At 36.1% G+C, this 143,250-nt stretch overlaps 5 protein-coding genes across 6 annotated transcripts in view; 3 read left to right on the top strand and 2 right to left on the bottom strand.

Annotated features, from left to right (window-relative positions):
• Window positions 1–11,755, top strand: part of LOC112054274 (protein mothers against dpp) — a 12,699-nt gene extending 944 nt beyond the window's left edge. Inside the window, exons 2-3 of the mRNA XM_024093979.2 lie at window positions 3,098–3,259; window positions 4,145–11,755. Coding sequence (XP_023949747.1) covers window positions 3,098–3,259; window positions 4,145–5,143 — 1,161 coding nt within the window. The 3' untranslated portion in view covers window positions 5,144–11,755. The remainder of the gene's footprint in view (window positions 1–3,097; window positions 3,260–4,144) is intronic.
• Window positions 11,756–22,672: 10,917 nt separating this feature from the next.
• On the top strand, window positions 22,673–41,787 carry LOC112054273 (activating signal cointegrator 1 complex subunit 2 homolog). Its single transcript, XM_024093978.2, has 3 exons — window positions 22,673–22,828; window positions 36,241–36,505; window positions 39,926–41,787. The coding sequence occupies exons 1-3, from the start codon at window positions 22,814–22,816 to the stop codon at window positions 40,507–40,509; spliced, it is 864 nt and encodes a 287-aa protein (XP_023949746.2). The 5' UTR covers window positions 22,673–22,813; the 3' UTR covers window positions 40,510–41,787.
• A 22,414-nt stretch (window positions 41,788–64,201) lies between these two features.
• On the top strand, window positions 64,202–76,500 carry LOC112054280 (protein transport protein SEC24). Its single transcript, XM_024093985.2, has 6 exons — window positions 64,202–64,356; window positions 72,026–72,150; window positions 73,534–73,657; window positions 73,877–73,999; window positions 74,678–74,935; window positions 76,090–76,500. Exons 1-6 carry the CDS (start codon window positions 64,336–64,338, stop codon window positions 76,426–76,428), a joined length of 990 nt encoding a protein of 329 aa, XP_023949753.1. The 5' UTR covers window positions 64,202–64,335; the 3' UTR covers window positions 76,429–76,500.
• A 3,451-nt stretch (window positions 76,501–79,951) lies between these two features.
• On the bottom strand, window positions 79,952–82,112 carry LOC112054279 (uncharacterized). The gene has a single exon (XM_024093984.2). The coding sequence runs from the start codon at window positions 82,066–82,068 to the stop codon at window positions 80,113–80,115; it is 1,956 nt and encodes a 651-aa protein (XP_023949752.1). The 5' UTR covers window positions 82,069–82,112; the 3' UTR covers window positions 79,952–80,112.
• Window positions 82,113–87,017: 4,905 nt separating this feature from the next.
• Window positions 87,018–136,325, bottom strand: LOC112054278 (uncharacterized). 2 transcript variants are annotated; one of them, XM_024093983.2, is made up of 4 exons: window positions 136,170–136,325; window positions 90,556–90,666; window positions 89,540–89,716; window positions 87,018–88,695 (listed from the first exon to the last, which is right to left on the bottom strand). In XM_024093983.2, exons 1-4 carry the CDS (start codon window positions 136,185–136,187, stop codon window positions 87,523–87,525), a joined length of 1,479 nt encoding a protein of 492 aa, XP_023949751.1. In that variant the 5' UTR covers window positions 136,188–136,325; the 3' UTR covers window positions 87,018–87,522. The 2 variants fall into 2 exon arrangements, with proteins under 2 accessions (XP_023949751.1, XP_052739689.1); XM_052883729.1 differs by lacking the exon at window positions 136,170–136,325 and adding an exon at window positions 115,650–115,694.
• Window positions 136,326–143,250: the final 6,925 nt, after the last annotated feature.

Genomic DNA, 143,250 nt, shown 5'->3' with positions numbered 1-143,250 from the left:
TCTTAAGTAATATTATAAGCAGGTAAGATTTGGTGTTTTGTTTATTTGTCACAGTTTAATTTAAATCTATTAACTAATTTTAAAATTCTTATGCTATTAGCAACTTCTTCACTGCTTAACATAGGCTATATTCCCCAGTGTATTTCCACAGGAATAGGAACTACACAAGTGAAACTACAGGATGTCAATTCTGTATTAGAATGGGTATCCAAAGCTGCACTAGTAAGATCTTACCAAATTTGGCTAGGCAGGGAGAACAACACGAGTGGAGAAGGGGAGTGTTAATTGATTGTCAAGGAATTCCTTAAGCCTACATCCATTTATGTCACAAGTACTGGCCTTTTAACAAAGAGGAAATATTTGTATTTTTGTTTTTAATTAATAAACTCAAAACTTACAAATCAATTTGAAAATTTTTTTCACAAATAGAAAGCCAAATTATCACTGAGTAACATAGGCATATAGTATCATCTCCATATTCCCACTGGAACAAGAACTACATGTGTGAAACTGGGGGGTATTCAATATAATGCTATGATATTATTAACTCCTTATGTTTTGTTCCTTATCAAGACATATTCAGCACACTGCTGAGCTCAAGTCAGAATGCTCCTCTCAGAATGTATAAAATACAATAAAATAATATAATAGTGTTGTATCTTGTCCAGTTACCAGCAGGTCAGCAATTTGAGGTTTAAATCATAATTGTATTAAATCCCAAGGAACAAGCACTATTGTAAACAAAATAGATTTAGAACTACATTTAACAAGCAAGCGAGTTGTTGATATTTTTACCTTCAAAAACATGAGTATATATGACCAACAACATAGTTATATTGTGAAGGGAAATATACAAATATCAACCAATAGCAACCAAATATTATTGTTATAAATATGAAACTCAAACAAAACCTACACACCCTGGTCCCTGAGGTCCCTGATATCTGACATCACCCAGGTTTGGTCTTTTTTAACTCGCAATCTCGGAGGCGCCCAGACTTATACACTGCAGGCCAAAACACCCTTCTCGAATGGCCCTCTAAACCCAGATCCGAGTCTCAGAGGCGAGACACCCTTAGAGTCTTTCTGCCCATCTACACTGCTTTAGCCTTCGAGCCCCATCAGGCAACGCTTGTGCTCACCCAAACCCCCTGTGACGCTGCTTGGGTGCCATTTAGGAGCTCATGACATTATTTTTTTTCTTTTTTTGCATTAGGGTGAAAGAGAATGGGACAAGACAACTTTCCATCCATCATCATTCCAGCCATCATTGGTCTACACCATTTCTCTTCATGAGATAAGTTGCTGATTGCATACTATATTAAAGCCTAACTATGTGCAATGTTTCTCAACAAACAGATTAGAAATGAAGGTAGAACACTGTTTTTATAACAGCCATACAGTATCTATTAACTATAGTTTGTGTCATGTAGGATTCGTTTCACTTTTGAAAGTTTGAGACGAATATCTTAGCATTACATGGATTCAGTCATAAAATTTATTTACTTTTATACTGTGGTCCTTCGGAATGTTAGTCTCTCACACAGTAATCTCAACAAGTAGTTTGTTTGGAATAAAGGAAAATGTCTGGTCTAGATCTTGAAATAGGGACATTCTCTGGGATTTTATAATGTTTTTAATATGTATCCATTAACAAAGTCCAATCAGGTGCAGAACATAGTATTGAATAAGGTTTATTAGAGGAATTTGATTCTGAGCCTGCTTTGACAAAGTTAATTTATCTTTTTCTTGTAGTCAATCCTTTTTGAGCTCTAGCTACTGAAAGACTTATAGATTTGAAGTGCTCTATCATGACAACGTGAGTAAAGACCCCTGTCCAGGAGCACCTTGCATCCAACCAACAAGCGTCTTGCTGTTCCTTTTGCCTCACCACAAGTATATCAAGATTTTTCAGTGGCTTTTCCCCATCATACTAAGTTGCTCTGATCTGGGAGAGTCATTTGAAATTCATTAAGATTTTAATAAAAGAATTTTAATAAGGCAGGGGACCAGTCATATAGCAAGGTGCGTCACTTCAGTGCAACCGGGATGCAGAACTCACCTAAGGATAACAGAATCATTTTGGATTTCTAAATTCATTGCATGCACTTTGTGGCTGTCATTTTCATCTTGTTGTCACTATTCACATATTTATTTTAATAGTATGTATTATAAACATCATACAGGTGACTGTCACCATACCCATGCTATCTACATACACTTTAGCATTAGTAAACATAATAGTTTCCCTCATTCAGAAAGAGTATTGACTATAAATAGTTATCTATGGGTGTATTATTATGACTCAGTCTTATTGACCAGCCATCATTCTTAGGAAACAACTGAGTCATCTAACACAGGGTATTATTGTATGATGAATGTGCTTGTGCACTCACTTTTATGTTTTTGTAAACAAGTATACAGTAAATTAATGTTTCTATTTGATAACAAAAACATTTGACTACAACTTTTAGACTGGATGTGGAGTCACTACTTAAACAATCAAATACCAGATAGATACTGGTGGCCATTTGTGGTACCACAGAGGATTTTACTTTACTGCACTGGCGTATAGATGAGATCTCCTATACATAACAACCAATGAGCTCCTCAGTGTATGAGTTCCTGATGGATTACGATATCCAGACTAGCTTGTTCGAGAAGCTTAGCAGGCTACTGAACTATGCGCATCATGACATATCTCGTGACGACAAAATGTCATATTGGTGACCAATAGCGGTGGATCAAAAATATCGCTCTCTCTTTCGTCCCATTGCAATGAAAGAGAGAGCAATATTTTCGCTATTTGACGCTGATTGTCGCTGCGGAACCAATATAATATATATAGCTGCACTTTGCTTATCTAAGCATTACATGTAACAGTGTCTCCTTTTCTTCCATGCTCTGCACAGAGGACTGTCAGTCATACCTAGAATTGCAATGGAAGGTGTTTGTTTAGTGGACAGTGGCCCATTATTATCAGTCGTCTCAGTTTGTCACGATTACGATGTATAAGTTGACACGTGTGGTGCAAGGCGTGGTAGTGGAGGCCTTTGCTGTTGATTTGTTGAATACATTCAACAACCGCTTTTTTCAGGGTGACGAAGAAGAGAAGTGGGCAGAGAAGGCGGTGGACAGCCTGGTGAAGAAGTTAAAGAAGCGGAAAGGCGCCATCGAAGAGTTGGAGCGTGCGCTGTCTTGTCCAGGCACGCCATCCAAATGCGTCACCATACCCAGGTCGCTGGATGGCCGGTTACAGGTGCGGCCTAACATTTTATCTAGTTTAAAGTTGTTTTTTTTCAGCATAGTCCAGTGTTTTAGTTATCCATATTATAAAACTAGGAAATATACACCACTTAAAATGGGCAGCAGAAATTGTGTCAAATATGGTTGAACTAGTCAACTCCTGAGACTTCTTGTTAGTTTGTGTATGATTCTGTTTTTTACAAACCATGTCTATTTTTGAGATGAGAGGAAAGTTGCGTATGTGCTCTTCCTCTGCTCCAAGGTTCAATTTGACTATACTAAATTTTATTTATTGATGTAGTGACTTACATTCGCATTTATAATATTAATTTCAATATATTAATATTAATCCTACTAATATTATAAACGCGAAAGTTTGTATAGATGTTTGTTAGTCTTTGAAAACTAAATTTTACGCGGACGAAATTGCGGGCGTCCCCTAGCATGAATATATTACAGCAGTTTTATTCCAAAAAAGTGTCTGTCTGTCTGTCTGTATGTTACCCTCAATGTATGTAGCTTTACCTATTTGAATGGATTTGGCAATTAAGGCAGCATTTAAAAGCTTTTTACTAAACTTACATTTCATATAATATTTGAACCAATTCAGACCTGTAAACTTTGGGAGATCTCAAAAACAATGATTTTATAAATTTTTTTTAGAAAGTTTTTGTCCTAAAAGAACTTGAGCGATACTTGTTATAATTTATTTAGAGTTTGTCTGATTGCCCTTTAGGACAAAAGCCTTTTCCACAATTCTTGATCCATTGCAGATTTTGCCTGGATGCCCTCTGTCACCTGTCTTATTTTGTCCCCCCATTTCTGTTTTGGCCTTCCTTTTTTACTTTGCATATGACGCTTGTTACCAAAATTAATATTTAGATTCTACACGTTCCAGGTTTCCCATCGCAAAGGGCTACCACACGTGATATACTGCCGCGTGTGGCGCTGGCCCGACCTGCAGAGCCATCACGAGCTCAAACCGCTCGAGATATGCCAGTATCCCTTCAGCGCCAAACAGAAAGAGGTATGCATCAACCCTTACCACTACAAGCGGGTCGAAAGTCCGGTCCTACCGCCAGTTTTAGTGCCAAGACATTCAGAGTTCGCCCCTGGACATTCTCTATTGCCTTTCCAAAGGACAACAGAACCTGCGATGCCCCACAACGTGTCCTACTCAGGATCCGGGTTTCCTCCATCCGCCTCATCAGAACTGCCGGACACTCCACCACCCGCGTATTCACCGCCGTCAGATGACAGTGAACCCCCGGGGGAAGTCGCGCCGGTTTCATACCAAGAGCCTTTGTACTGGGCGTCCGTTGCGTACTACGAACTGAACTGCAGAGTCGGGGAAGTGTTCCATTGCAACAGCCATTCGGTAGTCGTGGACGGTTTCACGGACCCCTCGAACAACAGTGACAGATTTTGTTTGGGACAATTGAGCAATGTGAACAGGAATTCGACGATCGAGAACACGAGGCGTCACATAGGGAAAGGCGTACATTTATACTACGTCGGGGGCGAAGTGTACGCTGAATGTTTGTCGGACGCCGCGATATTTGTGCAGAGTCGCAACTGCAACCACCATCACGGATTCCATCCGTCCACTGTCTGCAAAATACCTCCAGGGTGTTCGTTGAAGATTTTCAACAACAGAGAGTTCGCTCAGCTTCTATCCCAAAGTGTCAATCACGGTTTCGAAGCTGTCTACGAGTTGACAAAGATGTGCACGATCCGTATGTCCTTCGTGAAGGGGTGGGGAGCCGAGTACCATAGACAAGACGTGACGTCGACGCCATGTTGGATAGAGATACACCTCCACGGTCCGCTGCAGTGGCTGGACAAAGTGTTGACTCAGATGGGCTCGCCGCACAACGCGATATCGTCTGTGTCCTAACCGTGTTTTACACCACCATCCCCACCGGTTTTTGACGTATTTTTATTTCGGTTTTTTAATCTCACAAATTTTTTATGTATTGCATTTATTGTTTTGTTTAGTTAGACTACTTAGTGATGGGCCTTCAAAATTTTCCCTGCACTAATATTTCCATTAAAATGGGAATGTGATGTACAAGCCAGATTATTCAGTGGATGTTACCTCTGAATAATCTATTATATACTGAAATAATATTACAACATTGGTCTATACTAGAATATATTTCTAGGCTCAGAAATAATGTTTTGCATGCAAGAAATTGTTCAAAACAATTTTTATTGAAATTGATTTAGTATTGGAATTTGAAACTGCCTACAGGGTTTTATTCGATTCCTCCCCTTATGTAATATTATGTATTAAAGTTTGAAGATCCATCACTTTTAAAATATTTTTCAAAAACTTATAATTTCTATACATACATTACCAGCATTATGGTATATTTTTTTAAAACAAAATATGCACATTGTTGCCAAGTAATAGTTTTATATTTTTCTCAAAATAAGTATAGTCTGGTGGTTAAGGTGAGCTTTCACGGTGCTATTGCAGACAGCATAAAAAAATTAAACACTTTTATTTTGCTACTTTTTTATTGAAAACTTACGTCTGGGCATTAAGAAATTGAAATAGTACACTCAAAAAATAATATAAATGTAGTTTTGCATAAAACTTTTAAAAATAATTCTTGATACAAACTTTTTTATGAGCAAATCAGTTTCTCAGAAAATAAAATGCTTACAATTTTTTTTTCTTTTGGTCTATTCACCTTGACACACCATAAAAGTATTTTAAAAAATCGTAGCTCAAATGATGTGTCCAACATGGAAGATAAACGTAAGACGTATATTTTAAGTGTACTTGTATTTTATTAACATAAAGACATACATTGAAAATGAGGGAATATTTGAATTATGAATAACTGAATATTAAATATTGAATATTATACTCGTGAATGTTCATTATAATGACAAGTTAAAAGATATTATTGCTGTAAATAGGTTTTGACTAAAAATGTGGTATCGCTTGGTGTTTCCTTATTCTATGAATTCAAGAAGTGAATTAAAAAAAATAAACAAAAATTTTTTTTTTGAAGTTTTTGTTTTATTGTGTAAGTTATGATAAAATTACTTCATGACAAACGTTTTTTTTTTAGTTTTGAACCCTTGACTGACTTATTTTAGGCAGGTATTCAAAGCTTCTTCAATAGAGATTTAATTTACATTTTTTTATTCTTTACAAGTTAGCCCTTGACCACAATCTCACCTAATGGTAAGTGATGATGCAATCTAAGATGGAAGCAGGTGAACTTGCTAGGCGTAGGATGAAAATCCATACTCATTTTCCATAGATATTTAATTTACATCTTGGGTTTATAGAATTAAGTGTCACCATAGATTACGAGTAGTTGCTAGTTTTGGATGCGGTATGTCAAGGTATTGTAATTATACGAATATTGATTAATATAATTATTAGTGTCCATTCAAATGGGCCTGTTATGAGAGTACAAATTTTCAGATATTATTAAAAGCTCAAGCTGTGTTGGAATAAATCCTAAAGGTTGCATTAAAATATAATAAGTTATTCTATAATATTAGGCAACAGTAAAACTTTTGAGCAAGTACATTTAAATGGACACATTTAAGCTTTCTAGTTATGAAAAAATGCAATTTTTTTTATTATTTTTGACTTTTATATGATTAAAAATGTAGGTGTAGGTTTATGACGTGGCTCCTTCAAATGATAATTATTATTATTAATAAAAAATTTTACAAGTTTTATTTGATCTGTCTTTGATCAGCGAATTGTACATGCCATATTTAACTTATTACTATTTTGTTTCAATGTAAAATAAAAATAAATTTATGAAATAAAAAACCTTATTTTTTGCAAAGTAAAGTGGACCTAATCACTTTTTGAAGTTTCTGTACTTTGCAGACATTTTATATTTTTTTATTTTAATTTTTGGGAGCCACAAAAATTAATTCTACTTTACTGTAAGGAATTGTGTTCGAAATAGTAATTGATAGAAATAATAAGAGTAAACTAAGTGTTTAGTAAATATATCCTAAGTAAATGTGTATCTGTGGAGTTTTTTAATTTCACTAATTATATTGTATAGTCAAGACCAAATTTGTGTAAAAAAATAATAGATTTGTTTTTTCGAAATTGATAAATATGTATTTTATAATTTTGACAGGCTTAAGAATGTGCCATCGGTGTATATTATGTATGAATGAAATGAATAATGAAAAAAAAAATTATAATGAAAATATTCGTGTGTAAAGTTGTTTTTTTTTGTTATAAGAAAAATAAGTTTTTTTTTAAATTGTAAGATTTTGTTATCTACTTATATAATGTTTCTTTAGCAGCAGTTAAAAATTGGATTTAAACTTACTACATGATTTAATAAATAAATAAGAAAATGCAGAGTAAGAAAAAACTTTTAATAATCTCGGTATAAATATTCATGTTTCAAAAAGACTTTCTAACCAAATTTGGGACACGCTCAGGTAAATTTTTTTTTAAATTTTGATTGATCTCAAAATAATATAAGTATCTACGTTTTTAGTTCCTCTAAAGATCACTGGGGTGTGTCCTTTGCCTTATAAAAGTGCATTCAATTGATAAAAAATAATAAAAAACTATGATTATTATTATATTAGAAGCAGCTGTTACTTTGCGAGAGTGACTATAAACAAAAATGGATTAATTTTGCTATTCTCCGCGTAAAATAAACCAATTTTATTAAATGAATCAACAATTTTAACAAACCTCAAACTTTGAGCAATATTCACTATTTGTTCATTCACTACTAGACCCGTAGACCAATCTGCAATTTGTAAAATATATTTTGTATAATACTCCGGAGAGTAGTAAAAATAAACATATTATTGTAATAATATTATGGTGATCTATAATTACATATATTTAGAGTAACATTTTTATATTAGAAAAAATATTTACACAGTGAAATATATAATTTAAATATTATTAAAAAGTAATATAACCAGTAATTTCAATTTAAAAACGTATATTATGTATGCACAGGTAATGTATATAATAATAATTATTGAAAGCTATTGAGGAGTGATTTTAAATTAAACTCATGCACAATTTTATTTGCAAATAGCATACAGTGACTCCCTGGGATATTGATTAGGTCAAATATTTGATAATTATTATTCAATTGCAAATAATACTTATTTACAAGCAACAATATCAAATTACAAAAAATGTTTACAATCAACAATATTAAATTGCAAAGAATATTTGTATCCGACAATATCAAATTGCAAAGAATCTTTGCAATAGAACAATGTGAAACTGTCCTTGGTAATTTGTAAAGTTTCGCGCGGAATATAACAAAATAGATTGTTTCTATATATAAATGTCATAGAGTAAAGTGCCTACAAGTAACCTATTGTATACAGCCGTCCATAAAGCGCCTACTACATTTATAGTATATTCGTAGCACAGTTCGGTGAAAGATTTAGTGAAAAATAAATATTAACTATAGTTATACTTAAAGCCGGAAATAATCGTTGTGTAGACGAGCATCTTACGTACGTTAGAAAATTATGTAAAAGACAAAGAACATCATTGGCATTTTTTGTAAATCTATGGTCTAATAAAAAAGCTAACAGAATAAAAATAAAATAATGCTATTTATATTTTAATCTGCTACTTTAAAACAGTTTTGTACTGTAGCAATATTCATAACATTATTTTATAACTTATTGACACTACTTAGTATACATGTGTGTTAAACTGTTATATTAAATAATAATTAATATTTACATTACTAAGTGGAATTCATTTAACAATTATCTAGTTCATATTGTGAATATTGATATTCTGCAGTGCCTTTGACACCACGAAGTCGCATGCCTTATTTATACGTTTATTGATATATTTTATTATAATTTAATAAATAAATTAAATGTAACTCTGTGCCTAAATTCACTTTTTAAGGGCCTTAATTGAAGATAAAATATTTATTAACTATGTTACTAAATATTTTATATTCAATTAATACTATATACAGGGTCATATTAACTTGACTAAGGGCGCGACCAAACTGGCGCGTTTGTCGTCCCATTCACGGTGCCAATCAGAAACGTTTATTTATCGGCTCGCTCTGTGATTGGTGGAAATTAAAATGGACACATGAACGCAATTGTAAAAGAATATTTAGTGTGCTCTGGATCTTACGGTTCTAATGCGTTAACTATGTTCTGCTAATGAGTTTTATTATTATTTAAAACAAAAGAATTTAATTTATAAATATAATAATAATTTAAAAATTGAATTATAATTTTCGCCATGGTATTTTTATAAATCTAATTGTTATTAGAACATACTTAGCCTTCAGATATATTATTTCAGAGAAATCTTTTTAAATTCTTGCGTGTAGCGAAATTGCGTCCGAATAATTTATGTGTTTTGATTGGTACGACGCAGGATATTATATTATGATAATAGACACCACGATGTATTGATTCACTTGAAAAATATCTCGTTTATCATCTATTTGCGTGTAAGAGTAAGTTAATAATTTATTGTTATACAGCCTTCCTAATGTTGAATACATTAACCATAAAATTATACATATAGTACGATTATTTATTTTCGGACTGTTCAATTTAAAAGATTTATGAAGAGATAGGTCAAAGCATCCATCAAATTCAAAATCTTGAATGTGATATTTTTTTCGATTTTACAGACGAAAGTTGTACGTCTTTAGTGTGGCCTTCGCTTTATGATTCCAAATTATTATTACAGATTATTTTGACATTTTGTTAATAAATAGTAAGCAAAAAAATCCTTATAATTTGTAAAATATTAATTTCCAAATTGTTATTAAAAATCAGACAATGTAAATACAGCATTTTTTTAATTAATGGTATATTATTTATAAATTATATATTTATCGTTTTATGAGCTACAACTACAACAATAATTAATAGGTACAAAAATTTTGTATACTTACTTTTTTTTAACTGACTTCAAAAAAAGGAGGAGGTACTCAATTCGTCTGTATGTTTTTTATATGTGACTTCCGTAAACATGTTTTGATAGTTGATATAGAGAAACCACATTAGAAACATGGATTAAGATTTAAAATAATTTTCTTCAAAGTAAAGTGGACCTAATCTCTATTATTTGAAATTCACTTTATTTTAACGAAAATTGAGGTTTAAATCTTAATTCATGTGTAATAATTATGGCCGTAAATGTGCGCAAAGTTTTTCATAATGCACGTTCGCTAATGCGTTGGCCAATAGGTTGACTAATATGTTGGCCATTATATTGGCCAATATTGCCCTATTTCCAATAGAGCGGTGTTTCGAGGCAACCACAATAATTGACCAATAACTTCAACTTGTCAAACATTTGTCCAAATGTTTACTTACACGTTTCACATCAAATTAATTTTGCGCAAATTACTCGTAGATTGAAAAGCTCTGCAAAAATATTTCGTAGTTTTAAATGTTTATGTATGTGTCGTGCTATATAAATTCAATTATGTATGTATAATACTATAAATATATAAATGTCAAAAATGTACACACGTTGTCCTGGTCCGTTTTTATAAAACTATTTCGTTGAAAACAGAAATAGATACATCTTATTGTTTTAAAGCTATGACACAATTTTTAATTTTTAACAATGTGAATTAGCTGTAGGGCTATTCTGAAGCAATGTTTTCATAACTCTACAGTGTAAATTTCTTATTCTATCTCAAAGTCTCTATACCTCTCTACATGTAGTTATCGTGTTTGAGAGATATTGCGGTGAATTCTTAACTCTCAATTCTGTGTTGTAAAAACATCGTTACAAAACAACGTCGCTATTCAAAATTATTTCAGATCAAACTGCGTAGGCGTGAATTTCTTTATTTCTTTTATATTGGTCTAGCGGACGCCCGCGATTTCGTCCGCGTGGATTTCAGCTTTTCACAAATCCCACGTGAACCATGGATGCTATTATACATATGAACCTTCCTCTTCAATCACTCGAATTATTAAAAAAACCGCATCAAAATCCGATGAGTAGTTTTAAAGATTTAAGCATACATAGGGACAGAGAAAGAGACTATGTAGTGATGACAGATTTTTCTATGTATTGGATGACGGATAATATTATGTTGACCTAACTATACTGAATTTACTCGTGAACCGCATGGTAAATCCATTTAGCAATAAGGGAGATTTCTGCTATTAATTTCTGTTATATTAAGGTATGTTTGTTTGAATGAATCGCTCAGCCTCAGTTTTATGAACGCTATATACATATTAGGCATTATTGTATTAATTATTATTATAATTAATTAAAACCTTATGGTCTTTGAAATATGGTTCAAAGATATGTCGCAGATGGCCACAATAAGATAAATTTTAAGCGTATTTGGTCACAAATGTAACTATACGTTTGCGCAAAGGTTGGTCAAATGGTTTGGCAAATGTATTGTTGCATCTGTGGTCTTCCTAATGGATGCCATTGTAACGTGTAACTTTTATTATGAATATTTTCTCCGTTTAGTACATAATTAATAAAGTTTCTTTTATTTAGAAATTGTTTTGTTATTTATTTTCTACTTTGATGACCCACTCTATATTATATACATACTAGAGGACGCCCGCGACTTCGTCCGTGGATGAATTGAAGAAACCATGGATTTTCCAGGATAAAAAGTAGTCTATGTGCTAATCCAGGCTATAATATATCTTAATACCTTTCAGCTAATTCGGTTCAGTAGTTGGGGCGTGAAAGAGTAACAAACATTCATATCATCAAAATCATCAGTTTTCGCTAATTTCGGGAAACCATGATTTTTTTGGGATAAAAAGTATAAGCCTATGTGTTCTCTATATCTATTCTATATAATCTATTTCCATTCCAAATTTCAGCTAAATCGCTTCAGTAGTAGCGGCGTTATAGAGTAACAAACATCCAAACATACAAGCTTTCGCGTTTATAATATTAATAGGATGTATATTTTTTTAAAGAATTAATTACCGGACAAAGCAGATGATCTACCGATGGTAATTAAAATATTATTACACGAATATAATCATCTATGCACAGAGCAACACTTATTTGTATACAAACACGTCCGAGGATCAACCTGACTCGTAGGTTTTATATTTATGGTGCCTGTAGGAATTTATATACTTCGGCAACCATGCCTTTCGGACTAGAACAACAAGGGAATATAACACCATTAACTTTTTATATCCGATCTGGAGGGTTTTTTTACTGAAATTTGGCAGACAGTTTTGCAATTAAACTTAGAAGAAAGATATGCTTATTATGTATTTTATGGCCTGAGTCTGACCTAAGACTCGAAACCAAGGAACTAGTCATTCAAAGCCACTGAGGCTAGCCACCTACAACTCCTACAAGGCAGTAAGTTACTCTTCGGCTGTAAGTAGGTCTGTCCACAGCCTCTTTTATTAGAGTGCGCGCAAGATAAGTTAGCGCGCAACTGGCGGCGCAATTATGTTGCGTTAGTGATCTGTTACCCGCCAAGAGATAGATAGAGATAGACGACAAGATGGTGGCACTTTTGATTAGTTCCGATTTTGGCCACGCGCAAACTTATCGTGCGCGCATTTTACTTCATGTTTGGAAGCTGACAGAGCAAATATTCTTCAATGATTTGTACTTTTCTGTTCTGTGAGTTGCACAAATTGGACGGCAGTCGATATTGGTGTAATAAAGGTAATTATTATCGAATCAATGCTTGTATGGTTCTAAATCGGTGGCAGCAAGATAATAGGCGAAGCATTAACTGCATAATGTGTTTGTAATTTAAAGTAAATTGCATTAGGAGATTCGTCTGGTAAACGTGGGCCAATCTTTTCTTATTTAGTAGAAGTGTGGAGCAGGTAATTACTTATTCGAGTCCTACTATACCTATCTATTCTATATCTTCTATACTTATAATAAATATGTAGAGAGGTCAATTCTGTACCTACATGAAATATATTTCCAAAAGTGATACACGAGGATGGTTTATTTATTGGTTGGGCTATCGCCCAGGGGCGCCAGGTAGATCACAAAGGGGCGCCGCAGGCGAATTGTGAAAAATTAAATTTCACGCTGATGAAGTCGCGGGCGTCTGCTATGCTACTAAATAAATCCATTTGTTCGTATGTGCCTATAGTTATAGAAGCTTAGACCCGCCACGCTGTTCCAATGCGTGTTGGCGGGCTTTGGGTGATAATGCACTGCGATTCATGTTTTATGGATATGTTTTGTCATGGCACGGCATCGCTGTCTCAAGTTCTATAATTAAAATAAGTTATGATATATCCGATTGTATCTTTCTTCTTTCTTATATATAAATGCGAAAGGTCATCACGAAAGCTCGAAAACCGCTTGACGTATAAAGATGCAATTTGGCAGGGAGGTAGCTTACAGTTAGCAGATATCCGCTGAGAATGGATTTTGCGATAGGGCCGGATTAAGAAGGTCAAAGGTCGGACGAAGTCGCGAGCCTGCTTTCCGAACCGGTGGTAGAATCTTTACAAATAGTCAACTGACGTATCAAAAGTGCTTGTAAACTGAGCCTACTTGAAATAAATAATTTTTGATTTTGATTTTTGATTTTGAGCGTCCGCTAGTTGTATATAAAGGAAAACTGGAGCACTTTCTAGGTACTTACTCACTCAATAGGTATGACAGCACATCAAGTGTTACACAAGTAATTGGCGCGTATTTCCCAATGACCTGGATCCGAAGCACGTGTCAGCGTTGAATGGACAACGACGCGACAGAAAACGCCTTCTAATTATATTTTTATTTGTCTATCTACATCATTATCAACTGATGGATGTCCACTGGTGGTCAAAGGTCTACAATAACCACAGTCAGTTGGAGCTGACAGCGGAGTCTAGCTCTGCTGACTGCTGAGCTCGAGTTTCCTCTCAGAATGAGAGGGGTTAGGCCAATAGTCCACCACGCTGGCCCAATACGGATTGGCAGACTTCACACACGCAGAGAATTAAGAAAATTTACTAGTATGCAGGTTTTCTAACGATGTTTTTCCTTCACCGGTTGAGACGCGTGATATTTAATTTCTTAAAATCACTTCCCGGACCGAATTCGAACCCACACTCTCCGGAATCGGAGGCGGAGGTTATATCGACTGGGCAAATACCCCTATTATCACAATTACCCCTATTGAGTATTGTCTCGACCAGACGGACCGAAGGACCGATGGCTTTTAACGTGCTTTCGTGAGAATTTCAACAACTGAAAGAGAAAATCAGTACATCATAGGCCGACCCAGGATTTAGTAATCTGAAACCACTTACGCTAACCATAACGAGGTTATCGTTGGACATAGATAACCAAATACCCAAACCATAGTCAATCGGAGTTGGCAACAGAGTCTCTACTGGATATTAAATAAAATGAAATGAAATTGGATAGTGGATACGTATTCTTTTTTCAGCTTATACCTAAGTTGATACTGAAAATTTCTTGAAAGAAAAATACCCAATATATTACAAGACAGGACTTCGTGCTCCATTGGGGCCCCACAGGCTAACCACCGCACCATTAGGGGCAGGCAAACGTATGTAACTTCCTAATTATGCGCCACGTAACAGTGTGTGAAATAATATGCAATTTATCGCGCCCGTGGCCGCGCTTCGAATTCTAACGCCGACCGCCATGGCCGCAGGCTGGCACGCTCCAAATTGGTTCGTTAAAAAATTTTGTGGTTTCTTTTTTCTTTCCTTTCTTTTAAAAGAATATGTAGCCATGATTTTGAATATAACAAATATCTTTATATCTTTTCACCTTCAATTAGTCGTAAAGACTAAAATTCAGTGGCGGATGTACAAATATGCCGCCGCTAGGCTATTACATTTTTACCGCCCCTAATTGTCCTCTGAAATTTGATACATTTTTATTATTATAATTAATTTGTCGGTAAACGCGCCTTTTAATATTTTTAGTACGTACGTACGTTGAATTTTTCATTAAAGTTTTCAAGATTCTTTTATACTTTGTTCAAACTATTTGGGTCTAATTTGCCGCCCTTGCTACTGGTAAATCCGCCACTGCTAAAATTAGATACTACAATAGTTCAATGGGAATCGAACCTCTCGCTATTGAGTAGGGCATTTTTAACCGTGGAGCCATTGAGGTTTCTCTGTTACTCAGTAAGAATTTCGCGGACAGGATCATTGAATCAAATCCAAAGATAAATTAATGTACCTCTTTCTATCCTAAAAGTTAAATAGGTATGTATCTCGTAATTATAGGAAAATTTGTGGTTTAAAATTATACCTTTTTAGGTAGTACATACACCTTATTATTAGATAGGAAGGTATATAATATACCTATTTGAATTAGGCATCTACGATAATATTATTTGTTTTACCCATTCAACTGTGATTACGCGTGCGAAGGTCTGTTACGTTAAGGTCACATTTTCCGCAAATCCGGGAAAGTATGATTGTCACGTCTTGTTTTCGCGTACCTACTTACATACTTACTGTTAGTGCGTGAGGCCTTGTCGTGTTTGTTTACATGAATTTTGGGACAGTGTGCCATCCATACTTTACAATATTATAAATGCGAAAGTAAGTCTGTCTGTCTCTCTCTTACCACAGCTACACCACTGAACCAATTTGTATGAAATTTAGTATAGAGATAAATTGGACCTTGGAGCAGAACATAGGCTAATTTTTCCCGAAAAAATCTATGGTTCCCGCGGATTTGGTTTGTAAGAAACTAAATTTCACGCGGACGGAGTCGCGGGCGTCTGCTAGTTTTAACTATAAACAAAATGAGATTTATGTACTTAATTAATATCAACTACTTACTAAACACTTTAAATAGCCAAGTAAATATTCACCTTTCCCCTCCAACTTAAGGGAAAGCGCTTGTGCTAAAAGTGGGTAGATAGACCGAAGAGGAGACAGTTTCAGGGAATCGATTGTTCCCGAAACTGAGATGTCGCAAACAGCGGTGGAGCGGTTAACAGACGTCGACGTCGCTCTAAGATGTGCATCACGATATATTCTTGACAAGAAAAAAAGTAGGTAATAAAAATATTCAACCGACTAGGGTCGGGTGGGCCGTGCCAACCCTAGAATGGTCCTGTGCCGATTCTGGGCTACCGATATAGAATTCTATTATGATACTAATAATAAAGTTGATGTTGGGGGCCTGGACCACCCTGGCCCACCTTAGGAAATAATCCTAGATACGCCAATGGTGCCCAAGCTGGAAAAACGTGGTAGTTTCTAGAGTCTGGTATAATATGCTTGTTTCTCGGTGGCGAGAGTTTCCATGTAGAAGAGATGGAACGGGTAAGACAATATCTAGCAGAAAATAGTCCGACTTCGGGTATCTAACTCGGATTTCAATCCGGCCCCTTAACCTTTGAGACCATAGATTAAGATTTAGACATTGATGTTTTTTAAATTGAACTTTGAAATAAATTCGGAAATCAGTTTGTTCTAAACTAGTTTAGTTTAGTTTAGGGATGCTAACGAGTATCTCTAGTAATAGTAGAGTGTAATCTCGACGTTTGTCAAAACTCGTCTGGGTAAAGGCAGACATAAACATGGCGGGTAAACTCAAAGCCAAAATTCATTTGTTTTACGTAGGGTTTTACAAGCACTAATGGTGATAAGTAAAGTCGAAAACTTTAAATTAAAGATACGAGGGTTCCGGCGTCTTGTGCCATGTCGCTTTATGCCGCTGTGTTCTGTAGGTATCAAACCAAAAGTCATGAAAGTTTTTGTCGTGAAAATGGAATAAAAAGACAGACAGATTGACATATTTACACATTTAAGATATTAATTTATTATGACTAATTTTTAAATGCTACTTATCGCCCAATGGAGTATTAAACCTGATTTTTATAGTTCAAAAACATTAAAAAATAATATTATATCTTGCCAGATACGCTAGTTATCAAAAATAATGTAATATTGATGTGATTATTTACGCATATTCACTACCCATGCGTCAGATGACATTTAAAAAATTGATCTATTTTTGGAAATAAAGTAATTTAACGCCTGTTAAATTTGGTTAATGTAGGTACCTGAATATCAAAGTTGAGCTAATTAAATTTATATTTCCGGGATTCTGTATAAAGGTTATGTTTGGTTTATAACTTGCCAATAAACAAAATATTATGTTCGTAATGGCAACATTAAGTTATACCTACCTGTACGTAGGTATAACTTAATGTTGCGGATACATAATAATAATAATTATTATTTTATGATTTATAGAAACTAGGTACTAACAGGCGTACGCGACTTTGTCCACTACAAAACGTAGATAACGCAAGAGAAAGAGAAGTCTCTTTCCCGTTTCTATTATTAACATTATACTTAATTTAAAAAAATACAACCGACTCCAAAACGTTAACGAACCCACGAAAGTAAAAAGGGAAAAATAACATTATTATATCTTCTTATTGATTTACCCACTAATCACTTTGAAGTCGGTGCCATATTACTAAATAAGTATAAAACATGTCAACCTTCGCAGTGTGAATACCTTAAAATAAATAACACAGCCTTAACCAGCCGTGAAATGTATTAGTAATGGAATGACAAGCGTGGGCGGAGACGAACTTTTTTCTTCGGAATGCCTCTCTATTGTCACTCGCAGTGGAACTAAACTAAAGGTTGAGTCTAGTCTATGAAATACAACCTGTTTGGGTCTGAACTATGAGATACACGTGACAACTTGAGATATACGTGTGATATGATACCGACAAAGACCGCCAAGTGATTTAGCGTTTCGGTACAGTGTCGTGTACGTACAATCCGAAAGGGGAGTGGATTTTCATTCTCCTTAGTAAGTTAGCCCGCTCCCATCTTAGATTGCATCATCACTTACCATCAGGTGAGATTGTAGTCAAGGGCTAACTTGTAAAGAATAAAAAAAGTCTGAAGTCCGAAGAACTAGGTACATTTGGAACCTTCATAGCTTTTTTAGTTTTGAAGTTAACGAATTTACCTTTCCAACTTTAATAACTTTAATGTGTTTGTTTAAACTTTAAAATGCCTCATAGGTGCAGTGGTGAGCTTATTATATCTTCGGCTTATGAGCACCTGGTTTCGAGGCCTTGGTCAGGCTATAAAAAATAAAGGCTTTTCTTCCAAAAAAATCCTACTAGCCCAGAGTTTAATTTTAATTAGTTTAATTAGCCCAGGGAATTTTGTGGTAGTCTTCGTACTTCGAAGGACACGGTAAACCTTTGGTCTTGATAATCATCATTCTGATAGTGATTGTATCACAGAACAGACCACGCTAAAAGCTAACGCTTTGGATTGTATGTACCTAGAATTGGAAAATCGTCCATTATCAATCCAATCTACCTTTTCGTCAAAAGTCAAAAACTAGAATTCATTAAATGAAAAATATTGTCTATGTGTAGCCAAGTGGATAAAAGGTATAAAATTATGACAAAAAGGTACAAAAGCTTAAGGATATACGAGACCCATAGAGCAGACGGCGTATGTCTCTGACCAATCAAGCATGCTAATCTGACAGTTAGTGTAAGAGACGATGATTATTTCGTTCATACCGTTTTAACATTAGATATATATAATCGTGATTTCTGTCTTTAGTGTTTTGAGTTAGTCGTTCAATTGAAGTTTTTATGTATGTTAGATACAGATATCATTTTTTATTTGTTCATCACACTAACGAACAAAAAAGATAAACATAAACATTGTGACAGCTAAGAGATATAAAACAACAAGCCTTATCGTTATCGTACGTAGGTACTAGGTATCTAGGTAGGTAGGTAGTCCTTAAAAAGTCTGAAATCGGATTTGAGCAGAATTCCAGCAGAGATGAAATCTAATTTGAACATATTTCTTTTCTACCAGAATAGAGGCATATAGGCACCTATATGGCATCATCATTATCAACCTATATTCGGCTCACTGCTGAGCTCGCGTCTCCTCTCAGAACGAGAGGGGCTAGGCCAATAGTCCACCACGCTGGCCCAATGCGGATTGGCAGACTTCACACACGCAGAGAATTAAGAAAATTCTCTGATATGCAGGTTTACTCACGATGTTTTTCCTTCACCGCTTAAGACACGTGATATTTAATTTCCTAAAATGCACACAACTGAAAAGTTGGAGGTGCATGCCCCGGACCGGATTCGAACTCACACCCTCCGGAATCGGAGGCAGAGGTCATATCCACTGGGCTATCACGGCTAATAAAATATTATGTTATTTTTTTATCTTCAAGGCAAGGGTTAAAATTTAAACAATATAATATGAACAGCCTCGTCGCTGTCGAGTGCTGTAAAGCTGCTTGAGAATTACGATTCATGAGGAAAAATCTTCTTTGACTGATTTCTACCTTTGTTACTTGAATGTGTGCAATCTATACACAATAAAAAACTCAATAGCGTTTGCCAAGTTTCCTTGAAAGCGCACCAGTCTCACAATCTATTATAATAAAGTTAAAATTTTGTAAATAAAATCGTTATTATTTATTACTCGATAATATTTGTGCTAAAATGTGCCATTTTTACCTCATTATAAGTTCTGCAAACTATGTTCCTACTCTACAATTTTATAATCATGAAATAGTTTTAATGATTTTATATTGTTTCATTGTTTTCACATTACAATAGAAACAATAAACTATTACTAATACCCTGTATTACTGTAGAAACTTTTTAAATTAGGCTAATGTTCAGCGTTTGTTTAAAATAGATTTTACTATATCACTTGGGTTAAATTAGAATAAAATCAAAACTTTTGATGGTATTCTGACAGATCACGTCGATTACCACCACGCTAATTTCCCGCCAAAAAAGAAACGTTGTTTTGGCCAGTAGAGTGTGGTATCAAAATATCTCCTTGTTACTTGAAATACCTATATTAGTATAAGAAATCTTTATCAATACTAATATTATATAGGTAAATAAAGTTTGTGATTTTGTCTACAACAACAAGGGGGTAATCTTTGGATCTACTAGACTGAATTTAAAAATTATTTTACCACTATAAAGCCACGTTATTTGTGAGTGTTAAATGTTATATTTTATCCCCGTATTCTCACGGCAACGGGAACTACGCCTGTGAAACTTCGGAGCATCGGATAGTATAATATATTGTTGAGTATACGATCACAGGAAACAATAACAACATAAATAAAGTTATCTAATCTCAAAAAGTTGTCAATTAGGCCGATTTGTGAAATACGTCGAAACCTACGCAAGATCCTCCTTACGAGATTGAATTTCCGCTGTCAGCCATTATGACGCAAGCTCCTGGACTACAATTAACTGGACCGGTTGCTCTTGGCCTTGCGGAACATCTAGATCAATCTGTGATGTACTTCAGTAGTATAGGATTTCTTGGTAGGGGAATAGTACCCCATACTCCAGATGGGTCAGACAATGTAGTTGTTATTAACTCCGAGTATGATGGCCTCTATGACGCAGTGGTATGCGCGGTGGATTTACAAGACGGAGGTCCTGGGTTCGAACCCCGGCTGGACTGATTGAGATTTTCTTATTTGGTCCAGTTTTGAGTGGTGGGAGGCTTTGGCCGTGGCTAGTTACCAACCTACAGGCAAAGACGTAACGCCGAGCGATTTAGCGTTCTGGTACGATGTCGTGTCGTTTTGATCCTGTGGTTAGCCTACGTGATTTTGGATCCTGAGGTCCTCGGTTTGAGGGTTAAGTCAAACTATGAAAAATTAAGCTTTTCTCTTTTCAAGAACTTTTTAGTAGCTGGGAGTTGGGAAACTGGTGGTATACTCCGTTCCTTTTAGAGCACTAAAAGCCATAAGCTACAGTCTTCGTGATAAAACTAGTAGACGCCACAAATCCTAGTACTAGGGATGAAAAGTAGTCTATGTGTTATTTCAGAGTGAAATCTATTTCCATTCCAAATATCAGCCAAATCTCTTCAGTAGCCGCAGCGTAAAGGGGGAACAAAATACACACACACTTAGACACAAACTTTTGCCTTTATAATATTAGTGTGATACCCGTGCGAAGCCGGAGCGGGGAATACACGTTAGTTCATGTGGCTTTGGATCACAAGGTCCCGGGTTCGAGTCATATGTCAGGCTATGTATTATAGAGTTTTATTTTACCCTAGTTTTAAGACAATTTAGTCCCATTTAACTAGAAGAGCACGTTTAACCGTCAGTCCCGTTCAACATCATTACTGTGTCATAGTGGTCGTAATAAAGCCAATATTTAGCCCAGCTCGCCACCCGCAGACGACGCGGTGGGAACCAGCTCTATAATATCCTCTCCTATAAAGAGGAAGGCCTAACTTTGTGGTGGTCGTTAATATGGATCCATGACAGTGAACATTATTTTTTTTAAATAAAATCCATTACCGTTTTAAAGTGTTTGTATTAGATGTCGTTAAGACCTTAACCCTTATAGTCTAGTCTATTAATAAGAATCAATGCCGCGCATCGATACGGGCGGGGGTTCTGTTACCAAACCGCAAGGGCTTCGCCACCGCACGACAGAACTGTTAAACAGCCTAACGCTATAATAGTGCAAGAGCCCGTGGCGTTTTTTCAATTTATTTCGAAACATAGTCAATTACGAGCTCAGGAGGCTTAACACTTACTCCTCAGATTAATAGAGACAAGAACTCACTTTGGGCGTGTTTCTTGAAGGTGATATTATAAGTGGACTATCATTTATTATTACAAAAGAAGTTAAACTAGATATGTCCTAGATTTTTACTCCATTCGCGATTCTTCGGCAAACGCGGGTGACTTCGCTGGGATTTAGTGGGTATTCGGCTCCTACATTTTTTTTTTGAGGACGTAACAGTAAACTCTGTTGGTAATTACGAATAACATCTTTAGGAACTTAAATCCGTCACAGTAAAGTACTTAGTAGCAATTATCTGGACTGGTATAATAACATGTCCTTCAAAGTACCAAGAAATGCGTAATTTATATTTCAATAAAGGCGAAACCAAAGACAATTTAAATAATAAGCATTGTTTTATTGTTCTCTTATTTATTTGTTCGTCCTTTTTTTAATTTTTAACAATGTTAATATAACAATATGCTACACAACACTATTAAAAATTTATATATAAAAAAATCAACCCTTCCGCTGCGGGACATTTGAGTGTCCCAGCAACCGGTGGTCAGGACTCCGGAGTGAGGAACCTCCTCACAATTATTGTTATTTATATGGTAACTGGGGTATGCACCTCCAACTTTTCAGTTGTGTGCATTTTAAGAAATTAAATATCACGTGTCTCGAACGGTGAAGGAAAACATCCTGAGGAAACCTCCATACCAGAAAATTTTCTTAGCTCTCTGCGTGTGTGAAGTCTGCCAATCCTGCATTGGGCCAGCGTGGTGGACTCAACCCCTTTAATTCTGAGAAGAGACTCGAGCTCTGCAGTGAGCTGAATATGGGTTGATAACTTAACTAACTAACTTTATATGGTAACAATCGCAATTGAATATGCACCACTGTCTCTCACAGCACATTGTACGAGCCCTGTTGTAACGAACGACTCTATAAATACAAGTGGCGGGCGCACCACACAAGAGTGTGTGAGTGGACGCCATAGTAGCCAAGCGCGGGAGTATTTGACATCGCCGCGTTCGGATACACTGACCATGTTTGTTATCAAGGTTGGTATTATTCTGTTGTTGTTTTACGTAATCATAATAATAATAAATCATTTAATCACTTAAAAACATATAAATATAGCTAAATATTATAATGAATGGATAAAAAACAGATATCTAAACTAAGAAAGGACTTCGGTATAGGCTTATAGGTGTATAATTATTACAAAGCTATTGATTATGGAAAGATTATGGTATAATCAATGAATTTCAAAAGGCATCTCATATATTTTCTACTTATAATTAAATAAGAATCTTGTATTTGTTTATGCTTTTTCATTATGGTCATAAGTGCCTATTGCGTGAACTGATAATCAAGTACGGCTAACAACAGTTTTTATAAATAGGTATAGAAAAAATAGTTTTTTACCGAGCCGCCCCTGTTTCCTACATCCTACTCAAAATTACCCGATTTGGCGTGGTTTTCAAAGCTAAATTTAAGAGTGAATCATATTTTCTGGACCACTTCGCTTTTCTAACTAATGATAACTGCCAATAGCGATGGCTAACCATGGTTTTCAAAATAAGTTTCATAGCGTAAAATAATTTCTAAATAGCCTAATAACTAATCAAAAATAACCGATATTACGTGGTTTTACAAAGCAAATTTCAAAGACTGTAAACTTACCCGAGGCACCCCGCGTTTCCTGATCACAAATGATGAAATTACTAATCGTATTTTCGGGCTAGGGCTCGAAACTAGGTCATCTAAGCACTAAACCAATAAATCTATGGTTCCTTATTTGAATACATCTATGTATTACATAACACACCTCTAAGTGAAGCTTATAACCATGATTACATAACAAACCTTCAAGTTAAACAGAACAAAGGCCTGCAACAAGTGTGATAATGTTGTCTATAAATCTCTAGAACACCTGTACAATTTGAGATTACAATCATTAAATTGAACACCATTTTTATATGATTACATTATTATAAGATTGGTTAAGTATTTTGTACATTTATTCTAAATATGTGTAATACTTAAATAGCATTTATAGATTTTTTTTGTTAACAACAACGTAATCGATTTCGATAAGAATTTTTAACTATCTGACGCCTCGTTCTTGCGGGAACCGGGAAATAGTATATAGCCTACATTTTTCGCCGACAATGTAACTTTCCATTGGATTTGCCGTAAAACCGTAACAAACAAACAAACTCACTTTAGCATATGTTATACAGTCATAAATTGCATTATTTATAACTTTGCTATGTAATCTTTGACTTACTAAAGCTTAATATTTTCGTATTAGTTTCTGAGATTCTCTAGAAATCATTTGGTGACATAGTAATATGTCACCAAATGACATTATACATATAATATATTATTATTTTTATTTTTCTTAATTTTTTTTGCAAATTATACTTAGTCTAATTATCATATTATTGTCGAATAAATGAAGAGCGGACGACCAGCGGACGCGTTGAATTCTTTACTACGTGAGATCACCAATTTGTCGCTTATTTCATAAACACCACCTTTATTAATGTTAATTAGTGCCTACGCTTTCCATAGATAATATTTAGGACATGTACTTACATAGTACTTATATATTATATGTTTTGCTCATACTCAGATACATAATATTACTATAACGTCGAATTTAACGGTAATGTTTTAGACATTTTAGGAAGAAATATTACGGTCTAAAATGTTTCGCACAATTTTCATACAAACAAAAACGTCGTTGAAGTCCATACATGATATATTCTATATCATTACATACCGCATGCTTTGTCCATATCACATATTGGATACCTAATTGGTATATGATTGAAAAAACCTGATATGAACTTAATTAGATGTAAGGCGTGATAATTTTTTACTTAAGTTATTTTTTGTCACTTTCAAAAGTTTCATACCAGTCCCTCTAGCCACACATTAGTGGCAATGACAAAAATACTTAGGCATTCCTAAGTACAAGTTTTCTATATATTATTGTACAAAAACAATAACCATATCTTTTTAAACTGAAAGTTGTGTTGTAATGTCTATTTGTTGAGCTTAAAGACGAATAACCTGATATTCAAAAATATTTTAAAGATTTTAAATATAAAATGACGTCATTTCATTAAAATAACCAGCCACTTGCCTCATTCTTTGAATCGTATTCAGAGATTTATAGCAACCTTATTGGCTATATAATACTTGTCAACCAATTATAAATTAAACTTGAGTTTTATTAATTATTACACGTAGTTACCGTTCCCGTGAGACTACAGGGATAAAATATAGCCTTTTGACACTCACAAATAATGTAGCTTTCTAGCATAAAAGAATTTTCCAAATCAATTCAGTATTTCCAGAGATTACCCCCACAACACCACAAAGTTTAGCCCTTTATAATATCAGTATAGACTAGATATATTATTAAAGTTAACCTAATATTTGAACCATAAGATAAAATGCTGCTTGGTTGTTTAAATAAGCATAGCATTCGTAGCTCTTCGAATAAATTATGTATTGAATAGATGTAGGCTTTACGTTGCGGAAATTCATTATAAATGGTGACTAATTGATTTATTTTTTTTCTTAACTACGATTTTCGCGTATTATCATCAATACATATAAATAAAATTCAACTGTCTGATTGTAATTTTCAAACAGCTGTTTTCTGAAGTACTTATTACCACAATCGAGTTTTTTTTTTTTTAATTTTGGACTGTCTGTTTGTTTGAACTAATCTTCGAGGCGGCTGTATCGATTTGTACGATACTTTAACTGGAACATAAAGGAGGTTATTAAGCATATAGGCTACTTTTTACCCTGGAAAAATCCATAGTTCCCACGGGATTGGTGTTTAACTAAATTATACGTGGACGAAATTGCTGGCGCCATTGGCAAAAAAATTAACAAACTATGTGTAAAAGAAGTACGTATGTATGTATGTACGTACCTACTCATAAAAATGTACTACCCATAACACTATGCTCTATCTATGATAGGAATGCAAAACGAGCTATTGAGTATTAACTGCGAAGGCGTGGCGTTACACAACATAGCCTAAATAATTTCTAGTCACCTCCAGTCAGTAGTACAAGGAAGGAAATTATTGAAGCCGGCCTATAATTTAGCCTAGGTTGTGTTATGTTGCCGACTGTTTCATCATCCGTATTAAAGTAATACGTAAGTGGTTTGATAAAGCGGTTTGTTATGGTTCTGCACTAACTATTTGCGACAGCGCAAATCCGTAAGTATTAAAGAATCTTCTATATATATATAAATGAATTGCTGTTCGTTAGTTTTGCTAAAACTCGAGAACGGCTGAACGAATTTATCTTATCTTGGTCTTCAAATGTTCGTGAAGGTATAGGGAAGGTTTAAAAGGTGAGAAAAATTAGAATAATTGCCGGAAAAACCATAAAAACAACCCTTTTCTATTTCCCATACAAACGTTTAAGAGTCAAGGGGTAGGGTATGGTAGGGGTAGATTAGTGTAGAGTAGGGATAGGGAAGAAGTGCACATAAGTCAAAGCGAAACTTGACCGGGTCCACTAGTCATTTATAAAAAAGTGGTGTTAGCAACAGGATTACTATTACATAATATTATTATGATGTGCATAAAATAACAAAAAGAAAATATTATTAATTATAGGCTTCTATAGGGGTGAATGCTTCCTCCTTTTTCGCTCGTCTGTCTGTCCTAGTGTTGTTTTAGTGATCCAAATGTCACCGACTTTTCAAATTATTTCATCAACCCATTTTTCTCTTGGTCTACCGTTTTTCCTTTTGTTAATACATTTCTTTTTTTGACAATGTTCCAAAGCGTATAATATTTTCTTTTGTTTTACTTAGTCTCTAGTATCTGTGTATTCTGTGCGTGTTTAATAAACTCCTTTTAATTAAACACTAAAGTATATTTTCTACTCGTACCTATCTGTTAATGTTCATGGCCTCACGACTCAGAAGGTAACGCGTCTACTCGAACAATTTATTGATGGCCTAACGAATGTAGATGCGTTACAGTGATAACAAATTAATCTTCATCAAATCTCGAACTCGTAGCACACATTGTACGGCCCTCGTAGCAAGGTCGTTACGAAGATGCGTAGACTCATCTTTACCTCTACGAAATGTAGTTATTGTGCTATTATCTATGACATGAAAAATATAATAAAAGCATTCCTGAAGCTTTTGCTATTCGTCCTTTTCCTGGTTTCTTGCATCTGATTGACTTCGAGATTTTTTTTTCTGATTTTTTTTTGTAGTTTTTTCCTAAAACAGTTCGATACCGAAGTATTAACTTAACTATTGTATTTTTTTCAATCTGTAAGATTCTGAAAGTTGGCCCCAAAGATTGGCCATTGAAATATTTTTTATGTTTTTTACCCGGAATCTGGTTAACCGGTCTTTTATTTTTATGAAATCTTTTTTTTATTATTATTATTTAATGGCTGATATTTTTTAAAAGCTTCACTTTTCCTTCAAACTACCATGTCCTATTCTAAGTAATATTGTAAATGCTAGAGCTGTAAGTTTGTTTATTTGTAACGCTTTCACGCCTAAGCCACTAAGCTGAGTTTAAAAATAGTTTACTAATTGAAAGCTACATTTTCGACAACTTGGTTATATTTTATTACCATATTTCCACGAAAATGGGAACAACGCGGGGAAAATATATAAAATCATGGGGATCCGTTAGTAATTTAAATAAATACCTCAAACTTCTTCTACCTATAGCAATTTGGTTTTCTGTGCTTTTAGGTAACAGTAACTTGTTGTTAACCTCAATATTTACGTGATGTTTAAGTGTTACTATGGCATAAATAAGGTCGTAATTAAGGTAGTTCTTGGGCGAAAAGAAGTGATATCTCTCAATCAATCAGTAAATAACTTGACACATATCTGCAACCTTGAGACGGCACGCAACTCTGTCAAAGCCTCACAGTACGTGTAACAATTAAATGCAACCAGGCCGCCGCCGCCGTTGCTCAAACAGCGTCTGCGCCCGGCATACTAAATTTACACGTTTCTATTGACTATTGACAATAATGTCATGATTTTTTTTGTCATGAAAATTTCGCAATTTTGGCAGACTTAGTATTTTAACCATAGACATAATAAAAAGTCCAGACACCGTCTGCTGAACTTAAAAGTGACGCACCCCAATTCAGCCAGTTCGATAGATACCTACCAGCGACGAAGAGTCCATACAGGTCTAATCCCACCGGGTTACCTTTTAAAAATCCATACATACATACATACAGTCATACAGTAGCATGAATATGGTTGTCGATCAGGGTATGCACTAGTAAGAAAAAATAACCAAACTGGGAAAATCTGCACATGAATATATACTTATGTAAGGATGTATGAGAATCCGGAAATTGCAAGCGGTATGAATTTCCTTTTCTGTAGGTCGGCTTGTCTTCGTGAAAATTTCATACTTCGCCACTGATAGGTACACGCCGGCATGCACACATATGCACTTATGAAGACACACCGCCATTATTTTCCTATTTATTTTGTCAGTGTCTCTACGATCAATCTATCGCTATGCTTATTTCTGCTGCCAATCAGCATTGTTGTGGCCTTCAAGCATGGCTGCCTGTATAATTACAGAAAGCCATGAGAATTAGCACCTACGCCTTAGGTCGTTGGACATAATACTGCACATTGTAGGACGTGTTTCTTGAATGCTTTGCAAAATGTTGCGCTACTAAAGGCTGGTTTTGAACTTTTTGGTCCGTCAAATATTACTATAAACAAAATTGATGTAATCTACCACATTTTACGTCTGTTAGTAGAACTAACCTTCCCTTACTTACGCTACTACCTACTACTTCGCTTACAGTAAAAGAAAAAAAAAATGCTTGTCCTACCGTGTAAGATTGTATCTTTAGAGATGCGTGATAATAACTGTGTGTTTTTATTTTTTTATTCTTTACAAATTAGCCCTTAACTACAATCTCACCTGATGGTGTGATGGAAGTGATGATGCGATCTAAGATGGAAGTGTGATGGAAGTGATGATGCAATCTAACTTGTTAGGGGGTGGATGAAAATCCACAACTCTTTTGGTTTCTACACGAAGTCGTACCGGAACGCTAAATCGTTTGGCGGTACGTTTTTGTCGGTAGAGTGCTAACTAGCCACGGCCAAAGCCTCCCACCAGCCAAAATGTGAACTTGTGTTATAATTATTAATCAAATAAACTTATTACTATTTATATTTCTAATAACATTAACTTTTTTTTTTTTATTGAGTAAGAATACAATAGGGAACTAATACAATAAACTAATTAAAAAAAAATCTAGACACTGCACTGTCATTCTATGTATGGTAGTCAATAACAGAAATACACACAGCGCCAGATGATAAGTACGTACGAGTACGATAAAATGATAAGTTGGTACTTGTAACAGTGAAATTTGATGCAATACTTTATGGTTGGAATTTAAATTATACATATCGGTATGTAGGTAGGTAGGGCGCAGTTATAATATATAGTTGGACTTCTAGCGTAATTCGTAACGCTTACGATACAGGGGCAACGTAACGTAAACTTTTAATTGACTTTATGTGTTAATGTACAATATACTCGTAATTAAGGCGAAAAAGAGCCTGTTTTCTAACTTAGCAATGCTTTTTTAGAATTTAAAGAGTGTTATTCATATTAATTGATTATGATACACGGCTAAAACTCACGGGATATTAGGTCAGAGTATGCCCGACTAGTTTCGAACCCATACGGGGCCCTTAGTCATGAGCTGGTTCTTGCATCGCGGCACGATCCAAACTGTTTTAGCCGTGTTTCATAATCAATTAATTGCCAATGCTTATATAAAAACTACATACCTAACGCCTTATTTTTAAAAGTTGATTAAATAAATCTTCTTTATAATACTATTTGAAAAAAATTGTATTTTTCATGTTTTCTCTTACGTTTTCACACTATAATTAAATGTATTATACAAAATCATATTTCCATATTTTTATTATAACTCATTTATCGATTTACACAAATTAATACAATTATAAACGATTTACCACACCATGTTAGCGGCATCTGTGAGATAGTACTGTTTGCTGACGACACATCCCTAATTTTTAAGAGTGACAGAAGTAAAGATAATTTCGACGATGTAAACCGTGCCATATCGCATGTGTCGCATTGGTTCACTGTTAACAACTTACTTTTAAATGCAAAGAAAACTAAATGTATTGAGTTTTCATTACCAAATGTTATAAAATTAGATAAGTCTATAATGATCAATGGTGAAACACTAGAAATAGAGAATTCCACAGTTTTCCTGGGAGTGACCTTGGATTCTAAACTTCAGTGGGGTGCTCATATAGAAAAACTGTCAGGTAAACTCAGCTCAGCTGCTTTTGCAGTGAGAAAAATAAGACAGTTTACTGATGTTGATACAGCTAGACTTGTTTATTTTGCGTACTTTCAGAGCGTAATGTCTTACGGTATTTTGTTGTGGGGCAAGGCTGCTGATATACATTCTATATTTGTACTTCAAAAAAGAGCAATTCGAGCAATATATCAACTAAAATCACGCGAGTCCCTTCGTCAAAAGTTTAAAGAAATAGGCATTTTAACAGTAGCCTGTCAGTATATATATAACAGTATAGTTTATGTGAGACAAAATATTAATTTGTACAAACGAAAAGGAGATCTAAACCCACGTCTTACTAGACACGGGCATAAGTTAGTTCTTTCTGCATATCGTCTCCAAAGAGTTCAAAAATCTTTTGTGGGTTTGGGTGTACTCTTCTATAACAAGATCCCCAAGACTGTGATGGACTTGCCAATGCACAACTTTAAGCAATGTGTTAAAAAACATTTACTTAGTCGAGGTTACTACACTATTGATGAGTTCCTTAACGACAAAGGTGCTTGGAGGCCATTGGATCAGCTTCCACCTTCACACAGGAAATAAAACTATAAGAAATTGTAATTTAATTGTTATCAAATGTAAATTGTAATACTGTATGACTTTTTCAAAAGAGCAACTGTTGAGTTTCTTGCCGGTATCTTCTCAGCAGAACCTGCCTTCCGAACCGGTGGTAGAATCTTTACAAATAGTCAACTGACGTGTCAAAAGTGCTTGCAAACTGAGCCTACTTGAAATAAATGAATTTTGAATTTTTTGAATTTATAAGTTAAGTTATATCATTAAAAATTGTATCACATAGATTTGAAAGTGCATTCAACAGTATTTCAACTCCGATAGCTTAAGCTTAATTAGCTTAATGAGTCTAATCAATTTTATGGGCTCGAGAATATTTAAAGAAAACTATGATTTGTGAAAAACAGTAAAGTAAATGATCTTATATTCCGTACAATAGAATGACGAATTTCTTTCTTTCTTTCTTTCATAGCGCTAGTACCCCTCTGGACAGCAAGGCCTAACCTTTGGGCCAAATAAGCGCCAGCTCTTGGGTCACCTGACGCATGGACCAATTTGTCAGACATAGCATTGAATTGTTGACCATAGGCCTAAAGTCTCAAAGGCAAGCAAAGTAAATTACATTGTTCAAAGTAACAATTGAGGGGTTACCACAATTATTACTTTTTAAAACATGGAGGCCCTAGAGAATTCCAATAAGCGGAAAACATGAAAAATATTGTAGCTTTAATAAGTTTCGTGAGAACAAACAGTGAAGTAAACATTCAAAACATTATTCGCAACCAATGTTGGTATTTGGAGTATTCTAAACACTTGCCGTTAAATGGTGACGTAGATGACTCATAATAATTAGAATTATACTCGTGGGCCTGTGATTGAGTTATTGCGGAGTATGTTGTAGTTCTCTACTCGTAGGAATGTGAGTGGTTCCTTTTTGGTATAATTACGGTGACAGTTGTTTTCCTCTCTTCATGACGTCACATTTGACCTTTAAATAACTTTGAGTTGCAATAATTTATAAGCTGACGTCATCGGCACTATCTCAAGATAGATATGTTTTTTTTTTTATATATTTTTGTTGTTTATCTAAATTAAACATAATTCTGCACACCCTTACATGACTACACCCATATACTTCAAACGACTGCATCCAATTGGATAATTCTTGGTTTTATGTATTCGTTATTTCAAGAACAAGGTTTGTGTAATATAAAGATTAAATATTAAAAATCTAAACCTACAAATGTTTATACTCCCGTAATACTTATACCTACATATTATTTATAAGAAAGGTAGGTTAGAGTAGAATTTGGCTAGGGGTACCCTCAGTAGGGGTAGGGTAGGAGTAAGTTGAGGTAGGGTATAAATTAACAACTAACAATTAAAAAAATCGATAACGTTTTAATTATTATCGTCAATGACATCGTTCATTATATTAGATAAGTAGGTTTAAATAGGAATTTCCCAGTAAATTGTATGCGAAAGAAGTCACAGGAAGTTACTAGTATGAATAAACATTGACATCGCATTCCTAAGCCGCTGATAGCGAAGTACCGAATGAGCTTTCAAGACAACTACGTTACCACACTACGATGTATAGCTGAAGTGGTCCGGCCGCAAGGCCGACGTCTTGCGAAGGTTTCTAAGCACGCAGTCAGTTTGTTTGCGTGCCTCCATAATTAGCACAACTAATTAAAAACAGCTCATTTAAATATGCAAGAGAAAAAATACTTTACACATTTCCTCTATGAGTCTTTATTTATTTATGTGAATTTTTACAATTACAATTTGTCCTTTTACACGCAGAGAGAGAGCACAAGTGTTTTCAAAATATTGTTAAGATCTAATAGTCCAGGATCCGTGGAGCATTTTTACAATTGATTACTATCAAGTTAATATTCCGTGAGTAGCTTTATCTTAATGAGACGCTTTTTTAAAACATTTCTGAGCGTAGCAACGAGATAACCACCACCACACAATTTGGCTGTTAAGTTGTTTTACTATTAATTAAGCAACAGTACAAAAACAGCTGGTTAGTAATATTTTTTGTAAGTACAAAATGGAAGGTTCCGGATCCTTTGACTACAAGTACAACACCCAATTAAATACAGAAATTCATTAACAAGCTTTTTTATTTCTACCACCCAAGGCATTGTAATTACGAATGGAAACAAACGAAAATTTCGTCAAGACCATCTATATAGTGCTTTTAAAATGCTGTCTAGACAATTAGGTATTGCTGATCGACATTCCGCAATAACTAACAATCACTTTTAATTAATTTTGGTATTAAATAACGATAATCTTTGATTGTTTATTGCGCAGGCATACAATATGTAGGTATTTAGTTGTACTGAGTCACGAAATGTAAGGCCGTTACTAAATAAACCTGTTGCTTATGTGGAACATGTGTCTGAACCAAAGTCAAGTTCACTTATGTTTACACTTGCATGTGTTAACATAAGGCCCAGGTTCTAAAACAATAACTAGCTTTGCCCTTCAAAAATAATGTTCTTGTGGTTGTATTGGGATATAACATAAAATAGAAAGTTTGAAATATCCCCGAAAGTCATGTTACTTGAGTTTATTTGTAGACTTTAGGTTATTCTTCCTTAATTTCACACCCCATAATTTTTTAAACGGCTCGACCTATTTTCATCAAACGTATCTAAAAACACTCGCACATAAGTCACCTTTAATACAAAAACACTTAATTGAAATCGCTTCATCCGTTCGGGAGATATGGTGCCACAAGCAGACTGACAAACAGACACTCAGGTGCCTCTGTACTATTCGGGATCTCTGTAACAAATTTCAGACATTTAGTCGAGCTGAAGTTATAAATAGTGAAACCAACCATTTGTAACTCCAGGTGGAGTTTGTTTTCTATACACAATTTTAAGTCAAATAGAGCTTGAAGCATAAATACATAGCCCGAAAATATTTATACTAAGTTTTGCTCACGATTCCATTCACATGTTTTCAAATATTTCCAAATAATCGGACACCTACACTAACCTTTATGGCAGGAGTCTACAGATCCAGTACGTATCGGAAGCATCGCATCAAATAGATATTCAATTTTACTGTAGAAAAAAAATCCGTTAGATGCGATACCTACGATACGATTAAAAATAATACTAAAATCCATTTGATGCGATGCGTCTGATACGTACGTACGTACGTGGATGCCTACCATTACAATGCCTGTAAAAACGTGAATCATTGTCATTTAAAACACCTGACCATTTGCATTTAGACAAAAACAATGTCTATACCTACTTGATAAGCCGATGAATATACCTTCAATGTTATACATGTATAGTATAGAATAAAAATAGTTCCGCAGTACACCAAGGCCAGAGGACATTCACTGGCCAGTCGACTCTTTGTGCACCGTCCAATAACCAACGCCTTGTATAATATATAGCTCATAACTCTAGATTATACTTATCTACATTTTCCGCTCTGTTTTGGAAAGGTTGAATGCCGGAAAGTTGCGCTTAGTCAGAATTTTGTGAATTACCGCTTAGGTCACTGTAATCTCACGGATACCAGAATCCATATTTTTTTTACTTTACATTAGCAGTGATCCGCGATGCTGTTTGTGTGATTCTGTTTTTCATAAATTCCATAGGATCCATGGTTTTTTCGGAATTAAAAGTATCAATGTTCGTCTCCAAGTACAAAAAATCGTTTAGATCGATTCAGAGGTTTAGTCGGATGGAATACGCATTTGCAATCCTCGCGGATCATAGAAGCTATGAAACCTTCCAGAGGGTACTGTAGAGGGTTTGTTAAAATTAGATTGAAAATGTTAAATCAAACGCAGATTACGCAAGCCACTCATGTTTAATAGAAGCTTATGTGGGTAGTGAAAAAAATATCAAGACAGTTATTTAGACTTGATGATCCCTAACCGTCCTGAGAATTGATGGTAAACTTGGTTTAGAGTGGCTGAAATTACTCAGATGTACCGCATGCGATATGTTCGGTTATGTTCATGTTATCGCCGTTTAGTGTTGAAATAGTAGTATGTGACGCCGCTCGATCTCGTGTTGGCTTCAGTGTGCTCGTGGCGTTCGAGGCGTCCACACCTCTTGTTGTGTAATTCTTTATGGGTTACTTGGGATAGGTGGACAGAGTGACTTGAGTGGAAAAGGGGAGTGTTAGTCGACTGTCAAAGGATCCTTTAACCCAACATACTTCGTTCACAAGTACGTGACTCCACTCAAGGTCATTCTCTGCCATTCTAGGATCTTATTTTGGTTACAGTTTGATTTATTAATTAAGTTGTCCTGACAAGTGTTGTGAATCATAACCTTTGTTCGACATTAGTTTTCCTATATTTGTAATCACCTTTAGAGTCCTATAATATCAGAAGTGGGATAAAGAACTCGTGCCCACATAGTGAATAAAGAGATCGACGTAATTTAAAACTACCCTAAATCAGGCCAATCGTTTTTCATTTCTTTGTTAATATGGCATGAGAGCATTTTTTATAAAAAGAGGGTAACAAATTAATTTAGTATAGTACACCGATGAGTTTTACATTACGGTATTGTTAAATTTGAAAGTTAATAGTGTGTGAATCGTGATTTCAAGTTTTAAGTATTGACGGTATAAATTTAGTATTGACGGTATAGACAAAAATTGTGTTTCACGGTGTTCTTGATGAAATTTTGCGTTTTAATATTATGACAAGACGCGAAATGTTGCCGTATAGATTTTGTGTTAAATTAATTGCAATTTATAACTATTTGAAATTTATGAATTTTGGTTACTGGATTGGAGTAACCCTACTGCCATTTTTCGATAAAAATAAGTCATACACGACCTTAAATACAATGGTGACTTGAACTATACATAACCCTAGATACACAAGGCCCATACACACTCATTCGATTAAAAATGAGTCATACACGACCTTCAATAGTGGTTTGTACACGTTCAAGTTGTCAGTGTAAACGCAACAGCACCAGACACGAACGCGATCCAGGGACGGATGCGCCACCAGGATGGCCGAATGTTATCGCCGTTTAGTGTTGAAATAGTAGTATGTGACGCCGCTCGATCTCGTGTTGGCTTCAGTGTGCTCGTGGCGTTCGAGGCGTCCACATCTCTTGTTGTGTAATTCTTTATGGGTTACTTGGGATAGGTGGAGAGAGTGACTTGAGTGGAAAAGGGGAGTGTTAGTCGACTGTCAAAGGATCCTTTAACCCTACAAACATCGTTCACAAGTACGTGACTCCACTCAAGGTCATTCTCTGCCATTCTAGGATCTTATTTGGGTTACACTTTGATTTGTTAATTAAGTTGTCCTGACAAGTGTTGTGAATCATAACCTTTGTTCGACATTAGTTTTCTTATATTTGTAATCACCTTTTGAGTCCTATAACATTCATGACATAGAAATCGCCAAAGCTAACGCCCGCACGGCTCTTACCATTGAGTAAAGACCCTTCGTACCAGAAACTTCGATGTGTATGCATCAATACAAAATTAATACGTCGAAAATTTAAATTTCGAACTTTCGACCATTCCAGACGCTGTTGTTCTGCGCAGTATGCGCCGCTGCGTCCGCGCAGAACTACCAGAGCACGACGCCGGTGCCGATCCTCAAGCAGATCAACAAGCAGAACGATGACGGCTCATACAGCTTCGGCTACGAGGCCGCCGACGGCTCCTTCAAGATCGAGACCAAGTACCCCAACGGAGACGTCGCCGGGAAGTACGGATATGTCGACGAGAGTGGCAAAGTTAGGGAGGTCTCCTACGGGGCCAGTAGCCAGCGGGGATTTGAACCTGAAGGTAAGTCACACTAAGATTATAATGCTGAAAGTTTGTGTGTGTATGTTTGTTACGTCTTAACGCCGCAACTACTGGACTGATTTAGCTGAAATTTGAACAGAGATATATGCATATCATATTTAAGGCGACCGACGGCTCCTTCAAAGTAGAGGCATAGTACCACACAGTTCGGATATGTTGATGAAATTGGCAAAGAGAGACGAGGACTAGGGACTCTTTTGGAGCCAGTAGCCAGGGAGTTTAAACCTGAAGGTACCTGAACGATATAGGCACCTTTCAAAAGGGTTTTAACATACTTTTACATTTCATAAGACATTTGGATCGATTCGGGTATCGATTTGGGTATACAATATTAGAAATTTAATTAAAATCCATGCACTTAATGATTCTGGATTCCACACTAGTAGAGCTGTTTTTAAATCACCAATTTTTAATTCTTTCTCTGGGAGTAGTTTTTGATTGTAGGCTTTAACGTTTAACCACAAAAAAGTGGTTTTAGTTCATCACTCTAGTATACTAGAAAAGAAAGTACATGCCACTAACTGTTTTAGAGTTCTGGTATGATGCCATATAGAAAGAGCGTTCAGTGGGTAAGAGAAAATGATAATTATAAGATACGTTGTAATGATAAAAACTAATTCCGTACATCAAAACCTTCGACGTAAGGGTATCAAGTCGTAAGCATGTGACGGACAAGAGCAATGCCTTTATATAGATATGGATCTCCGATATAACGCTATATGGACATGTTTACCATGTCACCAAAATAAGTAATACCACGTAACTAGATGACAGTAAACAATTAAAATACCTTTACATTTATTTTTTTCTTTATTATTGAATCCAAACCTAAATATATAAAAGTAATAGATCACTCATCAGGAAATCTCGAAAATAGCTTGACGTAGAAACATGAAATTCGGCAAAGAGGTAGGTCTTTTTCTTTACAAGTTAGCCCTTGACTGCAATATCACCTAATAAGTGATGATGCAATCTAAGATGGAAGCGGCCTAACTTGTCATTCGTACGATGAAAATAACACCCATTTCGGTTTCTAAATGACATCGTACCGGAACGCTAAATCGCCGGGCGGTACGTCTTTGCCGTTAGGGTGGTAGCTAGCCACTGCCGAAGCTTTTCACCAGCCAGACCTGGACCAATCAAAAAAATCTCATTCGGCCCAACCGAGGATCGTACCCAGGACCTCCGTCTTTTAATTCCACCGCGCATACCACTGCATCACAGAGTTTATTTAGTAAGTAGAACGTCGCTAAAAGCGTATTTTGCGACACAGATTAAGGAGGTCCAAGGGCGGACGAAGTCACGGGCGTCCGCTAGTAGAAAATATTCATAAAATCAGTGCCTGTAGCCATGTGGCACGTTGAATCTCTTTCTACAAACGCCAACACTTGGGAAAATATGGGAATGACATTCACTATCGACAGGTCACGTGATCAAGTTGTCGATCGGATCTGTTTTTCTTATACATTTTTAGTTTTGAGCGTTTGTAGAAATAGAATCGACGTGCCACTTGGCTAAGGCCCCAGGCAGGGCCGGCTCGCCCATACGGCGAACGGAGCTGTCGCTCCAGGCGCCAAATCCTAGAGGGCGCCTAAATGGTAAAGAACGTAGGTCACTCCTGAGTATGGTCGAGATATTCATATTCCATACGTACTTTGGACTCACAATTGATATAGGTATATAATTATTATTAGGAGCAAACAGGGGAGGCGCCATAATTGGATCTCGCTCCATTCTAAAATTTACTTCGGGCCGGCGCTGGCCCCAGGTATGTCTGGCTATCATAGACTCTCGTTCTATATAACACTTTCAAGTGAATTTAGTACAGTGATCGAGTTACGACATTAATTACTTAAAGTTCACTAATTTTCTTGTGCAAGTTACATGGTAAATGGATCTAATGGAATGACGCAATACGAAATTGTGGCCAACCACTTTTGCTTCACTCAATACATTGTGAGAATCGAACGATAATAACGATAACGAGCATCTTTTATCGTCCTTATTTTATTTGATGAGGCATATCACTTCAGAGCAAAATATTCATGCCTTATTTGAGATTAAAATAAAAGTTATAGTCGTATTTGACAACATACCTACTCTACGCAATAGCATTCGATATTATTAAAAAAGGTAATATGTAGTAAATTCCAACGACAAAAATTTATACACCTAATTGATCCTTGATCTAATGATCTCAAAATTTCAGTTTCAAACTCAAATTTATTGTGTCAAATAAAAACCAGAATCTTCATTTTGAATTGTCATTAAATACTAACTTTTTGTTTATTTTATCTTTTTATCGTTAAATAAACGAGCGTAGGATTCTAAACCCAGCAAATTCCAAGAAACTCAGCCAGGTATTTTGTATTCGTTTTATCATTATCAACTTATATTCGGCTCACTGCTGAGCTCAAGTCTCCTCTCAGAATGAGAGGGATTACGTGAATAGTCTACCACACTGGCCCAATGCGGATTGGCAGACTTCACACACGTAGAGAATATAGAAAATTTTCTGGTATGCAGGTTTCCTCACGATTTTACCTTCACCGTTTGAGAAACGTGATATTTAACTTCTTAAAAAATTCATAAAAAATTTGATACATTTTATAAAGTTCAACAATAAGTTAAAACTTTGCTCCCAATAACGTTCGTGGCCCTAAAATCTAGTTCCGGTCGGTAAGCATGTGGACTGCGGGTAGTTGAGCAATTCTACTGCCTCAGTGGGCAGTGGTCACCCTCTGCCGGCGACCTTCACGGCCTGACTCCCAATTGAGTGATAATTAGAAATTTTGGGCGCGAAATACATTACATAATTGACTATATTCACACTCAATTAAACAAAAAAAGTATTCGTACTACGTTACCAAATATTTTTGTAACTTACTCATACAAATGAGATTGATGATATGATCAATCGATGTCAAACAATACGCACGACTTTAATTTTTGTTAGGTATCTCTTTATTTTTGCTGCCAAGTATTACTTGCCTTCCTTCGAAGAATATGCTTGTCAGTAGAGTAACAGGCTCATGAGGATTAACACCTATGCCGCAGGAAAGCAGAGCAGGGCACAAAGCAGAGTAATGTAGAATGTGTCCTGGCATGTTCTGTGAAATGTTGCTCTGTTATAGGCTATACTTGTTATAGGGATTTCAACCTAACATCAGATGTTATATCTGTCTATTCCATCAATTATTACATATTCTATACTTCTATTATAAAGATGACAGATTTGTAAAGAATAAACTAAAAAAGTTACTGGACCGATTACAAAAATTCTACGGGAATGTTAACTACGCAGATGACAACGCGAGGTTCTGCTGGTATAAAATAAAACTGATTTTAAATTTGAATTTTTAAAATACTAATTCAGAATCGTTGTTCTTAACTTTCCAGGCACTGATATAAGGGTTCCACCGCCAACACTCCACGACCCAGCGTCCACCAACGCGCTGACCGACGGCCAAGAAGACGACGGCCAGTACCGAGAGGACCCCAGGATATACGAAGACCCCAAATACAACGGGCGCAGCAAAGCCAGGCCCAGCTCATTCAGATACGAGCAAGAGCCGCAGCAGCAGCGCTTTACCTTCTCCTCTCAACCGAAGAAGTACCAACAGCAGTACCAACCACAACCCCAGTACCAACCTCAGCCACAATACGAACCGCAACCTCAATACCAACCTCAGCAGCCTGCGTACCAACCCCAACAACCAGCATACCAACAACAAACCAGCCTCTTTAACCAAGCTCCACAACAGTTCTCCCAACAGCAATACAAACCGCAAAGTCAGGTGTTCCACCAACAACCCCAGTTCTCCTACCAATCTTACACCCCACAACCTAACTACCAAAACAACCAGTACCAGAACTACCAGAGGCAAAACTACCACCAGAACTTCAATCCCTTCTCAGGACACCCAGCACAGAACTTTGACCCAAGCACGGGATCCTACTCTATTGATTTCACTGGCAAATAAGATTGCTCATTGTTTTAGTAATTGCTGTAATTTTACTATAGGTAAGTAGTGTTAGTAAAATCTAAAGCGATACAAGCATATTTTAAACAAAAGCAAAATAAATATTCCATTTTTTAATAAATCAATTTTTAAACTTTTCTTAATTTCTCGTGAAGCCTTCTGTGTGCTTATGAGTTTTAATAACATTAAAACTCATTTAAAATGAATTTTTATAAGTCGTTTCAATTGCTAGCGTCATCTGATTTAATTTTTTGTTTTTAATTCTTAACTCTCTAAAGTTGTCACTGGTAAAACTGTCACTGTTAATAATATAATGTCTTATTTGTCTTTTTATCTCTAATCTGACTGCTGATATTTTTACTTTTATACTTTTATTTTATTCGTCTACTTTCCTTTTACGTTATTAATACTTTAATTTTATTGTTTATGGTATTCTTTGGTATTGGTAGCGCGCAGGAGGTATAGTCACTTAAACAAATTTGTTCGTAGAGTTATAATTTTCATTGCAATACTCAATTGTACAATTTACAGAATTTTAAATATATTTAACTAAGTAATAACCTGTAAATAATAGTGTGATTTTTTTTTATACTTTTGTAACATATACATAATATTATTAGTACTAGTCATAAATTTCAAAGTAATCTAAAAGTATTGTCTCAGTACGCTATGCTTTATTTAAATTATTTTTATTAAACGGCTAGTATATTATATTATCAATTATAATTCCCATGTAGGTATATGTATGTATCAAATTATCTTCTATATATTTATTGAATTTAATATATTTATTTCATTTTATATACCAAGTATGTTTCTTGTCTTAAAAATCTTCAAATAATATATTTTTCTTTATTCGTAATACATATTTTCATGTTGAATATTTTTTATACTTCAGATATATTTACCTATTTTATGCAACATCTTTAAATAAAATAAATATTTAAGTAAATAATTATCATCTATATTTATGTATTTGAAATGGGTTTTGTCTATATATGTATGGATATAAATTTCCTATTGTCATTCGTAAATTATTTGTAAAAAATTATTACATTCCGTACTTATGTTTATAATTTGTATATAATAATTTAAATTACTCATATTTAGTATATTTTTTTAATTAATTTATATGTATTAGTTATAGCAAATGCATCCATTATTATAAACGAGTGCGGCGGTTGCGCAGGCGCAGGTTCAAAGATGGCGGCTGATATACATAAAACTGTCTACGTGTGCGTGGTACTAATGTGGTGAATAAAGACTTACGTAAACATCCTTATTGTTTTCATTCCTAATAAGTGAAAGTTATTTGGTCCTTAAATAATTCATATCATGTTATCGTATTTTAATAAGTCTACATAGGTATACATCCTCTGCGCTTGAGTCTTTTGTACATAATACATTCTGAGTCATGGATATATACTTAGTAGTTGTCTGGAGTTGGAAAGTCTATTGTGTTATATCCCCTCGTCCGTTGTGGAAATCGTTCATCTCATTCTTTATACGCACTGTAATGTATGTATGGATATTTTCCTACCTAAAATGTGGGATTGTTTAAGTAAAGAGTATATACGCAGTAGCGAAGACTGTATTTTTCTCGTAGGTAACCCGTTCATGTGGTTGTTTAGTCTAAATGTGTTTTTGATTGAGCTAAGCAGTGAGCCGAATATGGGTTGATAATGATGAATGAAATGATAACAAAAGTTGAAAAATTCATTAAAGGCGTTATTTTTTTTATTTCTTCAGTAATATAAGCAGTCATGTTGTCAATCGCCATATAATAAATACGCATCCCTTCGACAGTAACGTAAAGTTTTGATACACTATCTTTACGTATGTTATAAAAAAGATGACTCTTTACTAAGATAAGGATTTATCTTATAAAGTACGAAACACTAAAAGTGTTAAGGCAAGGTAGAAGGCAGGTATCGTAAATAGAAAATCGTATGCTATAAACATGAAAAAACATCTCAGATATTGTAGAATATATAAATGTATCGAAAGCATAATAACTGAATTTTTATACGAACTGTTGCATCCGGAAGAAATTCCTGCCTACAGTTAAATCTCCTTTAAAACCATAATCACATCCAAGTATGTGCTTTTAAGTAGTATGATTATTCATGTAGGCTTCGAACTGGTTTTTATACGACGCATGTAGTCAATAAGTGATCAACATATTATATCGTAGAGCCTTATAGCTGACCCTGGGACCACTTCCTTCCGACTGATGGTGAAAAATAACCTTTAATTTGAATTTAATTATAGCTTCTTTTGCGGAAGATATTTGTGCAAATCGATCGAGAAATGACTTATACAGCATGTCCCGTAAATAGTACAACATACTCTACAGGGTGATAGCTGACATCAAGGCATACTAATATAACGCAATATAAGTTAGCCGAAATATTACGGTTTTCAAGTTATATTGATTTTTGTACAAATTACAAAAACCTTCAGTGCAGATTAGTCATACCATGTGCTGAAAAATTACTTAAGCGTTGATTTTATACTTGGTAATTATTTTTGAATAGTTGTATCAAGTAATGAAAGTTTAATTTTTTCTACTGCAATGTTTTTTTTTTTCAAAAAACGGGACATAGGCATTGATGTCAGCTGTCAACTAGTAAAGTATGTCGTATTATTTACGTGACACCCTGTATATAAGTAACACAAATGGGGATTTGTAGGAACTAGTTTTTTAAAGGCTTTCATTGAAATTGTTGTGTATGTGTGGATCAAACCTTAGAAGATAAAATAGACGTACATATTGAGGTTCGATTTTCTTTTCGTATGATATAGACTCGCGTTTAACACGACCTCACCTGATGGTAAGTGTAAATGTGAATAGGCTCTTCTCGGACCAAGGCGTGTTTGGAACCCTTGTAACTTTAATTTTAAGTTTTCGACTATAATTACCACCATTAAATTAAATTATGATATAACTTGACATTTCAAAAGTGTTAGTAAACTAAGCCTAATTGAAAGAAATTAATTTTGATTTTTTTAATTTTATGACCTAAGGTGGAACGTGCTTGCCTAGAAGCTGCCTATTCACTCTTGTTTTGAAGATGTCCAAGTCAATGGGACTTAACAACTCTTTGCATTAGGGGTATTTACTTATCTTCGCTGACAATGCAACAATATACTAGGTACCATGGAGCTGGTTTTACACCACTTGCTAGAGGAGACGGAAAGAAGCCTTACGAACACCTAAATTAGACAAGATAAACTGTTGAGTTTTGTCTCATTTGTCATGCTAAATATTTATACATTTATTATCGGATTGATTTTCATTCGTTTTATGGTTTTTGGAACTTTGTAAATGCCGTAAATTTTGAAATTGAATATAGTGGACATATGTTTTATTTGAATAAAATAATTATTTGTAACTTATATCTCATCTTACCTTATTTTTTTTTAATTTTTGTACAAATAGATAGAAGTATAATTATGTTTAATATACCTTCTGTTGTAAAACACTTTCAATTAATCTAAATTAAAATAAGGTAAATGTTTTTATAAGCAATCAGTTTCAAATATCAAAGTTGATATAATTAGACAAGGAGAACGTGAACAATAAAATAAAATAAAATAAAAATACGACTCTAGTCAGCTATCAGTACAAGTAACCTAATAAATAGTGGACTTTATAATCTGTACTAACTGTACCTTTGGATATGTAAGAAGGAGAAGGCCAAGGTGAACGTTACTGGACCAAAATCAGAACATTAACAACATAGGCTCGATCAAGAACACAGACGGACTTTTACGAAAGGCTTGATAAGAATGGAAAAAGGTAAATATGTCAGGGCCTTAGCCATGTGGCACGCTGATTCTCGTTCTACAAACGCTAACGCTTCGAAAACTAACAAAATGTGTGGGAATGACAGATCCGATCGACAACTTGATGACTTGACCTTTCGATAGTGAATCTCATTCCAATTTTCGAAACGTTAGCGTTTGTAAATACTAGGCCCAGCCCCTGTTGCCAAGTGGCACGATTCTCTTTCTACGATCGCAAACGCTTCGAAAATTAGAAAAATGCATGGGGATGACACATCTTGATCACGTGACCTGTCTATAGCAAATGTCATTCCCATACATTTTTCTAGTTCTGGGCAGGTTCGTAGGAAGTGGAAGGACGTAGTCTCTGCTTAGCCCTCTGCTTAGTACGCCTGATGATGTGTATGTATGTACTAACTGTACCTACTAAAACAGATAGAGTAATATAATGTTAGTACATATCTACATTACAAAGCGAAAGGAGAAAACAAAAACTGGAAAAGCAGGCATGAGGCAGGATTTGAATCCAAGCAGTCGACAACAGTCCAACAGGTGAGAATAAAAAAAATTACTTTAGTTTTTGATAGCGTCAGTATTTTATCGTTTTTGCTTTATAATAGTTTCTTATGGGGTAATATAGTTTAATTAGTTCTGGACCAGCGCAGAATCTCTGCTAGAATCAACACTGAGGGCTAAACAACGAAGGGAAACTCTCTATATGGGTATCTTTCGTGACGCCCGGACCTCACGTGACGTTGGAACAAGTGGACATTTCGTTGGTGCAAGAAACGGACTTCGCCTGACGTCCGGACCTCGCCTAACGTTGGCACCAGCGCGGAATGCACTTCATGGGTGCAAAAACACATTGCCTACACTAATAAACTACAACTTCACTACAAAATTCCTTCTACGATTCAGGTTGTATTCCATTTAGGGGGGTTTGTGGACTAAATAAACAAGTCCAGCTCTAGCTCCTGAAGCCCCAATGATCATTGTTGGATTTCACGTGACATGACCACCGTATGAAGGGAAGGTAACACTTCAGGTCGTAACCGCAGTCGCGACGTGTCTACTTCATATGTTAAGGTCAGAGTCAAGCGGTAGACCTCCAAAACTGCGCCAGCCGAACATTCGTCTCGCCTCTAGACCACGCCCGTGCATTGCTCTGTGCAGAGCGCTTACACACAGACAAAACATAACTTAAATTAAAAATATTCTATTTCATTTAATAAATGATTTTTTAATAAGTAATTAATTTATTATTCAAACAAAAAAAAATTACAATAATATAAAAACTACGTACCTACATATCTATAACTACATATTATAAAAATTAAAAAGGAAATATACTAAATTTAAATTATATCTAAAGGCTCAGGCGTCGTAGAATTCGTCCGATTCGACGATCATAGGTAAAGTGCCCAGAAGACTGGCAGTATTGCCACGTTGCATGGCAATGCTAATTCTTTGGCCTAAATATAGGCCAGCCTTCTGAGCACGAGAGGTGTCGATTAAACGCTTTGCAATTTCTTTGTAAAATTAAAATTAATTTAATAAATTAAAATTTATATTACTTGTTCGTTTTGAAATATCTATACATATTATATTATTATTTGTTACAGTATTATGAAATGAGCCGCGAACGAAAATTAAAGATTTAAACAGGTTTTTGAAAGCGTTTTAGTTTGATAGCAGCCCACAGCAAACAAAGTAAACTACTTTTCTGACGGAAAAGTTTCGGATTCCTAACTTCTTTTGTTCTTAAAATTTAAACGGTTATGAATGTTTTCAATTAATTTTAATGTGAAATTTTACCCGAAACTTTTGTGAAATTTATACATTACATAAATTAGGAAATCTGACAGATTTTGATGAAAGGCGATAAAATAAATAATTTCTTTTAACAGTCATTGCATTTATCGCAAATGAATCCTATGATGCATTTACATTTAATGCAATACTCCTGAATGCTCTCAGCGCTATGAGAGAGAGGGGCGGCTGGTACTTTGGGGCCTACAAGACGACGTACAAGCGGAAAAGACTACAAATCCGCCACTGGGAAAAGATAATATTCAAAGGAACAAACTTTTATTTTCTACCTGTTCCTCAGATTATCCTGTGTCTAAGAAAACATCATACAGTAAAACTCTACGCCTGAAGCTAACAGGAGTAATGATGCTTGCTGAGATGATTAATTATGAAAGCTAATTAGTTCACATTTAATAATAGACGGGCTATAAGCTTGTTTCGATATATGTTTCATTCTAGAAATATTTTGTTCATCAGTAACCGTTAGATAAAAAAACGGCAAATAAATAATCAATATTTATTATTTCACTCTATGTTTTCATTACTCTGCGAGCACAAAATTAAAGTTGCTTGGCTCGCATGATTAGAGCAGCAATAACACTTCCTGCATACACAAACTTGAACTACATACGAGAATATCTAAATGTGAGAGTAGGTACAGCTAACGACAAATTCATCCGTGGATTTTTAAAATAAATATTGATTTTAAGCGATGAAATATATCTACGAAAAAATTAATAATAATGACAGAATAAACTAATTTGTAGAATTACCTAGGTTTTTTTAAAGAATATTGTCACATCTTATAAATAAGACAATCTTCCAATGTGTTTTTAACCCCCGACAAAAAAGAGGGGTGTTATAAGTTTGACGTGTCTGTCTGTCTTTGGCACCTTAGCTGGCACCTTAATCGAATGTATGCAAATATACTCGAGGTGGGTGGTAAGAATATTGATGACTTGATTGAGAGTGTAATTAATAATTTCATGACCTTCGGGGGTATCTCAAAAATTTCAATTTTATGTTATAAGATACTAGGACAACCGATGAATATACATAATATTTTATGCCATCGAGACCAATATTCAATCAATATTTAATATTTAATAAATATATTATGAGAACCGAACTCATGACCGTAGATATAATAGGCAGTGCCACCACTTACTACGCCAATCAGTGTTCCATATAAAGCAAGTATTCATTTGATATTTTAATGATACCAGTGACTTTTCCAAGACGATCGTTCCAAGACATTGCTAAAATACCACGGAGTCGGCCGTGTACAATAAAATACTTGTATAATCTGTAACAGATATAAAACTTCAAACAAGTTCCATTGGTTGCTTACTAGAGACAAATATCTTAGCATTCCATGGATTCACCGTGCGGGTGCCGGGTCCATCGCGTGGTTGAGAGAAGAACTCCGAGCAGAGTCCTGAACTTGTGACTACAGGATGTAGTCACAAGTTCAGGACCGTCAAGGAATTCCTTAACCCTAAGGAATTCCTTGACGATCGATCAACACTCCCCGTTCTCTGCTCGTGTTGTTCTCCCTACCTAGCCAAATTTGGTAAGATCCTATTAGAGCAGCTTTGGATACTCGTTCTAATATCGAACTAGCTGCACTTCTAGAGAGGCCAATGTCTTTAAGCATTTCATTTGCTGGTAATCCACTTGCACCTACTTCTACTGCGTACAGAGCTTACTAGAATACGTAAGATCACAAGTTCGATGATTGAACATCATTATACTATTTTATCAGCATTTTACAGGGTAAGATATTATAGGAGAAACGATGTAGAGTTTAGACCCACCTTGCTGCTTCACTGCTGGCTGGCGAATGGAATGTTCGACTGCCTCAAATCTTCTAAGCGTAGTCCTGCAGTAGCCCATTAAGATGATGTGATGTACCATTGCTTTGTCTATATAGAAATAGAAATAGAAATTTGCAATATATTTTTATTTCATTTGATTTAATTAAATAGATATGAAAGGCTTGAATATTCTATAGAATATAGAAATATTCAATACAGGATCTGCGTTATACTTGGTAAAGTAATGTAAGCTTTTAGAGTTTACTCCTTAAGAATCGATTTTTCATATACATATAGCCCCCGGTATGAAAAAAAATATGGGCAGTAAAATTTGATGAACGAATGACAGCGTTACGTTTTTTATTTTTTATCCAATTAACGAATATTTCTCATATATGGCTCCCTGCAACCCGCTTGATGTCCTCGGTCCAACTAGTGGGGGGCCGACCAACACTGCGATTTTCGGTGTGGGGTCGCCATTCCAGCACTTTGGGACCCCAACGTTAAATGGTTGATAAATACTCATTAGCTATTGAGGATTTAAAGTTGGTAACTACAAATAATGAATATCTTGGTTCTAATTACTTAAAGTAATAGGTGGTACGTAAGAGATATTGAGTGAAACCAAACCTATAATATTTTTGCATTTAATCGTGTGGCCTTTAGTAATCCAGTTCACTCTTTCACTTAACTATTAATATAAATAATACACTATTGAGGCTTCGTTATGTATTAATAACATGTATTATAAAAGTATCAAGGTCTTGTCATTGACTAAGAGAAAAAATTCGATCGCATAATCTATGTTATTTAATTATGAATTATTAAACTTTACACTCTATTATGATTTTTTTGAAAACGTATTTAACGTTCAATATTAAATTGAAAATTTAATTTAATTTAATGCAATATACATAGTGAGTTATTCTAATAAATACATTATGTTGTGTTTATTGTAAAAAAATGTAATACTTGACACCTATTTCAGTTCTTACTCATATATTAATTACACCAAATTCTACTCTAGAACATCACATTTCTTAGACATTAGTCCCACATTATACAGTCATTTCTGAGTAAACGAAAATAACAGAATATCGAAAACAATAGTATGAAGTATTGGCGTCGTGAACGTCGTGAACGTCAGCATGAGATCCTATTAAATGATAAAATCGGATGTACAACGCTAAGAAAAAAGATAGAGAACAATTGAATAATTCGCGCTTTGCTATCTATAATTGAATAATTTAATTAAGTATAAAACTTTCATTTAAAAATAACCTACTTAGGATGTGTTATTTTAATACTCAATTTTTTAGTAAATATAAATAATAAATAATGAGGATGCACAGGTACAGTACATAAAAACTAAATTAAAAATTCATTTCCTCGCATACCAACCACTTTTGTAAAGGTATCGGCTTATGAAAAATAAATAGATATTAATCAACTTGAAAGAATAACTATTGCAATAATAATACTGATTTTACTGTAGACTCGTATACGCGTAGTTCCGTCTATGTAAATGTTTAATCTGTGGATCAACTGCACTTCCGTCAGAGAATGCGTCAGATAGCAATTGTTGCTGAAAACTTGTTTATTTACTGTTTATCGTTAAACTTTAAACTTTATGTTATGGACTTAAATTCACTCCATTGTTACTTAATTGGGGAAACGGATTTAAAATTTTATTCATTTTATTTTTAAACATTGTATTAATTATTATGAGTGTACTGTGTACTGTATGTGTGTAGTTCCTAAACATTCTAATTTGGACATATTTTCTTAAATAAAATAGAAAGCTGATTTTTGGAACATATAAATGACTATGCGGAGCCATTAGCAAAATGCTGTGATAAAAGCATAGATTAGGGAAAGTCCATCAGCGCCGCTCAAGCGAGACCAATTAATAGTAATCTAAGGATAAAAGATAAAAAGTCATATATTAGATAAATATTTTCTTTTCTTTCGTACATTTCACCATCATTATGTTAGTTTGTATTCAATTGATTGTTGACATCCAACCTTCTTGTATTAGTCAAGGTAACACAGACAGGTGCTTAATTTTTTTTTTATAATTATGTTTCGTATGTATTGATGTCTTGATGTTATAGTTTATGAAGTAAATTTGAAGTTTATGGACATTACGTTACAATTAGTAACAATGTAGCAGTGACGAGAGCGAGTGGCCGGCGACCTTAGCGACGAGGAATGTCGCCCCGAGGCGGACCACTCAGATCTTTTCTATGCCTTCATTATTCCTTCGTACTTTACCTATTATTAAGGAAGTTGCTATATATGAAGGAAGATTGAAAAGGTGATTCGGAGAAAGAAGAAGAAGAAGCTGTTACTATTTACGTAACATAAGCAAGTCATCCAGCCCCATGGAAAGAGCGGGATTAATGGAACGAGGAGCGCGAGGAAACAACTTTTAGAGCCAAGAAGTCCCGAGAAAATTTCAGGACTCGCCCCAAATACCCGAGAGGATGCATTACCCATAGAATGTATTACAGGTATAATGAAGACTTTCCGGAATATTACGAGTTTTTCTATTTTTCTCTGAGATTCATTTGACATGAAACGACCCTGTTACATTATCGCAAAAACGAAAAATCACAGCTATTGATTAGTTGTTCATATTTTGAATTGTTCACCGAGATACCATGCTCATCACGTGAATCAATGCGATGATTATGAATTCCTGGATTAGCTGGGAATTTTACCCAGGATCTCAATAGTCAACTGTACTAAAGAGGTGAGAGAAACAAATCAAAAAAAAAAACCAATAACCATTTATTTCAAGTAGGCTCAGTTTACATGCACTTTTGACACGTCAGTTGACTATTTGTAAAGATTCTACCACCGGCTCGGAAGGCAGGTTCTGCTGAGAAGAAACCGGCAAGAAACTTAACAGTTGCTCTTTTGAAAAAGTCATACAGTATTTACAATTGATAACAATTACAATTTCTTATAGTTTTATTTTCTGTGTGAAGGTGGAAGCTGATCCAACGGCCTCCAAGCATCTTTATCATTAAGGAACTCATCAATGTTGTATTTCCTGGATTGGCTGAGAATTTTACCCAGGATCTCTATAGTCAACTGTACCAAAGAGGTGAGAATAACAAATAATCAGGCTAACGATGATATTTGTCAAGAGTCGACCTCCACAACACTCGGTAGGTACGACCGCGACATCGGATACGACCGACATTTGAGAATTTATTGCGGTTTTTAGGAAATTGCACGAAATCAATATCCGTTTGTCATTTTAGTCGCTTCTGAGTAGCGGAAAAGTTTATATAATAATGCTTAAATATTATGAACTTTTGCTTTAATGGATATAGTGGATGTTTCGGCCCAGTTACGTAAATAAATGTCTCGGAACTACTTCTACTTATTTATCAACAAACAGACATAAATAAATAATATGTTTTATTACCACTCTAAAATTTTGTCAATATTTAATGTATATTTTTATATAATGCATACATAGCGGGAAAAACTAATGGCCCACGAGGAATCATCATTATCAACCCATATCCGACTCACTGCTGAGTTCGAGTCTCCTCTCAGAGGGGGGTTAGGCCAATAGTCCATGAATGCTATGAACTATATACTCGTAACATTACACTACAGTCAATGAGAGCTGGAAAATCAAAGAATAGGTAATTTGGCGAAACACTTCGGTTGGCGAAGAGCTTTCGACGCGTGCGCTTAAAATTATGCATGATGGATACTGTTCCACCATCGCATCAGAGTAACGTTTTGCAGGATATGGTAGTAAAAGAACGCATCCTAACACTATCAATCAACATGTACAACTGTATAATGGGTAGCTACATGAGCCTTAGGGTGCCCACATACATTGTTTGAAGAACAAGAAAGAAAAGTACTTAGAAGAGAAAGAAATTATTCAACAAATTGATTGGCAAGATCCGCATTAATCTTTGACCTTGAATAAATATAATCATCTCGAATCCAAAACAAAATATATCAAAATTGATTACCAGAAAACTTTTTGTCATAATATAAAATATAATAAGGAATAAGGAAATATGATTATTTAATAAAATAGTTGTAAGTGTTCCAATTAGTACAGGTGGCAGCTAAAAATTATTATGTCAAAAATTTAATTGTTCACTAATAAAATCATTAAGATCCTGTTTTATTTTATTTTATTGATGACAATATAGTCATGATTTTTAAAAACTTAGCTAGGTATTTTGTCCAAGACCGTAAACCTTAAAAGCCTACGCTTGAGTATCCGACAATACCTACTTCTAATCTTAAAGCTCGGGTGAGTGTACTTTCGCACAAAAATCAAGGACAGAAAGCTTGTAAGCGTGCAATTAATGACAATGCCGACTGAAATGAACAGTGTTATGTCAGTTGGGTCAAGCCGCGAGTAGGTACTCCACCGATATCTGGAAAACTAGGACAAACTTTATTTAAAATGAAAGAAATGTTTTAGTTCAAATCAGAGACATATAAATTTTAGATGAAATACCGTTACGGTTCAAAAAAATTCTAATTGCAATTTTAGCTTTTCTACTGTTTTTTGTTTGGGTTTCCCATATATATTTTTTTTATCACATAAATGTTAACAATAACATGCATTTAAAATATATGGCTCGAATCGTATTCATGTTTCAATTTTATTACCTGTACGAATGACAGTAAAAATATGAAAAATTAGATATTTTGTATTTTTTATCCCACCATATAAATTTAGATATAATTGAGACGCGATAGCCCAGTAGATATGACCTCTGGCTTGGATTCAGAGGGCGTAGGTTCGAATTCGGTCCGGAGTATGCATCTCAAACTTTTCAGTTGTGTGCATTTTAAGAAATTAAATATCACGTGTCTCAAACGGTGAAGGAAATACATCGTGAGGATACCTGCATACCTGAAAATTTTCGTAATTCTCTACGTGTACGAAGTCTGCCAATCCGCAAGTATGTCGGACTAAGGCCTCTCTGAAAGTAGACTCGTGCTCAATAGTGAGCCGAATATTATGGGTTATTAAGTATGATAAACTCAGATGATCTTGTATTGATAGATGTCTTAGAGGTACTATAAAACACCTATGTGACTATGTGAGTGAGCTTTTAATCTTAATTTCATTCACTACTTCATAGTTACCCTACCCTAGAGTAAAGCACTGACCTCGAAAGTGCAATCAAACAAATTAAACTAAAAAAAGTTTAGTATTACAAAGTTGCCTATTACTATTAGCTACCGTTTCAGGATATAGACTACTTACAGACAATCTATTGCTCGAGGGTATAGACTATAGAGTCTAGACTATAGATAGTTGTTTATAGAACGAGGGCCTATGACAGATTTATCTGCCTCATTATAAAAAAGCTGAAAATATTTAGTCCATACTCTCACCATAGGTAGGTAACTACGTCATTTAGATCGTGGTATCTTTGATAGGTACTATGTTTTATGTTAGTATCAACTACCTATTTGGTCCAGTGCTTAGCCGATATCGTATCAGATGAGAAGGTCCTGGGTGCTCATCCTGGGTCAGGTCATGGAATACCTACTGAGCTAATCTTCAAAAAATGTTTCAATAATAAATCTCACGTTAAGCTGTTTCCGGTTATTATCATTAATATCCGATAGTGGTTTTTAATTTAATATCATCACCCTAATCCCGCTAACCCACATTGTAGCAGCTAGGTGGGCTTAAGCTCCATATCCTCCATATCATCCTCCTCTCCCCTGTAGTGGGCCGATAAAATAGGCTGATAATGGTAAGCGTCCACTGATCCGCATTCTTTACAAGAAAATCCGTTCGATGCGATCCGTAGGATGCGGATCAGTGGACGCATTTGTATGACTTTATAAACAAAGAATACTAAAATCTTTTTTGATGTGATGTACGCATCACATCACAGGTCATCATCAGGTGTATGCCGTAATAATAAATTAATTAATAAAAGTTAATTTAACAGTAAAAGTCGATTAAAAACGTGTAAGACAATTGAAAATATCAAGACATTGCAATTTAGGTTCACAGAGGGCGCCACCGTTGCCCTGTCAATCACAGAGGGCGCCACCGTTGCCCTGTCAATACACAGTTTAACGGGCTCCGTATTTTTATGTCATTAAAAATATAAATATTTACTAAATCATACTTAAAACTGCTTACAAGTGATGTGAATGTGAAAGTTAGTGTGGTGAAATAAAAAACTCTGTATAAGAATCCGCCAAAAAGATCTAACAGTGAAAACAATTAAGACTATTAATTTGTACATACTACTAATTTATTTACATAAATACTAGTAATGTGACTTTTATACCCTTTAACTCTTTGTAGTGTACATAAATAAACTGTGAACATTTTGAAAACTGTGAAAAAAAGTGTATAAACAAGATTTTGACTTCAATACAACCGTTAACTTTTAAAAAAACAGTGATGAATTAGTGCAATACGTTCACATACCGTTGCCAATTGAGTTACGTGTAACGCCACCTATTGGCCGAACATTAATTTATGTAAACAGAAGAAAGGAACCACTGACGCTGACTGACTAACTATCGATTGACTAAATAGTTTCATTTTATGCCAGTAGATGGAACTATGATTTATCGGTAGAACATATTATTAGCACTTAGCGGCGAACACTATAAGTTAATACATATCGACGATATCATATGGACTTATCTGGACTAGTGGCGCGAAATTAAGGAGCAAATATAATTAAACTAGACTTCGATCCCAGCTCATCATAAAAGTCATTTTTTATTCATTAGTGTTCCGCATGAGTAAAGAAGCCTACTTTTGAATAATACTGATGTACAATTTCACATATATCGTTAACGGCCGAGTGGCGTGGTGTGCAGGACGTCGGAGCCTGATCTACTGTACCCGGGTTCAAAACCTGCTACCGAAGTCATTGGATTTTTCGATTATAAATTTTATTAATTAATTATATTATATTTAATATTATTATTAATATTAAATTAGTAATTTAATAATCATTCACAAAGTAATTTTATTCTGCAAATTATTCAGATACAGAATTAGTACAGGGTGATAATAAATATACTCGTACAATAATGGCTGACTCGTCGAAAACTCGAATTGATAAAATGTATGAGTGTTGCGGTCGCAATATCAAAACAGCCGAAATTCTGAAATGTGCAACATGTACAAAAAAGTATCACTTTGTTTGTGTAAACACTTCAAATGATCTTTATATGGACTTATCTTCAGATTTTCTGTCATCATGGTTGTGTCCTGCATGTAATCGTCCCCGACCCGGTAAAGACAATTCTAACACTCCCCTTCGTGTTCCGTCTAGCAAAGACAGTCAAGAAACCATTAAGAGTGGTACCAAGAGAAATAAAAGGAAAAAATCTCAACTATCTGACAGTGACTCCGGCGCTTCTTATGACTTAACATTAAACGATGTACGTCAGGTTGTTAGAGAAGAACTAAAGGCTTTACTTGATGTGTTCAAAACCAATTTATTGTCTCAGTTTGGCTCTAAGCTTCAGGAAATAACTAATAATGTCACTCAAATTACTGATTCTATATCCTTCATGGAGCAACAGCATGAAGAGCTGAAGAAAGAAATCCAGCTAAAAATTAAGAATATTAACTCTCTGGAAAATGAAAATAAAATTTTACAAACTAACATAAATGATCTTAATACTAGACTATCACAATTAGAACAGCATTCTAGAGCAAACAATGTTGAGATTCAGTGCCTTCCCGAACACCGTAACGAAAACTTACTTTCAGTAGTCAATCAGATAGCGGTTACTACTAAATACAACCTTAAGGAAACTGATATCCATTTGTGTACTCGAACGTCAAAAATCCAAAAAGATAGTCGTAGGCCAAGATCAGTCGTAGTTAAGTTTAGTTGTCCAAGAGTGCGCGATGAGTTTTTGGCCTCTGTAATTAATTTTAATAAAAAAGCCGTGAAGGTCGGTGATAAACTAAATACCAGTCATGTCGGTCTTGGTGGTGAACCAAAACCGATATACGTAGCCGAACACTTGTCGCCTAACCAGAGGGCTTTGCATGCTGCTGCGCGTATAAAGGCAAAAGAACTAAATTATAGATTTGTTTGGATTAAACGTGGGTGTATATACATGCGCAAAAGCGATTCAACGGAGTATAAATTTATAAGAAATATGGACACGTTAGCTAATTTAAAATAGTCTTAGGTAATTGTTAGTTAGTAAGTTATTAGTATTGTAATGCATGACGATTTATATTTTAAATTTTTCAAAATTCAATGTAATTAAATGTTACTATCAAAATGTTAGGGGGCTTCGTTCGTCCACTAACGAAATATACCATGAAATACTGAATCACGATTATCAGATTATAATATTAACGGAAACATGGCTTAATAAAAGCATTTTTGATAGAGAAATTTTCGACACTAGATATAAAGTATACAGACGTGATAGGGACACGTCCTTATTATTTGGACATAAAAATACTGGGGGTGGTGTGCTCATAGCTGTCTCAAACCAACTGGTTTCACGGCGGGAAACTGAGTGGGAAAGTGAGTGTGAAGATATATGGGTTACTATTGATCTTATGACTAATCACGGTAAAAAATCTTTACATGTATGTGCTGTTTATTTAGCCCCACCGGTTAATAACGCATTACTTGATAATTTTCTTGATAACACTAGCAAAGTCTTAAATAATATTAGTAACACCACATTAATTACTGGCGACTTTAACCTTAGCGGTATAATATGGTCTGCATCTGATTATATTTCTGAAGCACACCCATCTCACTACGGTAACTGTATATTGAAAAGCTCCCTTATAGATTTTATGTCCTTGAACGGTTTAAAACAATATAATTTAACATATAACCACAAAAATAAAATTCTCGATTTAATATTAACGAATGAAGATATAAAGGTAAGCAAATGTGAATATCCCATTAGAAAGGTGGATAAGTACCACCCCCCTTTAGAAATCACAATATCCCAAAATATTACGGAGTCTAAAAATGTGAATGAATCTAGGAGTACTCTGAACTTTTATAAAGCAGACTATTTAAAGATAATTAGCAAATTAAACACAATATCGTGGATAGATGAATTTGCTATGTGCAATGATATAAATGCAATGGTTGCAAAATTCTATGAAATTCTACGTAATATTGTATGTACACATGTTCCCATAAGCAAACACAAACGTAGTACTTATCCTGTCTGGTTTTCCTCTCACTTAATAAGACTTATTAAATTAAAACATAAATATCATGAAAAGGTAAAAAAATATAAGAACCCGTTAGATTTGTTAGAATTCCAATACCTACGTAAAGACTGTGATAGATTGATAACAATCTGTTATAATGAATATATAAATAAAATAGAAATGGCAATAGGAAAAAATCCGAGGTATTTCTGGACTCATCTGAAAAATATTCGGAATAAAAATAGCGCTTACCCTTCAGTTATGACCTTGAATGATAAAAAAGCAAGTAACGCTAAGTCTATATGTGAATTATTTGCGACTCACTTTTCCTCAGTATATGAATATGATAATACAGAAGATAAAAACGAATCAAGTTTGGTAAATTTCAATGACTGTGATGAAATAGATAATCTTAATATATCCCGCTCAACTATTTTTAAAAAATTAAAGAGACTTGACCAGTATAAAGGAGCTGGCCCTGACAACATACCCCCAATATTTTTAATTAAATGCGCGTGGCCACTATCTTTACCGCTTTGTATGATATTTAACAGGTCCCTGAGAGATGGTCAGTTTCCTGATGTTTGGAAAGAAACTAGAGTAGTTCCTATTCACAAGTCTGGTAAACAAAACGATGTTAAGAATTATCGCCCTATTTCCATTATATCGACCATGGCAAAAGCCTTTGAAGCATTAGTTTACCAGCACATGTATTATCACTTGAAAAAATACATCAGTGACAAGCAGCATGGTTTTATGTGCCAACGCTCCACAAACACTAATTTACTACTGCATGTAACAAATATTGCTGAATGCTTAGATAATGGTTACCAAATGGATGCTATTTATACTGATTTTTCAAAGGCTTTTGACAAGGTAAATCACAGTCTGTTACTGTCCAAGCTCCATGCTCATGGTATCTCAGGCACTTTGTTAATGTGGAGTAAATCATATCTAGCTAACAGAAAGTCAGTTGTGGTAATCAATGGATTTAAATCAGGAATGTTTATAGCTCTATCAGGGGTACCACAAGGATCCAATTTAGGGCCTCTCTTTTTCAATGTTTTTATTAATGATATATCCAAAATATTTAAAAACAGTAATGTAAGCCTATTTGCAGATGACCTAAAATTAACGAGAGTTGTTCGGAGTGAAACAGACATAAAATTGCTACAGGAGGATTTGGGTAGATTGAGTTGTTGGTGTAAGATGAATAAAATGTTTTTAAACGTCGAGAAATGTCATCACATAAAATTTACACGAAACAAAAATAAAATATTATCATTGTATGATATTAATGGCAAGCAATTAGCTGAAGTTGGTACAGTTCGTGATTTAGGTGTTATTTTTGATAGCAAGTTGAGTTTTGTACCCCATATAGATAAAACTTTAGAATTAGCTAATAAATCCTTGGGATTTGTACTGAGAAGTTCAAAAAACTTCAAGCACAAGTCAACTATAATAAGATTGTTTGACTGCTATGTTCGGAGTAAACTCGAGTATTGTTGCACCGTCTGGTCACCGTATACTAAAACTCATATACAAAGAATTGAAAGAGTACAACAACGTTTTTTAAAACAGCTATCTTATAAATTTAAAGTCAATCTGCATAATTATACAGACAGACTGACTTACTTTAAGAAAGAGAGTCTTGTAGTTAGAAGAGGGTTAATGGCTATGACATTCTTATTTAGATTATTTAACCATCAAGTTGACTGTTCTGATTTGATTCAAAGATTTCCGATTAGAGCACCGCGCATTAATAGGCCTCGATACCCGTGTAATCTGTTATATCATAAGACCTACAGAACAAAATTAGGCAAATTTTCTCCCATTCCTCGGATGTCGGACCTATATAATGAGTGTGTGAAACATCAAAAGGATATAGATTTATTCCACAATAATCTCAATAATTTTAAGCACTCAGTAATTGATGTACTGAATGCTAATACTTAATAATAATAATATTGTGACATCCTATAATGACTTCTTAAATTAATAATTTCTTCATATTGACATTTAATATTAATAATAATTTCAGTATGTAAATATAATTGTATTGTATAATTTTATGTATTGTAATTTTTAGATTTAATTTTCTTGTTTATTTTTTTTTAATTTTATGTGACTTATTTTTTATTTTAATGGCTTTTAATTTATTGTAATCCGACATTTTTTTTTAGATATTAATTTGCATTGTATATTTTTTGACATTTCATTGCTGACAACTGTAGTTTTGACATAAGTTATATTAATTAGTGAATGCTGTGATAACCTGTAATTAGCTGGGCAATAACTTAGTATATTAATGTAAATTATTGACATGTGACATTGTATCAGCTGTTGGTTGTCCTTATTAAATAAATAAATAAATAAATAAATAAATTTAGGTTGCCTATGTTCTATTTTGGTGTTGTATAGTGGGCCAATGACCTTGCTATCATTCTACACGCACTTTTAGATCTATTTCATTGATAAATGACATTTAATGGATTTATAATATCAAGGTATTCATTAAAATTTTATTGAGAGACTAAAACAAGAAATTTGGCGTGTTTGGCGGTACGTCTTTGCCGGTAAAAAGGTAACCAATCTCGGTCGAAGCCTCCCATGTGTATTTTAAAAAATTCAAAAAAAAAATCTAAATTCGTTTATTTTAGTTTGGCTTAGTTTACAAGCAAATTTAAAACGTCAAGTTATAGCATAATTTAATTTAATGGTTGTAATTGTAGTCGAAAACTTAAAATTAAGGTTACGACGGTTCCAAATGCGCCTTGGTCCGAGAAGAGCCCACAATAAACTCAGCCAAGGTTTATTTTTTTGTTTATCACCATTTTACAAACTTATCTAGAACTAAGTACGTACGCAGTCGTATCTATAGTGCACTTCAACACCAAGCTTTTTTATCATTTACATAGTCATTAACACTATAATAAGTCTTTTCTAGAAGCTTCCGTTTAAAAAAACACTTTGAACTTTTTGAGAGACATGCCATTCATGTGATAGTTGATTATAAAAAGGTATGAAGTTGCCCTTAAATTACAATTAAATATCACGTGTCTCAAAAACATCAGTTTGCTAATCCGCATTGGGCCAGGGTGGTGGACTATTAGCGTAACCCCTCTAATCCTCAGAGGAGACTCGTGCTCAACAGTGAGCCATATATGGCTTGTTAATGATAATGATGATAATGAAGACGTGTTGCTGCCTTCAGTTATTTCCACAACAGCTAGAAGAAAACATTGGACAAGGCCAAAATTCGAACAGGATGACATTTCCTACAAGGTAGGCCGAAGTCTTACTAGCCTATCACCGGGTCCATACTTATTACAATAATTGTAATTATAACACCGTACTGACGCCATATGCTTCACGGGTCGACTCACATTCCACTTTCAGTTTACTCAATGAGTTGCAAAATTATTTACAGTAGAAATAAACTAATTCAAGCATTTGTACATGAGATAGGATATTTCCAATTTCTCTACGACGTATTAATTAAATATTTTTTAAATAATATAATCGCAAGAGTATATCGTATAGTAAAAAAATAATATAAAATAAATAAGCCTTTATTACTGCTGGTTATTCACATTACATTTTTAAGTATATACATAATTCTTATTAATTAGCAGCTTGTCCTTCGACATAGGCCTCCCCTAAAGATCTCCACTTTTCTCTGTCCCTCGCCATTCTCATCCATTCAGGACCGGCGACCTTTTTAAAATCATCCTCCCAACGTTGCACCTGCCTTCCTTTTTTCCTTTTACCATCCCTAGGATTCGTTATCAACCCGTATCACTGCTGAGCTCGAGTCTCCTCTCAGAATGAGAGGGGTTAGGCCAATATTCCACCACGCTAGCCCAATGCGGATTGGCAGACTTCACACACGCAGAGAATTAAGATAATTCTCTGGTATGCAGGTTTCCTCACGATGTTTTCCTTCACCGTTTGAGACTTGTGATATTTAATTTCTTAAAATGCACACAACTGAGAAGCTGGAGGTGCATGTCCCGGACCGGATTCAAACCTAGGATACCATTCTGTAATCCTTTTTTAGTATAGTAAAGTACAATAAATATATATTAGTTAAGTTACTGTAGTACATTGAAATTATAGAGCAGCATAACAGAAATCTCTGAACATACAAATTTCCTAGTTGATTATCATAAAGCATCCATATTTAGAACATGTTAGAAACGTATTCACTAAGCACTTCAGCAAGATTAGTTTGAGAAAAGTAAAATTTACATTTACAATACCATAACTAATTCCTTGCTCTATATTTATAACTAGTGGACGCCCGCGACTTCGTTTGCGTGGAAATTGATGTAAACTTTCAACCCCTATTGAAGCCCCTTCTATTTAAATTTTCCCGTGTTTCATTTAGGTATTAAAAACATGAACAATTTATATTGAAAAAAACTTCAACCCCTTTTTAACCCTTTAGGGGTTGAATTTTAAATATTTTTGAATCACATTACATTTCGTACTTTTTTCATAATTTATGGACAAATTTTTGTAACAGTAACTCTAAAAATGAGGGACTTACAAACTTTCAACCCCTATTTCACTCACTTTTGATTCTGATAAAATAAGATATTTTAAAACCTTCTCCGTATTATGGTGTCAAACCATACTAAGTTCCATTTGAATTGATTTAGTAGTTTCAGCGTGCCCGGTCAACATAAAATGCGGACAGACAGACAAATCTATCGAATTTATAATGCCATACAACAAAAGTTTTCAAAATAACTTCGATGCACGATGTAAGTATAGATATATTAATACTTATAATAAAACTGTAACAGGTCAAGTTCTGTACACCGAAGATATTTTATAAGTATAGATATAGATTACTAATGGATATCCTGGACTATCTTGGAAACTGAATATAAGACAGCCGAAGCGTACCTAGGAAGGGCCCTGTATTAAAATTAGTTGGGGGGGGTCAAGTGAAGGGTAAATATTTATCACAAAAGAAAAAAAAGCCCCTGCATATGTTTGTCTTCGCCGAAGCCATCATTCCAAAGTCAAGTTATATAAAACTGAATGATTATATATCCGTATGCATTTGCGAAAATAAACTTATAACATTATGGAACTAGCAAAAGTATGAAATGCTTGATTGAAACCAGCCATGACTGTAAGTTATGGTAAGCCTATTTAAAAAGAAACATATTATAGAATTAAAAATATAAGATAGTTATTTATGTGAAGAGATAATGGGTTCCGAAGTATTACTGATAGTTCAAAGAAAACGGTTGAAATTTTTTATATGATTTATTTTAATTTTATATGATTTTTATATGATTTATTTACAGTAGAATGTTGTTATGAACTTGTTTAGTCCAACAAATTAAACAATGTGAAACAAAATTCCAAAGTATATAAATATATTATTACCTATACTAGAACGTTAATCAAAAAGTATTAATTGCATTACGAGCAAAAAACAAAGCTGCCAATCTAGTAGGTAGATATATTTTACAACAAATTAGGAGTGTATTTTTTAGTTTTTCACTGAGGTGTCTCATAACATGGCATTTATGATGAGTCACTTTTAAATCAGAATCTCCTTGAAATTGTTAATTTTATTTTCATTGTTTTAAAGTGACTGAATGTAATATTGGTCAATTTATAACCAGAAGTTTAAAAATAACAATCGCAGTTTTGGTATATATATAATATCTACTTATCTACTATACTAAAATTATAAACAGATAAAGTTTGTCGTGTTGTAAGGAGTCTACTGAATCGATGAAAATTATTTTATCACTAGAAAGCTACGTTAATTGTAAATGTCCGGGAATAAATATATTATTTTATTAAAATACTTTTTTCACCGTACCCATGCTATCTGAAAAACACTTTGATCGACGTATTTCGTGAAGTGACATATCGCTATCTCTTTCATTGCACTGGGACGAAAGAGATGGGACTGGAACTACTATGCCGCCGTTGGTTAAAATTTTGTCCATTTCCCTTCGCGAGATATGTCTTTGGTCGCATGTTAGCATTAAATAATATAATTTAAGAATACTAGTAAAATAAACCAATGAGAACTTTGCTGTAGATATCACCATCATAACAACCCATAGTCGGTTCACGGTTAAGAACGAGTCTCCGCTCAGAATGAGTTAGACCTTGGTCCACCACGCTGACCCAAGGATTGGCAGACTTCACACACGTGGAGAATTAAGAAAATTCTCTGGCATGCAGGTCTCTTCACAATGTTTTCCTTCACCGTTTGAGACACCGAGACACGTGATATTTAATTTCATAAAATGCACACAACTGAAAAGTCGGAGGTGCATGCCCCCAGAGCGCATTCGAACCAATGCCCTCCCAATCGAAAGCAGATGTCATATCCACTAGGCCATCACGGCTTGCCGTAGATATGGAAATAGAGAAATTTAAAGAAAACTTTACAGGTTGGCAAATCTCAGACCTCATCCATTGATTGTTTTGATCCATTTACTTAAACTTTTCCATCTTCAACGCCTGTTTATTTCAGCACAAAACCCTGATTCTGATGACATTGAATTTCCATCTCGTAACTGCATTTAGTGACGTCAATCCAGTCAATTCGTTCATGCAAGCTGTCTATGCCAGTAAGTTTTACGTAAATAAAACAAAATTGTGTGTGTTATAATTTAATAATAAATGGAAAAACAGGGTTACAGGTTAAAGCAAGGGTGCTCAATTTGACATAAATTTGAAAATCATCTAGGTTTTGAGGCTAAAAATATTTATTTAAGCATTTGATATAAAATTAAAATGTTATTATAAGAAGTATACACTTCTTCTATGCTAATATTATAGACGTAAAATGTGTGGTGTTGTAGGGGGTAATCTTTGGATCCACTGAACCGATTTTGAAAATTATCATTTTACTCGAAAGCCACGTTATTTGTGAGTGTCATAGGCTATATTTCATCCACAAATTCTCATGGGAACAGTAACTACGAGGGTGAAATCGCGTAGCGTTGACTATACATACTAGTATTTTAAAAAGCTATCATCAATATTAATGATGGCAGTCAAAAGTTAACTGGTCAATTCATCCTTAACCCTCGTAGCTAGGGTGCCACAGGATATCAGCATCCGCGTGGAGACAGCATCCCCTGTAAAACAAATAAAACTAAAATCAGTGAAAGGCATTACCAAAAGGTATAAAAGGGGCTAGCACCCGCGCCGCGCCTCCGACTTGACGACATGACGGCGATAGCGCGATTGGTACGTTCAATTTGTTCTAAATTTGAATTTAAAAAAATCACCTTTCCGTTCAGGAACAAGGAAGTGATAGAATCTCGAGGAATCAAAATTATTTATCAATTTATTGAAAAAAATGTTAATTCTTTATTAACCATTAATTTAGTAAATTACTATTACCTAAATTAAATTAAATATTCTAAAAATCATTGATAATTAAATGCATGTTGAATGATGTAATGTGTAATTTATAAACGAAATTTAAAGAAACCAAAAAAAAAATTAGGCAGTTGAGTGAATTCTAAATTCAAACTTTAATTTCGTATTCATAACAAAAAAAGCTTTAGATAAGTAAGCTTATTTATTCACGATTATTTTAAGTACAGTTTTCTTCCGCTTTCAGTTTTTAATTACTTTTTTTTCAGATTTTTTTTTAATTAACGTGTTATGAGTGTAACAGTTCGTGTATTAAAACTATAAAGTCAAGTGGACTTTCGCTAAGCAACGATTGCGTGTGATAACATCGTGATATCGTGATAATAAGTGATAGTGTTCTTTGTCTGTGATAATGGAAGTGTACCAAGGTGCGGCCATGTTACTTATAATTAGATCCATTATCTGATACAGGTTGTTATTTAAAAATAACTGACGTACGACTTTGACATTTAGCGGGCGTCATATTGGATTTATTTGGATTGCAAGGTGGTACGATTTTTCTGGCTCCTACCGTGTTTTTAATGATCTACCTACAATGGTTAAGCAATGTTGAATCAATAGGCTAGTTGACACTTTTTTTAATGATAATAAATAGTTGATTGTCGTTCTACTAGATTAAAAAAAAAATTGAGACGTGATTACATGAAAATTTTATTTTTTAATTTTGACAAGATGAGCCAAAACGCCTATCGGCCATGATGGTCTGTATTTCAACTGTTTCATGACGTCACTATATCAAATTCCTTACAAACGGAGGATATTTTATAAGAAATCCTTAACTTTTACTAATTAATATCGATATATTTCAGACCCTTATTCCATGTACTGTGCGAAATTAATATTATATTAAATTTGACATAACCTACCTATTCTTCAAGGACGCATCCTTATATATGGGCTTGTAGCCATATGGAACGTCGATTCTCTTTCAAGAAGCGCTTCGAAAATTAAAAAAAAATGTATGAGAATGACATTCACTATCGACAGGTCACGTGATCAAGTTGTCGATCGGATCTGTCATTCATACATTTTGTTAGTTTTTGAAGCGTTAGCGTTTGTAGAAAGAGAATCGGCTACAGGCCTCATGATGTAGACATGACATACTTGTACCTATGTAGTGCAACAATCAATCAATTGAGATTTTGTTTAATCGCGTATTTTGAAACTTTTTGATCAACACTTCACACTTTTTTTAGAAACACTTCAAATCAAACTTCATGACGTTTTAATAAAACATAATAATCAGAAGTTGGATTTTAGGTTCTGCTGATCTTTTTATCGCCCTAATTCAGTTTTTTTTTTGTTTTTTTTTTAAAGACAGATTACACTTCGGCTTCGACTTTCTTATGTTTCAATTATTAGTTGTATCCCGGTTATACTCGTATATGATTGTCGCATACTTATATTATCTACATATCTACGTCTGTGCCGGTAGGGTGATAATTAGCCAGATCAGATTGACTCGCGCTCAAAATCGAACCCAGGACCTCTGTTGAAAATCAGATAATTACCAACTGCGCCACAGGTCACTTTCAAAGATTTACACGTATCAATAAACAAATAGCATGAACTTTATAGATGTATTAATGCATCTGGGGGTGTATTATGAACCTACATTGGAAAAGGAATGTTTTGTTTTGTACAATTTGTATGTATAATGCCTACCCTAGATAAAGACCTTGTGCAAGCCACTGCGTGTAGATACTATAGAAACATAATGTTCCAATTAAGTGCCAATGAAATGATTACAGCAACTAAAATATAGAAGGTCTAGTCATGCGGCCTTACAGCGAGTATAAATTAAATATTTTTGTTAAAGCCGATACAGAATGGGTGGACTGGAATTTAGTTTTGAGGTCGTTCTGTTCAACTTTGCGAGCTTTTTTATGCTTTAATAAACTACTGGCATTTATTTTCGTTTTTTAGGGTTCCGCAATCAAGTAAGGAACCTTCACATGGATTTTTATTTATTAGGTATGGTTTGTTCGATCGATTATATGAAATTAAACTGTGTTAGTTTTTATAGTTACGAAGACGTCACGAGAATTATTATGCTATACTCGAAAGTAAAGAATATTATTTCAGTTATCTCGCGTTGGCGGGGTTTACAAAAACCTTAAACAATGTCATGTGTAAGCTATAAATAGTCAAATCCGTGGTACTCTGAGATTAATCTAACCAAAAAAGTCAAAAAAGTGAAAGTCAAAATTAATTTGACTTTAGTGATCAGACGGTAACACATACGATGTTATTTTTTGCTTTTTAGTATATTTTTTTGATTTAGAATTTTTTTTTAAAGATTTTATTTTACATGAGAATAATAGGTTTGCGTTTAATCATAATCATAATCATAAATCAGTCATTGCCAGGATGTGGTCATATACAGATATTGTTACATTATAATGTTCATACATAATCTGCCTCATAGGCGTGCAAGCCGAGTACATTATAATAATTTTTATTTACTAATATTAGAATTGTCAATTATTTACAATGTCATTTCATAAATTAAAGTCATATAACAAAAATAATAAAATAAAATTAAACCAAAGTAATACTGTCAAAACATTAAGTATACATAAAATAATTTGTCATTAAGGAACTCTGCTATTGTGTAATATCTTAGAGTATTTTGACCATTCTTTCTTTGAATTGCACAGCATCTAACCCTTTCAAACTCTCTGGAATATGATTGTATTATATGCGCATGGCCATACAATATATGTTATTTTTAAATATATTTACTCTCTTTGTTTACAACTCCTACTCTTTTATAAAGGTATGTGATTCGTAGTGGCCAGTAATAATACAATGGTGTAACTTAGTGGTAACTGTTCGTAGGTATCATTACCCGTTGGTCATGGTGTGCGACCACGTGGGTCGAGTCGCAATAAACAGTGCATTACTGTCACACTCGACACACTTGCCTACTGCCTACTTCTGCAGTTCGTTGCCCTTTTACTGACTTCTAGAGAAGGAGTTTGTTTATTTCACTCAATAGCTCAAATAACTCGAAAAATATAGAGCCGGACTTAAACCTGAGAACTTTTAGAGGGAAACTTACTCAATAGCATAAAGGTTTTAGGGCTTGATTTAAAATTGATAGATCTTAAGTTTGATCCCCAAACCTTTAGACTATTGTATTAACCACTGGTACAATTTTTTTACAATTAATTGGGGGAGTAATAAGAATATTGGGTATGTTAATTTCCCTCAATAGCTTAAAGGTTATACAGGATGCTCGGGAGTATTTCCCATAACTCTGGGGTTATATTCTTTACCGAAAATAATTTAAAATGTTCAAGGAATATGCGTTCCAAAAATTAATATTTTCGGGGTAAATAATATTTCTTTTGTAAATAGATCCAAAAATGTGTCCTTTATATGCATCCTTATGAATTTATTAAACTATGAATGATTTGAATTTGTAAAACTATGACCTCTGGATGTTAGCCGTTAACTATGGGCCTCATAAGAAGGTTCAGATTCCCTCAGTGGGCAATTGAACGAGCTATGCTTGAAGTATTGGTATCGAATCATAAAAATAATTATTTCCTGAGAGATAAAATCTGTCAACAGTTAAACTGTTATTAAAAGCTAGATGTAAAACTCTTAAAAGACCAAGACTTCTTATCTTACTCTCGCAAGTGCATTAAGAGTCAAAAAGCCAGTCCGCCTCGAACAAATTGCAGCACAATGTGGAACAGTATAATAATGAGGTAACTTATAACATTACAAAGTGTTTGAGCGAGTTATTTACAAGCAGTGCCAGACGCAAAGCACGTGCGATTACGTAACCTTTATCTGATTGTAGATCGTGCAAAATTTACAAAGGATTTTCGCGGAAATATCCAAAAAATCTGTAACTAAAACGGCGTATAGGTACCAACAAGAAAAAAGTCTTGATTGCTTATTTAGTGAAATATTGACTCCTCATAGAACAGTTACAGCTTATATTCATATTTGTGTAATTGTTAATTAGTGTAAAAATTACTTGACAAAGTTAGAATACTTACTTCTTAATTTAACTTTGTTTGATTAAGCTTATAGTAAGCAATCAAACAATTTTATTTCATTAAGTGTATTGTGACACATCTATAAAACAATTGAATTAATTCAATAATCCATTAAAAATTTTAATGCGTAAAAGCGTAACAAACAAACAAACTATCCATACATGTACCTATTAGTGTTAACGATTAAAACGCAATAGTTCTGTAGAAAATTTTCTACAATATCGATCTTAAATACATGTAATATGTTTTAATCAACTCTAAATACGCAACTCTTTGTGTAGTAACGAATTTTGGCATTTACAATACAGCCAGGAGCGTAGGCGTGATGTATAGCAACAACATAAATGCGTAACGAGCAGTCGTGACACATGAGGCGGTGGGTGTAATTCCACACCCTGCGTTGCCAGGAACATGACACGATAGTGTGTCCATACGTCAACTCCTTCTTCAGGATAATGTCTTGAAAATAAAATAGGAAATGCTTTAGCTGCCAATGTCCCCAGAATCAAGTTCTCACAGCATCAACTCATCTCAATGCATAAATGAAACTTAAGAAGTTAATAAATTTAGCTTGTTAAATGAAAAATAAAACCTCTGAATAAAAGTAACTGTAGAAAATATAGTACCCAAAAACCCGTCAGGAAACTCAGTAGTTGTATTACAGTTCAAGTTCTCATATCTTGTATATAGATGAACGCTTTGTCAATACTTATACAGTTCAAGTTCTCATATTATAATACTGTCGATTTTTCCATCAATCTACGAGTAAAGTATCTGTCTGTGATTTGAAAATAACTGTTATTTATCACGTTTTTTATCAACCATACCAGCACTCAAACGAGCTTTTATAAAATATTCATCTGTCTTTCTGTTTATCCGGGCTAATCCGAACTACGAACTAAAGGAACGGCTGAACCGATTTTATTTGGACTTTCATTGGAGGATATAAGCAATATCTAGGCTACTTTTTATTTTGGATAAATCCATACTTCATAGTCATAGTCATAGTCATATTTTATTCATAAACTAGCAGACCCGGTCAACCTTCGCTTTGACTTATGTACACTTCTTTCTTATCCCTACCCTACACTACCCTACTCCTACCGCTACCCTACCCTACCCCTACTCTACCCCTAACCTACCCGCTTCCCGCGGGATTTGTGAAAACTTAATACCCCGCGGACAAGGTCGCGGGTATCCGCTAGTTTTGTATAAAATGAAATACGACGCAAGGCTGTCTACCTGTCCGGACGTGTCCTGCACACGGCGGCGTCGTGGCCACCAGTCGGCGACAGGCGGCAGGCAATGGCCTCTAACGAGTCTACTTTCCGATTTGCCGCCCTTTGTGAGAATTACACGCACCGCGAGACAAAGAGCTGTAATTGATTTGACTGCGACGAACTTGAGCCGGAACACAGATACGACAAAAACTACACTTCGCTAAATAATATCCAATTATTTACAAATGACTTCTCAATATAATTAGACTTCACTGATAAATAATGATCTTTATGAGCCGATGGACGACCATTGCTGTACATTGACCAATAACATCGTTAGAGAATAGCCGTGCAGTGGGTAGTGGAAATCACTTAAACCAAGTGACCCGCTTGCTCATTTGCACGCTATATTTTATGACAAGTCGTCATAGGCGTATATAGCGGGTGGGCCGGACCCACCCTAGAATAGTCCAGTGCCTACCCTAGAATACTGGCCTACCGATTTGAAATGCTGTGATGAACGCCGAAATACCAATAATTTTACAGAAAATATCATTTAAAATATCAAATAATAACAATTACAACATATAATAAATAAAAACTTATAAGTAATAAATATTATGAAAAATATATTAAGACCTTTTCTGATACCTACCTTAGATACAAAGAAAAAATAATAAATAAGTCGAGCCGTTTCAGAGGTCTGCGTCTACAAATATTGCTAACGAAATTTTAATATTGAGTGTCGACTCTGTTCAGTGATATATAGGCCCACCCCAGGCCCACCCCAGGCCCACCCTAGGAAGTAATCCTAGATACGCCAATGCCGTCATCCTAACTTTTTACCTAAGTAGCAAAATGTTTTAGTAAATAACTATATTTATAACCAACTGATAAGTAAATATATTAGGAATGTCTATATGAGTGATTTGTTCATTAATAGCATAACGATATAGAACTAAAAACGGTTTGACACGTAAATTCACCAATGCGTAACTTAGATGCAGGGCAGTACAAGGCATAAGCTTTTTGCGGTGGCGATAAGTCACATTGCCATGTACGAGTTTTATGTATTGTTTTAAACAAGATACAACCAAAACTCAAAATCTTAAGTCCTACTTATTACATAGTCTCATGGGTTCGTCGACATTTCGCGGATCATAGCAAAATAAATAAATTATTATCTATTCATGATGAACTTCCGCAAAATAACGCCTGCTTCTATCCAATATTTAATAACCTACAGGCTGCTTTAACTTAGACCAAACACCACCACGTGCCAAATAGCCATTTTTATAGACAAAATAAAACATTTTTTCGTAATTCGCCGCCAAGGTCGTTTCGCCGCGTGTTGTAATTGAGTCAAATGTTCTAAAACGCGTTTATGTTATTATTACGATATCATTTACGCGAACTTGACGCAAATATACAGTAATAGCTGTTCACACCGAGTGAGTGTCGGCACGCGGTGCGTGCAAGCGTTACTCAACCCTGAGCGACATCGACAATCTATTTACGTGTTGGCAATTTTATAAAAATTACGGAAATTGTGTAAATATATGACCAATTACTATATTTTTATCTTTATAATATTACTAGCGCCGCGGTTCCACTCTCTCCCGTTCCCGTGGAAATACAATATGTAACTTATGTTGCTCGGTAAAGATGTAGTTCTATTGGTAAAAGAACGTTCAGAATCGGTTCAGTAGATCCAGAGATTACCTCACAAACTTGTTACTTTTTAACCTTTTTATTACGTTTTCACGTCTTCAAATCTGTTTTGATGAATATTAGTAAACTGACAAATCGAACTCACGTCGTCATCAACCCATATTCGGGTTATCAGGTTTCCTCATGATGTTTTCCTTCACCGATTGAGACACGTGATATTTAATTTCTTAAGATGCACACAACTGAAAAGTTGGAGGTGCATGTCCCGGACCGGATTCGAACCCATACCCTCCGGAATCGGAGGCAGAGGTCAAATCCACTGAGCAAAAAAACTTATCCATCACTCCACTCTGTTAAGGTGGACAAGAGGATGAAGAAAAGAATAAAAAGACTACAATCATGACTATAATTAAGCGATGATGCAGAACTTGCCTTGAAGGACGAAGGTGCCTATTGATTACTTGAGGATACCCATGTTGTATGTGGTATGAAAAAGGGAGGTGGAAGGGTAGTGCTGATCCATAGTAATAGTGTAAAATGTGGTAATAAAGGCATGTCCGTCTATTGCAGGCCATTCTAGCGTTGTGTGCGTGCGCACACGCACAGTACGCGGAGGAGCGCGCGCCGCGGTACATTCCCTCGGAGTCCAAGACCACGCCCGCGCCGCCCGTCGCCATCCTCAAGCAGATCAACAGGTACTTCTTCTTCTTATAGCCGCTAGTCTATACACCTAACTTCTACATTCAAAGCCAAATATCCAAAAGAAAACAAACTGTACCTGTTGGACAGAGTGATATAAGGATATATCACTCTCAAGGTGATCAAGGTTCTCTGGACCGCTTATCCGCTACGTCAGTAAGCCCTCATTCGTATGACAGTTTATTAACGGACGTTAAAAAAGCGTTCAAATATAGTAAGAAGTTAAATAAAGGTCTATTTCCAACACCCAAAATTGAAAATGCAACACTGCTCGAACAAAAGCGTCGTCTTCTAAAAACGCTGTCGTGTGAACATTTACTTGGGAATGCATTTGTTGTATTTAAACGCTTTTTTGAAAAAGCTCTCGTTGCGAATGAGGGCTTACTGACGTAGCATCTATGCGGTTCAAAGAACCCTATATCACTCTGTCCAACAGGTACTGTTTGTTTTCTTTTGGATCTTTGGCTTTGAATTCAGTAGTTAGGTTTAGGTGTATAGACAAGCGTTTGACAGTAGGCAGTTGTCAGACGGCGGTTGGTGTATATTAAGAAATGTTTTCTAACGAAAAAAGCCTTCAGTTTAAACAAGCAAACGCGCTTGGTTTGCTCTCTCAGCTCTTCATCCAAAAGCAAGCAAGCGGTCTTCCTGACCAAGAAATTCAAAAGATTGAATATAACCTCGCTTTATTTTATCGACGTTAAATTAGATATTACGAGGATTGATATCCCATTTCAGCACCTTGGGACGCCAACGGCTCGTTGAACTATACGGCCTGCCCATTGCCACTTCAGCTTCGCGACTCGCTGAGCTATGTCAGTGTCTTTAGTTCGTCTGCGGATCTCCTCTATCCTGATTCGATCACCCAGAGAAACTTCAAGCATAGCCTTCGCTGAGTGACTTCGAGCTTTCTAATAAGGCCCATAGTCAGCGACCAAGTCTCGGATCCGTAGGTCATCACTCACAGATCACAGAATTTGTCCTACTGTCAATAAAATATTGGCTACAAAATCATAGTTAAATCATAGTACGCCTCTCTGACTGAGAGTTACATATTTGCAACTTTTGTCGTGGAGACCCTTGGGCCATGGAGTCGCCGTGCCAAAGAAATTCACCGAATCATTTCACCGCGGCTAGTTGTCTCAACTGGTGACAGAAGGGCTAGGTCATTTTTTGCGCAAAGGATCAGCCTGGCTGTCCAGCACGGAAATGCAGCCAGTATTCTTGCCACCATTCCTCGTGGATATTTTATTAAGATAATTTATTATACTTATTATATATACTTATTGTATAGTTATTAAGATAATTTAGCTTAAGTTCCTTGTTGTACTCTTTCTCAATAAAAAAAAAAGAAAGTTAAATGTTTTATGTGTTAATTCCAGACACAACGAAGACGGCTCGTACACTTACGGCTACGAGTCTGGCGACGGCTCCTTCAAGATCGAAACCAAACTGGCCAACGGAGAAGTCAAGGGCAAGTACGGCTACAGGGATGACACTGGCAAGGTTAGTTTAACCACATTTAATATACTTTCGTTCGTTCATTTTTCGATAATATAGGAATTTTATAAAATATCAAGTGTCAATTATTTTCCCCTGCAGTAGTGCATCAAATTAATCACTTCACTGGTCTACTGACCTAATTTAAAATGTTATTTCTACATTTTTCACAAATCTAAAATGATGTTAGTGATGGCAATGAAACGTTCAACCGTCACTTTCCAGGTACGCGTGATCGAGTACGGAGCCAACAAGTACGGCTTCCAGCCGGCGGGGGAGGGCATCACCGTCGCACCCCCCACCCTCGTCGACGAGTCCACTCGGGAGGAGGGCCTGCGTCCGAGCAAGGTAACTAAACTTCAACTTTTTGATTACTCATATAAAATATTTGGGCATCCCATTATAGTTAGGACGAGATCAGTATGAGGCGAATATCTTAGCATTCCATGGATTCACCGTGCAGGTGCCGGGTCCATCGTGTAGTAGAGAGAAAAACTCCGAGCAGAGTCCTGAACTTGTGACTACAGGATGTAGGGTTAAGGAATTCCTTGACGATCGATCAACACTCCCCGTTCTCTGCTCGTGTTGTTCTCCCTGCCTAGCCAAATTTGGTAAGATCCTATTAGAGCAGCTTTGGATACTCGTTCTAATATAGATCTAGCTGCACTTCTAGAGAGGCCAAGGTCTTTAAGCAAGTTATAGAGAGATTTTGTTGGTAATCCTTTCGCACTTACTTCTACGGCGTACAGACTAACTACATAGCCATTTTTAGTTAGTTCATTTGTTAGGTCATAGTAGTAGTACTATACAAATGCTATACATAGGCTATTTTTTATCCCAAAAAATCCATGGTACCCTGGGGATTTGTGAAAAACTAAATTCAACGCGGACGAAGTCGCGGTCGTCCGCTAGTACCTCAATATTGAAGCCGCAGGCTAACAAATTAATATTTCTATTATTCACATAGTTCACATATCACATACTCAGCTTTTTCCACATACTTACCGATACATTTCTCAATTTCAGAACCAAGGCGGTCGCTCCCAATACCGCGAGCCCGCGCCTCAGTCCATAGACTACGACTACGAGGAGCCCGCGCCCGCCCCGCGCCCCGCACCGCGTCCGGCGCCCCGCCCTGCCCCCCAGCAGCAGTACAGGCCCGCGCCCCAGCCGCAGCAGCAGTACAGGCCGGCGCCGCAGCCGCAGCAACAATACCGACCTGCCCCTCAACCGCAGCAGCAGTACAGACCACCGCAACAATCGGCTGCACCTACTCCTCCTAGGGTGAGTTCATTTTGTTTTTATTGTAACCAGCATAGTTATATCTCAATCTGACCAGCAATAAAATTTATCATGAATTCAAAGGAGATGGTCCAAAAATGTATGGAGGTCCAGTCATTGTACCCTAGCGGAAATAAAAGAAAAATTTTTTTTTTCCTTTTTTTTTTGATTATACAAATCTACGAATTTACTTTAATTCCTTCGAAATAATATTCATTATCTTCCAAGAAATGCAACACTATTATGGGTAATAATGGCGGATTGATGACGTTTTCAATGCAGTAATCGATTTGACGTTTGCTGTCAATTGTTATATCATTGTTGCTCTAAGGGCGCCATCTTGATATAACTCAAAAACTTGGGTTTTAATTATATTTATTTCTTTTTATTTCGTTACATTTATTCACTTTAATAAATTTTAATTAGATCCTTATATTTTTTAAATTTTAATGATACGGGGTACAAGAGTGGACCTGAAATATCCTTTTTCATGTTAATTTTAATGGGATTAAATTATGAATAATCTTCACTTTCCATTTTAAATATCTATTTTACCCGATTGCAAGAAGGGTTATGTTTTTCGCGCGTATCTTGTATGTAGGTATGTATTCAATATTCTTTATTACCTCATATCTTCCAAGCTGTTAAACGGATTTACGTAATTAATATATAGTTAGATTTGTCTTATTAACCCAAGTGTTCTAAGATAAGTGTAGTTAAAAAAAAACAACACAACAACTGTAAGACACTATAGGTGAAAAAAATGGTATATCATAGCCATATTTAAAAAGCGTACAATTAGAAAAACTCTATTTATTATTCGACTTTTTGATTAATAAAATTATATTATCAAACTAGCGGACGCCTGCGACTTCGTCCGCGTGGAATTTAGTTTTTCACAAATCCCGCGGGAACCGTGGATTTTTCCGGGATGAAAAGTAGCCTATGTGTTAATTCAGAGTAAAATCTATTTCAATTCCAAATTTCAGCCAAATCGCTTCAGTAACCGCAGCGTAAAAGAGGAACAAACATACTTACACACAAACTTTCGCCTTTATAATATTAGTAGGATAGTAGGATAATATTAGTAGGATTAAATTAATACAGCCGATTCTTCTAAATGGAAAATTGTTACAATAATAAATGTTCTTCGGCAGCCAACCTTCTTCGCCGGCGCCGCGCCTTCCCCATCATCAGCCCCAGCGCCGTCCAGGGACAACTTCTTCAACCCAGAACCCCAACAACCCAGACAACAATACAGACCTCAACAAGAGTTCAGACCAGCACCCCAACCTCAACAGTTCGCCCCCAAACAAACCCAGGCAGACTTCGGACAAGACTTCAACTCCGGTCCTCAGAGGTTCCCATCAGCCAACCAGTTCCAGCAGCAGCCGCGTGGTCAATCGTTCTCCATGCTGGACCAGCTCCTCAAGGAGTACTCCTTACCCCAGGGTGGCTCAGCGCCCCTCCACGACATTTCGTTCGGTTCCTTCTAGTGCGATTAATCGATAATTCGAAAGTTGTAAATATGTAGTTTATATTAATTAAACAATTCTTTTTTAAATTAATATATCTGCTTTTCATTGAACTTTTCTACAGTTCATTCTGATTTGAAAATATTATAAACAGATTTGATGTTGAATCGGTCGCGCCAATATCCAATATCGCAATTTAACCGAAGGTCAAAGAGACCAGAAATAGCTCAAGAATCCATAAACCTATAAAGTTTTAAAATTCTAAAATATAAATTCTTATCTTTTTCGTACAAAACCTAATACAATATGCTTACTCAATTCCCAAATTATATTTTCCAAGAAGATCCATTTCTTTGAGCTTTTTCAATTTTTATTTGTTAACCCCATCCCATGGACAGCAACTGAGTATTTTGTAACTTTGGCAATCAGATCAGTGCGGACTTCAAAATTCTGGGCACTGGCTTTTCTTTTCTTTAGCTTCTAAATTTTGGGAAAAATTACAGTTAAAAGAACTGCGATACACCAATCTAGGACCATTTAAGTCATGTTTAGATTTTATATACCTAACCTCAGTCATTTTAACAAGAGAATCAACTAATTAGAATGGACTATAGAACAATTCCTTGAAATACAAAACTGATTTAATATAACATTGTTAAAAATGCATATAACTTCATAATAGTAAAAATTGCATCAAAATTTTGATAGCCTGCTTGTTTGATAATGATCTCGGAGTTTATCGTAACTGTTAAATATATTTAGTTGTACGCCAAATATGTTTTAAACAAATATAAATGCCAATTTTTAGTCATAATAATATGACGGTGTATTTTTTTCATTTAATTTGTTTCTACGAGTAGTTATAATATTAATTTATAGAGATTAGGAGATTGTTTGTTTTTTTTTTATTCTCTACAAGTTAGAATCTCACCTGACGTGATCTACGTCTCACATCTACGTCTTTGCCGGTAGGGTGGTAACCAATTAAGAAAACCTCAATCGGCCCAACCGGAGATCGAACCCAGGATCTCCATTTTATAAATCTACCGCGCACACCACTGCGTTACGGAGGTTGTCAAAACGCGTAGGTATAATGAATTAAAATTCAAGAGTTTGTTTGTTTGTATGTCTCGTCTCTGGAACTACCTACTTATCGGATTGTAAAAATATTTTAGTATATTATAGCCAGACTCGAGGAGTAACTTAGGCTTACTTTAAAGTTTACCCTCACATATCCCCGAATTGTTTATAGTCTTCAATATACATAGGATAATTTCTATCCTGATTTTTCCATCTACGTGCTATTTCTAAGAAATCATATTGTTTCTCTTGATAACCACTAGAAAATAGCAAAATACATTGTATACTTGGACGATGACGCCTATCTTCTTACCTCCTAAAGTATGGTGACTTTATGGATGTATAAGTAAATTTGAACTCCATAGTTCCCTTCTGTACCTACATAGGAATATGAGAGCAACTTTTAATCTATACTTATATTATAACGCTGAAGAGTTTGTTTGTTTGATTGAACGCGCTAATCGCAGGAACTACTGGTCCGATTTAAAAATTTTCTGTGTTAGATAGCCCATTCATCGAGGAAGGCTATAGGCTATATATTATCCCCGTGTTTCTAAGGGAACGGGAACCACGCGAGTGAAACCGCGCGGCGTCAGTTAGTTCTTATATAAATGTCGAAGGTCAAATCTCAAGCTCTTATACCATATTGTAGTAAGGAAAAAATATTCAAGGTCGCGATATTCGAGTACTAGCCTATATAAATATGTAATACATGGCATGCAACATTACACAATAGCCTCCGCAAAGCACCTGCATTGTCGGCGCGGAGGCCGTGGGAGCTTCTCCCATGGACCAAAAACAAGGAACAATCGCCTCTTACCCGACATGTGTGCTGTTCACAGGCTGTTGGGTAATGTTACGTACAATACAATTATTGTATGCGCAAATAGACAATATGATTTATCATAAGACAATGGTACTTGGCAGGGTATAATGCAAATAGACAAATCCTGCTAATTCAGTTTGATTACGTATCGAAACCGATAGGTGGCTACGATCGGAGTTTTAGCGAAAGTGAATTTAAAGAATATTTACAGTATATTAGGAGTGGAATACAATAGTGTAGCGGGTGGGGGCCCATCCGATGACTGGTAATTTGTGCAAGAAAACTCCTACTTATCTCAAACTTGTACAAACTACTCTTCATAAAGTTGAACGTTCACTCATTTGAGTCATCCGCTTCCAAAAAACACAAGAAATTAAATTTCATTATCAACAACCCATTCGGCTCACTATTGGGCCCGACTCTCCTCTTAAAATGGGATTAGGCTAATATAGTCCACCATGCTGGCCCAATGCGGATTGGCAGGGTTCACACACATAGAGAATTAGGAAAATTCTCAGGTATTCTCACGATGTTATTCCTTCACCGTTTGAGACACGTGAACAACTGTACCTTCAGTTGAACGTTTTAACAAAGAAGCGCTTCAATTGTCTTTACCTTTGTACTTAATAAGACTTCTGAAGGTGCTTGAAAATTTACGTTTAATCAAACAGAACGTCTTTCATTCATTCTCAGACCAGTTTCTTTTTAGGTATAAAGACTTCTAGAACTCGACTCTGGTAGTTCTGGCATTTCTTGGCTCCCTCAAATACCTCGATTCAGATTTTGGAACAAATCACCATTTATCCATCATCAATAAATATAATCTTTGTAACGTATAAATGGAACCGACTTCAATGACATATTTATTTCAGTTAATTTGATCCCCGTATGTTCACCGGGACGGGAACTACACGGATGAAACCGCGGGACGTCGGTTAGTATACAATAACAAAGCTTGGATGGATGATTTGCGGTATCTAGTTATAATAAAAAGCATGGATGGATGATTTGCGGTATCCAGTTATAATAAAAAGCATGGATGGATGATTTGCGGTATCTATTTAAATCTAAATCCGTGTGTGTGCGTATTGCGCGGCGTGAGACAGTGGGCAGGCGACAACGCAAACAATGCTCCTATTGCAGACATTGCGTACCGCATGTCATTTGTATTGTTTTACTTTTAACTGCTTGCTAAATTAGCCACCGTCGGGAACCTTGTCTTGTCTTCAGTTAGCCAATTTGAATATAATAAGCTGATCATTTAAATATTATTTGGTGGGAGGTTCATTTTGATAATGTATTTTGAATTAACTTTCAAAAGAGGTTCAACTTGGCATGTAGATGTATGTGTATGCACTGATTCCTCCCAAATATATTGGACCAGGATTTTATTTAAACATTCTATGAATATTAATAATTTATTATTTAGTAGATTAGTCATTATAATTCAAGAATTTACCAATTTTTGTCTTTCGAAACTCAGTTCGATTAATGAGAATACTTGGTGTTTAGGTTCTTTGATATAGAAATAGAAAAACACTGACATTTAAAATTGCAATTAGCGACAAGTTTTGAGTTATTCTGATAATTCAAAAGTTATAATGATCAAATATGCTCAAGATAATTAAATAAAAGACGTTTTTAAAGTGGAATTTTTTATCTAAATAATTAAAACAGTTCTACAAACTATGTATCAAAACTATATACATTAGCGTAGCGTAAAAATATTAATACCATCGAGTATTGTGTTCCTTATAACTATCACTTGACCTGTTCTACTAATAAATATATTTAACTACTCAATGTCTGCTCTGTGGTGCTTTTGTGTTTGTTGAAGCTTCTTCTCCGAGTATTTGGACGTTTCTCACCTGTTTCCGCGGCGGCGCTGCGGTCGTGAGCTCTGTGGCCGGCGCAGGGGTTGGCACGTAGTCGGGGTTGATGGCGAGCAGAAGCATTTTCAGAAGCAATGCTTCTCTGATCTCTACTGGAAGATATTCGGGTATTTCATCGATGTGGTTGGATGCGGAGCTTTGCGAATCGTACGGACGGGTGTATCTCCGTCGAGGCGTGTATCTTTGGCTCTCGTACTGGTCGTCATATTGCACTTGGTTGGAGTACACGTCTTGCCTGTACCGCGGTTCGTATCTGTAATCGTAACGATCATCGTCTTGATAATGCCGCGACTGGTAAGACTCGCGGCGGTAAGGCTGGTACGGCGGCCCCGGCATCAACTGATCCATCAGACTTTGCAAACGATTCTGCCTTAGTATCAAAATGTGAAGCAACCGCTTAAAATCTCTCGTACTTACTGGAGCTGAGATGGTCTGCATTTCGTCGATCGGTTCGTATCTCTGGAACAGCGGCTGACTTCGGTAGGGGTTCACGTATCTCGCTTCGTAGCCCTGGAGCGGAACACCTCTTTCGTCTACTGGAATTTGGACGACTCTCGTGACTGGCCTTATTTCGTACGGTACGGCTGACGCCTCGGACGCTTTCGGCTGATGCTCCTTTCCGTACTGAGGTTCCAATACTTTGTCTTGGTATTCGTAGTGGAGAAAGGGCCGCTGGTTGCCTATCGGTATGGGCGCTCCGGGATTGTCTCTCAAGTATTCCTGCGTTCTGAATTGAATAGTCGAAGGTCGTTGGTACACGGGCTGCTCGTAAACTCGTTCTTCCTCGGGCCTGTGGGCTGGTATATGAATCACTGGCACTGGATTCGGTGTCACCACACTTTCGTGTTGATAAACGCGGCCTGTGCTCGCTTCTAAAGTCGTTTCCTGGTCTTCCAGCTGCGTGTCATGATATTGCTGTTGTATTTTCTGCCTCGCCGCTAACAACGAGTGTATGAGTCTAGGTCTAATCGTCGTCGTAGTGAACAGGGGACGCAAAGTTCCGTGCGACAGATGACTTCCGTATACATCAGTCGAATCGTCTCCCATAGACTGCTGTAGACTTACCATGTGATGATTGGAACTCGTTCCAGATAGCTCACGTCGGATGGCATTAGACTTAGGTTCCTCGGGTTGTTTTTCATTGTGATGCTCATACACTGGTTTTAACGTTTGTGGTGTTGTTGTGGTTTGTTTAGTAACTAAGTCGTCTTTCACTGTCACAGGCACTGTCTTGGAGGAATGCATCCGAGTTTTCATGATGTCTTCCTTCCGATAATGGTTTTGAGAGCTGGATGTAGTTTCTTCGAGCTTTTGGTTTTCGGTAGACGTCTCGATCGGGGACCGCATCAAGCTAGGTCTGCGCCGCGGTATCGCTTGTATCACCGTACCCCTGGTTGTAGCGCTGCCTCGCGTCGGATACACCACGGTAGCCAGAGGTCGCCTGGTCGTCGACGATACCGTTTTGTTCACCCTCACGACCATTGTCGGTGGACTCGGCGTCGTGTTAGTCGTAACAGGGACCGGGGTACTGTCTCCAGACGAAGAATAAGTGACCCGCTTAATTTCCCCACCTTCGTCGAGATATCCAAAAGTCCCTTTAACGTTTCCCAGAACATCACGGCTCTCTATTTTGAACGTTCCATCGTTGGCCTCGTACCCGATGGTGTAGGACCCGTCTTCGTTTAAACGGCGGATTTGTTTTACTATTTCAGTTTTGGTCGGATCGCCCGTTTCACTGGCCTTGAGAATTTCTTTGGTGGAATTGGTTGCGTCTGGTGGTTCGGTGGTGGAGACATCGGTGGAGTTGGCGATGTCTGCGCAGGCCGCGCTGGCGAGGCACGCGAGGAGCAGGAGCAGGTTCATCTCGTCGGGCCGCCGGCAGCCGCATGACGGAGCTAAGGCGTGGGCCACACACACCACTCCTCTATATAAAATATCGCCCCACTTGCGTCCCGGCGTGCGAACGCCTTACGCAAACAACGCCATTGTTGTCACTTCATTATCTGAAACGGAAAATCTTTTTTCTTCGCATCTACCTGCGCTCCGCGGTCCCAATTGTTTAAGGGCCCGCTGACGCGGATTTATGTGCCGTTTGTATTGTAGTGATACAAAATTTTAATAAGACAATCTTTGATATTATGCTGTAATGGTTTTTCAGTTTACTATTTTGCTTTAATACAAAATACTGCAGAGTACTCCTGGTATATTGTGCCAAAAAGAGGGAACTAAATCTCTAAGGCAAGTAAATCTGATAAGTTATGTTTGGTACAAAACCGAGAGTTATAGATATAACCTTGATTCTCTTTGAATAAGAAACATAATTGAACTTAGATTTTTATAATAAGAACTCTATTTCCTGTTGCTTAAACTTTTATCTTGAAAACGAATACGAATTCTGTTGCGATAAATTCCATTTTTGGAATCGCTTAATTTCAAAAAATTAGTATTATAATTGGTTTTTTTCATCAATATCAATGAAAACAAAGTTACTGCCTATGCGACTTTTTTAATAATTATAGGTCAGACTATCAGATATTAATTACTAACATAATTACTGAGATCGACAGCTTGACGTAGATACTCTCCTATATGTATGGCAGTGTAATGTCTATTCCCAAGTTCCGATTATAAGTTTCATCATCATCATCATCATCATCATCATCTTCACATCACCAACATATCAGCCGATGGACGTCCCCTGCAGGACATAGGCCTTTTGCAGAGACTACCAAACATCATGATCCTGAGCTGCCTGCATCCAGCGCTCACAATCTCTGTAACTCGCTTGTCGACGGTCTTGGGGTAACATTGCGTTTTTTAATGCAGGGTTGCCATTCCAGCACCTTGGGACCCGTTGAGTTTCAGAAGGATGAAAATTCTATAATTAGTAACGGAATCCAGGACTCGATTCTGTGTTACTCACTAGACCAACAAGTGCGGTGCGAACGGCAAGATCGGGGCCAAGCATCAGCATAAACTAAAACAAATGTACGCAATATTTCATCACTTATCTATTTTATTCATTTCCAAAATTACTGAGCAACTCTGTTATTAAATATTTTTCACACGGCCGCCTGTCATTGTCGGTGTTAATTGCAATAGCTCGAATGGAAATTAAAGTGGATTTCGTCTTCAAGGTTTCTGGCGCTGACTCGGAATGGGCATAGATCGTAGGGCAGGATAATTGCAAATGATAATGGAAGTATGGTGCTTTAATTAGGTTTGCGGTTCTTATAGGCATACAAATTTTGTACAAAATGGACTCTAATTTTTGTAGTAATTTCGAAACAACCTAATTACTTGGGTATGACCTAAATCATCATAATTATCTGCCTATTTTAATCGCCCACTAGATAGCGACAGTTCTGGGTTACTTAGTTATTTAATTGAAGTTTTGGAACTTTGACACACAACGCTGATTCAATGCTGGTTGGCGGCGGTTATATATATTGGCCTCGGCAGCGAGATTTACATCTGATAAGTAGTTTAGACGTCGTGTTACAAAAAAAAACATTCATATGCTATATATACCACTTGCCCAACTAAGCAGTTGTAATTTTGGCAATGTACTTATATAAAATAAACAAATATATGTAGTAATTTTTGGCCCATTTTTAACAGCCCATTACAGGGCCAGGCCTCCCTCCTTATAGGCTATATGGAGGTTAGAGCCACCTCGCTCATCAGCTTGGATGACAGGATGATTCCATTTACCCAAATAGTTTCATTTATGGTTTGGGGTAGGTACAATAGCGATGTGAGGTCCGGGAAGCATAGCCCTTAATTTATAAAATCCAAATGTGCATTAACATATTAATAAGCAATATCCGGCCCGCGAACTAGTCTCATCTCAAAATGAGACGGGTTAGTAGGCTCTCCAACGCTACGTAAATAGTCCACCACGCTGGCCCAATGCGGATTGCCAGACTTCACACACGTAGAGAATTAAAAAACATCTCAGTGCAGGTCTCCCTCACGATGTTTTTGCCTTCACCGTTTGAGACACAGGAAATTGTATTTCATAAATCTGAAAAGTTGGAGGTGCATGCCCCGGACCGGGTTCAAACCTACGCCCTCCGAAGAAAAAGCAAAGGTCTTGCCCTCAATCACGGCCCAAATGTGCGTTCATTAGACAATCACAAAAAAAGCCTCTTCATTTTATGAATTACCGATACGCCATCTAGCGTTAGTTACTAAAACTATTTGACTATTAAGGCAGCTACGTGAAAGTGTTTAACCTTATATGCGTTGTCGAGTATGTTATTTGCTATTCAGTACTTACACTCGTAACTAAGTAACTTAGTGTTTCCCCACTCCTCCGACAGAGCGCGCTGCTATTTTTGCTTAGCATCTCAACACATTCACACCTTGGTGTGTGAATCGTGAGGTTCACGGGACTTCACCTAAACTATTGAACACGACTTACACCTTATAACTGGTTTTACTTTTTCATAGAATAACCCAATACTGTCCCCCACCCGGGGGTTCATCCAAGGACTACCTTCGCAGCATATAAATGCCCGCATCACCACACAAAATCACCACACGCAAAGGCCCCTTGTCTTGGACGTGTTTCTCCCAGGTCCTTGCGGGGTATACCTGGGTTCCCTGGGCCGACGTATTATGGGCTGGCGGGCATTTCTCTTTAATAGACTAGCAAATTTAGGGATTATCAGACTTTTTTAAAGTCCCGTCACTATAGGGCTCGGCTTTCCTCCTTAAAGTATATAGAGCTTAAAGACGTTGCTTGAATGTGGATTGGTGGGCATAGGATGACAATGATTTTATTTTCTATTCTAAGACTATTTAATGATCTATAACAGCTATTAATGATAATGACCGAGATCGATGACTTGATGTACTCTCCGAGGCAAGGGGGTGTTACAACACAAACTTTCCAACTTCAGGCTAAAAATTGCTCTGAAAATTTCTAAAAAGAAAGATAAGCGTATTTATAGCCCAGTCCAAGACTCGAAACCTGGACCTCGTGATCCAAAGCCACATACGCTAACCATTGGAATAACGAGACAGGTAATAATTCATCTATACAAATATTAGGTATATAGAGCTAAAGTTTGTGGTGCTGTAGGGGGTTATCTCTGGATCTACTGAACAGATTCTGAAAATTCTTCTACAATTAGAAAGTCACATTATTTGCGAGTGCTATATTTTATCGCCGTATTATATCGCCGTATATTATATCGAAACCGCGAGGCGTTGTCTAGTAAATTATAAAATCCTATATATTAAGCTGCAAATCGAATTCTTTGTAGTGAACCAAATCAATCATTATATTTTGATTAGCAGACGCCCGCAACTTCGTCCGTGGATTATTCCGGGAAAAAGTAGCCTTCTATTCTGCCCCAAGGTGCACTTAACCTCTATACCTAGTTACGTTCAAATCGGTTCAGCGGGTTACCCGTAGACAGACAGACTTACTTTCGCATTTATAATAATAATATCTATAGATTTACTTGAGTTTTGATTATATGTTGTGTCCTAAATTGATCATAGACATTGTTTGCTTAGGTTTTATTTAAAAATAATATAATTAATATATGCCGAATCTCTCTTCTTGCGTGAATCAAGGCACCTACCACATAATCAAAATAGAGAAGTAGATCACTAGGTATTTCGATGTAAACTGTATGTACATTATACACAATATTATTTAATCAGACACGCCCCAGGTATCACAATAACAATCTGTTATATCGTCTTCCGCATTCTCAATACTTTACGCGCAAATGAAAATTAACATCAACAATACATAACATCGCATACTATGTAATAGCTACGTAATAAGCATAACCACGGAATACACTTAACATAGGTATAACCCACAGAATAAAGATGATCCAGAATGATAAACAATCCCATAAAAAAACGTCATGCGTCTCCTTGACATTGGCATATTTTGTATTTAAAAATTTATCACTAACAAAAATTACGTAAATTAATTTAATAATCAATAATTACCAATATAAAAATACTCCATCTTATTTCTTTAGTTTTCGTAAACAGTTTTATAATAATTAAAAACAAGACGCCATATTTCTTGAATAATATTGAAAATTACTAATGCGACGCTTCGTGTCGTACTGACTCGAGAACGTATTCGTTTTGAATTTTGTATTTTGAACGGCTGCGACACCGTCGTGTTCCGTGCGCTCTATCTGCCTATTATTCTTTAATCTGTGGGTATAATCATTTACTAGTAGGTACAGATTTTGTTTGTCGAAGTTTCGAAGGGTTCGAACGTAAATCTATACCTGACCTGACCTGTCGATAACGAAAGTCATTCCCATACATTATTTAATATTCGAAACGTTATCGTTTGTAGAAAGAGAATCTACGTGCTACTTGTCTACAGTACCTGATATGCTACTCGTATTAATTAAATGTAAATTGAGACTTTTTACCTCAGAATAGAGATTGTTCAATATTCTGAGCTTTTTACCAATGCCTTATTTTTCTTTTTAAAAATTGTTTTTGACTATTTCTACTTTAATTTTGAGCATTGACTAATTGATTTGATAGGGTTGTATAGTAGATATGTTAAGAATAATCTTTTCCTATTAATGTTTCTTTCTTTCTCTAAAATTTACTACTTTCTCTTTTCCCTAAAATTAACCACTGTTAACTATTTCATTATGTAAAATAACTAATACGGCTTATACCTTAATTTATGTAAGCTTGCTGCAAGCAAACTCATTGGTTTTAACCCATAAGATAACTGGAATTGTAGATAATCTGATTTCATTTTGCTGTTTAATGTATTCATAAATAAAGGATCAAGATATAAAACAAAATTTCAATAAAAATATAATTTATTAAAAACAAAAAAAAATATTACAAAAGAAATCGGTATTGCAATTTTACAAAAAGACGTCCAAATTGTAAACGTGGTGGACTTCGTACAGAGATGGTTCGCGATCGATAATAAAATTAAGTCTTACGCTAACATTTAGTTTAAGGGCCTGCAGCCAAGTTGCAAATCAATTCTCTATCTAAAAACGCTAACGCTTCTGAAACTAAAAACGTATGAGAATGACATATCCGATTGATAGGTTGATCACTAATCGATAACGAATCCGCCCCATACATTTTCTCGTACTCGTAGCGTTAGCGTTTGTAGAAAGAGAACTGACGTGCAACTTGGTTACAGGCCAAGGTACTGAGACACAGCTATGTACACCCGCGGCCGCCGCCGCCACAGTCACTAGATACACCGCACTTACGACCGATACACTTGTACGTTACATATGGCTACGGACTCAGTCGATAGTTCTATCTAGCTCTATTACACTAGGCTCCTCACAGTTGGATGCCGTGCCCCCGCAGGAAGGCGTCGATCTGACCGGACGAGGGACTCTCTCCCCGCGGCACGTAGTAGTATTGTTGCGCTGGGGCCGGCGCTCTCTGCGGCGCCTGCTGTTGAGCCAGCGCCAGTCTTTGAGCCTGAGCTCTCGCCGCCGCTCGGTCCCTCTGCAGCTGAGTCTGCTGCAGTTGTTGCTGTTGCGCGAACAACTGTTGCGAACTCTGGAACTGCGACTCAGCTTGCTGCCTCTGGTAGATCTCCTGAGGCGCTGCTTGGAACTGCTGCCTGTACACCGGAGGGTTGACAGGGATCTGCGGGGACGGGTTGAAAGGTCTCTGCTGTTGAGGTTGAGCGACGTACGGCTGAAGTCTTTGGTTGAGGTTCAGTTCACCCTTTGTTTGAGGTAGAGATTGGAACAAATTAGTGTCGTAAGAACCGCTGGAAGGGTCGTAGACCAGTTCGGTGGAGTAGAGAGGGTTGCTGGATGGGGCGGGGGCGGCAGCGGTGCTCTTGGAGGCGGTGTTGAGTGAGGCGGGAGTAGTCGGGCCTTGATTGTCGCGATGGAATTTCGCGAATTCTGCAGCGAAATCGATCTGTCCAGGTCTGTTGGAGGAGAGCGCGGGAGCAGGGGAGGGAGAGTATTGCGGCTCGGGGCTGTATTGTATCTGCGGTTTGGGTGTGACTTGGATGATCTGGGGCCTGAAGGTAGTCGCTGGAGGCAGGGCCCTCGCGGTGGTGATCGGCACGGGGCGGGGAGTGATGGCGATCTGTTGGTACGCCGGTCTAGGGGGTTGCGGGCGTTGGACGACGCGTTGTCTGATGTGCTGCAGAGGTTCTTCCTCAGGTTCTTCGTCATCCCTGAAGTCGTTCTGGAAGTAGGTGGTCGCCGGTCGCGCTGTGGTCGGCCTGATGACCGGTCTGGTCGGGTAGTTGGGTTCGGGGTCGTCTCTCTCCGCGGAGTCGATGGCGGGCGCGTCGGGCTCCTCGTCTTCGTTGGGCTTGTTGGGGTCGCAGGGGTTGCCCGACACGTAGGTGAACTCGCGCTTGTTGCCGTCGGGGTCCACGTAGCCGTACTTGCCGCGCACGACGCAGTCGGTGCCTCTGGTCTCCTCTTTGAAGGAGCCGTCCGCCGCTTCGTAGCCGAAAGTGAAGCTACCGTCGTCGTTTACCTGAAATGTGATTGAAATTTTGTTTAATCCTCAAATTGAATGTATAAATTGCTACTTTTATAATGGCCATACTTTTGTAAAGTTATTTTAATGTAAATTTCATAAAGAAACATGTTTAAAAATTTTAAATGTAGTTAACATTCTTTGTTATTGCATTGCCACTTTTGCTAAACCTACTATTTTGATGGTATGTATTCCAAATAGTATTATCAAGAAGCGTTATCATAATTCAGTAATGATAGAAAAACATATTGATTTTGCAACCTTACCGTACTTTAGGGTAAGGTTGCCAAATTATACCACATTGTGTTACCCCGTACCTGGTTGGTCCTATCCTGGAAGCGTATGGTCGTATCCAGGAGGGTATGACTTGAAAAACCTTACCCTTTATTGATATTTTGACAAAATGCGCGGAGAACCTAACCCTTTTAATATTACGACATTTATTTGGTGATAAGTTGTTGGTTTACCAACTGCATCTTTTGCGGCCTCCGTGGCGCAGTGGCATGCGCGGTGGATTTACAAAACGGAGGTCCTGGGTTCGATCCCCGGCTGGGCAGATTGAGATTTTCTTAATTTGTCCAGGTCTGGCTGGTGGGAGGCTTCGGCCGTGGCTAGTTACCACCCTACCGGCAAAGACGTACCGCCAAGCAATTTAGCGTTCCGGTACGATGCCGTGTAGAAACCGAAAGGAGTGTGGATTTTCATCCTCCTCCTAACAAGTTAGCCCGCTTCCATCTTAGACTGCATCATTCTTCCATCAGGTGAGATTGTAGTCAAGGGCTAACTTGTAAAAAAAAAAAAAACTTCCAACAACTCCTCGTATTGCTACTGTAAAGTTCACCTTGTTGTAGTTCCTGATGGTCTGCACGGGCGGCTGCTTGGGCCCCTCCTGCGGTTGCTGCTTGAGGCGCGGCTGCGGCTGCGGCGCGCGGTGCGCCGCACGCGGCTGGTACTCCTCGTCCGCGCGCTCCTGCGCCTGGTACAGGCCTTCGTACGCATCGGGGGACACCAGCACTACCTGAAGATTGTAACGATATGGGTTTTATATCATCATTAGTAAACGCCCGCGATTTCGTCCGTGGAAGTCTAAGCCTAAGATCAAGTCTAAGGCATAGTACTTGGCATCGCAGATGATCACATCATGCGTAGTTGTAACCTATTTTAATTATTGGTTTTATTTCCCTCTTTCCTTTTAGCTTTATTTGTTTCTTTCTTTCATACTCTTCCTAAGTGCTATAGTCTGGCAAGTTCGTTGATGACACTCCCATGATATGCGGGCGACAGAGGGAACGACTGCGCGGGTGTAAAATCATGCGTGCGGGGAAGTGAGGTGCATCAGTCGTGGGTTTTTCATTCATCGCTATACACCCCCCGGCCCGCGCGGACCATTGGAAGTGTTACAAACTAATTTGCCAAGCTATAGGCACTCTTTCTTATGGGGCTGAGAATTATTACTGATAATTTCTTGAATGCAACAAAACCTCAATATTAGTAAGACGCAGGACTGGAACCCAGGTCCTTTTGATCCAAAGCCACAAATGCTGATCTTAGGGATTGAGACATTTATTTTAATTCTAAAATAATGATGATTTAATAAAAGATAAATAAGAATTAAAGATTTGGACAAAATAAGCCGTGAATATAGATAGAAACCATCAAAAATAAGACCTCCACATCAGTCGTAATATAATATGTCACACTTGTATGCATTAAATAAGGACCTAATTTAGTTTCAAAGTAAAAGCACGTTTAAATGTAACCCAGATCCAGTACCAGTTTTACATTAACCATTTGACATGGACATGTAACTAGTTTTTTCTCTGTTTGACCTTTAGGAAATGTGTGAATTAAGTGTACCTGTCCCCCTCTCTCCTGCGCCTGCGGTTCGTAGTCGTATTCGTCGACGGGCTGCTGCACACGAGGCCGATGCCTCGCTGCCATCCCTGTCGCTAGCACCAGACACAGCACCTGGAAGAGAGAGACAAAACTATTACATATTGGGTAGGTAGTTCACTATTAGAAAACATAATATGTTCCATTTGCTAACTTGCTATGCTTCCATGGCTAACTTTGTAAATGAATGAATGAATTGAATGAAAAAAAATAGACGATAGTGTAGGGTGCATCGCATCAAATGGATTTTTAATTTTACTTTATGCGGATCGTCGGTTCGTACGATGCGGATCAGTGGACGCACTTTTGTGACTTTCTATACAAATAAAACTACAATCCATTTGATGCGATGCGTCCGATACTTACTCGTACCATGCGGATATGTGGATGTGGACGCCTACCATAAGACGCACAATGTACCAAGATTTAAATAGTTTTGAGTTTAAACAAATAACCTCCCATTAAAATTTCATCAATAAAGTTTTCTTTAATCACCTCCGAAAACAAAAATATTTATGCCACGATAATGATCCAAATTAACTATGAGTACATATACACACAAGGTGTTTATTGCAAGCCGCCGTGTTGCATAATTATTTATTTACCATTGTCCGTTTTTTTCTCCGTCCGTCCAAGATTTCCATTATTCATACGAAAAAATTGTCAAGCGATTCAATAAACTTTCATATAATTTTGTTGGTATTTTTTTATAAAATTAGTTGCTAATTCTTCTATTAAAATAAAGTATCATACAATAACATCCTACCGATTGATCGAACTGAAGAACACTTAATTTACATTTTACACGAATTTGCAACCCCATTCTTCTGGGGTGGAATTTCAAAACTCTTGAATCATCAAAATTATTATTTAAATTTTCATTAATGAATTCAATTTACCTTAGGTTTGGGAAAAAGAAGAAGTTTCATACAAACATTCTTCTATTTCATTTTCGCGACCAAAGTTCTTATTTTATAATTATCTATATTATTCTTCTCCAATGTCTCATATCTACCTATAAACGAGTGCGAAATTCATGAAAATACCAGTTCAGCTGTTTAACCATCAAACAGTAACAGACAGTCAGACGGACAGACTATCACATTTACTATATGAGTATGAATAGATGTAGATTAAATCATATTCATCTAATAACAGTTATATTTATTAAACATCTAGGGCCGTGGTCTTGAACTTTGCCGCTCCACATTTATAAATGAGAACCACTTGAGGTCGTGGAGTTACAAACCAGTTGCCGTCCTCGATGTTATCAGCATAATGAAGCATTGCTTTTAACTGATTACTATTGACTGCAATGTCATCTGATGACTTAAATTGTAAGTGGGAGGTGTTAGGTTTTAATTTTCGGGCTAAACAGGTGGGCCGAGACAAATTATGTTGGTTAGTCGCTAGATCACTCTAATAAAAAGTATTGTTTAAAATTTAAAATTTAACTGTCTAGTTATAAACGTACTATCTGGCCCGGCAAACGTTTTTTTGCCGTATAAAGTTACATACAAAAATACTAAAATTGCGAATAAGAACAACGGAGGGTGGGGGTAGAAAGGCGAAAAATACTTTACACCTATTTTACTTACACTTTTAAAAAAATAGACTAACATGATCGTGGCGTGAATAAAAAGGTCAAGTCTGTGCCGAAACAATTAAAGGCCTTGTTTAGATAAAAAATCTTAGGCGCTTATAGATCTCGATTATTCGAGCATAAATTGCTTTTATTTCCGGTGTTTTTATATAGTAATCCATCAGAGATTATATGGAAAACCAGCCTATAAGAATTCACTTCATAGGCAGGCAGGAAAAAAATCATACAATACGCGCTATCCGTTTTATTACGTAGGAATATATTCCCATTTCTGTGAGTAAAGAGTAAGGTATGTCGGAATCCTACCATATAAAACCCCACAGTTTTGTCAACTCGCATGTTTTACCACCCTCCCGTACGAAATAGAAAAATGTTGAATTTGCAACGAACGAACTAGAAAAATGTTGAATTTGCAACGAACGAACTAGAAAAATGTTGAATTTGCAACGAACGGACTAGAAAAATGTTCAATTTGCAACGAACGAACTAGAAAAATGTTGAATTTGCAACGAACGAACTAGAAAAATGAAATTGCAAGTGGAATGACCGGAGAGAAAAGCCAAAGAAGAAATGGTTGGAGTGTGTGAAAGAGGACATGTGTGCAGAGATGATAAGTTGACGAGTAATAGAGACGAATGGAGAAGATTGACATATTTTGCCATCCCCGTAAGTGGGATAAAAGAAAGGAGTTGATCATGTTGAAATTGTCAATCGCGCTACGGCATCTATTTAGTGGTAGCTGAGTAGAAATATCAGTTAGTCACGGATTTCTTTTATATCAAAAAACATTTTAGTTAATATGTAGATTCTAGGTTATAAATGAATACAGTACGATATAAGATTTCAAATGAAACACAATATCATTGTGAATTTGAACTGAAATGTAAGCAGCACGCCCTCTCTACCGACCGGTCCAGCCAAGGCTGTTTCTACCCGATGCATATCGATACATTCGTTTTCTTTAACCAAATCTTGCAGCCCACGCTGTGTGTAGGTAATTAAATTTAAATAGATCTCGGGTTCGATTTTACTGGCTTGTTTATACTAACGAAACTTGAACTTTATAATAAAAAAATAAAATGTCAATAAAGTGTCCATTGTTTTAATATTAGCGAATGGAGATTCTGAACGAAGGTTCATCTCAACAAAAGCATGTCGCATAAATTATTAATGAGGTAATAAACAAGGCGAAGGTCATATTGAACCATGTCAAGTCTTCAGTTCGTTGACCTGTCAACTATAACTGGCGTTCGATTATGTAGCTCCTACTTGTTATATTTATATGTTAAATTAATAAATATTTTTGAAAATAATATGTAGAGTAAGGGGCAAGCTAAGGAAATAATATTGTCACTTTGCCGAGGCAACATACAATATTGACATATGTAGTTAAGGACACTAGAAAATCACATCATTCACTGTGATTTTTAGTGTGACTTGTGTCACTTCATGAAAAAAATTGACAATGTACAAATGTGTTAAAAGATACGTTCTGTGAATTTGACACACAGATTTTATTATTAACTCAATAGGATACTTTTTCTTTCGATTTATCTGTCTATCATCATCACCATATGAGCCCATGAACGTCCACTGCAGATCATAGGCCTTTTGTAGGGACTCCCATCACGATCCTAAGCCGCCGGCATTCGTCTAGAAGTACACGCTAATCTTTGAATCACGGTTATGATATATGTCTTTGTGAATATCTTAGTTCCCATAAACAAAAAATAATACCAAATATTTGCCAATACAATACAACGAGTACATAGATCTAATTAAGTAATGAAATTAGACGCAAGCGCATCCATTTCCACACACGACCATTGATCCTCGTGCTCGTGTCGTCACAATATGTGAATACGCGTTGTACACAGATTAATTATGAGTAATAGTGACACAATTGAAACCTGCTTCAAAGGTGAACGTACATCTGAAAACCACGGACACGCCAAAAATAATTTTTGTATTTATTAACATTAAAATAATTACTATAAAAATGTAACTCCGAATTATTTTATTTAATTCACAAGCATTTTTCAATGAAGTACATTTCGCATACTAAGGCTTTTAAACTAAACTAAAGTTACGTAATTATTATAGCTAGACGTATGTAAATAATACTTCGTAAAGTTGAAAATATAGGTGTTAGACAATATACAATATACATACACTACAAGTACTCTTTTATAATAAAGAGACTTAATAAACGAGTAATAGAATAAAATTTGCAACAGGATCAAAGGCTCAAAGCTCAGGCTAAAAGGCTGTTATATTGTTAAGAGGTAAAGTTTGTAGTATTGTAGAGAGTACCGATTTTGAAAATTCTTTTACCACTAGAAAGCCACATTATTTGTGAGTGCCATATGTTATATTTTATCCCAGTATTCTCACGGGGACGGGAACTACTAGTTTTGTTATAAATCGAAGCATAAATACACATTTACGTTATAAATACGTTCGTATTCTTATCTGCGATCAGCTTAAAATCCACGCAACTTTGAAATCTTTATTACTATAATTTTGCATCTTATTACTTTCGAAATAGAGATTAAACTAATTAAGCCACGTTGTTGGAGATTAAGCCGTATCACAGTTAGGAAAAGAAAATCTACTTTGCCTATAAAAAAAAATAATTACAAAATACGGTCGCATACCGACCTACTTGTTTACTACGAGCATTAGAAGCTTTGTTATATCATACGACTTATATGTACATTGTGTACATATCGTAGGTATGAGTAAATAGTAACGTATCTTATTTGAATATTTTTTAATTGAATTTATAGATTTATCAAGTACTATATTTAAAGAAATAATAAGAATATATTATTCTTAAATTTTCATTATAACCATTGATAGTGTAAACACTACAAAAAAAAATAGTGATATTTTGTTTAGAAAATTTTAAGTTGTAAGCTAAAATTTAATTTTATTGTTGCTAAACCAATAGCCTGCGTTACAAACATTTAAAACTTTTCTTTGCCCTTTATTCAAACAAACATACTATGTTTGTTTGATATCTTAAGGAGACGACGATCGACAAGTACCGTTACCGTATTAAAGAAGATTTATTTCTAGTTCTTCAACCTATTGTTTGTACAAAGCCAAAGTCAAAATTCTTTTATTTCAATCCTTTTGAAATGTCAGGTAGGTATCATCATCAACATCATATCAGCCGATGGACGTCCACTGCAGGACTTAGGCCTTTTGTAGGGACTTCCAAACATCACGATACTGAGCCACCTGCATCCAGCGAATCCCTGCGACTCGCTTGATGTCGTCAGTCCTAGTGGGGCGTCGACCAATACTGCGCTTTGTAGTACGGGATCGCCATTCCAGCACCTTGGGACCCCACCGTCCATCGGCTCTTCAAACTATTCAGCTTCGCGACACGTCGATATGTTAGATAGTGATTAAAGTCGAAAGTTCAATGCCTACACTACTTAAAATCTTTATAAATATGCCATTATTTTTTCTTAATATAATAACAGTTGTTATCAGCTTTCACGATAAAAGTCTTTTTTCTTAATTTTCATTCAAAAAGCCAACCTTGCTAAACTAGACAATATCGTGTCCAATAAATATCGTATCCCAGTCGTATATGCTCGTGTAAAAGCAGCAGATGATATAACACTAGGGCGACTAGGCCTCGGGGAAAAGTGAGACAAGTACCGTAAAAAAATTACCCTTACGTAACCAGATCGGCACGCGGCGCGGGCGCGGACTAGACCACTGGTTGACTACTCGTTATGCTTTTCAAATTCTGTAATAGTTTCATTTGTAATTGCAAGTAACCGTAAGTGTTACGAAATTGTAATTAATTTAATTATATTCATGTGATTTCTTAAATTGCTAAGTCTTATTTTACATCTTTGAAGAAGAAGAAGAAGAAATGTGCAATAAAGAAATACTTTATTGCACACAAAAATACAATTATATATTAAAACATTAAAAAGATAATTTAAACTTAGCATGCATGACGGTCTTATTACTATAAGGTCGCCTTTGCATGCTACCTATTACTACATGAATCACTTTGAATATGAACAATAATTGGAAAATAAATGGTTTTTTTTTAATAACATTGAATAGAATGAACAAAAATTGCAAAATGACGGACTATATTAATTTTGATGATGTCTGCAATTGTCTCAAATAAATAAAGTAGTTATTGTGTCATAATACACACGGACGGACGGACTTCTTATTAAGAAGTCAATGGTATTGTGCTATCAAATATATGCTTATCACCCCTCTTAACCATTAGAGGGATGATAAGCATATCCTCTACAGTCTAGTGACCGGTGAACGGTCTTAAAAACCGAATTAGTATATAATAAAGCATGCGATAGCCACACATACCTCTTATAATGAAAACTGAAAATCTGTTAGTCTATGCGCTCACCATAGGTAAATACAATAGCCAATTACGTAGTTAACACTGGCTTTGTAAGGTTTCAAATAAAACTGAAAGGGTTGCCACGTTTCAAATAAAACTTAAAGGGTTGCCACGAAGGATCTGGTGATTGGAAACGTGATTCTTCATGATACTTAGCTGTCGAAAAATATAAAAAATACGTTTTAAATTCGACAATTGCGGAACTGCTAATTCACTAACATTGACGTATGTTACGAGATTGAGAGTTATTATTGTAAAAAATGTCATTCGGTTTTAACCCTTCATTAATGTTATACAGTATTTATAACATAACATTTCTCGATTGATTTGATGTTTGTTTTAATAGGTTTTTAAATAGAACTAAATTAGTGAATAGGCCAGCTGACCAAATGAAGCCACTGGACTGTCACTCAAAAAGTTCAACTTGTTTATTAAACGCAAGCTTTTAGTAAAGTCTTATTAAAGTGTCAATGACTATTTAAATGATAAAAAGATTGATGTTAAACTGTATTATACGACTGTGTGCTTAGTTTTAAAAAGTTTGTAAAATGGTGATAATAAAAAAAAATAAACCTTGGCTGAGTTTGTTGTGGGCTCTTCTCGGACCAAGGCACGTTTGGAACCCTCGTAACTTTAATTTTAAGTTTTCGTATGATTATTTAATATTATTACCTGACGTTTCGAAAGAACTTGTAAACTAAGCCTATTTGAAAGAAATAAATTTTGACTTTGACTTTGAACCTTTGAAATTTTGCTACAGTCCAAATCCACGGTCCTTACTCCAAAATGGCTGCCGTGCTTACCATGGTGCATAGACTGACAAACTTTCAGTTTCAGTCTTTATAAAATGAGGGTAGTGTGGCTATCACAGGCGCTCCCTCTATAACACATCTTAGATACACAATAACATCATAGAAGGCAAATTCACGCGCGATTCGCGAACATTGTGAAAGCGCACTTTTATGTCGCTTTGTTCACGTTTCGACAGAATTTGTGACCAATTTCACATTTTTATAACGACTTTCGGGAAAATTCTCACATACGTTTGTTATACAACGACTTGTAACGCTGCGACTTGGCGAACATGTGCTAATGTTTACATACTATTAGGCTAACTGCTTCAACAGTTTACAAATTGTAGAAAAAATAACCAGCCAATTGTAAATTGGACTCGAATAATAAAAAAATAACTAAAAACAATAAAAAACCCGACAGCATAAAATATACAAACTGAAAAGAAGAAAAAAACAAATCGTTTTAAGCCATTTAAAAAAATAATTAAAATCTATACTAATATTATAAAGCTGAAGAGTTTGTTTGATTTAACGCGCTAATCTCAGGAACTACTGGTCCGATTTGAAAAATTCTTTTAGTGTAGATAGAGGAAGGCTATAGGCTATATATTTGCGTTGTACCCTATGTAAGCATGTTGTGTTTGCTTCAAGTAGGCACAATTACGTGAGGATGAGAAGAAGCTATTTTTTAATATATGTTAGATTAAGTATTTGTGCCAGTTTAGCAAACCAATAAAAAAAAAAAAAAAAAATATATTATCCCCGTATTCTTACGGGAACGAGAATTATGCGGGTGAAACCGCGTGGCGGCAGCTAGTCTATAATATAACTACAGGCAATTAAGGCCTATCGATGCCCCAGGTTTACGAACAAAGCACAGCAGTGCATTGTGGTCCTGCAAAGTATTGCCAATGTTTTCTGTGGTATTGCATTCTTACAGAGCCTATAATAAGTGGAAAGAATCGCCTAAACTTAAGCTTTCTTCCACTAGACATTAGTAGCGCTAGTCAGTATCGATGTCTTTATAACTCCATAGTGTGAGCAACGAATTCGTGTCTCTTTCGACTAATATATAGATAAAGACAGATACGAAGATGTCTTTAAATTAACACGAGGCTTGTATTATGTATTCTGTACTCGAGGTAAATTTGAACCCAAAATCTCTTAGTATAGGATAGGAACACAACTAAACGACTGTTCCCAAACGGAGTTAATAATAAATAAAAACAAATAACGACTAAGGAATGCAAAAAACATAAAACATCTTTAATCTGAAAAATGTTAAGTCTCGTATCATCAGTTTCAATCATTAATTAAGAGAGGTTAACCGAAGATTCTTACCTCACAAAAATATTTGGAATTTTAACCAAAAGTTTAATCACCTAAAAGAAGTGATTCCAAAAGATTGAATTCGACGAATTACTAGAAAAGTATTCGTCCTTAACTCCAATACAGTAATGTCGTCTAACAACATTTCACACGCTGGCTAAGTCGGTTTAACTTGAATTATTCGATTTAATCGTTAAATACTTTTTACTCGGTAATTATAAAGTGTGAAGTCTTAGTAGTAGAGATACTCTGAGGACGTATTACCAAAGAATATACAGGATGCTCGGGCCTGTATATAATAGTACGAGTAACATCTAAGCTTTATTTCTGCCACCACACGTTGCTGTGTTATAGTAACTGTTTGGTAGTTCATGAATTATCAGTCACACGTAAGGTTGACGGTCTATAATAAAGGATACTTATGAAATTGTTAGGCCAATTGGCGCAGTGGGTAAATTACATCAAAAACTTAAAACCTTTTGGGTTTTTTTATTTATAAATCGCTTGGCGGTACGTCTTTCCCGGTAGGGTGGTAACTAGCCACGGCCAAAGCCTCCCACCAGCCTCCCACCACCAGTTCTAGTTAGTTGAACTATTTATTTATGTAATAAATGTAATGTACGCAATTATATTATCATAATTTCGTTGCTTCCAATCAATAACACTAATAAACTACAAGTTTGACAGATTTATGCGAAAATCAAATCTATACAAAATACTTGCCCAATCGCAATTAGCTTAGAATTCGACCAATTAATGTGGAGCAGTTTTTACTCGTGACGCTTACGTAATTAGTTTATAATCGATTATACAATAATCGACTGTGTCAAGATCACACATGTCGTGACATACATCGATGTCATTGCCTAAAACTCGAAACAAGTTTTGCCCTTGGGCATAAAAGTAACTGCTTCGTTAGTCAATGGTTAGCATATGTGACTTCGGTTCAAAAAGTTCTACATTCAAACCCTGGGTCAGGTTACACCCACGAGAAAATTTTGTCAAAACAAAATTAAAATATATTAAACCGTTACCAATTATAAAACCTACCTACTAGTAAGTTTTAAAATACACAACAAAGCGCCATTTATACAAAATTCACGGCCAAATAATAGCAATAAAGATAGATGAGATGTTATCGATGCAGGAGATTGAATTGACTGAGCAAGAAATGATTTTCTGCGAAGGTTAAATGATCAGTCTTAGATAGCATAGAAATAAATTCAACCAAAATTTGATCACAGAATGACAAGAAACTTTCTTGCATTTGAGACACATTTTATAGGTATTAAAAGCAAAACCATAAATAAAAAAACCACATTCAAAATGTCCAACCCATTTTCCATCTCCGTATGTAAACCATATGTCCGAGAGTTACTCGTTTAAATAAATTAGATGTGCAGGCGTAAAGTATTTTGCAAGACTAGTGACGAAAGTGCTAAATTAGAGGGCACCCGAAGAAAAGCCGGCGTTCGCAAACGACAAATAAATAGCTATAATCAAATGACAATCTTGCGCTTTTTCTTTCGAAACACGTATAGAGCGGCTGGTATTTTGAGAGGACGTTAAACAAATTTTGTAAGTAGCGGTTTTAATGACATCTTGTGTATGTATCTTTTGTATTTCAAGTTTCAACGAAATAATCCCACTTCTGATTGACAACTGCGAATTTAGATTTGCAATTAGAAAGGTAACTGCAAAATTAAGTAGGACTTTAAGTAGACTACATTCAGCCTTGACCATTTGTATCGGATATTTTATCTGCTTTTGGAACAATCAATCGGATAATATTCTAAAGTTCAAATCTATCTGTACTCATAACTTTATTAGGTAGATTAAACCAAACCGTATAGTAGATAACATTGTATTTACTCGGAGATAAAAAATAAAGCTATTTATTTATTGGAAAGTAAAATAAACTTAAAGTTATTTTAAGTTATCTACAAAAATACGAATATCAAATAACATTCTCTAGTTATTCATGGGATGGACTTAGATATGGGACCATACCTACACTCGAGAGTTCTTGAGTTGCTCCCTCAAGCTGGATTATCACTGTACCGTATCTATCGTCGTGCACTTCATAGATGCAAACATGTGTTGTCTACCTTGAGGACTCATCATGAACCTGTTTTAGAAAAGGATTTTTTCATTTTATACAATTAGTACAGTGCATACCTTAGTAAAAAGCCTTGTGCACGCCACTGACTAGCAGCCGCCACGCAGATTCGCCCGCATGGTTCCTGTTCCCGTAGGAATACGGGAATTAAATATAGCCTATAGCACTCGGGGATAGTGTAGCTTCCCAACAGTATAAGATTTTTTCAAATCGGTAATGTCTTCTCTATAATGATATTAGTAAAGAAGTATAGATTAGAATCAAAAAGAGACTATTAGTGATGTTAAAAGGACTGCAAATATGCCACAAGCTGAGTTCAATTTATTCGTAAAAACTACACGAAACGTTTAGTAGTTTCGAAAATTAGCGTAAATATAATGTCTAGATCGTGGCCAATTTTCGCCCCGCCCGATTGCTAATTTTCTTTGTTTGTTATTGAGCCGTTTGCACTAATTATTACGGTTGTGTCTACAATTTTGTACGTAAGTACACTCCTGCAATAGTAAGAAAATTGTTCTTTCAACACGGTGACAGGCTTTTGTTATTGTTGGCTGGCCTTTGATCTAACTTGGAAAGACGTGAAAGGTTTCAAACGAACACGGAACAAAGAATTTAATGAACAATAAAATGTATTTATTACCTTAGGGTTCAAGGATAGATAACGATAAGAACAATTATTTTATCATTGTCTATACATATAGTATACTAATGATCTCGTTAATCAAATTATTACGTCTGCGGATCATGATTTTCTGGATTGTAGTACTGGGACGAGTCACGTAGGTGTCATTCAGCCCTGTAGCGGATTAAAATAGGCTAATGATAAATGAATTAATGAATGAGTGAATGATGCTATATATTTTGACGGCCTCCGTGGCGCAGTGGTATGCGCGGTGGATTTACAAAACGGAGGTCCTGGGTTCGATCCCCGGCTGGGCAGATTGAGATTTTCTTAATTTGTCCAGGTCTGGCTGGTGGGAGGCTTCGGCCGTGGCTAGTTACCACCCTACCGGCAAAGACGTACCGCCAAGCGATTTAGCGTTCCGGTACGATGCCGTGTAGAAACCGAAAGGGGTGTGGATTTTCATCCTCCTCCTAACAAGTTAGCCCGCTTCCATCTTAGACTGCATCATCACTTACCATCAGGTGAGATTGTAGTCAAGGGCTAACTTGTAAAGAATAAAAAAAAAAAAATGCTGGTTAGCATACCTAATGCTAACCAGCTGATAGGCGCAGTTAGTTACTATAAAAATTACCAAAAGTCTAGATAGATATCATCAACGTCATTATCAACCCATATTCAGCTCATTGCTGAGTCTCCTCTCAGAATGAGAGGGGTTAGGCCAATAGTCCACCACGCTGCCCAAAGCGGATTGGCAGACTTCACACACGCAGAGAATTAAGAAAATTCTCTGGTATGAAGATTTCCTCACGATGTTTTTCCTTCACGTAATATTTTATAGATATACTTAAAAGTATTTATGATGTACAAACATACTAAATTCTTTCAACGACCATAGAAACATATCTCAATAGCCCGTCTCTTCACGGACGATAACATCTGAAAGTAGTTTAAATCAATACTCAGCGCAGATGGCGATAGAGCTAATCGAATAGCAAATCTGATATACAGTTTCAACACTCAGGGAAATGGCGCTGAGTGTCTGTTACGCTGGTTCTAAACAAATACACGCTCAATTGAAGTAGTTGAGTTGAGAGAGCACATTATTTTTCACTACTCTTGCTAAATATCCCGTCAATGTAGTGAAATAAAGTGGGGATGAAACCCTCTAATTTCTGTTATTCCTGCAATGGGGATGATGACTAGGTTTGAATATATTGATTTTTATGATACATTCGGGTAAATAGGGTCAATGTTAACTAATTTATACATAAAAAGCAAAGATTGTCTGGATATTTACAAAATAAATGAGATTATAAAATTTCAAAAACTATTAAAAATATTTTATCGTAATTAGATGGAAATTTATACAGTTTTAGCTTCCTTACATTAAATGTGACATTTTTTAATAAATGAACTATAAGCATAAACGCACAAATAACAAAGATATTAGTAATTTTGTTTGAACGCGCATACAAATCTAACGATCATTACATTGCCTATGACGTCATTATTTCGAGCCATTTTGTATGGGGCGTTTTTCAGGGATCCGCGGCAGCGCCGCAAATCTGACTCTTTAAATCCCTGTAGCTCCGAAAGTAATGATCACAGATACCCTGTTCCTTTTACAAAATTGCTTTACTATTAGTATACTCTTAATTTATATACAATTTAAAAAACTGTCATCATCCCTATTCAATACATGCATTCTACTGGAAACATTGCCGCTTTTAGTTCATTTTCAATAATAATGCTTTTTTTTTATTGAAGAGTAATTAATATTCATGATTAATCTATTTAAGAAAAAGTTCAAGTTAAACTTGTTAGTTTACTTTGTTTTCATCACAAAAGCTAGCGCAGTGCGTGACACAAAAAAAGCGAAAACGCAGTTCGTCCGCGTCGAGGTTTTGTCTGCCGCCGACGTGAATTGTCCGCGGAAATGCCTTTCAGCGGATAACACTGTGGCCACTGAGAAAAGTCGTGTTTTCATTAGGAAAATATATAAAGTTCTTAAGAAAACACATACCTAAGTATTAAACTATGTGGCGTGCGGTATCTAGCTAACTGCAAATCCGTGGCCTAGTAACCCGGTGAATTGTTCCTTCTAACACAATCGTTTGCTAGTATTTATAAGAACATTTTTCATATATTTTGGTATGAATTCCATGATCCTCCCATGATCATCTTGTGCCGATTATCTAATAAGACTTCGAAGCATCGCATACGGTTTAAATGGCGTGTATAAAGCTAAATACCGAAGACCAGTGGCTCGGATTGTTGTGACAATTGTTCTTACTACTATGACACAATCGAGTGCCAATTCATACACCGCACACGGATTGTAAATTGTGTGGTATCTGGCATACATATCCACGGACAAGTGACTCGGAAGATTTTAAAATTCACACTGCAAGCGGATTGAGTGGCGTGCGGTATCTAGCTAGATACAAGTCCAAGGATCTATCGCTCGCAGGACTCTTGCAACACTAATCGTTTTGCATTAGTTTACAATTCACTCATCGCATAGACTGCACCAGTTGTAGAATTTAATATGCTTATAAAGAGCTACCCGTCATGGTATGGACGGAACCACTTTCCCCGTGTCCGGTGTTCCGCATTACGCATGCGCGGGACGCCTTAGAAAGCCGTTAGATGGTTTCACTGCTGCCACCCGAGCACCGGATCTTAGCAGAGTGTTGACATTGCTGACGTATACGGACTAATCGTTATATACTCTTATGTAAGCCTCGTCGTAGCTACGCGGCTACATATCGTGTATAGATGTCCAGGGTTCGAGTCGTAGGTGGTAAAAATATTCAGATTTGCTGAGTTGGCAACATTTGCAAATCATGATAGGCGTCCACATATCCGCATCCTAAGTATCTGACGCACCTCATTAAACGGATTGTTAATTTTACAGTAGATTCGTGCGATCCCTACGATGTGGATTAGTGGACGCACTTGTATGACTCTCTATACACAGAATACTACGATCTGTTTGATGTGATGCGTCCTACACTTACGATGCTGATATGTGAACGCCTACCATAAGCTGTCAGTCCTGGTCATTAAAATCTAATAGTAGTCGCTACAATCGGCCCAGCCGGGTATCGAACCCAGGACCTCCGACTTATAAATCCACCGCACTTACCACTGCGTCACGGAGACCATCAAAATAATAATGTTTTAATCATGTCGACAGGATTTGACCAGGACCATTTATTTATTTAATTATTTACTTGTTTTAATTAACGTAAAGCTATTCAGGTTTTAATTCTGCGTTATTTTTTTTAATTGTTTTTATTGTATCTACAAGTTGTCGCAACTTACGTAAAAGCGATTTCAGACTAGCGTATTTTTTGCGCGTATACGGTCATTTCAGCATACGCGGTTACTCGCGCGCTACATTACTCGCTTTAAAAAACAGCTAGTCTATTCTGTAAAGACATTTTTATAATACGCAAATGCGAGTTTTGAATTCACCTCTATCTCTCTCTGTTTAACACGACACTACAGAATGAGAAAGATAGTGGTGAATTCGAAACTAGTTGCGAGTTATACAAAACATCGTTATATTATATATATTATAGAGTATATTTCAGTGTGTTCGCTCAAACCAGTGGTGTCGCTTCAGTATCAACATAACATATACGAGCTTAGAAGCGTGTCAACACTCGAGTTGAATGTGTGACAAAAGGCGCGCTATACGCGATTACATTCGTTTCCAAAAACGAGCTCATACGCACGTATAAAACGCTAGTGTGCGACCGCCCTAAGTTCAAGGTGTCGCATGTGAAGAGTACACCTCTCTCACAGTTCAACACTTGCGCCATACGCTTTTGTAACAGTTCGTATTAAATATAACTTTACACTTGTATCGACGAAATCGTTAAATAATTAAAAAAACAATGTTTGTTTGCACTACTGGTTTTTGCTTTCGAATTCTCTCGCATGAATATTAAAACATCGTACGTTTAGAATCGGACTAATAAAACTTATAACTGACGCATTGGTTGAGAAGTTAGCTTAAGTGGCTTGGATTAGAAGGTCCTGGTGTCGAGTCCTAGGTCGGTCTATAAAATTAACTTTTCTTTTATCCAAGAAATTATTATCAGTAAAATCCGATTCTCTCATTCAAATCTGATCTGTTTAGTTTCACACTCATAATGTTCGTAGCCTGATAGTTAAAGTTCGAGTTCTGGGTGAAATCCTTTCTTTCATCCGAAACATGTTTAAAAAAAATTCTCAACCCGAAATTGTTACATCCCCATACCTCGAAGAGAATGTTAAGCCTCGTCATTATCAATAACATCTAATAGCTTGCATTCGCAACGTAGTGAGTGACTAAAACATACTTCTGTCCAGTATTTTTAAATATACAAAGTTTAAAAACCCGATTACGTAAAAAGAGGCCTAAAAAGAACATATAAAGAAAATATTTCAGACAGAAATGGAGAAATGCGTTGATACAAAAATGGCCATGGTAGAGCCGTGGTCGTATTAAATTTTGATCTTTACAATATAGCCTGTTTCCCGGAGTATTATTACGAATCTTTTAACACATCATTCATTAAAATCAGTTCATTAGTTTAGGCGCTACGGTATAACACATACCAACATAACATAAACTGCCAAAATCATTACCCTTCCTTTTGATATCGCCGTAGTCGGGTAAAAAACTGAGCATTACAAAAACACTTGAATCGTCAAACAACTTGACAAGTTGCATTGAACTATGCAATGCGATAGTTGTGTCATAAGCCCGTGCAATTGCAATTTGTTAATCTGCCAATATTTTACACTAGCCGACGCCCAGCGGTTTCACCCGCGTTCCTGTTCCCGTAAGAATACGGGGATAAAATGTGAGTGTCATACAAAATATATGACACTCACAAATAACGTGGGTTAATTGTGGTAAAAGAATTTTCAAAATTGGTTCAGTAGATCCAGAGATTACCACCTACAATACCACAAACCCTGGCCTGTCCCTCCTAATAGGAATATGAAGCCTAGATAGAGCAATGCGGATAGGCGGGCTCAACAACAATTAGTTATTTATGATAAAGGGCAGGACCGACGGTTTCACATGCTCTCCGAGGCACGGGGGTTTAAAACCACCAACTCTGAGCTGAGAATTTTAAACTTCCTAGAAGAAAGAAAAGCTCGAACTCAGGTCCTCTTGTTCAGAAACATCATAAGCTATCCACTGGACCAACAAGGCACTTAATTTTGAATACTAATTACTTTTTATTTTTTTCTTACCTAATTGAATATGACGTTTAATTTAATCCGGGTTGACTAAACACATGAGAAAACAACGCAAAGAAACAGTAAGACAATAATTATCTCAGCAAGGTCGTATATTTCATTACGCAGCTTGAGAATTTTGTTGTGTCGAAACTTTATAAAGAATACGTACGCAGATAATAAAAATATAATTAATAAGGTGCTTTATAATACCAATATTGTGATTGTTTTTTTTTTACTTACCACAATGGTTCTTAAGCAACGATCATTTGGAATCTAAATCTTTTTCTAACTCTGTTAACCGCCCACAGCTTCATACACGTGAATTTCGGTTTTTCAGATAAAAATCCTGCATTGATTCTTATATTCTGTGATGCAGCAGCGTTAATTGTGTCAAACAGTTTAAAGGTTTGGACGACTGCAAAAACACAGCCAGAGTCAAGCCCAGAGATTAAAAGAACTGAGAGATTGAAAATGTCTTCTGTAAGTTACGAACTTCAGCTTCGAGGGACTAAGGAACTGATGAAGTCCATTAGTTCCTTAGTTTAGTTTACTGAATGACATCAGTCCTGACCTAACGTCCTTGTGACCGTGATTATAATACAGTTCTAGGTGATGAACAAGTTACATCTCGGAGAGAAAGCAAAACTTTAACTTTAACAATTTCTAAAATATTTAAATACTTGTTTACGCAATTAAGCTAAACCTCGAAACGATTTTTATACATTTGCAACAAGTAGATCATAGCTTAGAACATTCTTCAATTTCAACATAGAAGGCCTTATTGAAATCAAGATCGATGAAAATAGTTACAAAGATAATAAATGTATTCACACGAACAAAGTCCTTTTATAGAACGACTTAGGTCTGTAAAAGCTTGCTTGTATAAAAAAAAATTAAGAAAAGAAAAAAATAACAAAAATTCTACATCCATTGAAATCGATGATTGATAATAATCACGTCCAGAGTTTCCCAACGCCATTACAACGAGTAATATCAATCACGGCGATAGAATCAATCATGATCCGAAATAAAGCAACACTTGACCTCGACCTTTGGCTATCATACATCTCTCGGTGGCTGTGTCCAGAGGGACGACATACAAATATACGGTATTCGAAATAATTGCTATTTGTCTGACTGTCGAGCGATTACATTTAGATGCTAATGATAACGACCGGCAGGCGGAACCGACAGCTTAGCTTGTTCTTAGCTTTCGCTCTAAACCCAAGGTCAACCTTTCAAGTCCGGGCTGCAACTGAGGGTTTCTTTGAAAAAAGAAAGCTTCAATGATTTTTGTTTCATAGTCCGACTCGAGCATATGTTATATAACCGAAAAGTTTATGGATAAAAAAGGTCAACATTAAAATGAAAACAGGCCTTAATGCTTAATTCTGTTGCATATAATTGAGAAGCTTTTTCTCTATTTTTATCTGTTAAAAGATATTTTTAATCCGTTGAAGAGTTCGTCCGATGCACAATCGATGTAATGTGTGAAGAGACCCTCTTGCACTTTCACTGGACAGGCGGCCTTGACAGTTTACCACGTTCAGAGGAACTAACGACCGCACTTCGACCACATTAATAAGATCTCCTTTATAATTATACTGCAACATGAGTATTTGGTGGGCGCATATAACCATTAATAAATATGAAGAAGGTTTTTTAAATTATGTATTTCTTTCCGAATTTTTATTTATTATTTTAGTGTAAAGGAATCCCAAATTGACCGTTTCTAAGTTGTATTCATTGACATTTTTATGAGTAATATACCTGAAAGTGTATTGTATTATCTCACTTTACATTAACACATGTGCTATATATAAATCTACATGCAAAAGAATTCAACGCGTTTCTTTCTGTACTATTATTTTTGTTAAACGGCGTACTTGGTTAGCAGATATTCAATATATAGGTACACGGCGTCTGTTTTCTTAACTATATAAATTAAAATTATCTGATTGTTTTTGTTTTACAAAATAGCAATATTTATACCCACCTCACCCAAAAAAATTGTAAATAAGAGAATTGAATTAATACAACAACCGTACTTCGCAGGTTCTGTCATTTAAGGGATATTTGCTCTATTTTATATTTATATTGGCCGCGTCACGTTCATTCTTAATGGTTTCACTGAAATAAAACACAATAAGGTAAGCGATTTTCTTTATTTGTGGTATAGGTACAAATATAGTGTATAAGTAGGTAAATAATGTGCTATTCAGCGCTTGAGATTTCAAACGAAAACTTTAATACGTTCCTATTAAAGGTGGGTAGCGGGAATAATAACAGAATCGTGACGAGTGTATTATATCAGATATTTTGTAACCGTTTTCGAATTTCACCTCTTTGCGTAAGATTAATGGATAACACAAACATTTGTATCGTTCTCTACACCTACGTGTAATGCTAGGAATTTCACTTTGATGGAATATATTTGTGAATGAGTGAGGTCATCATCAATATATTAATATCAATATATGTATGTCTGAGTTTTCTTAACTGTGTTTTCAAGTGATCAAGTAATAATTATTTACACGACACTAAAACACACAAAAGTTTTTTCCTGTCTGTCTGTTTGTTGGGGTAAATCTGAAGATTGGTTGAACCTATTTTAATTGGACTTGACAAAACCAACCAACCAACAACAAAAACCATTAAATTGAAAGTATGTATGTACATTTTGATGGTTTTCTCAGTTGAATCTGATTACTGAAACGGTGGTGGAGCCTCTACTCCCTAATAGACTTGGAAATGTATTATCCAATACATAATATGCATACAATATATAAACCTACATACAGAAGATTTCAACGCGTTCTTTATCTATCTGTACTGATATTTTTGTGTTTGACTTGATTTTTCAACAGTGCTTGTATGAGAGTGCATTAAAATGAATAAATTGAGTTTGTGTTAGGCAGTATTTTCATTAAGTTTGAAAGAAAATTATTTTATTTGACACACACACTTATATTATTTATTGTGTGGAGAAATAAATGTCTTCTACTATAGTTACTTATTATTTATGGTGATTCAGCACTTTCAGTGACTCCAGTATCAGTGACATTGAGACATGCCACCAATCTATCAAGCGTTATGACACCGAGTGATTTATTCGATTTCCATTTAATCACTAAATATTTATAAACGTGTAATTTAGTAGCAACAATAAAATTTCATTAATATTGATGATACTATATAACATCTTACTTTATAATCAGCTGTATGTTAACCTTATTTTAGTGACCAATAAAATGGCATAAATACTTTCCGGCTTCTCGTTTCCGGAAATATTCAATTTCAAGGTCAATGGGTAATAATTTGTGAGATATCTCGAATTTCATTAAATTGGCACAATTTTTGCTTTATTTTTGCACACAAAATTCCTGACACGACTAATTTGACAGGTTAATTAATCAAGCATTTTATATAGGTACGTAATCAAACTTGATGTTGACCATTTTTATACTTACGTGCATCTTTGGAGTTTGGGATAAACCCTTATTTTATATCGAAACATATTTTTCAAATATAACATATAATTTTATAGCAAATTTTTAGAATATCAATAAATAGCTATACTAATATTATCTATAAAGAGGAAAGATTTGATTGTTTGTTTGTATGCATTGAATAGGCCCTGAAAGTACTGAATTTTTGGAAAATTATTTCACTGTAATTAGGAAGCTACATCATTCCCGTCTGATAAAGGTTATATTTTATGCTCGTATTTTTACGGATACGGAAACCGCGCGGCGTCTGCTAGTTAATAATAATTGAAAACCTGTTTTTATAGTTTATGTATTATTTAGTCAGTCAGTCAGTCATTCAGTGAGTCTTATATAGATCTCTACTACTCATAAATCATGAACGAAGTAACGCTTATATAAAAATAATTTCTTTGTAATTTTATAACTCAAGAACGGGCTTACGTATCAAAAAGAATTTTTGGGCTTCGTTCCGACTATTCGTAGATGGTTTATGTGAAATTTGCACAAAATCGGTCGAGCTTCATTTATCACATTTTTGTAACAAATGAATTCGGGGGTAGGGTAGGGTAGCGGTAGGGTGGGGGTAGGGTAGGGTAGGGTAGGGATAGGGAAGAAGTGTACATAAGTCAAAGCGAAGCTTGCCCGGGTCCACTAGTTGAATATAAAAGCGTGGAGGACTAACTAAACATCAAGGTTTATTTATACAAAAACAACAAGTAAGTCATTCTACTGCATCGTGTTACGATTAATGTTATATAATTTGCAAACATTTTTAAATCCACGGCGCGTGTATAATGAAGCGGACAGACAGACAACAGACATCCGTGACCGCGGCTCACGCGATGTGTGTAATGTTGCTACACTTACGTAAGAGCAGACCACGTTATACATATATATATCAACAAGTAAATAAAATTGCAAAAAGATCAAATCTGAAAAACAAATACTCCTTGAAAAATAGGAAGATGATTTATTCGTTCACTAGCGGATGCTTTTGCCGGATGATTTCTAAGAAAAATTAAATATCACGTGGTAAAGGAATACATCTTGAGGAAACCTATATACCAGAGAATTTTCTTAATTCCCTACCAATCCGCATTGGGTTGGCGTGGTGGAATACTGGCTTAACCCTTCTCATTCTGAGAGGAGACAGATTCAGTTAGCCGAATATGGGTTGATAATAATAGCGGATGCCTGCGACTTTTTCCTCTCAAAACACTTTATTTCCATCACCTATATATATAATATACTTAATAGATAAGCATATACTGTTGGGGACATTTTTAGAACTTTTTAAGAGGAACAATTTCGTCACGCTTTAACCGCTTACGCAAAACCAATTTTTCAATTCAAACAGTAGCACCTGAGCTTGGATAGCACTGCAAAACATTCCTTCTTACTCATAATGGGATTTGAGCTTAGGACTACCATGCTACGAATGTGGAATGGCGGGTTTGATTAAGAGAATAAGAGTAAGTACAGACCACAAAACAGCTGCTTCACAATTAACTTTTTTTTAGCGGATTTCACATGTTTTTTTATCACAGACAGATTAAATTAAGCATAAATCAAACTACAATTGTATCGTAGACGGAATCCGTGACGCAGTGGTATTGCGCGGACAAGACGGAGGTCCTGGGTTCGATCCCCGGTTGGGCCAATTGAGATTTCTTAATTTGTCCAGGTCTGGCTGGTAGGAGGCTTCGGCCGTGACTAGTTACCACCCTACCGGCAAAGACGTACCGCCAAATTATTTAGCGTTCCGGTACGATGCCGTGTAGAAACCAAAAGGGGTGTGGATTTTCATCCTCCTCCTAACAAGTTAGCCCGCTTCCATCTTAGACTGCATCATCACATACCATCAGGTGAGATTGTAGTCAAGGGCTAACTTGTATAGAATAAAAAAAAAAAAAAATCGTAACCAATATAAGCAAATAAAATAAAATAAAATAATCTGAAACGAAAAGCAAAATTTTCCACGCGGTCAAAGCCATGAGTCATGACCAACAGTTAGCTGTTTATGTAATATATTATAATAATTATTACATCACATTATATCACCACATTAACAAGGTAAGTAAAATAATAATTACATTTTATAATTAGTTGTTTTCATATATCACAAGAACGACTTAATTAATAGTACAGAAGCAGATTACGAATGTATTTGCCTTCCGAATCGGAAGTAGAGTCGTCACTACAAACGGACAGACCAGTTGGCCTATTCACTAATTTTGACATATCCATCAAGGGTTGTCAGTAGGCGCCGGATGTAACATAGAATCTTAATTTTGTATATGCCAACTAAGATACGTCAAAGTTAGTGAATTAGCGGTGAAAATCGGTGAAGGAAAAACATCGTGAGGAAACCAGTACCAGAGATTTTTCTTAATTCTTTGCGTGTGTGAAGTTTGAGAATTCGTATTGGGCCAGCGTGGTGGACTAATGGCCTGACCCCTCTCATTCTGAGAGGAGACTCAAACTCAGCTGTGAGCCGAATATAAGTTCATAATGATAATAATGATAGAGGTCCTCCCAAACGAGCCTTGTTACATTCCCACTACTTTAAGTCGATTAAATATGGCCTAACTGACCTGCATCAACCTGAGGCACAGGTGCTAAGCCTCATGTGGCTGTAATTGTTTTCACTATATGAGTCAAATTACTGCACATTCTTTAAAAGGTTACAACGAGAGTGGCAAAGCTTTAGAAAGGATATTGAGAAGGCCACGCGGTGTCCGCTGCCTACAGCCGTACGGTCTAATCGAAAAGAAATTTCCAATTGTGTAAACAATTAACATTGAAAATAGGTAGATAAATCAAATATTGCACATTCAAAATTACATAACCTGCATAATAGATAATGCCTAAAATACATGCCTGTAATGTAATTCGAAACGTCAGGTAGTGTTATTATATAACGGTGATAATTAAACGAAAACTTGAAATTAAAGTAACGAGGGTTACAAAGCGCCTTGGTCCCTGAAAAGCCCACAACGAACTCAGCCAGCCCACAATAAAAATTCTTTAATATATTCGTAATTACCTACTATGGTTTACACGGCAAGCCAAACCAGAGTTCACAAATCCCCTACAAATAAAATGTTAAATAATATAAATATTTTAACCTAATATTGCAGTGTAACATTTTTCTTTATATATTTTTATACACAAATATGGTTTAGATCGGTTCCTTTCGGTGACATATAATAACTACTTGTCTACTTGGAAGTGTAAATAATACATATTTAAAAATAAATATTTAAATTTTAACATATTATTAATATAACGAAACAAATGTTTAAAAAAAAGTAAGTAAATGACATCTAAATACAAAACTCAAGGTGTCCGAAATGCTGGCGCTATTACCTCTAAATATAAAGCTTATCTAAAATACTTGGCAATTTCTAAGCAAACAGGTAGCGGCAATAAATGTGACACGCTGCTGAACCACATTGTTTTGTACTTAGTTGTTTTGAAATGCAAATACATAATAATGCTCGTAAGCCTCTACGCGAGCTTAAGGATAGCGTGGGCACGTATCTTGTCATGCCAGTAAAGCAAGCTTGCTGGCATAGCTGCTTTTTGAATTAAATATGGTTTTGGCAAACAGACGTTCATTAGGAATAGTTGAATAATTTAATTATTTTGTCCACACAAACCAGCAAATCCTTGTAGCACTTACACCTAAAAGAAAACGCTATACCCTAGCATTTCGATTTTTTTAATTTATACAAGTTAGCCCTTGACTGCAATCTCACCTAATGGTAAATGATCATGCAATCTAAGATTTAAGCGGGCTAATTTTTTTAGGCGTAGGATGTAAATCCACACCAATTTCGGTTTCTACACGTCATAGTACCGGAACGTCTTTTTCGGTAGGGTGGTTAAACCTTCGGCTTATGCCATTAGCCAGTATGATTTCATTCAAGTTAAATTTAATATTATACGTATTATTCAAATAGATTTATCCAGTGAAAAAAATATGTTAATTTTGACCGCAGCTATAGTTGCCTCGACTGGTGACAGAAGGGCTGGCTCATTTTTTGCGCAAAGGATCAGCCTGGCTGTCCAGCGCGGAAATGCAACCAGTATTCTTGCCACCATTCCACGTGGGCATGATTTGTATAGTTATTAGGATAAGTTAGCTTAAGCTCCTTATTGTATTCTTTCTCAATTAAATAAATAGAGGTTAAATATTGTATGGTATGCAGAGAAATCTCCTAGGTCGTTTTAAGGTCGCACCAACCAGACCAAAAGGTATGCAGCTAATTAGCTTCCAGTGAGTCTTATAATGAGTGCACTTGCCTTAAAATGTCATCGGAAAGTAAGTACACTACCTACGAAAGGTTACTCACATGTCTGCAAATAATTACCTTCGTAAGTGCATACGGGAACTAAATAAGGACACAAAGCTATTTGAGCACATAATGTGTATTTCTATGAACCGCATTCTTATAATTCTTTAATTAGTGTATTGCGGAAAAACTAGGAAAATGGAATCCGCTTACATTGAAGGTTTGGTATTTTTGTATACCACTTAAATGTTTATAGGTTATGTAGTGTTTCGTGGGAAAACGGATCTATCATTTATCACGTATGGAGTGAATGTTATTTATTAATGTTATTTAGTTTATATATATTTCTATATCTACTTAGGTACCACAGAGTAACCAGAGTGAGTCTTTACAAGTAACGTGTGAAGCCGGTGCATAAAAAAAACAAACGTCACGCGTCGCCTTGACCACCGCATACACAAACTTTTTTCATAATTTGTATTTTAAAATTTAACACTAACAACAATTACGTAAATTGACATAATAATCAAAATGAAAAAATACTCCATCTTATTTCTTTCATCTCATTTCATTTCATTCATCCACATATTTCTATCTTTTATTATTTAGCTCTTTACAAAAATCTTTTTCTATATCTATCTCTGACCCAAATCACATTAAGATTGGATTAGTGGTTAAGCCTGTGATAGTTAACAAAGTAATAGCTTTATTTAGTTCAGTGCGCTGCTCTAGATAATAAAATAGTAAAATGTTAATTTGTATGTAGAGTAGGAAATGTTTGGACCTGTCAGCTATTATGTAAAATTCGTTTCGCTAGCGGCGGCTTACGACTGAATTATAGTTTTTACTGTTGTCATGTTTATTTACATAACAGAAATAAACTATTTTAGTATGATCGTTGATATTATCTAATAGGTATATTTCAGTAAGAAAGGTCTAGATTTTGACAGCTTGGATGGAAGGCCTTTACAAGAAGACTCTAAGAAAGCATTTTTCACCGCTAGTCCCCACGATCGTGATTTTTGTATTTTTATAAAAAAAAAACATCAGGACAAACACAATTCAGAAGAATGTTCCAGATGTTATCTTCGTATGAGAAAAGGTGAACAAATCACTTTGCCGAGTTACGAGTCAGTCGAGATAGAAAACTCACCCACTTTCCACTCACACCATACCAGAGCATCCTCTGATGTTGATAAAGCATTAGGTTTCACAACTTTGTTGTATACTCACCTGTAACAAAGGAGAATAATTTAATTAGTAAAAAAATTAACTAGTTTCGAACCCTGGACCTCATGATCTACAAACCACACAGGCTAGCCACAACGAGACAGTTTTACTTTTTTTTATTTGCTATATCTTTTAAATGTGATCAATATTCCCATTTTCTTCCAACTAGTCGGGAAAGACTGTATTAGGAGTGGGTACGACAATAGACCAACGTGGCGGGGATCGAACCATCAACCCTCGGAGATGATTCCGACCGCTTTGCCGTTGAGGCTAACAAAGTTTCACTAGCTACTAATTGTTCATATTAATATCACTCTGGACTTTTACCTAGATGTTTTACCTAATATAAATAACTCCACAGCCAAAATTTACTAGACAGAGTCATTACGCAATACTTACTTTGGTCAAATAAAATATTCTTGCGGTACATTTTGGCTAATTCTCATGCTATTTTAGAATTTAAACTATCGTGAGTGTTATTCATATTAATTGATTATGAAACACGACTAAAACTCACGTGATATTACGTCGGAGTATGCCCGACTAGTTTCGAACCCATACGGGGCCCTTAGTCATGAGCTGGTTCTTGCATCGCGGCACGAGCCAAACTGCGAAGCGGCTGCGCGACGCGCTGCTGCACGCATTGAAACTAGTCGGGCATACTCCGACGTAATATCACGTGAGTTTTAGCCGTGTTTCATAATAAATTAATAATTTCATGCTCATATGAATATATGTACTCATAAATGAGAGTGGTTCTCCGTGTAAAGTTATGAAATTGAATAAAAATGTCGGTCAATCGAGTAATAGAGTACAATTGTTTTTATGCGACTAAAACTCAGTGCAAATATCAGTGATAGAACAATATAGTCAGTAAAATGTATCGCAACATTTTTGGCGCGTTCTCATGTTCATACTAGTATATAAGTATGAGACTGGTTTCTGCGTTACATTATGAAATTTAATAAAAATGTCGGTCACACGACCTGTAGAGTAGTTGAGTACTTATTGTCATAAACTACTCGTTTATTAACTGACAAAATGTTTTTACGGGAACCAGCAACATCGATATCCATACAGCTTATTCGGTCGCATTGAATTCTTGAACAGTATTTTTTTATTTCTCATTCGATCACACAGAGAAACTCCAAGAATAGCTCGCTCCATCGCCCGTTGAGTGACTTTGAGCCTTCTAATAAGGCCCGTAGTTAGCGACCAAGTCTCGGATCCGTAGGCTGGCAATGGTACTGGCAATACGCACTGTTCGAAGCCTTTTGTCTTCAGGCACTAAGGAATTTCGGACGAAAAGATGTCGCGGAGTTTCCCAAACGCTGCCCAGCCGAGCTGGATTCGGCGACTCACCTCTTTCTCGAAATTCGACATATCTAACTGGACTGTGTGTCCTAGGTAGGTATATTCGTCTACGATTTCTAGCGCAGAATCCTCAACAATAACTGGGTGAAACGGTACATGAACATTAGACATGATCTTTGTCTTAATCATGTTCGTTTTAAAGCCCACGCGTTAGAAGTCCATGCAAGAGGCCTATGTCCAAGCAGTAGACATCCATCGGCTGATAATGATGATGATGATTTTTTATTTGAAGATAGAGTCTAATTACCGACCGATTTACTGAGACTGACTAAAATAATATTTTTATGATTAAAAGCAATGAAATCGAAATACGTGTGACGTCACCGATATCTATTCAATGAAAAAAGGTATTCGTACCCGTATAGCGCTGGTTATCGCACTCGATTTCTAAAAATTAGAAATTGCCCAAAATTTATTATCACTAATACACGGCGATCTATTTGACGTGGTTTTTTTGTAATCAGAAAATTCTAGGTTGTATTGTTTATGTAAAAAAAAAATATTGTAATACAAACTGACGACAAATTCGATGAAAGGAACTTGACAAACAATACTTCCCAAAAAATCTCAAAGAAAGTATTTTCCGCCCTACCCTTATGCCCCATTTAGTATGATTCTTTTCTTGATTAAAGATAATTTTACCTATACTTAGGACTCATAAGGAAGCTATACCTATTAGTGAAATAATTTTCCATTTACTACAATTTATAAGTATAGTGCATTAGTGTTAACCCCAAAGTGCCAAAGAAAGCTTTCTGCACTGCTCTATAGCTAGTTAAAGCTAGGCCTCTAATCCTGCACCCGAAGCTATCCACTAGACCAACGAACCAGGGCAATAAACTATTATGAAATGTAAATAGTGCAACCTGCATCCAGCAGGTTATGGTTACAGGTAATAAGCTGGTTACGCAACCTACTAGTTATACTTAACTCAACGGCAACCGGTCCGAAGGGCAGAATGTAGAGCACATAACTTGCACAGACGATGTTATTAATATTTTTATTATGTAATAAGTAACATTGTTTAACTTTTTAAAAGTCGGTTATTGAACCTGCTACCACGAGTATAAGATAGATTAAGTACGAGTTATTTATAACTAAAAAAAACAAAGTTACCGTATATACATATATACGGGTATGATTATTCGAATTAAATGGAGTATGGAGGTAATTATGGAAACTCTTTATCTTTATATTATGGTTTATTCATTAACTTAATTTTAAGTTTACGGGTTTACTTTCTTTAATTATGAAAAAAGACTATCAAATATATCTATGATTCAAAATGAACGATTAGTGGTTAACGAAATAAACGATTTTTGGCGATGTAAAAAAATAAAAGCGCAAGAAATTATACAACTAAGCATGTTCAAATTATACGGTTAATTATGATGATTTTTTTAGAATTTACGGAATAGAATTAAATATAAAATTTAAATATTTACGCTCATTATATAATCTAGTATTTAAAAGTGGTTATAGGCATAATCCTTGCATGTGAAAGTTTGTATATTTGACTGTCTGTTACACAATTTGGCTAAACGGAATTGGATGTGTCACACTTAGTTTATATTTAGAATTTTAACCTTATATGTGATACTTTTATCCTGATATGTATGTTTGTGTATTTTCTTTGATATTCTATGATGCTTAGTTTGCACAAAGCCTTGTTCGCTTGAGGCGAGCTTTAATAAAAAGAGAAAAATTTTCATTTATTATTTTTCATATTGTTTTGCTTTTTTATATTTTACAACTAAGTAGACATTGTACTGTAGTTTAAAAACTTTGACGTACATTTTCCAAGCAATGATAACAATAGAACGATTATCGCTACAAATGTAATATTTCATAACGTTTACCTAATCAGCTAGTTAAATCAAAGCAAAAAGAGTGAAAGCATTAGCAGATTTTTTATCATCGTTGTAATATTTTGAGTGCGAAACGAAAGTTGTGACGCTTTCTATTATATTGTGTTTAATGTACGCATACAAACTGAATGAGAACTAATAACTGTGTGGGAAAAATTCTCATACTAAAGTATTCGAAAATCAAAATTACACTTGTTAATTGCCCATATTACACGTAACTACGATCAAATTTTCCTTCGACTATAACTTTTTGACTAATGAACCGATTTGGCTGAAATTTCAAATAAATATTGGTTATTTCCTAAATTTACATGCCAATAAGCTACAAAAACCTTGATGGTTTGTGCGAGATTTACGCTTAAAAATAAGCTGAAGCGAGCCAAAATAAAAATATCACAATTCCCACTGCATAATTCGCTTCTACATCTGAATTGGACACCACAAGCCAAGCCAAATAAGCTCTATGTAACTTAGAAAGGACAGCTACGACGTTATTTTTTCGCTTTTTAGTGAAATGCATCGTTGTTGTTTTTTTTTAAATTGTTTTTTTTTTTTTTGTTTTTAGTGTGTGATTTATTCAGGAATAAATTTACTGTCAAGATTTTTTAAAAAAATGTTATCGAAGTTTCTATTGGGACTACTGCAGAACAAATCAAAAACTAAATTATAGGTACTAAGACGATTTTTAATGGAAGTATACCCATTCAAACAAGAAAAAAAAACCTAAAATTGGTTAACAAATGACGAAGTTAGGTACCTACTAACATTAAAAAAAAATGCACATCAAATTGAGATGCTCCGTTTATTGAAGTCGCTTAAATGCACATGGGAGCCGCTGGATGCTGGCGGCTCGAAAACGTTTAGTCCAACCATGCAAGAGGCCTATGTCCAGCAGTGGACGTCCATCGGCTGTTAATGATGATGATAATAAAGTCCAAGTAAAACCCCAACAATATATTATTGTGCGAAAACGTCCAGTAACCGATAGAACGTGGCATTATCCGCTTGATCCCATCAGCTGCGTCGGCGCAAGGCTGCGACAAGTGAACAATGCCACCTGACAAGACCTTATCTCTTTTCATTAGTGCTTTGTGTTCTCTGGGACATAACTCAGCGGCCGGTACCTACCGTGACGGATGACTGGTGAGGGCTCGTATGTTCTGTGTGACGTAGGTCATTCGGATTTACAACTATAAAAGGTTTTAAAGGCCGCTTACTCATTTTGGATATCTCACGAAAACAATTAGATCGTTTAATTAAGTGTATGAGAGCCGTGATAGCCCAGTGGATATGAACTCTGCCTTCGTTTCCGGAGGTTGTGGGTTCTAATCCGGTTCGGGGCATGCACCTCCAAATTTTCAGTTGTGATGCATTTTAAGAAATTAAATATCATGTATCTCAAACGGTGAAGATAAAACATCGTGAGGAAACAAGGAGTGTGAAGTCTGCCAATCCGCATTGGGCCAGCGAGCTGGCAACTATTTGCTAACCTCTCTCATTCTGAGAGGATACTCGAGCTCAGCAGTGAGCTGAATATGGGTTGATAATGGTGAATCAAGTGTACATTTAAATATACAAACTAAAATATAATACTTTTAGACATGTGACAACCCTATTAGCTTCATCGGTGTTTGGTGAAGTGGAAACGTTTTCAATGTCGCGAATACAATTTTTTGCATCCTCAAAAACTGAATCACCTAATCGTTATGATATTCTTTTCAACGATAGAATAACATCGTTTTGCGGAAAAAGCATAACAATTGATTTTGTAAAGAGTTTTTTTTTTAATACAAACGTTTGCGGAAATACAAGATGATCGATTACTGTAAAATATGTTTATTTTCTGCGAAAACTTGACAAGTATTTATAAAACTATCTACGTATACGTCGGTACCTGTACTATTATAGTGTTTTTCAGATAGCATGGGTACTGCGACAGTTGACTTATGACGTTCATAATACGTACTATTATCGTAAATCGCGGCAAACTTTCAATAGTGAAACGAACTGTCACTGTACCCATGCTATCTGAAAAACACTATAAGTACATATTTTGTGCCTCGGCCTATAATGCCTGGCATTTATAGAGAATAAAAAGATTACCATTAAAATACCATTGATACGGTCCATTTCCGATTTCAAATGTGTACGATCTTCAGTTTGACAGGTAACAAATGCCGTTTCTCCGCGCCTTTTTAACTAAGATGTCCCACTCTCCATACATTGTTTGCCCCAGAATAAAAAAGTTAAATGCTTCACAATGAAGCTCAACTTTGGATTGATTTTAATGTCTTGATTAATTATACATTTTATTTCTGATCCTAGATAGCGGAGCTATTATGTAGGGTAGGGTATCATAACATATCACATAAGGTCTATCTCGAAAGTAAAAAATAATAAGTTTTTCAAACCCCGCTATTTCCGAGATTTCTGTTTATATCTTTAACTATAAAAAATGTAAGCACATTTATATAATTGGGTATCTTGATATTTTTTATTTCACCTTTTTTGGGCATTTTGTCCGGCCCTAAGACAACATTAAAAACGCATAACGCAAACTTAAACGCAACAGTGAACGCAATCCGAAGCCTAATAGATGAATCACGTAGTGTTGGCACTGGCAGTCGATACATCGATCTGATAACAATGGGCTAAGTATTAATCACATAAACAGTTGAGAAAGTGCGCGCGCCGGCGGCTTGTGAAACGCTTTTGGACCGAAAGCCTGCGAATGTCAGACATACTTCATGTTCCGTAGTCTTTCTAATGTCATCACAAGTATCGACAAAATGTACAGAGTATTAGACATAAAGGAAATTTTTTAAGGCGTCATCAGCTGTCAGCTGTCACTTGTCAGTCAACACAAGAGCCTATTCCTTCTTCAAACGGTCAAAACTTCGGTTCAACAACGGTTCAAGTATCTCACTCATCCATTCATCAATTGTATCAAGTTGCCAGCCAATATTTGAAAGAGCCAGACTGCAGCTACCTACAGACGAGGGGTACCCCGGAAAGAAGACCGCGCCAGCAAGACAAAGTACGTCCAACATCTTTCCTGGTTTCTCCTACACTTCATATACATATTTTAATAGAATATTTGCCATATCCTTTAAGTGTGACCAATATTCCCATTACCCTCCAACTAGTTTTCAAGCCTATGCTCCAACCGTAAGTACGGTAGCCAATTATATTTATAGCCTCAATAGCTAAACGGTAAGAGCGGTCAGACTCATCACAGGGTGGTGGTTCTATCCCGCCCCATTGGTCTATTGTCGTACCCACTCCTAATACAGTCTTTGGCGACTAGTTGGAGGGAAATGGGAATATTGGTCATACTTAAAAAGAGATGGAGTTAGAATCGTAGTGGATTTGAAATATAGCAGGTTTCAAGGGTCCAAACATCAGTGTAATGCGTTATTTATATGAGAAGTCCCTAGTCACAGGAGCCTCGTGTTAGCTTCGTGACAAACCTTTGCTAGAGACCCTTAAAGTTCTTTTAAATCCGTGGGGTTGCCGTGTAGCTAAGTGTATGGTGACTGAATATAAATGTTTTCTCACAACATCCAGTAGAAAATAACAAAAACATACGTTTTGTACTGCGAAAATTGAGGAACTAGGCCCTTGAAACCTGCTACCTTTCAAACCACCACGGTCCAAACCCCACAAGCTGCTATAATGGGATCTTACCAAATTTGGCTAGGCAGGGAGAACAACACGAGCAGAGAACGGAGAATGTTGATCGATCGTCAAGGAATTCCTTAACCCTACATCCTGTAGTCACAAGTTCAGGACTCTGCTCGGAGTTTTTCTCTCTATCACGCGATGGACCCAGCATCCGCACGGTGAATCCATGGAATGCTAAGATATTCGTCTCAGGTGTCAGCCTTCATAAAGGAGGTATATCTGCCGATTGCAGGCTCTGGGTCCATTTTATTGTAATCGTATCTGCATGATATATTAGCGGCCATTGGAAGTGGACGTAATTGTATTAGAACGACCGCCGTCGGCACTCTTTACTTGCGAGTATTTATCATAATCATCAAGCTTTATTGTTGGACTAGCAGACGCCCCCTTGGTTTCACCCGCGTAGTTCCTGAACGTGGCTTTCTATTGGTATAAGAAGTTTCAAAATCAGTTCACCCCAACCTCAAAAACTTTACCTCGTTATAATATTAGTATGGAATATGGCTTGGAATTACTTGTATTTGGGACGAATTTTTTTTATGCTTGCTGAACTGACAGAAATCGTCTCAAACTTAAGGGAGGTGGATTTTTTTTAAATTCTCTACTCTTTAATTCTTTAAAACGACGTTTTGGGTAAACAATACGCAATGGTCAAGTCGTATGAAAATACGTATAGTACCAGTAGTTTTGGAGACTATTTAAGAAGATAATTTAAGTTTTCTTTTTACTTTACTCTTTTATGCCGCATAGATACCTAAGGTAGAATAACACTTCCAAGTTAGCCTCTTTCAAGTTAGCCCGCTACCATCTTTAGACTGCATAGCAGCGGCGAAGAGATAAAGCAAGCCGATTGTTGTACTGTATCTAGATTTATGAGAAACCGGAGTTTGTATCTATATGAATTTTCTTTTGTTTGGGACGGCTTACTTTCATCTAAATTCCATCCTTCACCTCTCCTACATTAGTCACTTAATATTAGTTGAGATCGCAGTGAAGGCCAAACTTGTCATTAGATAAAAAAAAAAGATCTTTTACGCGGAATTTTTGCCAAGATAACACTAAAATGATCTTGATAAGAACAGCATCTTCGTTTAAAGAGCTACTCGTAAGGAAGTATTTACCGAATCTCTGTAAATCCGGGGTGCGGAGGTCACGAATTCCTCGTGTTGTAGCCGTGACGGACAGACGCTTTGTTAATACCCGCCTGCCTAATTGTATTCACGTGTATGTACAATTAAAACATTACTACATCGGCCTCCAAATAATTGCTGTTTCGTAGTAAGACAACTTGTTTACGTACTCATTCATTTCTTAGAAAAATATTCTTGAAATACTGTTATTTTTTGTGATTTTTTTTTATCTCTGTTACGAATAGAATGTGTAAAAAATTACAAAAAAGATCCTATGAACTCGTGACTTATATTTTCGTGTATTTTTTGTGTTAATATAATTTTCAACTTCAATAAAATATCAATTTGTCAGTTGATTATTATCATCATCTAACTTGCAGATAAAGATGATGTTGATAAATAGTTTTAGGTTTTTTGTAACTCGGTTGTTTCTTGTGGTTTCCGTGACGTCACGGGGATCGGAGAAATCACAAAAAATAACCGTATAAAAATCGTTTATACACCTTGTTAACAAAAATATTGTATCATTTACTATCTATAAGTTAATTATCTATTATTATTATGACATCATCATCATCATCAAACTTTCGCGTTTATAATATTAGTAAGTATTAGCACATAATACTTACTAATATTATAAACGCGAAAGTTTGTTTGGATGTTTGTTACTCTTTAACGCCGCAACTACTAAATCGATTTGGCTGTAATTGAAAACGGAGATAGATAATACCTGGGATTAACACGGGATGGTTTTTGCAAGATTTGTAAAAAACTGAATTCAACGCGGACGAAGTCGCAAACGTCCGCTAGTTATGATATAATTCATCTTTACCAACCCATATTCGGCTCACTGCTGAGCTCGAGTCTTTTCTCAGAAAGAGAGGGGTTAGGCCAATAGTCCACCACGCTGGCCCAATGCGGATTGGCAGACTTCACACACGCAAGAATTAAGAAAATTCTCTGGTATGCAGGTTTCCTCGCGATTTTTTTCTTCACCGTTTGAGACAGGTGATATTTAATTTCTTAAAATTATATAATTGTTGTTTCCAAAATATTTTATAAGCTTTTTTTATTGGTATAAATATACGTTTTCTGACATTAATGTATGTATGGCTCTGCTCTACCAGCTTTACTAGACAGAGCGGAGAAACGAGAGAAAATTTTAAGCTAAGTAACTAATTCATGATAACGTGACGTAATCGGTATTTTCAATATCTATGAAATGTTGAAATAGTAACCAATCATGAAACAGTTTAAAAACTTCGCCTTACTAGGTATTCAGGTTACAGATTCCGTTTATTCGTGAAAGAGCTGAACAATAAAAAGTACAAGTGATTGTTTTGTATTACGTTTTATAACACCAGTGAATAAGAATATTTTTTAACTTCTATTATTATAAAATAGTAAAATTTCACCTACTTGTGAAATATCTAGGGCAACAAAATATAATGAGGTAGCTGCAATGAATTTACACAATACACAACATTGTAATTTATTCTACTTATCTATATCTATACCTAGTATTCAAAAACTGTAAGCCTTTAATTTGATTATATTACATGCACGTCCTAAGTTCGGTTCCCTGTTCAAGTCAAGTATTTTTTACGCCTTGTACAAATATCTGTAACAACAAGCAGCTCGTTTTTTGTTTGTTTCCCGTAATGATATAACAGCTAGAGCCTCAAAAGATTCGTTTGCTTATTAAGTAAACTAGAAGAAGAAGAAGAAGAAGAAATACTTTATTGCACACAAAAATACAATTATAAATTGAAACATTAGAAAACATAAATTAAACTTAGCATGCAAAGGCGGCCTTATTACTATAAGTAATCTCTACCAGGCAACCCCTGACGAGAGAACTTGCGAAGAAAGAGCGGGAAGGTGCAATACATTATATGTAATTATATATATAAATAATTAAAAAAAACTAGTGACACATTCGACATTGATACAATGTATCACAGCTACATTCTGCCCCGTTAGTCCAGTAGTTAACCTATGCGGCTTTATGTCACGAGGTTTTGGGTTTGATTCCTTAGTCAGATTATGAAACTTTCCTTTTTATTTCGGATATTTTCAGAAAAATTCTCAGCCCAAAGTTGCTGATGCACCGATTAAAGCCGAACCCACCATTGAAAACCGCATCTAAATTGGAGTAGAAATTTGGTTTTATCCATTATTTTTGCCATGGTTCGTTGTCATCGTGAAATCTATCTAGTTGCATGCATCAAACCTAAGCCTATCACTGAAAAATGCATCAAAATGGGACTAGTAGTATAGTGAAAAAATGGCGACATTGGTTTGTACAAATAACCTCTCACCTAAATACATAATTATACCCTCTCCGTATTACGTAGCGTCCTGCACATACATGCAGCAGAACATCGCACCTCCTTTATAGAAGTCGGTTCAAAAAGCTTTGTTGAAATTTTGCGTGGTGCGGACGATGCTATATCTCTCAATGACCCATGTGTGAATTACGTACTCCACACAATCGAGAGACAATTCTCTCAACCCCATCAGCGCGTGAGAACCGAGGCACTTAAAGTCACTTTCAAAGCGTATATTATTGTACGATCATTACGTTTCTACTTTTACGGTTACGAGAAAAAGGGAAAACAATGGGTTGACTTTTGCTTTCGATGCTGCTTGTTTATCGAAATTATATCAATCGTTACTCCACGTTAAACTGATAACTGATAAGAGTCAAGAGAAGACATGAAGGCCATATACTCGTATGACAGAGGACAGAGAAACATAAAATATTAAAAGACAGACAGATCAAGCAACAAAGAAAGAGATATGCGAAAAACTCACATTACTCCACGTTAAATTGATAGAGTCAAGAGAAGACATGAAGGCCAAATACTCGTAAGACACAGGACAAAGAAACTAAAAGAATTATAGAAAGAGAATGCTAAATATATAAATATTGCTGAAATTAATTTAAAATTTCAAATAACTTAAAACCTTTTGTTTTGTATTGTAGTACAATCTTATAGTGTTATCCTATATCCTGTGATATGTATTTGTAATTATATAATTTTGTGTTGTATAAGACCCAAACAAAATCTGTTCATCGTTTGTAAAAAAATTGCCTATGTCACCTTGCATCCATACAAGTATTTAATACTAAATTTACTATCAGGGGGTGGTTAGTGATCGATATTGATGCCAACAAATCAGTAAAATTTTTGTCTGTCTGTCTGTCTGTATGTTCGTCATAGAAACAAAAACTACTCGACGGATTTTAACGAAACTTGGTACAATTACTCTTCATACTCCTGGGCAGGTTATAGTATACTTCATCACGCTACGATCAATAGGAGCAGAGCAGTGAAGGGAAATGTTGGGAAAACGGGAGAAGTTACTCCATTTTTTAAGCTTCCCTCGCGTAATAGGGTAGGGGTAGGGGTAGGGTTAAGTCTCTACTCATCCCCTGTATGGTAGGGTAGCTGTAGAGTGGGGGTAGTGTAGGGTAGTAGTACGGTATCACACGGACGAAGTCGCGTGCATATTGGATAGAAGCAGGCGTTACCTTGCGGAAGTTCATCATGATTATATAATGATTTATTTATTTTGCTATCATCCGCGAAAATTCGGCGAACCCATGCGACAACGTCACCCAGGTCCGACAAAATACTCTCTACGTACGTTTTACCCCGAAACCGGAGCATCCTCAGGAGATGTTGACTCTACAACGAGCAATTGCAATTGCTCGCATGGGTTCGCCGAATTTTCGCGGATGATAGCAAAATAAATAAATCATTATATAATCATGAAGTCGCGAGCGTCCGCTAGTTTATAATAAGTATGGATTAGACATCTTCTAGGCAAGCATTCCCTTCTACAATTATCATCAGGTGATACCGTGGTCAAGCGCGAGCCAGTGGAATGTTAAGACGGCCTCCGTGGCGCAGTGTTATGCGCGGTGGATTTATAAGACGGAGGTCCTGGGTTCGATCCCCGGCTGGGCAGATTAAGATTTTCTTAATTTGTCCAGGTCTTGCTGGTGGGAGGCTTCGGCCGTGGCTAGTTACCACCCTACCGGCAAAGACGTATTGCAAAGCGATTTAGCGTTCCGGTACGATGCCGTGTAGAAACCGAGAGGGGTGTGGATTTTCATCCTCCTCCTAACAAGTTAGCCCGCTTCCATCTTAGACTGCATCATCAATTACCATCAGGTGAGATTGTAGTCAAGGGCTAACTTGTAAAGAATAAAAAAAAAGACATTCTCGTACTTAACTATTGAAGCTTTTATACGAATGCATGCCTTTTAAGACAAGTCATAAAACATAATGACAGTAAAAAATAATAAGCCTAGATCTTTCGGGTAGTGAAGTTGAGCAATCGCTTAGTCACTTGGTCAACGCTTGGCCAATTGCCCACGGGGGCAAACTTTTGACCTTTGCAAGCATTTGTTATTTGCAAATGGGTACAATTGATCTCTTTTGATATGCAAAGTAACGAAATAGGGAAACGTTGCCAATTATTTCACCCGTAAACAGAGAAAGAAGGTTGTCTTAAAAGAATATTTGTTAGCCGCGTATTTTACAAGCTTTTATTTCACTTCGTTACGTCAAATGTTTAGCTTACTTTGAACCATAGACATAGAACATAGGGTTTGTTTGAAATTTTGTATGCTTGTTTAATTTTGAGGAAAATACAATAAAATGATGTACTGAATAACTAGATGATGCAGCCAAGAGTGAATCCTGACATAATGGTATTCTTAAACGTTTTGTTGTGCGGACTAAAACTTGGCATAAAGATACGTTAAATTTTAATATCTAAGAGCTCGTATCAGAAAGAAACGCAGTTTGTCTTAGCCGGTAAATAGCACTTAGTAACTAGCCACCAAAAAAAAACAATTATTCAAAAATGAACTCGAGCCGGTAGTTCTCTACTACCGGCTGATATGCACCACATACACATTTGCGCCAAGCACACAAAAATGAAAAAAGTGTGTATCAGCTCCGACGCACAAATGGAGTCTTTCAGATCGACTGTCTAAATAAGTGTGTGTTGCCCCGGAGCATACACTATGTACCTCTCAATAGTACGCCTGAAAAGTGAATAGTGCGCAACCGAGGAGCAGCAGGCCGCGGCGTCCGCACCCGCTAACAGGGTGCACATGCGTGCGGACGCGATCTGACGGGTAACAGCTCACGGTGAAAGGTGCGCAGAATAGGTTGCGCACAAAAACGTAACGCTGTCATTCGTTCATCGAATTTTACTGCCCATATTTTTGTCATACCGGGGGCTATATATGAAAAATCGATTCTTAAGAAGTAAACTCCAAAAATAATAAAAAAAAAAAACACAAAATCTTATACATATTATTTTGTATTGAATATTGCAACGTCATAAAGTCTAGGATACACTAATTGTTCGTAATACCGATTCAATCTGATAAAGCCAAGTCAAACAATACGATTACCATCCATGTATTGTTCATTTCATAACTCGTGACCACCTCAGTTGCGATCTTATGATAATATCTTCAGATTATATTCATTCAGTAGGATGCTCTTGCGTCTACATTTGAAGTTCACACTTGATTTGTATAGAGATTTAGATGAAATTAAGGTATTTTAATTTGTACTATAACCAAACACAAGGTTACATAGACCTTCAAAATAGTTACCTTTTATCTCATAACAAATTTATTTCAATAAATTCGGCTAGATAATCATGGTTGATCGGTAGGCATAGGTGGCATCACAAGATCACAAGGTTATGGGTTCGAGTCCTAGTCCTAATAAATACTACGCTTTTCTTTTTTTAGGAAACTTTCAGTACAAATTACATAGAAAAAGTCCAAAATTCGTAGACCACGTTAAGTAGGTAATTATCATTGATATCTGATAGTGAATATCGAACAAACCAACCTGCATTGAAGCAACGTGATGGGAAGGACCTTATTATCTCCTTTCCTATAATGATGGAAATTAAATTAAATTGTTTAATTAAAAGTCATAATAACATAACCTGAGGGTGGCCTGACCCTGAATAATGTGTACTCTCCGAGTACTCACGAGTTTACTTTATATTTTCGCGGGCTATAGAAAAATAAATTCATATACATTGACTTCTATAAAGTAGACATGTAAAATAGGTATAAAAGTCATATTACTAGAAAAATGTTGAATTTTCAAGTGGACACAAGAGGAGATGAAAGCCAAAGAAGAGATGGTTGGAGTGTGTGAAATAGGACATATATGTAAAGGGAGTGGATGATGAGTTGACGAGTAAGAGACGAATGGAGGAGATTAACATATTTTGACGACCCCACTTCAGTCGATAAGGGAAAGGAGATGATGATGATATGGCTTCTAAGAAGTAACAACCACTAGTATTCGTAGGTACATAATATACATTTCTAGGGGTTGCCCCGTGAACGTGATTTTAGTAATTAACGTTCCCGTGGGCACACGGGGATGAAATATAGCCTGTTTAACTTGCTGATAATGTCGATTTCCATTAATGGATGTTTTTCTAAAACGTTTTAATGGTTTAGGCGTGAAACTGTAACAAACAAAAATTCGCATTTATAATATAGGATCTTTCGTAAAGATGATGTTACAGTGTGTATAGGATATGCCGAAACTCAAAATCGTGTGTTCCCCCGTCACGAACTGCATGATGCATCGATGTTTCCGCTTCCTTGAGAACCAGGTCAGGGTACTTTGATGAGAATGGTAAAGAGTTAACACGTGGTGTCGAGTTCACTATTCGGATCCCTGGATCATCATCATTATCAACCAGTTTTAAGCACCTTCTGCTCAAGTTCGATCACGTGTTAGTCCTGCATGCGGGGACCGAACGCACGACCTCTTGGTTGAGTCTGGCCCATTTATTGTGGAACTATTGAGCCTATAAAGTCAGCCATTGGCGATCAAGTAATCTCACGATCTTGCAGCGCTAACTGTTAGAACGGTCACGATGTGCATGACAGCTCGACTCGGCGCAATTAATATATTTTTATTCTGCCGTTCCATGAGTTTGCAGCGGTTTCGCAATATCGTACCGTGTGTTGGAGACATTATAAAGTTTTCTACATATATTTTGCCATATAGTATAAATTTTTACTTTTTTCCACGACACGGCGTATTTTTGTAGTGAATTAACTCTCTAGAGCGCCAAAGCCACAAAGCTCAGTTACAAACAAATAGCCAGTCATTGCGGGGAAAGTTAATTTTAAGAGTTTAGTGGAGATCGGCTAATTTCTCTCACCAGATGCTAAGTGGCGCTGATGACTGGCTGAATGAGGAAAGAACGGATTTATAATAGTTCTATATTAGTTATTTCAGTTGTTTTGTTTACAACTGAAATAACTAATATAGAATATGTTTAATTTAAGTCAAAATTAACATTGACGACCTCAAGGAGCCATGTGTTTAGATTGTTTGCTTAACTGGATTTGATTTTCAATTTCCTCATCAGCCTGTATTCGTCCACAGCTGGACATAGGCATTCCCAAGAGCGCGCCCATCACACTCATTCCTCCTCCTTCCTCATGCAGCCACTTCTTGATGTCGTCGGACCATCTGGCTGGAGAGCATCCTTCACTGCGTGCTGGTACGTGGTGGCGGCCATTTTCAATTTATAACTTTAAATTCAAGAATTTGTTTTCTAAAGCTTAGTTCAGTAACACCTTAGAATAAGCGGGTAGTTACCACATTACCATTATACGTAGACGCTTAGTGCGTAGTGCTTGTAAACTAAGCCTAATTGAAATAAATGAACTTTGACTTTGACTTTACCGGCGAGGATACACCAGCGAGCTGTTACAGTTACGGTACGAATCCGCCGAGAAACCAATCCAATATAATGGCCAGTTTGATGGGTGTTTTAACTTCAAATTGTGGAGTTATTGAGGCTTTAAAAAACCGCCGATGTAGGAGAGAGGTGTTATAAGTTTGATATGCTATGTCTGTCTGTTTGTGGCACTTAGGTAAATTGGTTTCACTGCGATTTTTCTTAGATATGTTTCATGAAAATTGATTTACCAAAATAGTTTACAACATAATTGTGCCTAAGTGAATGGAAAATAAAAATCGAAAATTTTCGAATAAATTCGAGTGATACGAGTAGGTATATTATGAACCGACTTCGAAAAGGAGGAGGTTCTCAAGTTGACCGGTATCTTTTTTTTTTTTGGAGAATACATTTCAAAATTGTAGTAAGTTACCTTTAAGAAAATCGGCCAAAAAGATGTAACAGGTAAAAGGTTTACTACTTAGTACATTAGGTAGATATTTATCTAAATACCTATTTATATATTTTATTTATAAGGGGCAGGTCAGGAGTTTTCAAAAAATTTATTTGTTCGATTTACAAGAGCTAGATTTTATAAAGTGTGGGAGGCCTACCGACTACTGGTAATGACCAGATATTAATCATCTACTGCTTGAGTCGGAAACGTTCGCAGCAGTCCCACGCCCACGCCGGTTGGGAAATATTAACAGAATATACGGGTACGCCCAGCGCGTCGTGATAGGATACACAGACAATGGACCGACCACTTGTACTGCCTAAAATGTCTGTAGTAATAAGCTTTCAATCATCTTAATACCTACTACAAACATTACTTGATTTATTTTGCTATTTTTAGGGTTCCACAATCTGTAGGAACCCTTATAGTTTCGCCATGTCTGTCTGTCCGTCCGTCTGTCTGCGGGTTATCGCAGAGACTATTACTACCTACATCAAAAAATTAAAAAAAAAAATTTAAGGTACCAACTTGTAAAGTGGGGTTTGGGGTTGTAAAATTTTTTTACTCGTTCATCTCAGTGTGGGGTATTTGTTAGGTATTAGCGGTATATACTCCACAAGCAGAGCTGAACCAATTAAGAAAACCCCAATCGGTCCAGCCGGGGATCGAACCCAGGACCTCCTACTTGTAAATCCACCGCGCATACCACTGCGCCAGATTGAGATTTTAATTTGCCCAGGTCTGGCTGGTGGGAGGCTTCGGCCATGGTTAGTTACCCCCCTTCCGACAAAGACGTAACGCCAAGCGATTTAGCGTTCCGGGACGATGTCGTGTAGAAACCGAAAGGGGTGTGGATTTTCATCCTCGTCCTAACAAGTTAGCCCGCTTCCATCTTATATTGCATCATCACTTACCATCAGGTGAGATTGTAGTCAAGGGCTATCTTGTAAAGAATAAAAAAAAATGTGTACTATATATTCATGAGTAAAATCTATTCAAGCAGACCTGGACCAATTAAGAAACCCTCGATCAGCCCAGCCGGGGATCGAACCCAGGACCTCCGTCTTGTAAATCCACAGCGCACACCACTGCGCCATATAAATTTACCCCCACCATTCACAAACACCGCTAATAATGCATAATACCTCACTAACTCGATTCACATCGCAATACCGTTGATACATTTCGCTTAACGTCGCGTTTCACTTTCGATACCCAACGAAAGTGAAAACCCAGTAAGTCAGCCGCAGGAAGTGTCCGCTAGAGCGATAGACTACACCAAACACTACAAGAGTGTCGCAGCAGTAATAACACTTGTGCACTTCCGCACTTTGCATTGACAGGTTTACTTACATCTACGACTTTATACTAATATTATTCAACCGTGATAGCCCAGTGGATATGACCTCTGCCTCCGATTCCGGAGCGTGTGGCTTCGAATCCGGTCCTCGGCATGCACCTTCAACTTTTCAGTTGTGTGCATTTAAAGAAATTAAATATCACATGTCTCAAACGGTGAAAACATCGTGAGGAAACTTCGTAATTTCTAACCAATTTTGAAAATTCTCCTTTGTTTGAAAGAGTACACTCCCAGATCGGTCCCATTTAATTTTCATAAAAATAGATTCATAAAAATAGTTTTGTGATAAAATTAACAGAAAAAAATTTTCAGACGGTTCTTTCCCGTGGTTCTTTAATTAATACGCCACTGGCTTGGCACCGTCTTCAAAGTGATCAGAAAGTAGCACGTACGGTGTTATTTTTTGCTTTTTAGTTTATTTTGAAAAATCGAAGTCAGTTGAATTTTTTTGTTAAAAAGATTTTATTACAATTTTCTTGTTATGGCGGCAACCGCCAAATACATCATCTGTGAAAATTTCAACTAACTATCACGGTTTAAGATATACAGTCGGATGGACAGACAGCAGAGTCTTAGCAATAGGGCCCCGTTTCACTCTTTGGCTACAAAACCATAAAAATGTTGACATTTAAGTTATATATGACTTCGAACTTTTTTATCCCACGTTGAGACCACAAAGGATTTAGATTGTTACCACACCAAACACGGCAAACTTGTTACTTGTTAATTATTCTTTTGCAACTTGACACAGACATACGTACCTACTGTTGAGTAATATTCTAATTAAAATATTAAGCATATACCCACCTACACTGTAAAAGAGCTAAGTTAGAAAACATGCGTAATGTTTTTACAATTACATAAGTTAGGGACATTTTAAAAAGATGAAAACTTATTGTTAATCTCATAGGGGCATGTACAGATTAAGCCTATACTAGAGTTTGGCGACCTAAGGTTTAAAAAAAGTAAATATTTAACTAAATTAACTACCTAAACAAACAAACAACGATATAAATAAATATAAAATTATAACTAAAGACTTAGGCGTCGTAGAATTCATCCGAATCCGAATCCGAAGTACACATGTTTTCTGTGCTAGAAGGCTGGCAGCCTTTTTGTATGGCAACACTACGAGTAATTCTCTGACCAAAATATAGGCCAGCCTTCTGGTCACGGGAGGCGTCGATTTATCGCTTTGCGATTTCTTTAAGATTTTTAAGATCGATTTTAGATTAGATAGGTAATGTAAATGGCTATAAATGATGAGTAAATAAAAAAAAAGTTTTAACTAATGGCGTAAACTTCATAGACGCGGCGCAGTGGTTTTACAAGACAAGGGTTGAGATTTTCATAATTGTCCAGGTCTGACTGGTAGAAAGCTTCGGCCGTGGCTAGTTACCACCCTACCGGCAAAGGCGTACTGCCAAGCGATTTACGATGTCGTGTAGAAGCCGAAAGGAGTGTAGATTTTAATTTTTTCTTATTTTTCCTCTGCTTTCATCTTAAATTGCATCATCACTTACCATCAGGTGAGATTGTAGTCAAGGGCTAACTTATAAAGAATAAAAAAGGGTATAACTGGACTAACATAGTATAGATATTATTGCATCGTAATTGTTCAAGAACTAAGCAAAGGTTTCGGTCGAAGTCTCCGTTCCCACCGCTCAGTATCACAAACCGGCTCGACTTGACCCGCGGATCATCAAAGGTCTAACGAAACGCACGCTGTTATCATCTATACTAATATTATAAAGCTAAAGAGTTTGTTTGTTTGCTAATCTCAGGAACTACTGTTCCGATTTAAAAAATTCTTTCAGTGTTAGATAGCCAATTTGTCGAGGAAGGCTATATATTCCCTTCTTCCTACAGGAAGGGGAACCACGCGGGTGAAACAGCGCGCCATCAGCTACTTTAATATATAATTAAACATGTATTACCCACGTTTGGGATACTCTCCTAACTCTAATGTCAACGTTAGATCTAAAATTATTGGCTTCATCTAGATATATAATAAACCAAATTATTTTTTTCTATAAAGTTTAACTATAAGTTGGAATTATTCTATTTTAACCAGCACTAATTAACTTATTAAAAGTTATTAAACTGGGTACATCTCACTACATTCTAAAATCTGAAAGTCATTTAAAATATTTGGATTTTTTTTTAATCATTATAAAAATTTTTTGGTAACAAACCTCAACAAGAATCTTATATATTTTTCAAAAAGCTCCTATTTTAAATTCATTGCAAATTTAGGTTTAACTGCAATTTAACCTGATGAGTGACGATACGAATTTAGATATGAGTGTGGTAGCCGAATCTTACCACTATAAAATATGAAATTCTAAATAGTGCGAAAGTGGAAATCGAACCCAGAACACTGAGTCGTAAACCACCTGCTAGAGAGGTCGTTAAAATGTAAAAATCAATATATTCTTATGTATTTAATAATTAATTAGATTGTCCTTTTAATAAAGTTCACAACTTGTAGTTTCAACTTTGTTCTCGTAATACGAGTAGGTCAAAACGCAGGCAAAGGTCAAAACATATAAATCTTAAAACCGCCGTCAAAATCATAACATCCGTTTAAAAACTTCAAATGACAAATTAGCATAAATCAGAGATTACTAATTAACATTAAAAGCTTGAGAATATTTACAAGGTAAATAACAATAGGTATAGAAATGTGGTCTAGAACCACCGTTAACAAAACTTTGACACTTAAAAACACCATTTAAAAAAAAACACTGAAAAAAATCCACGGTGCGTTCAGAAACCACAATCCTATACGCGTAATTTTGACACTTACGTAAATTTTGGCGGACATTTTGTAGGTCACTTGTCAACTGTCACTTGTCACTCGCGAGCGAACGATCGCGCGGGATAACGCGCGGCGAATGGCGGCGCCGGCGGCTCGCGCGTTATATACTCGCCCCCCCAAACCTTTATTATATTAATTACGATTGAATTTTCACTGGGCAAGCTTGATCGATCTGGATTAAACGCTTCCTAGTTCGATAATCCCGAAACGAGAATAAATTTGAATAGAGAAAGTTAAAAAGTTATTAGATTGGGACTGTACAAGCGATGCGTAGGCGCAAGGAGATACTAGCGAGGGGTCATTGTTAAAACATTATCCAATTCATCATTAACAACCCATATTCGGCTCACTGCTGAACTCGAGTCTCCTCTCAGAATGAGAGGGGTAGGCCAATAGTCTACCACGCTGGCCAAATGCGGATTGGCAGATTTCATACACGCAGAGAATTGAGAAAGTTCTCTGGTATGCAGGTTTCCTTACGATGTTTTTCCTTCACTGTTTGAAACACATGATATTTAATTTATTAAAATGCACACAACTGAAAAGCTGAAGGTGCATGCCCCGGACCAGAATCGGAGGCAGAGGTCATATTGGGCTATCACGGCTCTATTACACATAATTATATTATCCAATTAGCACTTGGTTTTAATTAAATAAAAATTATTTAATAAAATAATTTCTAAAAATTTCATCCAGAAATTGTAAGTCATGAAAATTAATCTCAGGTCCATACCTACTTACAGGACCTTTAGGCTTTTATTGGAAGATAGCTGATGTTATAAATTATTCCGTATCAGCTATCTTTCAGTAAAAGCTCTATCAAAAATAGTTTAGCCGTTTCAGTGATTAGCCAAAAAAAAATTAATCAAGTTTCATTTAATGAAAAGCTATTAATTGAAAATTACAAACATACGCCCAATTTTATTTATTTGTACAAAGTGGATATATAACCAATTAAACTCACTAACTTCAAAGTACATACAGCTCCAAATATTCAGTCACACTCTAAGAGGCGAAGAACAAACTCTATTTCCTCAATCTCTACGTCGATCGGTTTCATAATAGAAAATTAGTTTTCCGTAACATTTTCCCAGTAAAACACAACAGGACGAATTGTAGCAACGATTCGTAACTCGACCAGATTCGGCGGCTCACGGTTACGACATAGTGTAGCGATAATGCATTATTCAACGTCGAAGCGCGTTGAATATTTGAGGCATGTAGGTTGAGCTGTGGTGCAAAACGTACAGCCCATTGTCATTGGCATTTTGTAATATTCGCCGGACTAGACGAGGATTAAAAAGGACATTTGCAAGTAAGGCTAGATACACACGACTTCATCCTGCAGGTTTCTCATAGTATAAATAAATAATGGCATATACGTTGTTTATAGAACACTTACATGACCAACGACGAGCTTAGCTGGGGGAGACTTCAACCGTTGGGGGAGACTTTAAACCCTACCGACAAGTACGCCAAACGATTTAGCGTTCCGGTACGATATCATGTAGAAACCGAAAGGCACACCCCTTCCGGTTTCTTGGTAGGATTCTCATCCTCCTCGTAACAAATTAGCCCGCTTCCATCTTAGATTGCATCGTCACTTTCCATCAGGTGATATTATGGTCAAGGTACATACTTATTATGTTTTCTGTCAAGGGTTAACTTGTAAAGATTAAAAAAAAACTTACACGCTCCATCCTACGCAATATTGGTTAATTACATGAAGCAATCAACTAAAACACCTAGAAACACAAAAGTCGCTCCATAAACGCCACACCGAAATGAGGAGCATGGAGTTATGTGGACTTTCTTTTTCAATTAATCATACATGTCGGTGGGATACCCAATAGTTCAACGGGCCATCGTCCATCCTCTCTTTGGTTTGAGTCCTACCTCAAAGTAAAAAAATTGACAATTAAAAAAAAATTGTTAGGTTTGATACACCAAACTAATTCTTTTTAAATTTAAATTTTTTTTCAAGAGGAAAAATTAATAAAAATAAAATTAATAAAATAAATTTTAATATAAAAATATACATATAATGGGGTTAAAATATTTTTAATAGAAAAAATTTAAACTTTTACTTTTGATACCTCGTAGAAAAAAATATGAAAATTATTCAAAAAACTAAAAATTATAAAAAAATAACTGTAGGTATGTCTGTGAAACATAGAGATAATAGTGATGCTTACCTAAGCCTATAAACGTATTGCACAAGAAGACGCTGTTGAAGAATAAGTGGAGTATATGAACCTGTCACGGGCGGCTACCGATTCAGATTAATTAACTAAAATATTTACACTACAGTTATTATCTTGAGTTCTTTTCACTTACACCTATCTAGCCTATAAACATAATCGCTTTGGATTTAAATGTATCACAGTTTTGCAAGACAGTTTCTAACGAGGAAATACTAAATCTTTTATATAATATTTACTAAAAACATGAAAGTTTTGAGAACCGTGATAACCCAGTGGATATGACCCCTGCCTCCGATTCCGGAGGGTGTGGGCTCGAAACCGGTCAGTGGCATGCACCTCCAACTTTTCAGTAATGTGCATTTTAAAATATTATATACCACGTGTCTCAAACGGTGAAGAAAAAACATCCTGAAATCTGCAAACCAGAGAATTTTCTTAATTCTCTGCGTGTGTGAAGTCTGACAATTCGCATTGGGCTAGCGTGGTGGACTAAATTGGCCTAACCCCTCTCATTCTGAGAGGAGACTCGAGCTCAGTAGTGAGCCGAATATGGGTTGATAACGAACCATAAAAGTTAACATACATTTGTGTTACTTTTCATTTTAATTGAATCACCAATTCGAAATGTGTTACCTCAACCACCCCAACCATAAGAATCTACAGACTAATTTTTGATTAACAGACACCCCGCGGTTGCACTAATTCCCGTGGGAATATGAAGATAAAGTATAGCCATGACACTCACAAATAATAAAAAAAATATATTTTTTTTATTCTTTACAAGTTAGCCCTTGACTAGAATCTCACCTGATGGTAAGTGATGATGCAATCTAAGATGGAATCGGGCTAACTGGGTAGGAGGAGGATGAAATCCACACCTCTTTTGGTTTCTACACGACGTCGTACCGGAACGCTAAATCGCTTGGCGGTAAGTCTTTGTCGGTAGGGTGGTAACTAGCCACGGCCAAAGCCTCCCACTAGCCAGACCTGGACCAATTAAGAAAACCTCAATCGGTCCAGCCGGGGGTCGAACCCAGGACCTCCGTCTTGTAAGTCCACTGAGCATACCACTGCGCCACGGAGGCCAACAAATCAATCAAAGTCAATTTTGAAATCGGTTCAGTAGATCGAAACATTATTCCCTACAATGATCCAGTCCATTTGAGACGTTATTATGTCCTCCTTGACGTACCTACCTGTCATTGGTTCATCATTGGCTCCCTCGCCTGGAGCGAGCCCGGATGTGGCTAGCAAAACAGAACTTTGTTATGAATTTGAGTCTGTTCGAGTCGCATTATATATCAGGTACTACCTGACGCTGCGCGGTTTCACCCGCGTGGTTCCCGTTCCCGTAGGAATATGGGGATAATATATAGCCTATAGCCTTCCTCGATAAATGGTCCATTTAACACTAAAAGAATTTTTGAAATTGGACCAGTAGTTCCTGAGATTAGCGCGTTCAATCAAACAAACAAACAAACTCTTTAGCCTTATAATATTAGTATAGATTATAAGTAAGCCTATTGTTATTTACACCTACAGAAGTAAGTGTGGCAAAAGGTATCATATGGCGGGTTCTTGACACAGAATTCACCCCATCGAGTCATTGATGGATGACTGCTCGAGTTACGCGTTGCCCAACCTACCTGCTACCGGCCTAACCTAGCGGCCTGTAGCCATCTGACACGTCGATTCTGTTTCTACAAACGCAAACGCTCGGAAAACTAACAAAATTTAAGGGAATGTCAGGTACAATCGACAACTTGATCACGTAAGCTGTAGATAATGAATGAAATGTTTAGGTGCGTAGTAGCACCGTAGTAGTCTACTTTATAGTATTGTAATCTGTGGTTTCCGAAGCTGGTGTCATAGTTATAATTTTTATTTATATTACTATTATGATAATATACTATGATAGTTATGTACTATGATGTTGTTTGTAAGACCTCAATAAAATAAAATAAAATATAATATTATTCGCATACATTTCGTTAGCACTCATTCGCACAAGAGTTTTTTTAACGGACATTAAAAAAGCGTTAAAATATAGTATCAACTATCAAGTTAAACGAAGGTCCAACTTCCAACGCCCAAAATTGAAGCTTTTTTGGAGCAACACTGCTCAAAAAAAGCGTCGTGTTTTAAAAACGCTGACGTGTGTTGTATTTGAACGCTTTTCTAAAATCCAATAAATAAAACTCTCGTGCGAATGAGGGCTTAGTTTTCGAAGCGTTAGCGTTTGTAGAAAGAGAATTGACGTGCCACATGACTAGGCCCTGTTACTATAATTAGAACTCATCGATGCTGCATACTAACATACGAGTATTGCACGCACTACGTAAAGGCCATGAATCCGCTGTTGCATTACACTTTGCGTTTTATAATCGGCTACTTAGTCTGAATGGAAAACTCTTGCATGGCAAATTATAAAGGACAACCTTTTCATTCAATGTTAGCCCACCTATCCTTTTACCTCTCTCTAACAAGTTAACTAATGTCGCTCCTAAAGATACAAAACGTACTTTTACAATCCACCTGGCATAGATTTAGAGGCTTTGGCCGTGGCTAGGTACCATCCTACCGACAAAGACGTACCGCCAAGGGATTTAGCGTTCCGGTACGATGTCGTGTAGAAACCGGAAGGGGTGTGGATTTTCATCCTCCTCCTAACAAGTTAGCCCGCTTCCATCTTAAATTTCATCATCGCTTACCATCAGGTGAGATTGTAGTCATAGGCTAACTTGTAAAGAATAGAATAAAAAAATAAAAATAAAAAAATGGAATCGGGCTAACTTGTTAGGAGTAGGATGAAATCCACACCCTTTTCGGTCGCTACTCGACATCGTATCGGAACGCTAAATCGCTTGGCGGTACGTTATAACCCTACGTCTCACGAACTAGCCACGTAACGATAGAGGTAAGAAAACCTCAATCGTATTTATATCATTTTTGACTTATTTCATTTTTACTTTTATTTGTTCTTTTACAGAACTCTAACTTACCCGGAAATAAGAAATAGACAATAGAAATAGTTATAAACATTTTCCATTTACCAGTAATTGTACCAAATAAGACAAAAGTTATTCAATTTATCTGTAACAATTAACGACAATTAAAAACTTCCTGTATATTTTTAACTACTTTACAGACATATAAAGACAAAAATTCAATAGACCATTGTACCTGTAGTTAATGTACCTACTCGTAGTTAATCAATACATACATAATTACGTGTTCGTATATTATGATAATGAATTTCTTTCTGTCGATAATTACAACTGCATGTTGCCGATTCACTAATCTTACGTTTTATTACGGTTAACAAATATCTAGCACCTAACACATATATCAGAAATATTTCACGGTTGGTCTAGTTGATTCGCTGTTTACTATGCTGGGTTTAAGTTTAATGGATCGAGATACGCGGCAGCGTATCAGCCAAATCTGAATGAACGCCATCTAGTTTATCTTAACGAACGAACGAACACTTAGGACCACTTTGGACTGCTAATAACTCAAAATAAACACATGTAATTTGGTTAATTTATTAAATTCCCTCAGCTTAACTAGCCCCCCTTTCATAAATTTAACTCAAATATTGAAATATCGAAAGATGAAATATTTTTTTTATTGAAAAAGAATACAAATAGGGACCTTCAGCAGACTTATCCTAATAACTATACCAATCATGCCCACATGGAATGGTGGCAAGAATACTGGCCGCATTTTTGCTTTGGACTGCCAGGCTGATCCTTTGCGCTAAGTAAAAATGAACCAGCCTAAAGCAATTAGCCGCGGCGAAATAATTCGGAGATTTTTTTGCCACTGCATTACATATTCCTTTTGCCTCCAGAGGCGTCCTTGTGCCACTCACCGGTTTCAGCTTTTTCTGCTGCGGCTTCCAGTCTTGATTCTGTCTCCCTGATATGACACGCAGCGAATGTGTCAAGCAACGCATGTAGTCAAAATAGTATGTATTTCTAAAATACGTTATAATTTATTGCCGAAAGACGCTACCAAAAACAAGTATATAGGTCTAATAAAGCGTTAGCGTTCTATGTTCTTTGGGTACTCAGACCAATTACCTTATATAGGACCTGCCTCGCTAGCCATTCGCTGCCCGCGAGTATTTTATCGAAAAGCCCCTCTGCGTTGAAGAAGCCGACAGTCAGGGAATGCGGTTTTAATCTACCGTTGTGAGCCATTTAAAAAAATCTTTATATTCCTCTATCGCGCGGAGCATGATACTGTGCTCGCCTTTTTCCCTAAGTTTACTTTATATTTTTTTACATGTCACGTAACGGATACGATGGGCGACCGGTCGTCCATTTAGGAGTCAAGAGGCTAGAGATTACCCCTCTGTCAAAACTATATTATCATGATCTAACGTGTTCATAACTGCGTCTATAGAATCGATGTTTCATTGTGTTAAAATTACATGCGGTTAACGGCATAAAACGGTTATTATTGTACGGTATTACGGTTCAAAATATATAGTTATATGTAGTGTAAGGACAAGAATATATTCATTGGTGTTAAATATATTCAATGTGAGTTTACCTCGTCCCCCTCAAAAAAAGACAGAGAATTTTGTTTGTGAATTTGGACAAAATGAACGACAACGTTTTTGACATTTGGAAAATTTTAGAAGGTTCATGATTTTTAAATTAAGTTTTATAAGAAATCCTTAACCTTTAAAAAATAATATCGATATATTTCGGACCCTTATTCCGTGTACAACACGAAATTATTATTGTTTATATTAAATTTTTATGAGTCAACTACCCTATTCCAATTCCAAAACCAAAGATTGCGGTTTCACGAAAAGCTCTTAGATGAAGTAGATCAGCTTACCGCGACCTTGA

This window comes from Bicyclus anynana, chromosome 9 (assembly GCF_947172395.1).
Source record: "Bicyclus anynana chromosome 9, ilBicAnyn1.1, whole genome shotgun sequence".
Taxonomy (NCBI): Eukaryota; Metazoa; Arthropoda; class Insecta; order Lepidoptera; family Nymphalidae; genus Bicyclus; species Bicyclus anynana.
The sequence above is the reverse complement of the archived record's forward strand: the minus strand, read 5'-3'. Positions and strand labels throughout refer to the sequence as shown.

Bases quoted from the DNA above. Each gene is read 5' to 3' on its own strand.
- LOC112054273 (XM_024093978.2), top strand. The intron at 36,506-39,925 runs GTAAGTCACACT...TTAACTTTCCAG, and splicing joins GCGGGGATTTGAACCTGAAG to GCACTGATATAAGGGTTCCA.
- LOC112054279 (XM_024093984.2), bottom strand. From the start codon at position 82,068: ATGAACCTGCTCCTGCTCCTCGCGTGCCTCGCCAGCGCGGCCTGCGCA.
- LOC112054278 (XM_052883729.1), bottom strand. From the start codon at position 115,679: ATGCTCTGGTATGGTGTGAGTGGAAAGTGG. The intron at 90,667-115,649 runs GTGAGTTTTCTA...TCTCTCTTCCAG, and splicing joins ATGGTGTGAGTGGAAAGTGG to GTGCTGTGTCTGGTGCTAGC. The intron at 89,717-90,555 runs GTACACTTAATT...TACAATCTTCAG, and splicing joins CGCAGGAGAGAGGGGGACAG to GTAGTGCTGGTGTCCCCCGA.
- LOC112054280 (XM_024093985.2), top strand. From the start codon at position 64,336: ATGACGGCGATAGCGCGATTG. The intron at 64,357-72,025 runs GTACGTTCAATT...CGTCTATTGCAG, and splicing joins TGACGGCGATAGCGCGATTG to GCCATTCTAGCGTTGTGTGC. The intron at 74,000-74,677 runs GTAACTAAACTT...TCTCAATTTCAG, and splicing joins AGGGCCTGCGTCCGAGCAAG to AACCAAGGCGGTCGCTCCCA.